The sequence below is a fragment of the Hakea prostrata genome, chromosome 8, assembly GCF_041222555.1.
Source record: "Hakea prostrata isolate BN-2017 chromosome 8, UWA_Hpros_2, whole genome shotgun sequence".
Classification (NCBI taxonomy): Eukaryota; Viridiplantae; Streptophyta; class Magnoliopsida; order Proteales; family Proteaceae; genus Hakea; species Hakea prostrata.
The window spans coordinates 7,674,010-7,791,423 of NC_142607.1; the positions used below are offsets into that span (position 1 = coordinate 7,674,010).

Below are 117,414 nucleotides of genomic sequence, written 5' to 3' on the forward strand. Positions count from 1 at the left end.
TCACATGAAGATTTTTATGAGGGTCATTTTTTTGTCTATGTGCAGGGGAATTAGGAGTCATTTAGATTATATATATGATATAGGTTTAGTTTCTATTTTTATTAAGTTGCTAGTTTTAATTTTAGATTTAAAAAATGACGCAACTTAGAGTTTCTATTTTAGTGTTGGCAGAATTAGTTCTGGTCCTCAGCAAAGTTAGTTTCTATTCTTAGAATTAGTACTTCGTGCTTTCCTATGCAACTTGGGATGCAAGTCTAAAAACATAGCTCTATAAATATGTGCTGTAATCATCGCCCACCTCCCAAAAAAAAGAAACTGACAATCTTATTAATTACTATTGAGCCTTTGCCTTTGCTGAGTAATTATTCTCTTGCCAAGTTTGTGATAAGAAAGGCTAAGGAACTTGCTGTTGAATGCTAATCCTAAGGCTGAAGGAGCTTGCTGCCAATGGCTAAATCCACCTGTCCTTAACCATCTTCTCTTGTTTGATATTTATTGAATCTGTTCCTGAACTGCTGCAGCAGTTGTGGCCATCAAACTGAAGAAACTTTACTCCCAAGCAACTGATGTCGGCATGCTGTTGCTCCCCCATCCAAAACGGGGGTGTGACTGAAGATCTAACCGATTGAAACCTTCTTCCCCTCCATCTGACATCAATTGGGACTTTTTTTTTTTTTTGGGGGGGGGGGGGGTGTAAGTCAATTGGGACTTACGAAAGTGTTATACTTGATTTTTATTTTGTTGATTTGTAATTCAAGGAATTTGTTAGTGAGCTATATAAAAACAATTGGCATCAATGTCTCACCATACAAATCTAGGATCAGTGTTTTGTTTAATTACAATCAATTTATAATATGGAATGCTTGATTTATATTTCAAGTTTGAATCTGTTACTTTTCCATTTGAAGGTTTTTTTGCATGGTTTCATCTTTGTAATTTATTCTTCTTCTTCTTCTTATTGTTATTATTATTAGAATTGTTGTTGTCGTTGTTGTTGTTGTTGTTGTTGTTGTCATTTTTAATCTCATACCTTTTGGAGTTTCAGTTGTAGATTATATGGCATCTTGTTTCATTTTGCTGTCTTATGAATTTAGGGAGCTGAGCCATTGGCTCAATGCATAAAAGAATTAACAATAAGATTTGTTGCCTAATGTGTTCTCTGCAAGCAACACGGAACAACGGCAGTTAATGTCAGCCCCTTTCGGTAGTTAGTTGTATGAAGGCTTAAAAAGGGGTATGCAGGACAAAGTATTATGATTCAACTTCTGGATGTGATTCGTTCCAAAGGAAGACATGGTCACCTTCCTTCCCACTAATTTTCTCTCTCTTTCTCAATCTCTTGGTGCAAGGAGTAATAAATAAAAGAAGAAATAACTACTGCCCTAGTGGTGATGTAAGTGTGGTTTTGAAGTTGGGAAAGCTGAATGATACTTTATAAGTTAAGAGTCCACGAGGGGCATAGGGTCAGCTGTCTCATTTTGTGGGCCTGTTTGATGTATGACTTCAGCCAATTCTGGAATCATGATAGTTTTGGGCCAATATCAGTAGGATACAGTATATATTGGCCTGAGTTGGCCTGTCTCAGATAATTATGCTTTTATCTTTCATTAAAGATAATATTTTAGACAATTTAGGCATGTGGAGGGATGATGTGCTGATGGTGATCGTAACCAGTACATTTGTCATACCCCAAAAAAAGATGGGTTTAGGGTTGAATACATTACATGTCAAACTTCATGACTTTATAGAACCGAAGTTCCTTTATGTACTAGATTATGAAATTCTTTGAGTTTTGTTTCAGTTTAAACTCACCTGTAGGATTCTAAGTGGCGGATCTGGTGTAACAACAGAGACATGTTAAATTAGAGAACTTTTAACATTCTTTTTGTGTTTTGTTTCATCTGCTTTTGGTACTCTTACCTTATAAGGGTGGCCTAGAATCATGATTATGAAAATTGGAGTAAGGGATTGAATCAGTCCATGTTAAAATTCCATTTTGATTTGGTCTAATCCTTGTGATGGGAAACAGGTGAAAACAGAAATGCGGCACTTCACTATTTTAATGGGACCATGAATGTTTTAGGAAATTTTGTGTTAGTTAACTTCTTTGCCTCGTCCACTTTTGTTGGAACATCTGTGGGATTTTCTCAATATCATAATGTTACCTCTTATAGAAACTAGGACATAATCTAAGCATCTCAGAGGAAGAATTGCGTGTACCTTACACCACACGTATGTTGAATAATTTCGATCTAAACCTTGAGTGATGATTTCACAGAGAGATGAAGCTCTCTCCAATCCTTGTCTTTCCTTCCATAACTTTTCTTGCGGAGAGAAGAGAATTAAAGACCGAGTTATTGGAGAGATCCCATGATGACAATTTATAATAGTAAATCCCGAACCATTGTCCATTTTTGTAATAGACCAGTTTGGTCCATCTCAAATCAAATAACAATCCATCGGCCCAATTTATTAAAGCCCCCGTCGATTATTAACCTTGGTGAATAATCTAAGCTCATATATTATTTTATGATAGACCTAAAAGTCTCCCAGTTGGGCTAGATTAATTACTCTTACAATCATCAATATGGTCATGGAATCTTAATCACTAAATTTGATGTTAATTCTTTATCAAATTAGTAAGTCTACCAATTTCAAACAATAGCATAATAGATGCTTCATCACGTGGCATATGTCTACCCATTAGTTACAACAAGTGTATATTTTAATTCAAGGAATGTTCAATTGTGATCACATAAATGACTCCATTCCTTATAGGTCCTTCATCGTGTTGTGGATATCATTATGTTTCATAGGTTCTTAAACACTGACATTTAAAGGGTCTAGGCTCAGGCCCATGGTCAATAGCCAATCCAGTTGTGGCTAAACCACATCTAGACACCACTAGTTCCAATAGATATCGCAAAAACAAAACGTACAATCAAATGTAAGTTTTACCAGGTGTGAGGACCTTACTGGTTAAGAATAGGAAGAGAGAACAAAAGAAGAAGATGGCAAGAGAGAAGAGAGGAGGAAGGGAGAGAAACCGGAGGTGACTCAATGAGAGTCTGTACCTCCTGTCATTCACACTATTGTCTTTATATAGATACATACCCTTGTAGAGTTTCCCAAAGTAGGTGAGGTTCTCTACTATATCTTAATCAAATTACAATCCAACTATTAAGCAATAAATAAGGAATAAGATGCTCCAAAAGAGGGAATAAATCCTGACAACAACTCTTGTGCTTATCATGTCTTGACTTTGTTACCACTCTACACGGACTTGTAGATTCCACAAACCGTTAACACCCCCTCAAGATGGATGGAGAGTATTAATCACCAACTCCCAGCTTGAGACAACCTTGTAGAAACGCAGGACCAGAGAATGATTTAGTAAATATATCTCCAACCTATTCTGTAGAACTCACATGGGTTGTAGATATTTTGTTTATAAATGTGTCATGTACAAAGTGCAAGTCTACCTCAATGTTTTATGCGCGCTCATGAAACATAGGATTACTTGCTATATGGATTACTACTTGATTGTTGTTTGTAAAATAAAAATAACCGCAAGCGCACGGTATCGTGTAGCTAACGGGTCGATTTCAAGGAGATATGCCACTTAGAATTTAATCTCTTAATGGTAATGCGAAAGTGCAATAATTCAAAGATTTTAACTAATTATTAAATTAAAAGAGCGGTCCTAATCCATACACCTAATGCAATCGAATTGAGACGAAAAATGAAGCAAACATAACAAACACATAATTAATAAAAGGCATAAAAAAATGCGAACAATAAATACAAATAAAAGGGAAGTGATCCGAGTGTCAGCTCTGGATCTAGGGAAGGGGAATATAATTATAATGACTTTGACCTTGGACCCTTTGTTGTAGCTTACAGTCCACGGGGGAATGGATATTAGAAAAAAAAATTGCAGAAAGGAAATAATCAAAGCAATAAAATGAAAAGGGAAACCTTAACCAAAGAGAAGCACGACTATAGGCATCTTTGATTAAGGACCCAGGGGAAGGGAGAACAATAAATACATGCTGAAAGTAAATTGCAGAAAGTAAATAACAAAGCAATAAAAGGAAAATGGAAATCTTAACCAAAGAGAGGCACGACTGTAGGCATCTTTGATCAAGGATCCAGGGGAAGGGAGAACAATAAATAAATGCTGAAAGTAAATTGCAGAAAGTAAATAACAAAGCAATATAAAAGGAAAAAGGAAACCTTAACCAAAGAGAGGCACGACTGTACCCATCTTTGATCAAGGACCCAGGGGAAGGGAGAACAATAAGTAAATGCTGAAAGTAAATCCTAAATTAAGAATATGGAGGGGTAGATAGAAGCGGGAATGAAAGGGGGAGAGAAGATTATTGAAGAATGTTACTTACTTGCATCTTTGAACTTCAAATAATAAAAAAGAATTGAACAAACGATTCGAATCTCAACCAACCCTGACAACCAAATCTAGATCTAGAATGATCTGGATCTGCAATTGCTAGACCCAGAGAAAAACGAATCCTCAAAGTTGAATTTGAAATTGTATTACATAGAAAAATTAAACCTAAACATTCATTTTAGAAATTAAAATCTCACGAAAGCAATCAAAGAAAACTAAAGAAAGTGTAAAATAAACTGAAGAGAAAAAAAAATGTTCTCTTCCGAAGCTCTAAAACACATTCTCCCTTGATGGAGTATGCTCTCCTTTTATAGAGTTTACATGAGATATGAATCTTACATAATTTGAATCAAACTCAGAGTTCCTATCTGACTCAACCAATTAGGGTTTTGGAGAACTAGTCGGACTGGCTTAGAGAGATCAAATGCACAATTCCACTGTTGGATTTGAGGATCAAGAAGTTGTGAAGCCTTCCTCCAAAAATCAGCTCGATCGAAATTGGACAGTGACATTCAAAAACGGGATTTTTCCCTCTTCCTTCTCTGAATATAATTATTTTTCTTCTTTTTCTTTCTTTGATCAAATCCCAAATAGGAAATAAGATATTGAAGTATGCAAGGACTCTTTTCTCCATTAGGACTCTCTCAATAATATCTTTGTAGATTTGATTAATAATTTATAATCTCAGCCGTAGATCAAAATTTGCTTATTTATCTCTAAAATATTTTGGAGTTGGCCCATGGTCACCCATCATGCTCCAGATCAGCCCCATTTTCGCACTTGAGAAGTTGAACGGACCTCTTGACTTGTAAAATTGCATGTTAAAAACCCAAAACTCCAAATATTTGCTTAAATCTTGAAAAGTCCTAAAATCTACAAAAACAACATAAAACCCAAGGTAGCTTCACTCTAAGTGTGTAAAATGCATGCTTTATGCCCTAAGATTTCACACATAAATGTGCTCGTCAATTGTCACAAAACATCTCCATTGGTTCTTCTACCTCAATTCCGACTTCCTTCAAAAATGATTTGACCTAGAGGATCTTTGAGACTGTGTGCGCTAGGAAGAGTAAAAAGCATGTGACTATAGCACGGTCAAGTGTTAAAGCAGAGTGTCGAGCCATGACACACATGGTCTCAAAGATCCTCTGGTTCAAATCATTTTTGAAGGAAATAGAAATGGAGGTAGAAAGACCAATGGAGATGTTTTGTACAATCAATTAGCAATCTATATAGCAAGTAATTCTATATTTCATGAGTGCACAAAACAATTGAGGTAGACTTGCACTTTGTACATGTTGCAGTCATGAGTAGAGTAATATCTACGCCCCATGTGAATTCTGGAGAACAAGTTGGAGACATATTTACTAAATCATTGCTTGGTCCCGCTTTTTTGCGAGGTTGTTTCAAGCTAGGAGTTGGCTATCAATACTCTCCAACTTAGGGGGGGGGGTGTTAACAGTTTGTGGATTCTACAGGGAAAGGGTACGATGATATGTTCCATGTGGAGTGGTGACCAAGTCAAGACAAGATAAGCACAAGAGTTGGCAGCCTAATTTGTGTCATGCTTTGATTTTTCTTGTTCCTTATTTATTGTTAAATAGTGAAATATAATTTGATTAGGGTAGTAGAGAATCTCACCTACTTTGGGAAACTCTAAAAGGGTATGTATCTATGTAAAGACATTAGTGTGCATGATAGGAGGTATGGACTCTCATTTATTCGGATAATATAGTCCTCCTATTGGTCAATAGATCTTGAAACTCAAAGAAAGAAGGGGAAAAACCCCACAAAACAATTCAAGGCTTTGGCTATATGACTAAATGATATTAAATTGACTGGAAAGTTGGGAATGAACAATGCAGAGGTGAGATGCATACTTGGTATTGGAGAAACCCTCTCTTTTCCGATTGCAGATGATTTCTCGCCATTTGCTATAACAACTGGATTAGGATTTTAGCAGATTTAAAGAATTTTGAGAATAAGGAAGCAATACCAGTCATTTGTTCAGAAGCCCTTAAATCTCCAGGAGTCAGAAGAATAGGACTCAGTAGAAATACCTGTTTGGGCCAAATTGGATGATGATGAACCTTGGCTCTGTTCTAATTGTCGTAAATGTGTAAGAATCTGGGCCTAAGTCCATGCTAGGCAATGAGGAACTTGCAGAAGCCGCAGGAATGGCCTCAGTTACAGTATCAGTTGAAGGTTCTCCTGTAGAAACTGTGTTGACATAACTTTCTGCCCACTCAGGGCGGGCATGCTTATTCCAATAGTTTTCCTCTATAAGATTCTGTTTCCCCCAGTATGAACAATAGCAGTTTCCCTGGACTGATTGGAGGAAGGTGTGCATCCTCCCCCTCGGCCCCTGCCTGTGCCGCCACCATGCCCTTTAGGTGAATAGAAGCCGTGGCCTCGGCCTGCCAACACGGCTGGACCATCTCGATTTCCTTGTGCATTTTTCGTCCCGCTAATACGCAATAATCTGTAAAATGTATTACTCAAAGTGGGAACAGTTTCTAAGATCAATGGACTTTTGCCTGTTGAATATTCTGGGTTTAGTCCAGCCAGAAATTTAGACACATAGAATTCAGCTCTCTGGGCTTTCAGAACCTCAATATTGGTGGTAAGAGGCTGATGCTGTTGTAACTCCTCTACCATTCCCTTAAAACCACTGTAATACTCCACTAGTGTGGCCACCTTGAGAGTAATTAAACATTTTATCATAAAGCTCATGCACATGGGAGATATATTTTTTCTTGACGGAATGAATCACGTAGGTCTTCCCAAATTTGTTTAGTGGTAATATAAAACATAATGTTGTTGGCAATTGCAGAATCAACACTATTCCAAAGCCATACGTTAACAATTACGTCTTCATGTGTCCAGGTCTCGTACGCTGCCATTGACATTGTATCCTTTAGATCTAGACTTGGACAATCATCTTTGAGGTACTCGGATTTTTCTTGAGCATGGTAAACATAGACATGGCCTTCACCCATTGGAAATAAATTTCAGCACCGTTCGACTTGATGCTGTTTACTTGAAACAGAACTTCTTTGGTTAAAGTTTCTCTTCTTCAGCCATGGCTGCTGCAAAACTTCAAAACACCAAAATCTACGTACAGTTTACGACCATAGAAGAGCTTTTATGCTCTCTTTGTTATCATATCAACTACTACACAGCACTGTAGCATAGGCTGCTGCCGCCACAACAGAGGAAGCATGAGAGAGATCAACCGGTATAAACTCGTAAGTTTGTCATGCCTAGTAACGGTGCAGCTCTGGTACCATGTCACAAATATAGGTTTTACCAAACGTGAGGACCTTGCTGGACAAGAACAGGAAGAGAGAATGAAGGAAGAAGATGGCGAGAGACAAGTGAGAAGAGAGGAGGAAGGGAGAGAAACCAGAGGTGGTTCATGAGACAGCATACCTCCTATCATTCACATTAGTATCCTTATATATATACATAACCCTGTAGAGTTTCCCAAAGTAGGTGAGATTCTTTACTATCCTAAATTACATTCCAATTTATTGAGCAATAAATAAGGAACAAGATACACCAAAACAGGAAACAAATTGGGACATCAATTCTCGTGCTCATCAGGTCTTGAATTGTTCATCACTCCATACTGAAAATATGATATACCCTTGCCTGTAGATTCCACAAACCGTGAATAATATTAATGGAAATATTCATAAAAAAGACAACCTTTACATCAAAATATGACTTCTATTAACTATATTAATCCTTCCCACTGAGTTTTACTACTTAATAAGTGCTACGACAAACAAATCAACTATAAACTACCAGGTATGTGGGTTTTCGATCATTAAAGGAAATAAAGCTCTGCCTAGATAAATGACTTCAACTAGCTCTTGATACTTGGATATTGTTTTCTCCAATTATCTTCTTGTTATATTGAGAGTATATGCTTTTCTTGGAATATATTGCTCACAAATAGATCTCTTGAATTACAAACCATCAAAATAAAAAAAATTAAGCATACCACTTACTTCTGTGAGTCCTAATTGACATTCTTATGGAATTAACATAAAATGCACAATAAGTCATGTAGGGAAGCTTTTGTTGTATAAGTAGTCAATCTTCTTTAATAAGAAACATATGTCATCATCAGTCATATAAGTATAAAATCATACCATATTGAAGGTGCTAATGACATCAAACATGGTCCAACCAGCAACATTCAACCTTTGGTTAAAATATATAAGATTTCATATGTAATTTTCAAATACTGCGAGGTAGCAATAATTTAAAAAATTTCTTCCACCTTAGTGTGAAAAGAAACCCCTAGATTATGCATCCAAAAAATCTTGATGTATTATCCAGCTTTTATAATGAAGGCAAAAATAATCCTCAAAATCTTCATCATCTTTGGGTAAATGAAATTCCGTAGATTATTGTTGTCGGCCACTTGTCAGCCTGTACTACTAAACCTGGATGACTTCATCTTTAGGCAAATGTCATTAGACTTTTACTACTATGATAGATTTATGCATCCAACAAATCCTGATGTATTATCCTACTTTTATAATGAAGGCAACAATAATCCTTGAAATCCTCATCATCTTTGGGCAAATGAATTTTGTAGATTATAGTTTTCTGCCACTTGTCTGCATGTACTAACAAACCTGGTTGACTTCATCTTTAGGCAAGTGTCATTAGAGTTTTACTACTAGGATAGACTATAAGAGAATGGGATGATACTACTTTGGTGGAATATCTCTCTCCTCTTACTATCCTTGTGTGAAGTTTATAGTCAAAAGTGCAAAAGGACGCACTATATATTGTGCGGTACGATGCGCAACTGGTTTCCAACAATTAAGGGTGTTAATACACAAGGGCAACAATTATAAACATAATTGGTTAATTGATCACATCTTTTGCTTTGTTGTATTAAACAATGCAAAATCTTTCCTTAGCAAATTTTATTATATCCGGATGGTCCAAGACCTTGGGTACAAGAGGATCCCCTAATTCCTTCACATAAGATGGATGATATAGAATGTACTTTTAATTTTATTTAAAAATATAATTAATTAATAATCAGATCAAGGGTTTCATGATTACCAATATACAAATTTGATAGATCTCTAAGTGAATCACTAGGCAAAGATTTAAGTCAATTGGTCGATCAACGGACCAATAAAAATGAAAAGGAGAAGTCAGTAAAAAAATAATATTATATTGGGAAAAAAAAAAGGCCCCACAGGCCAGGGCGGGAGGGGGGGCCCGGCCGGTGCCTGGGGAATCAACTACCGGGGGATGGGGGATAGAATTAGCCCTAGAAGATACATCAAAATAAATAGCATTCCAAATCGAGTCAAGAGAGCGGGATTTAGAAGTCTAGCGCTTGAGATTACGCTCCCACCACAGATGGTGAATGATGGTACCAAAGACGAGCTTACCGATTTGGTCACAAATAGAGGTACCTGAAAAGTTACTCAAGATCCAAGAACAGTCGCGATCAAACCCAAATGAGTGATGGGAGTGGGGCCATATATGGGCTAGGGCTTTCCTCCAAAGAGAACTAGAGAAAGGGCAAGAAAAGAACAGATGCTCGATATCCTCTGTACCATTCCAACATAGGATGCAACTAGAGTTTTACAGGGATATGGCTGGAGATAAGGAAAGCCTGGGTAGGAAGAGCTAAGTTGAGGGCTCTCCAAAGGGTAAGGGAGTGACGGGGAATGTGGTCTTTGAACCAAGCCAAGGGGGGCCAAGGGGGGGAGGTGGAGGGGGAGCGAACTAGGTTCCAAGCCGAGGATGAGGTGAAGGATTTGGTGGTGGAAGGGAGCCAAACAACTGTATCTTATGTCTATTTTTATTCACTTGAGATGTAGTCTTAGTCATCAAATTGTTCTAACAAAATTTTATTTGTATTAAATAAAGTAAATAAATGGGCAAGGGTTAGGTAGGGCTTCCTATAAGTTACGCACCATGTCAGCCCACGGATATGGTGATACATTGATAAGTATGTAAGGGTTCTTGTGCAGTGCATGAGTGCGGGTAAAAAGCTAGTCTAGAAACGTATGATCAGATTGGAATCTTGGAACACAGGATCATTAACAGGTAAATACTTAAAATTAATAGGTGTTATGAGGAAAAGAAGGATTAGTGTAACTTGTGTTCAAGAGAATAGATGGAAAGGGTAAAAAAGTTAAGGAATTGGAGGACTGTAAACTTTGTGCACTAGGGATAAAAGTAATAAAAGTGGAGTAGTATAATACTGGATGAAGTTTTAAAGAACAATGTGGTGGTGGCAGAAGGCTGTAGAAGGGGCCTAGACAGGACAACAAGTTCTCTAAAGGGATCACAGGAGTAGGGTAATGCCCTTAGGAGCCTTGTGGGAGGGTTAGAGAGGCTGGCGGCAGCTAGGGACCTTGTGCTGATTTGCGAATGTCCTTAGGACCTGCGGAAGAGGTGTGGTAGGGTGGCGGTGGTGGCTGTGATGGAAGAAGGGTCGCAGCTATGTCTTTAGGGTTTCTCAGAGACTCTCAGATCCTGTGGCTTTGATGCCATATTGAATAGTTTGAGAACTTCTAACTTGTGTTAGAGAGAGACAATTAGTTTTTATTTATATTAATAGAAGAGTATAATAAGAAAAAAAAATTCTGATGGTGGATTATTACAAATAATACCCTAGAGGCAATGCTACCCTTTATTTTCAGACTTCCAACAAAAGGGTTAAAGGAGAGATGCTTATTCTCCCATAATTTTTCTTAATAGAAAAGGAAAAGAGAGATAGTAACTAAATACAAGTTGATTGGTGCAGTTTTCAATGTCCTCTTGCATTCTATTTAATAATGTATTCTTGAGAATTCAAGCGAAGTTAGATCCAAACCGTGGGAAAACCCCTGTTAGGAAGTTATGAATGAGAGAAAGATAATTGAAAGAGATTAGTATAATTAGTATTAATTTATAATTAGAAAAGGGAGAAATAATCAAAGGTGATTTACTACAATTAGTATTAAAATATTGTTGAAATTATAATGAGTTAGTTACAATTACAATTATTGACATTTTGATCATATCCACTTAGTTAATGATTGAGGGTATTTTAGGAAGTAAAAATGTAGCCATTGAAATTATAAAGGAGGAATTACAATTGCAATTTTAGACATGATTAGTCATATCCACTTAGTTGATGATTAAGGGTATCCTAGGGAGAAAATGTAGCATTGTTTCTTAAGTCCTTGCTTTTATAATAGTAGTATGTTTTATATATATAGAGAAGCACGCACGCACGCAGAACACCCCCATCCCCCGGCACACAAATATAACCTTTCTTTGTATCCATTGAGATGGTAACAAACTTATCTAGTTGTCGTACAGTGGTAGCTTTTCCAATATTTCCTACTCAAGCTGTTGAGAATTGAGATGCATGGTTGATGTATCATGTATCCCATTGTTTTGTGTGATGGGACCTTTGTGTTCTACTTGCTAGTGACCAGCAACATCCTGAAAAACTTTTGGCTTGATCATTTAACATTTAGGGTAGCTGGTAGCTCAGAATACCACTGAACAGTCTATGGCGTGGTTATTTGGCTTTTGTGAATTACCTAGAGACATTTTTTACTTGCTCTGGATTATGAGATGCTTAACTGCCGTGCTAGAGTTGTTAAAGTGGAAAGATTATCATAAGAGCTACCCATCTTAAGAGGTTCTTACTTCTTGCTGATTTGATTACCTAGAAGAAACAGCATCAACCAATTGGTCATTGAAAGGCTAGGCTTTACTACTGATAGTGGGGGGAAAAAAAAACCCTTGGCCCAACTATCTGTACAATATTTCCTTCTGATGGCTTGAATGAAGATTTCTTGTCTAGCAGACTTTTCAGTATTTTGATATGTCGATCTAATCTGAGGATAATTATGAACAGGGGCTGATATGAATTTGAAAAACAATGGTGGTCGCACAGCTCTTCACTATGTTGCCAGCAAGGGATGGTTGAAACTAGCTCAAATTCTGGTCTCTCATGGTGCAAAGCTTAATCAGAAGGACAAGGCTTGTAACTTCATGCCAAAATATTCTCTCATATGATTCTGAGTTTTGATAGTTGCAACAACAGACCAGCTTGCTTTCTAGCCAGTCTAGTGAAATGACATTTGTTGATCTATGTTTGAGTTGCACACTTCTCTTCCATTGTTTGCATTCTGAAACACATTCCATTCAGGTCGGCTGCACACCATTGCATCGGGCAGCTAGCACAGGAAACTCTGAGTTGTGTGAATTCTTAATAGAGGAAGGAGCAGAAATCGATGCTGTTGACAATGCGGGGCAAACTCCTTTGATGAATGCAGTGATATGCCATAACAAAGAGGTAAGTTCTGTTGAAGTCTTTCTTAGACAGCTGGGAATTTGCATATTTCTAACCAAATCTCAAGCAGTAGAGGAATTGAATCACACAGCTGAGAACAAGCAGTACACTATTATTTTCCTAATGGGGTCTTGATGTGTTGGTACAAATCATAAGGGCAAGATGTCCTCTACTAGATTGGTTTCACGAGTCATGACAGAAAACAGAACCTGAAATGAAAGCTTTTTAATGGAACGGGGATAAGCACACTGACCATCTGCAGTAAGCTAGTAAGCGCCACCAATTGAGGGGGGGGGGGGTTACGGGGATGGTTGGAATGAGATTATCATACAATGGGGGATGGGGGTCATTCTGAAGAGACACTGTGGATACAATTTTTTTTTTTTTTGGGGTGGGGGAGTGAGGGATACAGTGGATACTACCCTGCCAGACACCGGTGGCGTCTCCATCCTCTCTTATTATTAAGAGAGAACTTTCACTTTCGTATTTGATGTATTATCTGAGAACAATTTATTTTTCACATTAGGCCACTTTGTGTGGTCATTCAAAATAAGGGCGATGATATTGCACAAAGATACCAGTGATCATGGGTTGTTATATCGGCTTTTGTTTTGCTATATCATGTTTGCCATGTATGGTAGGAACCAAGTTTTCTCGTGCATAAGTTATGTACTATTTTCTATTAGTTGTCCTTTCTGGTTTCTGTGTCTAAAACATTCTCATTGATATATATCCATTGTGAGTACATTTCTTAATGTTACAAGGCAAGACATTTTTTGGTCAGCAGGTAGCTCTCCTCCTGATAAGGCATGGAGCAGATGTGGATGTTGAAGACATGGAAGGGTACACTGTGCTAGGTCGAGCTTCAGATGATTTCAGAAAGGTACTGGTTGAAGCTGCCAAGGCCATGCTTGAAGGTTGACTGTTCGGGAATAATTCATGAATTAAAGATGGATTGTGCAGGCACTGAGGTTTGCATATAGGATTAATCTTAGTCGGGTTTTGCAAAGAACACCTGGTGACTTTTGTCTCTCTTATATCTGCTTTAGTGGTTGTTTAACATTCAGTTCTTTGTTTCCTGCAGAAAGGTTTTAATTGTGTTCAGGATGAAAAATGTTAGGTATGCTATAAGATCACATTGCATTGGGAAAAATGGAACATATTCTGAAAGAGGAGGAGGGAGAGGGGGGGGGGGGGGGAGATTTCTTTATTAACCCCAAGGGGTTGGCTCGGTTGGTAAAGTCTGGCATCTCATGGTACGAGGGCAGGAGTTCGAATCTCTTTGTAGCCAGCCAGCCAGCCAGCCAGCCTCCTCCCCCATGTATAATATCCTAGTTGTTACTTGGGAAAGGCTTGGTATTTTAGTGGAGTATGGTAAGGCAGCATCCAGTTTCTTATTAGCTCTATTTTCATGGGTTGGGAGGGTTGGTTGGTTTCAGGGAGTCTTTCAGATAGAGAAGCATAGGGTACTGGCATACCTGTCTTGCTCCTTTAAGGGGTAAGCCTGGTGCCGTACGTTTCCACATGAGCAGAGTTTTGATGAGCAACTTTTGCTGAGACTTTGAGAGGTCATTGCCACCCAGGGCCAGTTGTGGTAGATGAATAGATGGGTCCTTTCGTAATAATATAATCATACTACTATATAAAAGGAAAACCTCCAACACTTGTGGCACGTAAATTAGTTGACCAAAATACCCCTCATTAATAGACATATACCTTCACAAATAACCTAAAACTACCCACCACACCCCTTAAAAATTGGACAAAAATGACAAACTACACACCCCAACATATACTATGCTACTATCTGTTTGGTTGACCAAAATACCCCTTGAATGGACAAAAATCACCCCCTTGAATGGACATATACAAATTCCAGCAACCCCCATGCAAACCTGCCACCCAAATCCCAAAGACCCAGAATGGTAAAATTTTAATCCTACCCGCCTGCTGCCTACAAATAGTCGCGTCCTTACCCAAACAACCTAAAGCCCAAACGGCACCCTCAATAGATAACTGAAATGGATTTAAACAGACAAAAGCGGGGCTTTGAAGAATGCAGATGCCTTCTTCAAACAAGTTGTTTTACCTGGCAGGATTCTAAAACTATAAAATTATGGAAAACATTGTACAACATACTCAGAGGTGGCGTGGAAGAGTACCCACCAGAAAGATTCAAGTGGGCAACTTCTTTACCTCTACAGCTTTGAAGAATTTTGAAGGCCTCCTTCACAAGTCGAAGCGACAACAGAACATCTCCGAAATTCTCTATGAGCAACGTCTTACTCTTCTCATTCAACTCAAATACTGGATTAAACTCATTGGCTTTAGATCGAGCAGATCCTGCACATAACGCCCTGGACCACAGAATTAACGTATGAAGACTGGTTTTGGATGGAGCAGAGTACTCTTCTCATTCTCAGTCCGGTTTTGCAGAATGTTGTGATTTTTGTAGATACGATGAAGATCTTCACCGAGGGACCAAATTCCGCTTTGCCGGCGGCATGGAGGCATTTGTTCAGGCGGTTGACAAGAATTGAAATAATGCCAATACTAATCAAATAAGAGGTCTGGGATTCAAAAATGGAGAGATGGAAATGGACGGGTGAAGAGGAGAGACTATGGCTGATGATTACAGTAGTCTTGCCAGCACCTCTCGGAACATGAAGTTTAAGAGCGTGATAGATGCAATGGTGCTGGACATGATTGTTCAGCACCATCTCAAACAATGGCCGCCGAATAATCTTCCACGCCTTCCCATTCTTCTTTTTCTCTTTTAACCGCTGATCAAAATCCTTCTTGTTGTCCCTCTCTCTTCAAAGTTTCCACATAAATTATTAAAAAGAAACAAGTGACTTTTGGCCATAATCGGTAGAAATGATTATTATACCATATGATTTTTTTTAATAGACAAGCATTTAGGAGTTCAGTTTTTTTGCCTTTTTCTTAAAGCCCTTCCTATTTGTATTTATGGAAACAAAGCAGCAGGATTGGCGCCGTGGATTAAATCTCTTACTGTTCAGTTCATCTTTTCTCTGCATTGTTCTTTTTCAATGAGTTTAAACTTTGAGAAGAATTCATGAAATTGGTGAAGAGAAGTCCTGAAAACATCAATGGAGATTTCAGTAAATCTAACCATGAACCAGAAAAGTCATAAAACAAGAAGAAATAAAGAGAGAGCAAATACTCAAATGAGAGAATAAAGGAAACAAATGGTCCAAGTGGTAAGCAGCTTGGTTCGCTTAAGCAAGGTTCCGATATCGAATCCTTGTGGATGCAAAAAATCTCCGCTAGGAGACTCACCCACCACAGCCAGGTGTGCGACGCGGGTCGAACACCGGTTTATAAACCGGGTTGGCAACAAAAAAAAAAAAAAAAAAGGAAACAAATGAATTTGAAATCCATTAATTAAAAGAAAAAAAAATAGTCAACTTCATAAATTGAGTGAAAGAATAAATAAATACTTATAATTATATTTGATATGTTTAAAGAGAAAATAGTTAGCTAATGGAAGGTTAGTTGAGTGGTTATGCATCTCACCTCTCCATTGGATTCAACCCTTGTAGGCATAAGTAATATCTCCATCCCCAATTTCCCTATATATATAGAACCTTTGTTATAAAAAAATAAAGAAAGAGAAAATAGTCAACTTTTATAAATTAAGTGAGAGAATAAATAAATACTTACAATTATATTTGATAAAATCATCAATGTTTAAAATTCTAAATTTCCTACTAATGTAAGAGTTGAGTCTCTTCGTGAACGTATCTATAAATAAAACTACTGAAACCAAATATTTCGTTTACCTGAAACCAAAAATGGATGGAAAGTAGAATCCTGTGGGAAAAACAAGAAACTCTTATAGACACAAGAAAGAAAAACATTTATTTTGTGCATAATAAAGTATGTTGAAATAATATTTTTTATTATTGATATAACTTTGATCATGATAAATTCTTCAAAGGCATGAACCTCAATCGTGTAATGTGCATAATAAGGATCACCTCAATCGTATAATGTGCAAATTACGCGGATTCCAACAATGCAAATTAGAAGACGGTGCTAGCTTTAGATGGTATACAAACATTACAACACAAAAAAAAATCAATAAACCACGTGCTTATGCACGTGTTATTTTCCTAGTAATTAATTAAAAGGCAAAGTCACGAGAACCTGTATCCTTTTAAATAAAGACAACTGTAGCCTTGTAAATAAAGACAGTGTGGGAAAGGCCGAAGTCACTGTCCAAAATTAGTAAATTGCGCTCTCTCTGCATCTATTCTTCCCCCAAGCCTGTAAAGCCAACTGAAGAAATTTGGAAAAGTTACAAGGATTAACTAGTTTTAGGTTTTCTCTACGAAAGTACTTTAAAAAATTAGTTAAAATTGATTTTGCATTTATCAAATTAATTAAAGTAGTGGTTTTTCTTCTCTTTTGAATTCTTTTATTCTTAAAACTAGCTAACTACGTCAAATGGAAAATTTATTATTTTTTCATTTCCTTTGGACATTTTCATTCTTAACCTCGTATAATCAATTTTAAGGGTAAAATTATTGAAACCGATGAAAAATCACTATTTTGGTGAGTTTTGTAGATATAAATTCAGTTTTAATTAGTTTTGCTAAATGCGATATGTCCGAGAATCGGTGACTATGTCGCGAAAGTCGACTTTTTAAGACGATTCCACCCCCACCTGGCGACCTTGTGATTGGAACCACCTCAGACAAGCCGAAGCCACCTCCACATGGATTCAATGGAGATCGAAACTCCATTTGTGAAGATAATTTGCCGGCCGTTTCCAGTTAGAGAGAGAGGAGCGAAGAACCATCTATGAAGAAGAGCCTTAGAGAGAGAGGATTGAAACTCTTTCGTGTTGATGGAGATCGTAACTAATTAACTTAGCGTAGAAATTCAGATATTATTTTGGGTAGAGAGAGAGTTCTGGATTGAAACTGAACATTGAAGAAGCAGTTTACATTGGAGAATTGAAACTCATCTGGATTTTGAGGCGCAACCAATCCGTGTGTCGGCTGGTGAGATTGAAGAACAATCTGTGAAGTCATGATCGAAAGGCATTTGTTGAAGAGATCTTACAATATTGAGATGGATTTGATTAATCCCATCATGCTAGAAAGTAGACTCTCTCTCTAGGGTGAAGAGTTTGGTCTGCCGGGTAAAGAGTAGGGTGTAAGTGGGTGGCGGTGATTGCTTTGGACGCCATCTCTAATTTCTCTTCTTCTTCAAATCTCTACTATTTTATCTCCAAAATCTCTCTTCTTTCAGCTTCTTCAGAATCATTTCTTTAATTTGAGGTGTGGTTCGCAGCTTCGGGTAGGTGTTCCCTCTTCTTTGGTGTTGTTTAACCGCTAATCGGATAGCCACCCCCCCCGGTGATGTCTTACCCTCCCAGCAAATGGGCTGAAGATGCGAGATGAGTAAAAAGAAGACATTAATGGCGAGAAGTCCCATGGTTCGATTGGGAAGAAGCTAGGCTTGAAATGGAAGGATTGAGAAAGAAAGAGATTTTAGTAGCAAATCTACGACATTTGTGCCATAATCAACGGCCAAATGTCGGAATTAACGCGGCGACATGTCGCCGGAGTCGCCGTGTCGCCAGGGTCCGACACGGCAACACCGGTCGACATGTCAAACCTTGTTCTTAACCTGGTATAATCAATTTTAGAAGCAAAATTATTCAAACTAATGAAAAATCACTATTTTGGTGAGTTTTGTAGATATAAATTTAGTTTTGTTAAATGAATCATTGAGTGACTAATTTTGTAAAAGTAGTCTTTTTAAGAAATTTAAATTGTAGGACAGAAAGTCACTTTAAATTCAACACCGGAATCAAGAAGACCTCGGATCTTTTGAGATGATACATATGCCGGCCGTTTCCAGTTAGCTCAGTTACAGCAGCAGCAAGTGCTCTGCTAATCAAATTAGCTAAGCCTTGCGAGATTTGGGAAGTCTTTTCTCTTTCTCTTTCTTTCCTTCTAACTAATCAACTTAGCGTAGAAATTCAGATTTTATTTTGGGTAGAACAAGTTCTGTTTTTGAATGAACATTGTAAAGCAAGTTTACATTGGACAATTCGAATTTTCTGGATTTTTATGTGCAACTAATTAGTGTGTCGGCTGGTAATATTGCAGAAGAATCTTTGATTTCATGATCAAAGGGAGTTGGTTTAAGAGATCTTACAATATTTATATTGGATTTTATTAATTTCATCATGCTAGAAAGTAGAAAAACAAAGGACAAAAGCGTTTTGCGATCTGCAACAAAGAAGGTAAAGAGTAGGGGTGTAAACGGACCGGATTCGGATCGGATAGTGATATATCCATATCCGCATCCTATTATATTCGGACGGATTCGGATAATATCCTATCGGTTTTCGGACGGATTCTCTCGATTCGGATGATAATCGGATAGTTATTTTCTTAAGTAGATTCTTCTAAATGGGCATGAATATAAATTGATACAAGTTTTCGACTACCTGTTTACATCATTACCTTTTTGTTCGTGAGGGCTAAGTTTGAAATTTAAGAAGTTAACAACTTTAGTAGCTATTTTAATAGAAAATCTAAAAAAATAGTTACATATCATAGGTAAAATTTATAAAAGTAAAAATAAAAAATCTAAATAAATAATTTAATCGGATAATTTTATCGGACAGATAATAATTGGTAAGAAATGAGTATATCATATTCGCATCCTATTAATAATAGGACGGATTCGGAAACCCCTAAACAAATGCGGATGCGAATTCGGAAGTGGATTTCGGTTATCCATTTACACCCCTAGTAAAGAGAGACCAAAGGAAGACCAAGTTTCTTCTTTAGCCAATGATAGGTTAATTGAGCGATTAAAAGCCCAAACTTCTGTTGCTTGCTTGTAGATACGAAGTTGAATGGAGATTAAGGTTAAACAAATAACAAATAAAGATTAGGTAGCTTTAAACTTTTTAATAATAATGACAAACAAAAGAAGACCATAAATTCAACTCACCATTTGGTTGTTCACGTTTAAACCTCTTCTTGCACCTAACCCTTTCAAAGAGGAGTTTTAAACTGGATCGAGATTTGGTTCACCATAAAAAGAAAACTTGATTGAAGTGTACCTTCATTCGAGCTGGGGGATAGCAGCAATTCCAACTCGAATTTTCTTCCTTGCTTCAGTTTAGAAGAAGCTCCGCTCCTAGAATACTCTAAACACAAAGTTTTCAATCCTCTGTTTGAGTTCATCTTCGTTGGATATAATGGCAGCTTCCGGTGACATTCAAACCCATCCTCATGTAGCTCTGCTACCCAGTTCTGGCATGGGTCATCTCGTACCCTTCGTGCGCCTCGCTGCTACCCTTGCCGCTGCTAATTGCAGAGTCACCTTCATCACCACTCACCCAACTGTTTCCCTCGCTGAATCACGCCTTGTTGCTCGCCTTCTCTCGGCATTTCCTCATGCGATCACTCCAAAAGAGTTTCATCTTCTTCCACTTGATCTATCTGATGCCAAATCAGAAGACCCTTTCTTTCTGCAATTCGAAGCTATCCGCCGCTCTGCCCACCTCCTCTCTCATCTGGTCAATTCGTCTACTCATTCAGCTCTCATCACCGATGTCACCCTAACCTCAGCCGTCATCCCTGTAACCCTCGATCTTCACATCCCTAATTACATTCTCTTCACTTCCTCTGCCAAAATGTGCTCTGTCTGTGCCTATTTTCCTGCTTTGGTTGGTCTCACACTGAGTGATGAAATCAACATTCCCGGCATAGCAGCCCTACCCAGAACATCTTTTCCGCCGCTTCTTCTGAATCTGCCTAATCTCTTCGCTACCCAGTTCATTCAGAACGGCGAATTAATCGTGAAATCAGACGGGATTCTCATCAACACGTTGGAGTCACTAGAGCCCGAGACGATGGCGGCGCTGAATGAAGGAAAGGTAAGAAATGGGCTACCGCCGGTGATCCCAATTGGGCCATTAGTCCCAAGCGAATGCGAGCCAGAGCTAGAAGAATCATCGACAACTGAATGGCTGGATAAGCAGAAGAAGGGTTCAGTCCTGTTCGTGAGCTTTGGAAGTCGAACAGCGATGTCCAGGGAGCAGATCGGAGAAGTTGGTGAAGGGTTGGTGAGGAGTGGTTGTGGATTCATTTGGGTGGTGAAGGACAAGAAGGTGGACAGAGAAGATGGATACAGAGTAGAAGAAGTGGTGGGAGAGGATTTGATGCAGAGGATTCTCAAGGATGGGAAGGGTTTGGTGCTGAAGAAATGGGTGGATCAGGAGGCGATACTTAGTCACTCGGCGGTGGGTGGGTTTGTAAGTCACTGTGGGTGGAACTCGGTGACTGAAGCGGCGTGGCATGGGGTGAGGGTGCTGGCATGGCCGCAAGGTGGAGATCAGGCGATAAACGCAGATGTGGTAGAGAAGAGTGGGCTTGGAATTTGGGTTAGGAGTTGGGGATGGGGAGGTACTGGGAAGGTGGTGAGAGCAGAGGAGATAGAGAAGTGGGTGAGGGAGGTGATGGGGAATGAGCAGCTGAAGTTGCAGGCGGCGAAGGTTAGAGATGACGCGAGGAAAGCTATTGGGTTGGGTGGAAGTTCTCACAGAGGATTGACAGCCTTGTTAAAGAGGTTGCAGAAAATTATTCTTTGAACAGTTGGTAGTTCTCACTCAAGAAAAATTTGTTGCTTGCTACCTGGGAATTGAAGTGAGTATTGACCTCATTCAAAATTTTGCTGCTGCTCATGAACTGTTTTCTGTACCTTTCTCTTTTTTCTTTTTCTGGCTAAACAACTGTTTTCTGTACTTTAGTCCTGGAAAGTCTTGGACATCTATGTTTGTACAAAGATAAGATTTGGATTCTTATATATTGGACTTTAGTTTGTAATAGAAAAATGAGATGAAGAGTGAAAATTTTATTCATGGATTTGAGAGGAGAGGTATTGAGAAAATCACGCCTTTAAATTACTTAAAATTTATTTTTTGGGAAAAATACAACCAATAGCCTTAAAAAGGGTTTAATGAAAAATTCTATTTCTATACCTGGGTCAATACTTATTGAAATTCCCAGTGTTGTTTTAAGGAAGCCATTTCTCCTCTGAAAGTTGTAATGGAATTGTGTCATGCTTAGGATATGCACTATGATATTAGCTACTTAAATTTTTGTTTTGAATTCAGATCCAAATTCCATTTAAATTCAATATGGATATTTGAAATGCATGCATATGATAACCAAAATTGGATAAAAAACTATCTGTTTTTGAGCGTTGTTTAGGTGTTAAACTTTGGATTAGTCAGGGGCATTGTCAGTCTTGTAAAGTGCGTGTTGGTGTGTGTTGTTTGACGTAAATATATAAGGAAAACACAAACTTCTAAAGAGGATTGGAGTCATTGTAATGCCCCCATTCGATAAAAAAAATATTTCTTGGCTTAAACTTGCATGAAGAGATCGGCCAACTAAAATGTATTTCTATGAAATTTTAGACTTTATGTGTAATATTAATTAAGTAGATAAGCCCAATAATACTACATATTATATTAATATTCATAGATTATATATAGAGCTTGGGCTTATTCTATTTTCCAGCTCAAGGCTGGAAAATAGAATATATTGATTAAGAATATTGTACTTAATTGACGTGGATTATAAGTTAGGGGGGTTATCTCAGTTTGACCAAATATTGCAGCAGAACCTTGCCATGAGTTGACTTGCAATCTCCTGAAAAGTCACGGAAAATCATTTTAACGTTTTTTGGGAGTCCGGATCATCTCCCAGTCCCCATGGCTTCCTGACCACAAAAATCAGTGGGACTATAGTGAAAAATACTTTTTGAAAAAAATAAAATTTCTTTTTCACCAGTGGGCCCCATTGATTTTTGTGGTCAGGAAGCCATGGGGAGATGATCCGAATTCGTTTTTTGGTTGTAACAGATTTATCAAATCATTTGTTTTGTCCACTTCTTGAATGGCGAAAGATGCATAAACCACCTCAAATCAGAGTCATCAGACTCTCCCATCACCCTGAAAACCAATTTTCCAAGCACAGCTGAAAAGATTTAGTTGAGGTTAGTGTGGATCAGTTGGAGGTGGGAACGATTACACATATTATAGGGAGAGTCAACATATGACTTCAAGGTTAAAAAAAAAAAATTGAAACTAAGCTACTAATGTTTGGTTCATAAGAGATAAATAAAAATGACAACATTTTGGTTGGATTATAAGTGAGAGGGTGTTTATCTCAGTTTGACCATTGTTGTGGCAGAAACTTGCCATGCGTTCAGAACCCCTTGCAAGCCCCTGGAAAGTCATGGAATATCAAAGCTCCTAAGATAGACTTTCTATGATGCTCAAACACAACTCCTAATCTGGAGGTAATATGCAGTATGCACCAAGGATCGCTGCAACCAAAGAGTTTAGTTCTTATTTTAAAGCTGAAAAGGGAAAAAAGAAGTGTTGTCAAACCAGGGAATGAAATCGGCCGGAAAAAAAAAAAAAATCTAGTGTTCCGCGGAGGTGGAGAACAAATCTAGTGTGGAGACCAGATTCGGTTTTCCTCGGTAGATCAAAGGGAGAAGCGAAGGAGGGGAGAGGGAGAAACAGGGAAGGCCGAGATGCAGACCAGGGGAGACGGAAGCAGGGAAATAGGAGCCGGGAGAGGAGAAATAGGGAAGGCGGAAGGAAAGAGCAGGGAGAAGCGGGAGGGAGGCGAGACGGGAGCGAGACGAGGCGGAGAAGGGAGAGGCAGAGATGAGATGGGAGTAGCCAACGGGACAGGAAAGAAAAAACCGGAGAAGACAGGAGAAAAAAATAAAAACTAAAAAAAGGGGAGGAGACGAGAGAAAAAATAGGAGGGAGAACTGACGGAGAGGAAAACAGAGGAGATGGGGAAGAGGAGGCGGAGAGACTACAGTGGCACGTCTCTCCGCCTCAAACTGGGAGAACTTAGGTGTCGGTCAGAGCTGGAGGAGACGGAGGCAGTAATTTTGAGATACGCCTCTACGGCAGCGCCGGATGGTAGGTCCGACCGTCATCCGCACTTTTGATGCTACCACCGCAACAACTGCACGAGTTTTGTATCCAGCCTCGTGGCGTGTTTTCGCTCCGCCCTTGTGGCGTGTATTTTGTTCCCCTCTATGGGTGTTGATGTTTCGTTGGTGCTATAGTTGTTACAGCTTATGTTCTAAGGGTTATTTGGGCGTGACCCATTTTGGGCATGACCCTACCTTTAGCCTGGATGACCCTCTCTATTGCATGTACGACAGTTTGGTCACTTTCCGCTCCTTGGTTCGGTTCGAACCTTGTGTCTTCATGCAGTTGTGTCTGTATTTTTCTTTTGTTTGTGTGTCTGTACTTTATTTAGTTCTCTGAATGAAGTGTTGTTTACCAAAAAAAAAAAAAAACACAACTCCTAATTACTCTTATCCATGCACAACCCTTGAACCCTATCCTTCATGCTAATCTTATACATTCAAACCTTTAAATGGGAAAAACAGTGAGAAGTATTATCAATATTAAACTTGGGACCTAATTTAGTCATAAATTTAATGCAGCAAAATCTTCGACTGGAAGGCAGATTTGATGCAACTATAAGATTACTCCATTACAATATCATAAGAAGAGGAAATACTGCTTAAATCCTGAACCACCCAAGTGACTAAACACCAATACTAAAGAAAATACAACTAAATATAATAAACAAAAGCAGAGACATGGCAATAGAAACATGTAACAAAATTTTACATAAATTAAACCTTAAATTGGAAATTCTGGAATTATATGTCTATATAATCTGCTCCTAGAACAAGATATGTGGGTAAGAAATCCCACTACAATATTTACTAACTTATAATATGGCATCTCATATATTCTGTATTTACATGATAATTCATATTTCCCCAATAATGACTCTTTTAACAGCAATCAGAATGTAACTCAGAGAGCTTCAGACCAAGAAGGATGCAATCACTATAGATTTAACCACAAATTATCACTATAGTGCAATGGACTACCAGATTAGTTCTTTGCAGCTAATGGGCATTATTAGCCTGCAGAAGACCTTCCCTAATCTGCGAAGCGATGTCCTTAACAGCTCCAGGCCCATGTGGGACAAAAACTGCAGAAGACTTCGAAGATGCACCAATCTCCTTCATTGTATCGAAGTATTGAGTCACAAGTACCATGTCCATTACATCCTTTGCTGTTGTCCCCGGAACATTGACAGAGAAACCCAGTACACTGTCCCTCAATCCATCCACAATGGCTTGGCGCTGGCGAGCTATACCAAGCCCTGACAGGTACTTGGACTCTGCCTCTCCCTCAGCTCGCTTGATCTGCAATATCTTCTCTGCTTCAGCCTTCTCATTTGCTGCAACCCTCATTCTAGCAGCTGTTTTGGCATTCAAGATTTAATGATATAAGACTATCAGGGCATCATGCATATGACTGTTCAATTAATTCCATGAATATGAAAAAAAAAAAATCAGTCTCTCCTTGCATAACCATACTGAAATATCCACCATTATTTAGGCTGGGGTAGCAAGCTGGTGAAATAATCATGGACCACATTGATAAATGACAGATGGAACAGTCAGACATGAACAGTCTTTTTGGTTGTATTCCCACCTTTGATTTTACTAGAAAAGGATATCAGGCTAGTAAAGGATAGTCCTGGTCTTTCATCCTGCATGGGTGCATATACATTTGAAAACCAAACAAGCCCTTGTCCAACAAACAATTACCTGCATTGATTTCATTCATTGCTCTCTTTACACGCTCATCTGGTTCAATATCCACAATAAGTGTTTGGACGATCTCATAACCATACGCTGACATAGCCTGTAAAATGACAATTAATTTGAGAAAGCCAATAGGTTGCAGCGGAAAATTCAGAGCATTCACCCACTCCACCCCAGTAAGAATAAAATAAGCAAAAGACATATGCATATAGACAAAAAGAGAACCTTTTCAAGCTCATCTTCAACTGCTTTTGCTATCTCATTCTTTTGCTCAAAGGTAGCGTCCAACTCCAACTTTGGGACACTGGCCCTGATAACTGAAAAACAGTGGTTATTAATTTCAGGCATATTAGTTGTTTCTCAACTACAATATCTAAAAGATAAACCTGTAAAACTAACCCCTAAATTTCTAAAGGAAAACATTACACAGGAAAATGGCTAAATATGTTGCCCGGCTAATCTTCAAATTTCAAATGGAAACAAATGCAGGTCCTAGGTAAGCATTAAAACAGAAATACTTGAGGACTAAAAGCAATACTTCCGCCAAAATTTAGCGATGGTGTACAGCTGAGAATATTATAAGTGAGAAAAGCTTGAAACTTTAACAGGATATGCTTTAAACATTATAATTTTTGTTGGGTTAAAGTAAACATTATAATTTTATGAAAGCAATTTCTCAACAGAAAAGTAAGTCAAGGGTGTAAAAACAGGGAAGAATTAAGTTTGCAACAGTAGGATTATTTCTTTGAATCAACATTGGTGTTTTTAGGATATGGTTGTTTACTTGATGGGATGTTAGGATTTTTCGAAAAAGTGTTTCTGCGACAATTTCCCCTTCCACTCCACATCAATATATCTACTTTCCAGGCAAATTCCTTTTTGAAATATAGGACAATAGGTCATATTTTTTTTTTTTTTTTTGAAACGAAAACAGAAAACAGAGATACAAGAAATGGAAGCACCAACAATACTTAATTTTCAAAAAGCTCAGGAAAATTAAGAGTTACACGTTCTGACCATCAAAAACATATGCTTGGATCTGCGCCTTGGTGTTGCTGAGCTTATAGAATGCATCAGATATCTTCTCTGCCAAAGGGCGGTATTGAATGGACGCAACTACAGTGACAAACACATTATCCTGAAAAGACATATATAATGCTGATCGGGGTCAATGGTCTGAGAACGTTAAATCTCAAAACATAAAAGAAAATTAGATAATTGTGTTAGATGTTAGAACTAATAACTATATGCAATTCTGTAAGTACAAAGAATCGAACGTATATGATTTATCTAATGAACTAAAAACTATGATTCCCATTCATAGCCATGAATAGGAAAAAGAACATTTTATGCCAATTGGAGACTGAGATCCGGCACTATGGATCAACATACCCATCTGAAAGCAGAGAATCAATCTTCTTTGTAAACATGGAGAGAAGAGTCAATGAATGGAACAGTGGGATACATGTTACACCATGACTTAGAATCAGAATACAGATTTGAAGAAATGGCAGAACTATTTACTCCATCAACAACTAAGCTGCATCTGGTGAGGGAGATAGGGTTAAGTGGAGTAAAACAGGTTTTTCCTTGAGATAAGAATAAAATCTATAAGCGCCACTGTTGAATAAGCAATATGACAATGAACAAGGAATATCAATCTTTTTGGTAGAGATGTTCTATTGAACTCATAATTCACTAAACATTTCATATGAAAAGTTCAACCAGGCAGGGTTGTTACACAGAGTTCTTCAACAATTCGATGGGTTTAAGTTGAATGCTGGATGACATTGGTCTTCTAAAAAGACAAGGTGGCCATGTTCTTGTCTATAGAGTGAGACCTATGGATTCAAAGTAATGCTTCTAGGTTTCCTTTTCTTCTTTACTTTTGTTTGTTTGGCATAATGTAACACCATAGGATGCGAACTCTATCTTCTCCCATAGAAAGTTTCAATTAATACAACTCATAAGACATCCCAGGATGTACATAGCTGCAACCTGCCAAATCAAACTCCCTGTGATGCACATAAAAAAATTCTGACTACCTTGTCCATATACATGCAAACTATGAAATGTCACAACACAAAGACGAAATGAAGAGAATACTAGGTTTAATCTAAGGGAGAATAATAGACTATAGGCAAGCTTTTAATGCTGAATTTAATTTCAATTTCTTATTGATCCGGTGCTACACTTTGCATGAAATAGAAGAGAATGTTTACTTTTATTTTTGTAAATTTATGTTTTCCTTCTTCAAATCTACCAAAAGGTTTCCAGCTTGGAATTTTGCAAGAAATAACCTTATTGAAAGGGAAGGGGCAAGCAGAGAGACAATTAAGAAAGCATAGGACAAATACCATGATGTTAAACCTGGACATTTTGAGAAAGTGAAGGAAAAGAAGCTACGAACCTTAGTCTTTGTTTCACAACGGACATCAAGTTGTTGCACACGCAATGAAAGGTGACCAGCTATCTGACTCCCCAAACACCAAGGCAAAAAGTGACAGCCAGGCTCAAGCACCTCATCAAACTTTCCAAAAGTCTCTTTGATGGCTACGTTTGACTGATCTACTTGAATACAGCAAAATGCTTGTCCCATATTTGACTCTACCAGCTGAGAAAAATCAAAAAGATCATTTGAGAACAAAGCAGAGAAGAAAGAACGAAGGATCTAAGGATGCTCTACCAATGCTTAAGAGAGAAAAAGAAAAAGCATTTGTAAGAAAGTAACTCTAGAAAGAAAAGGGAAACATGATCATCACCATGTGAAATTCCAGAAAAAAACCTTCTAAAATCAGCTTTGAAAAGTTTTTTATAGGTTACTATATGGTAATAATCAAACACCTTGAATGTCATCTAGCAACAGAATTAGTAGAGTTCTAGGATGAAGTTATAAAAAATTCAAGTCAAATACTACAATGACACCAACTTTGTAAAGCATAAGACAGGATAGTGGAGTTCCTTCTAACCATCAACCAAATCTACAAGGAATAAATATCTTCAATCTTGACTAGGGACTCAATACATGATGAGATACTAGCACGATGATCACTTAAATTTATCTCAACTAAACCCTAACTTGACTATTTGGGGCCAGGTACGCTAAAGGTAAGTTGAAATATTTAACAATGAGATGGAATCAATAAGGGTTAGCTGCGATTTCTACACAAAATCAAACCATAAAAAGAATCTTCAAACATACCCTGAACTTCACCACAAACAAGCCACCAAGAAGACCAAAGATAATAACAGGAAGAATAGAAGAAAGAAGCGGTAGAAATATAAGTGACCAGAGAAAGTGGAATCTTTAAAGATGTAACGATCAACCAAATTTTCATTTTGAATTATGATAGGATAATGATACATGGAAAGTGAAAGAAAAACAAATCCCAGCCAGTAGGGTCAAGCCTCATAGCCATTGATCCTGAGTTCTGATAAATCACCCTAAAATGAATACATGAAACTGAATTTAAGCGAAAAATTATAAAGTTTGACAAGAAAAAGCTCTAATTTCAGGAATAAAGCAGTTCTGCAACAGCACAAACGAAAATAAAATAAAGAAATATCAATAAAAGCTAATCGAAATCATCCCAGCAAATAACTAGTAAGGGAGAAAAACTAGGTTTAAGCATGTCTGAATGCCAGAAACTTACTGAAAAGTGAAGGATCAGAAACTACTAGAGCCCAAAAACAATTGCAGGAAATTTGAGGGAAACAAAACCAGACTCAATGAAAACCTAGACGCGAAGCCAAAGATGTGATTTTATAATCACAGACGAGCATTTTTTCGGATAAAACTCATACATGAGTTTCATGGAAAAAGGAAACGCCGTGGAACACGGAATCAGTTTTTGGGTGATGTAAAAGTCAAAATTAGATGTGAATTTCGAACCAAAATTTCTTTAGGCCTGTTTGGTTACATGAGTCTGGAGATTTCAAATATCTAAAGATTTGAAATCTATAGATTTCAAATCTATAGAGTTATAATTTATAAAATTAGGTGTTTGGTTGTGGAATGAAATCTGTGGATTCATCCTAAAAAATTATTTGATCGACGTGATTTTTGTAAATGTGTAAATGTAAAGCTTTTTTGAAATCTCTGGATTTCATCCCTTACCCATAAATCTATAGATTCACGTTTTTAGTGTAAAAAGGTGAATCTCTAAATTTCATGAATCTAGAGATTTTTACAACCAAACGGGTATAATTCTCAGATTCATGAATCCAGAGATTTGAAATCTCTGGATTCATGTAACCAAACAGGCCCTTAAGTAAAGCAAATCAAACTGATTTTAGTAACCACAAATTAATAATGGCTCAAGAATGAGCCCTTTCTCACCTAAGTGGCGATGGAGTGTTGAATGGGTTGCCAGGATTTACAGTTTGCTGTCACAATCCCCTCCCTATATATACCACTTACCAGAAGAAAACAGGCAAATTCAAAATCACATTGGGAGAGCATCATTATTGTAAAAGCCTTTTTGTCCGTACACACTGCTTCAACACAAATTAGGAAAGGGTCTCCATGTGAAAAATCAGAAGTGAACCCTAAGTTGGCCCTCCTTTTTTCTTTAATCAATGTAAAATGAGCACAAATCTCCCCTCCTCTATTATAAAAAATCGGGTCTCCACGGGAGGTTCTTTGATGTTTCGTTTATAGAGCTCAACACTGTGCTGTGAATGATCGAGATGAAAATCTTAACGGTCTGTTTCTAAAAAATGTGTTTTACACTTTAAAAAAATGAACGGTTGAAATCGAAATGCACGACACTTAAGCAATTTCATTGTCGGCAAGGTAACCAGGAGACTTCAAGGAAGAGGAGAGAATTTTTCATACTAAAAATAAAATTTTTTATAATTATGAATAATTTCAAATCACTCAATCTATAGTCATCAAAATTTTACTTTATTTTGCATTCAATTTATTCCTCTTGATATAAAGGGGGGAAATTCAATCCCCCTTTCTACAATGGTACGGATTTAGAATCATAAATCTTCAGGAAATAACGGGGCCAAGGCTTAGGTTGAAGTTAAGGTGCATGAAAATTGGTCCAAACAAACTTTAGTTCCCATAAATAAAAAAATAAAAAAACGAATGAAAGAAAGATGCTGAGCTTGAAATATGCAGTGGGAACCTGTCATGTCACCATTACACTTGATAAATATATCAACTGTCACACATATTATCAATAAATCAGAGTGGCGCAGCGGAAGCGTGGTGGGCCCATAACCCACAGGTCCCAGGATCGAAACCTGGCTCTGATAAACAGAGAGGCTTCCACATTGTTTTTTCCTTTTTTAACATCTAATGGCATGTAATAGAATCCGATAAACCTTCCATTTTAGATCCGGTTTAAATTCTTGATGAATAGCTGCAAAAGGCTTCCACCAGATTATTAATTTTTTAAGAATCCAATTTGCAATTTTCTTGCACAAATTACAGCTACTTGCACGAGGCTTCAATGAAAATCTAAAATAAAAAAATAGAAACTTAATTTAATTAAGTCATTGATTAATAGTAATAGATCCTTAAAATTTTCCATTAGAACCACAAATTCACTTACATTATCCAATTTCAGACCAAGAGACAACGGATTGGTTGGAACTTGGAAGTCTTAAAGGTCTCTCCATTCAAGGAGATTTGTCATAATCATGCAAAATTCTGCACATTAGGACCATCTGCAGTTGCAGCTCTAGCTGCCTTCATCCCACATTCCTGAGTTCATTCTCCTCCACCTGTTGATTTCAAAGTGAAAATCAGTAGTTTCGAACTCCAGCCCCCCAAATTAAATGCGTCTAAACTCTAAAGCTATACGAAAAAGCCATATATACATGAAACGAATTCCACATAGAAAACAACAGCAACATATTATAGATCTATAACAACATGAAAAATCAAATTGTTCAGCTACATGGGGCTAGTAGGACTGAAGTTGGTACACCAATGCTTATCAAAAGAGTAACCCAGAAAAGGAATGGTGTTAATTGAAGAAAAGGAATGATGCTGCCACTAAGAATCCTTGAACTGCAGCATTGACCTGTTTCTTTCAATTACTGTTTATATGCAAGATCATCGGTTGTACTGAGATTCCTGAAACTCTAATTCTATGAATGTCTGCATCCCAAGCATAAAACAAAATTTGGGTTAGTGAATTCAATTGGAGGAAGATGAAGACTGGAAGAAATAAGACGTCACACACTAAGTCAACAGACCATACATTGTGGGTGGGTACAACAACAGTAGCAGCAAGTTGACCATTGAAAGATCTGTTCTGAATTATAGCATTCATTACTTGTTTTATAAGAAGCAAAGACTGATATAAATGAGTAGTTTGATTTCCTGCAGTCACCATTATTGCAAGCAAAAACTGTAATCAACTCCTCCTTGTTTCACTTTATATCCCTATGCTTGCTTAAATTTTTATATTAGGAAAATGAATCAAGTCTCCTATTACTTCAGAATAAGACTGAGCCAGCAGAGAGGAGGATGGTGTGCTGCAAATAGCATTGGTCATGGTCCCTGTGATGTAATTAGAGGATTAGTCTTTTGTTAGTCTTACCATAGTTGCAAATACAATTACGTGAAGAAAGGGGGTGTTTGGGAGAGGTGGGGGTGTTGGTTGTTTTTTTTGGTAAACAACAATCTTATTCAAAGCGGGCGGGAGGTGGGGGTGAACATAATGCCACCAACCACTCAGTGGAAATCGACCATTCTTTCGGGCCCAAAACCAAGAGGGCCTTCCTGGCCAAGAGATCTACTATTACATTAGAACTCCTAGGAATAAAGGTAGGGATACAATGGAGGAAGTTATCCATAAGATAGTGGATATCTTGGATCAAGGGTTCCACTGTCATCGGGGGTTGAATCTCACCATCAAGATACCGGATTAACTGTTTGCAATCCGACTCAATTAGTATTGACTCATATCCACATGCTAGCGCTTCCAATAAACTTGCTCTAAAAGCAATAATTTCTCCTTCTTCAGCAGAATTATAATGCCCAGATAACGATGAAGCGCCCAAGGGTTTGCCTTCGGCATCTCTAATAATAATGCCAAGAGGGGGTGTTGGTTGTTAAAGATATGTATGAATATTAAAACAATCCAGACTGTTTTAGTTAGAGACTGAAGAGCAAACAAGTGGGACCCAAGAGGATTAATGTTTGCTACAGCCCAAAAGGTCCATGGGTAAAATTCTTCCCCTTAAGGATTGCACCTTTGAACTCATTCTTGCAGAGGTTGCATAGGATTTGTCAATATGTTCCTGGATTCTGAACTCTTTAGCTAAAAGCAAACTTACTGAAAAATGGGGAAAATCAGGAAACGTAAACTGACAAGACTACAAAACACCAAAAACCCAACAAGAGTACAATTTCACATTTGAAATCAAGGTCTCCTATGCAAGATCAACTAACAGGAGAATGCATTTATGAGCTTAGTACAAATATTCAATCGACCCAAAACTTCCTATTCAAATTCAATATCCGACACTTTAATCAATATACAGTGTCAACCAAATCAGTAGCAATCATTCAATTCCATATATTGAGATACTTGTCTTCATTTGTTCTCCAAGAGAAATCCTCCAGACTTCAAAATCTGCACTACTTTTCAAATTCCAACTTGGGAAGTTCTCTAAAATGATATTAATATGAGCACATAAACAGTTCATCAACTTCTACGTATCATTAGTACAACATTTTACTTGCAGTAGAAGTGTAGAGCCAATGCAATGGGTTTTACCCAGGAAAGAGGAAAGAAACAATGCAATATTCTATTTCTCAGTTCGTCCACTTCTACTTGTAATTACAAGAATTTGTTATCAGCGTCCTAACATTGACTCCTAAATCAATTTGTTACATTTAGTACCCTTGCTCTGTAGCAATTCTTAAGCTCAAAAACAGTAAGAAACAAATATCAACCTATTTTCCTATGGTTAACCGCTGATTCTTATAATGCTTAACAACATGCCAAAAGGAAGGGTTAACTTACCCTGAGGGACTAAGCTGCTGTTCCAGTTCAGGGATGAACATCACCTAATTCAGACATGGATTAGGGTTGGGATCACTTACAGGAATGAGTAGCAAACGTCGGTTAGGGTAAGATCAGGCAAAGGGTGAGGTTCTGTGACGACAAAAGGAAGCAAGATCACTGGGTAACCCTGTGAGAGTACAGACGAGTGAGAGATGGGTGAATGAGATTAGAAAACAGGGTTACCTGAAGTTTGGATTTTCACCGTTGAAATGGTGAGCTGCACCAACATCTTCCTTCCTTTTGGAATTTCAATTACTAAAATCAGGCAGCATAGGATTTCAGAGATGTAGCATATCGGGATTGAGATGACAGACCAAACCAGAAGAGGGGGCAGAGAAGAAACGTATACCTGACCGAATAGAGAGACGAAAATAAAGAAGAAAAAAATTAAAAATTTTAAAAATTAAAAAATCCTAATTACAACATATCCATCTTTTTTAATTTGAACCATTAGATCGAAGTTGTTCTATATAACGTAATCCTAACGATCGAAATGATATCACAGTATTTTCGTCATAAAAATGAGGATTTGTCTTTCGTTTTTGGACATCAACGGGACGCAAATTCAATATGTCATTTTTTTTTAATTAATAATTACTAGAGTCAAACGGGCACCAAATGAAAGTTATCCTTTTTTACCTTTTAGAAAAAGAAAAAAAAACATTGACATCAAGGCTTCAAGAAATATGATTAATGAATGAAGACATTGCATTTATTATGAGTAAAGGACATGCAAAATTAGCATGGATGCATTATTGGTGTGATATTTTTTGGGTTTTCCGGCCGGGGGGGGCCTTTTCAAAAAACCCCCCCCCCCCCCCCAAACTCCCTTTTTTTTTTCCCCCCCCCCCCCCCCCCCCCCCCCCCCCCCCCCCCTTATTTATTTAACTTATTATCTTTTGATTCATTGTAATCCATCCATTTTTTATCGATTCGGTCTTAGCATCTACATGCACATTATTAGAATACAAGCAACCATTAAGATGATAAAAGTTCAATACAAGAAGACTAAGACATTGGAGAAAACTAATTTACTCCAAAATTTTATATGTAATTAATTTTTCTGTTTTGTATACTACAAATCATATTTGCATTTTCACCACGTATATTTTGCATAGTTTGATGGGAAAAAGATACATTTGGCCGATATGAGAAATTATTTTCTATGCCAAGGCTTACCAACTGTTTAAGTGGAAGACTTGGTTAATGGCAATTTTAGATGAAGCCCATCAGTTCTTGGATTCGGGACAAAGTTGTGTTTTTCACAATAAATAATTGTATGCAGTAAGTTTCAAAGTGAAGTGGTGGCGTACAAAGGTGCTGAACGCGAAGACAGAGTGGCGGGTATGAGACTTGAGGAGAAATCAAAAGAGGACAATATTATGTGGGTCAGCGATGTGACTTGTCAAACATATTGGGGCATATGGGATTACCCCGTTCTCTCCCCGATAGAGATATCCTATGTCTCGCCCAACAAAACCTAAAAATTGATTGAACCATGAAAATTTAAAGCGTAAAATAAAATTATGTAGATTTGTTTTGGGAGAATAGTATTAATATTATTCTTTAGGTTTGTTCATAAAATACCCAATTAGTGACTGATACCATGTAAAGAATAAGAATATTTTGGAGAACGAAAGCTTGTCCAACTATTGGGAAGATTGTATTAATAAATGACAATTGGTTACGACAAATTTATACAAATTTGAATTTTGAGTCTGATAGATGTATTGCACCTATACATGTAAGTACAATTTTAGTTTGTAACAAACAACCATACAAATTTGATATGAAATTAAATAGGATTTTTGGAATATGTGGATTTTTAAATTTGGATTCCTTAGCAGCAGGGACTTGCTGCATCGAGATGTTTGTTTGATTGAGTTTAAATGGGAGAGTTTAGCTGATTAGGGATTGGTTTTCGCCTTTTCGAAGAATCAATAGCAGGGCAGGGAGGTTGTTTTGTGGGTGAGAGAAGGGAGGTGTTTGGTGTAATGCATAACTGACTATGCTATATGCCTCCAGTTTCTTGTTGGAGACAATGAACACGAGGGCTAATCAAGGGTTTTGGTAGGAATAATACTCTATATTTAGCAGCAACCACACATAATCATATGAAACATAAGACTTACTTGGTTTGGACCAAAAGTCCTACATCCAAGGATGAGCCTTGCAACTCATAGTAACATGTACGAACAATATTTGGGATGGTCATAATAGGTGGAACTCCAATACTTGCACAACATTGCAGCCATCAGCACAAGCATCGGGTTGAGTTCAAACCCTGTTGTTAACTTTTCAGGTGTAGTTGGAACAAGGTTCGAAAAATTGTCTTGTGTCATAGAGACATATCATGATATGTCGGCGATATTTGGAGGGGTGTCGATGAAAATTCGACCCCAGTTTCGTAGGGTATTTGAGGTCATTTTAGCATGAATTTGGTTGTGTAGCCTAACTTGATGACAATAAACACACTGAGAGCGTTATTCTGTCATAAAACATCATCTAAACTAATGTTCCTAATCGGCACATGCTTGACTGTATGCGGCCGAAACTGAAAGTATGGAAAACTTGTGAATTTGCTTGAAATCCTGCTTGATCGACACAAACAATGTAATAATCACCAATAATGAAGTAATATGTACTCGTAAACGTCGAAGATTGGAGCAAAATAGGTTTAAAATGCAAGAAACAAGAAAGAGATGAAACATTGGCGACATATCGGAGACATTGATGATATATCGACGAGGAACATATCGGCGATATATCGTCGACTTATTGTCGACCTCATGTCGGAGGGGGGTATTGTGTCGCTCCACTCTGACATGGCGGTATATCTCCAAGTTTCGGGGATATATCACCAACACTTTGAACCATGGGTTGGAAGCAATACTCATGCCCTTGGAATTGATGTTGCTTTTGACACTGCTGTGGGAAACTACATCAAATGCAATGCTGGCTTGAGAAACCACTGACACCCTAAAATGTCGGCAAAATTTCACCAACATCAAATTGGGATTTGCTGGACTGCTTGAGTTGCTTTTGCAAGTATAACACATAGAGAGTGAGAGATAGAGAGTGAGAGAGAGAGAAGATAGAGAACGAGAGTAGGAGAGAGATGAGGATGTAACCGTGTAAGATGGTAAGAGATTTCTCTTCTCTTCGATGATCCAACAATCTGAAAATCCAAACTGCCAGATATTGAGATGCCTGACGATTCATCCCCATGAAACTGTCTCCCTAGAAACCTGTATTTGTGGGGAAAGGTTTTCAGTGATAAATTGGACAAATATATCCAATAAAAGTCCAATTTGGGGTCTCTGTAATTTTTAAACATAAAGTAGGGTGTCAATACTATGAGACCTCCATTTTTGGATACTAGTGCAATTTGTTTTTTTTTTTTTAATTTCCGTGGAATGGATAACTGAACTATGTGGAATGGATAACTGAACTATTACAATATCTAACGACGAATATTGAGTGTGTCATTAGCAATGGGAATACATGATCAGAAATGCCTAAGGTTTATGTAGGCCTGTAAACGGATCGGATTCGGCTCAGATATACCAATATCCGAATCTGATTAGCAAATCCGCTATCCGTATCCGAATCCGAATCTGGCAAAAATTTAGAGAAGGCATCCGAATTCGAATTCGAAACTTTATCGGATATCCGATAATAATCCGATGCAATAAATATCCGATTATTAATTGATAATTGTCACTTTTTTATATTTTTATTATAAATTTCTAATTTCCGATTTCCGAATACCGCTATCCGAATCCGTTACCGGTATCCGAATCCGATTATCATCCATTTTTAAAGAAAAAAATGTTAAATACTTTAGTCTATTCGGATAAATTTTTATCCGGATATTAGCCGAATCCGATAAGCAATTATCCAAATCCGAATCCGGTTGCTTAGCGGACGGATACGAATATTTTTCGGTAAGAAAAATTTCGGATATGGATACCCTTAAATGAACACAAATGCGAATTCGGAGGCGGATTTCGACAATCCATTTACAGATCTAGGCTTATGGCTTCTTTTTCTTGATTTGATTTATCTCAATTTGCGGCCCCTTTTGTAAATTTAACTTTAGTCGGGGTGTCTAAATTATTTACAAATTTAAACTTAAAATGAATCAATTTCATTTCAACCAACAAATTAATATAGATATACGTGCCAATGATGGGTTACAGCGAAGACTCAACTTCCTAGGGGGGCTTGCGCGTCTATCGCATTAATTATTATATATAAATCCCTCCCGAGGATGATGTTGTGCGCGGGGGGGATGAACCTCATCCAAAAAAAAAAAAAAACAAATGAATATAGGCACAAGCAAAACTCCATTATGGCTAGCTCGTAACTGATCTAAGAATATCAAGTGGTATGAGTTAAGTAACGTATTTACCCCCAAAAAAAAAAAGAGGTTAAGTAACGTGATGGGATAAAAAAAATGTGTACCTTAAACTGAAATAGTATTGTGTCGTATCTTCTTTTTTTCGAATGGTACGGTATCGTTGTGGTAAAAAGAAGAGATACATAAACGATATATCGTATTAGATGATACGATTCAATTGTGGTAAAAACGATATTATATAAAAACAGTATATATACGGTATTAGGCGACATGATATGGTTGTGGTCTTAAAACAACGATACAAAAAGCTCCCTATGGGAGGTCTTGGGTTCGCACTCATTCGGCGGCATTAGTTATATAAAAGTTCCCTTAAGGATGTAATCGTGGTGCGCGTAAGCTGACCCAGATGAACCTTATATAAAAATAAAATAAAAAATAATACATAAGTGGTATAAAATGATTCTACCCTTAAACAGTTTCGTATAATACATCTTCAATATATAGTTATATACTACCGATACTATTATGTTTGTTTCTTTACCGACAAAATATATAAACCATTTTTAAAAACCATAGCATATCATTTTTAAAATGGTTCAAGATGGGGTTTTTTTTTTGGTAAGAATTCAAGATGGCTTTGTGAGGGTGGTTTTAGTTTCTATACCAAATTGAGACATTATAGGTTTTAGATCTTCTTCACTCAACTTACTTGTGCCCCGATTCGAGAGAATCTCCACGCCCTACCTTGAAGTTAGAATATCATACATTCCTACCACCGGAAAAAACTTTTTTACATACCAACACCCACAGATTTTTGTTTGTGCCTACGCATATATCTATTTATGCAGGTGTTCGTTTTACGACACATGTCCTATATATAATCCAACGGCTGAATTTTGTTTTTTAATTTAATGTTTCTCGAATTACGACTACGCACCTTTAGAAAACAACCCCTTTCTATAGAAATGTGATAAGATTTAAAATTCACAAAATGAGGTCAAGATTCTTTCGTACACTAAACAACGAGATTTTTTTTGTTCTAAACCTAACCATCGTTATTACTGCCTTTATTTCCAACAGCGAAAACCCAATCAATACATTCCATCTGCCTCCTATTTTGATTCAAGCATTTATAGAATACATTTGACATTTAAGTTCCACTTTTGAAGAATGTAGTTTTTCTTTCATTTATAAGAGATTCAATCATTTATTGGATCACCTAGCAAGGAGGGCCAAATCACTCACGTGCATGACTAGTTGGCCTTTATCCACTCCCTGGCTACAAAATCTTTGCAACTCTGTTTCCTCTACATAACTTTAATAAAATCATTTTGTTTACACAAAAAAATAAAAAAAAAAAAATCTATATTTCCCTCGTTTTCCTAATTGCACTACATAATTAGGAAAAAAAAGAAGTCTCCATCTTGGTAAAGTTTGCTTGGAGATTTAATCTAAAGAACAATCAAAATTTGTAGATTTTAAGAAAACTAAATTTGTAGGAGATTTTATTTGTGGGAGATTTTTATTTGCAGCAGTAAGCAACCAATGGTCTAGATTAGGCCAAGTATGCAAAATAAAATCCAACGGTGTAGAATCAAGGAGTAGGGGCTTAATTGTAAATAAGCATTTTTATTTTTACATTATAAGGATTTGGTACTTTACTGATTTTACAAAATCAAATCCCTCTATTCACCCTCTCTATATTTTTTTTGGCCCTAAACGATTAGTATTTCTAGAGTTCCTTTCAAAAATGAATGGAGGGTTTGGAGGTGGAAGAGATGGAGGCAGTGACGAAGGGGGAGAATAATCATGGGAAATCCTGAATTTTTCATGGGATGAACAATTGGGAAATCCTCCTTCAAAGCCAAAATCAAATGAAATTGAAAGAAAAAGTTAGTGCCGATGAAGAAGATGAAAATGCAAATTATAGTAGTAATGCAAATTACAGTAGTAATCTCAACAATCAAATCATCGAGATTTAGAAACAAAGATTCCATTTGTGGTTTTCTAATGAACCTTGGTAATTGAATATTCCACAAATGAAAAATAAAATAAGTAGAGGTACAAAGTGTAGAGCAAACATGCATTCAAACCATAAGCATGAATAGAGAAGAAACGTGACAAACCAAAGAGCGGAGGATAGATGAAGAAAAAGAAGACTCCTAGCTGAAATTGAAGAGATTGTGGATTTTTATGGGCTGAAATTGAGGATCGCTTTTCTTCCTTTCAGGGTGGTTATGGTGCAGAACAATCCACTCAAGTGGCCTCTTCAGTCCTCACCCTCGTTTTTTTGTGGATCACCTCCAAGTAGAGCCACCAACCCGCTAATACAAGATGCCTATTTTGGGGACGAGAAACTGATGGTGCCAGTGCCTTTGCTGGCATCGGTCACGGTGCCATTTCGACTTTTATCGTTGCCATCATCTGCCACAAAAAATGGCCAAAATCAAATGCATCTTAATTGGGTGAACATCAAGGAGTTGTTTTTGTAAATTTCAAAAAATTACTTGAGATTTTGTAAAATGAAAAATATATTTACATCCCCGCACTTTCATTCATAGCTGTTGGATTCATATCTGCGTGCATGGCGCAATCGCAACCGCTAGCTACTGGCAGCAGCCACTACCGCAAATAAAAATCCCTTTTCTTGTACTAAAACTTGGGAAAACCCCCCACGTGTATGGCTCAATTACCAAAATAGAGTTGAATTAGGTGGAGGGTACAATAATATTTTCATAATAACTTTCCTATGAGGCTATGACTCTTTGAGGGGATCTTTTTGTAAGGTTTGTCAAATTGAGGGGCTTTACTCATTTCGGTGCAAACGTGGGGGAGTTATGTTGAAAAACAGAAAAGTCTTGCCATTGTTACAAACTAGAAGGGTAAAGAAGATGTCAGAAATCATTGAGACCTTTTAAGTTTTGAGTTTTAACCTGATCTTGTCTCTGAAATTACAAGCAACTAGAGGGGTAATGAAGTCGTCGGAGAGGATATTTATGAATATCCTAATTTCGTTTTTCTACGAAAAACCAAACCGTATGGAGTCAAAACGATTTCCAAATAATCTCATCAAGGACGGCCGGAATGAACTGTAATCGTGTAACTATCGTGAGGTATTTGTGGAGAACGTAGATATCCTCTCTTTTTGCAGATTCTTCTTCTTTTTTCTTTTCTTTCTAATCTCTCATAATTGAGGGGATTTAACCTTCGAGCGTGGTGTCTGATTCTTTTAATTTATCGCTTTTGTGTTAATTTTGCCGGATTACCTAGGATACAATTATAGGATTGAAGCACCTATAATTGTCCAAATTGCGGGCAATTCGGCAGAGGTGGATTTCTGAAAGCTTCAAGAATTTCATTGTGTTATTCTAATTTTTTGAAACTCGAGCTTGGATTTGGCATTTGATTTCATCTGTTGAGAAGCGTTTCTCATTGAATCGTGGTAGACCTGTTTATATCATTCTGATTTTCGTCTAATTTCTTCGTTTGAATGATCAGGTGGTGCTGTTTTTTCTCCTTTCATCCGTATTATGTCGGTTGTGAAGTGAGTGTTCTATTTTTGCAGGTGAACTTTGTAATCAATTAGGGTTTACAGTATTTGAACCGTTTGTCGCAGTGGAATTCGAAATTGTTGTTTGGAGGTCTTTAACTTGTATGGTAACTACGAGGTAGAGATTTGATTCTGGGTCCGAAGGATGTACCGCAGTGTGCCTTCGGCCACTCCTCGGGGTGGAATGCCTACGGACAGTGGAGGGATACCTACGGACAGAGGGGACTATGTGGTATCTCTCGATCAACTTCCATGTTGGAGCGACACGGAACAAAGGTCCTCCTTCGGATATGACAAGGAGGATCCTTCTTATCCTAACTCGTACTTTTCGGATCCTTTAACTTCTTCCGGAGCAGAGGGTAGTTCTAGTTCCCATGGGATAATCTCAAGGTTTCCTGTGGATCATCAAATCAACTCCAAGATCTATCTTTGGCGGGGAAACCCTTGGAATCTGGAGGTGGATGCAGTGGTTAACTCCGCTAATGAGGTGAGCCCACATATGATTATGCTTTCTTCTTCTTAATCTTGGTTGCTTGGCACATGAAGATATTGTAATAATGTTCAAATTTCCTACTTTGGTAGTTGGGATACGTGGAATTTGAGTTTCTATGCGAGAAAATGTATTATTCTTCTATCGTGTATCCCCGACTTAAAAATTTCACGTTGTGATAATTACAAATGTGCGGACTCAGAAGACTCATTTTGCTTCGGTATGTGGTTTGCAGAGTTTGGATGAAGCACACAGTAGTCCTGGTTTGCATGCTGCAGCTGGACCAGGTCTTGCAGAAGAATGTGCAACACTGGTAATTTAGACTTAAATGATGTTTTATTCACTCCTTTATTCTCAATAAAACTTCTCTCCAGTAGAGAGGTGTGGAATGCAGCTCATTCCTTTCAAAGAACTTAGAAATGCTTGATTTTTATGAGGTTTTATAGTTGTCATGCTATTCATTTTAGTTTGTACTCCCATTAAAAGACTCATCATGCATATTAGAATACATAATAGCATGAAATCCTTAATTTCCAGTCTAGGCCAATGGTTAGAGCATGTTTGCGTATGAAAATATGTTCTACTTCAGTTTCCTATTTACGATGATATCATATTACAACAAGAAATGCATAAAAGTTGTGACAGGGCTGAATAACACATAACCATTAGACTAGGATGTAATAGTATAAAACAAAGTGGAAAAACGGAAGAGACTAAAATAATATCACTCTAATTGATTCTGCCATGGCTTCTTGTTGTGTTGTTTTTCAAGTTATAGCAATTAATATATGTTTATGTTGCTATACAGGGGGGATGCCGGACTGGAATGGCAAAAGTTACAAATGCATATGATCTTCCTGCTCGGTAGGTATAAAAGTGTTGATTTTTTCTTTTCCTGTGTATTTGGTTAAATGGATAAGGTTGGGAGCAAAATAACCATGTTAAAGTGCTCAACAATTTCTCCTAAATTATGTTTGCATATTTGGCTAGAAGTATTCAAACTCAAGACTAGAAATTGTATATGTTCGCATTTTTTCCTTCCTCATGAAGGTGAGTTCACCAGGCAAGTCATCGTAGCTGCCTCAGAGATGAAAAAATTTTGACTGAACAATTGTGTGTGATGTTATCACATAATTAAAGGTTGCATAACCTGTATTTGTTCGTGAACATTTCCTATTGACACATTCATGAAATTTACATGTCAGACCAAGCACTTTTATGATTGTGCTGCTCATTCATGGATATGTAGCTCTTTTTCTGTGCTTAGTTGCTATATGTACAAGTTGAAGGCATGGCTTGATGATATAACATGGAATTTCTATTAACATGGGTTACAGGAGGGTTATACATACTGTTGGCCCAAAGTATGCAGTGAAATATCATACAGCTGCAGAGAACGCTCTGAGTCACTGCTATCGTTCGTGCCTTGAGCTTCTTATTGAGAATGGACTTCAGAGGTTAGGCCTTGTTCCTTTTTCAGGTTCATGCTTTGCCTGTGAAATTACTGCAACCTAATTTAGCTTGACATCTCTGAGTGCAGCATAGCTATGGGATGTATATATACAGAGGCTAAAAACTATCCTCGTGAACCAGCTGCACATGTGGCAATAAGTAAGCCATTCTTCTTATCTGTGGATATTTTTTATTACATTTTCTGATGCTTTGTGGTATCCATAAAAGGCTGCTTCAAATGATTTAAATATGTAGAAGCATACTTATTCACATCCCAAAGGCAGAACCGTTGAGCAGTAAAACTAAAAGAAATATAGCTGAAAATATAAAGCCATATACTTGAGGAAGAAGGTAGAACACACTGAGAGTCAGTTGAAAAAGGACACATTAACAGACATATATAATCAACCATTGGGTGGATATCTAATGACTACGCCACCTGTAAGTCCCCTTACTTAGCAAGGCTCATCTTCAATAGAGCAGGCCTCTTATATATGTGTACATGCAAGTCTATGTGTTTTCCCCTTATTCATTTCTTTGTGTCTGTAATTTTTAAACTCAATTGTGGAATTATCCAGTGATGCTATTCTCTTTTTTCGTTTCATCTTTCACCTGAAATCAGGGACTGTTAGACGATTTCTAGAGAAGCAGAAAGATAAAATAACAGCTGTTGTTTTCTGTACTACCACATCATCTGATACTGAGATATATAAAAGGTACTTCAGTTCCATGGTTTCTTTTACTGTTGTAGTATTAGGCTTCATTTATTTGAATAAGATGACTGAGTAATCCAGGCATGGCCATATTTCCTATTGAATAAATTTAAGAAACGAATGAGGAGGAAAAAGTTCTCCATAGCATTTGGGATCAGATTTTCCACCTCATCTGACCTTTCCCTGCCCCCCCCCCCCCTTTGCTGTATCTATCCAGTGTTTCTAATTGCCTCACTTATCTTACCCCATGGCATATCAAGGTAGACCATCAAGACAAGCTTCTCAGTGTTGGACCATTTGGATGAAATTGTGCCAACATATACTATTGTTGACACTTACATTTGGTTTAAAATGCAATGATGTGTTCTTATAGAATTTGCATTTCCTTAACCCATTCTACCGTGCAGACTGCTTCCACTTTACTTCCCTCGGGATAGGCATGAGGAGGAAATCGCAGTGTTAAAGCTTCCTGCGGATGTTGGGGATGAGAATGGTGAGACAATATTAGATGAGCGGAAGATCAGAATAAAACCTTTGCCTGCTGTAACTAGTCCAGCTCCTAAACCCAGCACGGATGTGGCAGATTTTCCCATTAGTGATGTTGGATTGACACTGAGACGGTTAGTGGAATTGGATCTTTTATGTTCCCACTTTTTTAGTAAGATAGTTGGCATGGAATTTTGCTCACATTTACTGATGTAAATGGGTTAATAATCTGTATGAGGATGATACAGTCTTCTATACTGAAATAGTAACTTTAAAAGAATTAATCACTTGTTGAGTTAATTTTGCATTGTTTGTGTTTGTTCAACATGCTTTCACTATTGTTGCTGCTGAAGCTTTTAATCTATCAGTTGTGGGTGCCAAAATGTAAAGGACAATTTGCAATATGCCAAGGACTAGTCAAATGAATTCATCATTTAAAAGAAAGGAGTCTGAAAATTTTGTGAGGGAGAAGCTGCAATTGGAGCTAACATCCGTATGGATGGCTTGCCAATCTGATTAATGGATTGAGATTTGGAAGACCATCTATGAAGGTGCACTCCAGCAAAATATGGGAAATAGAGGCATCAAAAACTACCTTGCCAATGGTATCATGGATAGAGGTACCTCTAAAATTAGAGCTCACCAGCGGCAATTTCAGGCAAAGGGTTTGGTCTTGAACAACATGCCAAATGGAAGCAAGGGCAAGGAACCAAATAGAGAGGGTGAAGGGTTAGGAGAAGAAGAGAAGTGGGATAGCCTTCTCACCAGAGGAGTAATGAATACTGGGGGTGGGGGATGAGGATGTGGCGATGGTGTAGGAAGGTTTGGGTGGGAAGGTAGGACATAAGTCTCCAGGAAGTGGAGGACTGGCTGGAAATATTGCCTTTAAACCAGCTAAGGTTGGCCTGGGGGACCTGGGGGGGGGGTACAGATGGCAGATATGTTTCCATGCTGAGGTGGAGAAAGAGATAGAACGGGAGGGAATCCAAATCAGTTTGTCAGAACTGGGGGTGTGCTAGGGGAGGTGGGAAGGAGTTGCCAAATTGGTTCCAGCTAAATTGGGACAGGGTGTGGTACAGAGTCAGGAGCTAGAGGAGATGACAGATAGAGAAGTATCTTTTGGGATTCCAAAGGAATAGACCCCACGAGCACTGACTTAATGGAACAGAATACCAAGGGGTGACAGGTCAAACCAGACCCAGATGTTCCCATCAGTGATCAATGAAGAAGTGGCTGACATAGCTAAGGGCGAAGGTGAAGGAGTTGCAGCCAGACACAGGACAGGTTAGAAGGGAGAGGAGCTATCCAAATGGAGTCTGAATGTGTTGAGGACATTTTCCAGATCAGCTTGAGGCAACCAGCAATGTTATAGCCCCAAATTCAGCAGTTACCAAGCCCTCTTTCTGATTTGGGATGGTAGACTTCAGCCCACCTCAGTGGATGAAATAATTTGGGGGTCATGACCTTTCCAAAGGAAGCTGCAGAAAATGGATTCCATAGCTTTAATAGAGGCCTTAGGAGACTAAAGAACTGATTTGATTAGGGTCAGTTGGCCCGGATAATTGTGGTTCTTTTTCGTCCTCTCGTATACTGAGATCCCCACCATATATGCATCTTCTTGGAATTGAGTTGCTTGGCTTTTCTCTCTCGTGCTCTCCATTTTGTCTTACATGAGCAGCTTATGTTACAGTATACTCTTGCTTGCAAATTATTATTATTATTATTTTCAGTATGGACTCTCTTAAATTTCGTGTGGAATCCATATTTTGGTCACCTGAACTGGCCAACTGAACTGACTGGAAGATAATTATTTTGACAGGACTTCATCTTATTTGGTATCCCATCTGGATCCTGCATTTATGTCCCTAATTAAGGATCCGGATCAGAAACGCAAGGAGCAATGGGAAAAAGCTGCTCAAGCACGGAACAGTTTCAATTGTGCCAAATTGCTTGGATTTGGTGATCTTGGTGGACCTCCGTTGTCTGCTTCGGAAGAATACTCACTTCATTCTAGATATCTTGCTAAAGCAAATTCTCTTAATCTTTCTGAAATTGCAGAAATGAAGATTGTGTAAGTATTCATGACACAGATTTTCTTGGCATGCATATTATAGATATTATTTAACTTAGATTGCCATGTTAAGTTTATATGTATTGCTTTTGGGAGTTATTTTGCACTGCTTGCTTGATGTTATTGGTTATGTAGGCAATCACTTTGGTTTTGTAAGTCATCTTTTGCTGTCTATTACATATCTTATATATATATATATATATATATATATATATATATGTATAATCATTGTAATTAGTAAATCATAACTACTCTATTACAATAAGGAAATTTCTGAGGTTGGGTTCAATTAGGGCTGGTGCTATTTTGATACTCTGAAATCTTATGTAGCTTTTCATTTTTCTATTTCAGTTATCGGGGTGGTGTGGACAGTGAGGGGCGTCCAGTAATGGTGGTTGTTGGTGCTCATTTTCTGCTTCGTTGCCTTGATCTGGAGCGGTTTGTGCTTTATGTGGTAAAGGTATCAAATTATGTCTTGCTCCAGTGCAGGGTTATTACTCATCAAACCTCTTGTCCTGTTGAGGATCATGAGTCGCTAACCCTCCGTCCCTTTCTTCTCTTGATCAAATGTTGTAAATTCATAGCTATCTTTTTTCTGCTAAGTTTCGTTATATTTGACTGAAACTGTTGCTAACAATTTAAATTTTCAGGAATTTGAGCCCATAATACAGAAGCCTTACACTATTGTTTACTTTCACTCTGCAGCCTCCTTGCAGCTGTAAGTTTGGTATTGTTGTCTTGCAGAACTTGTAGTAGTGTGGGGTTTTAACTTATGCATGGATTATAGAACTTCTGGCATTGAATTAGTAAAAACGTAGAATATCACCCAGGAACTACTCTTGAAGTGCTTGTATTGCAAGAGAAAAGGAGGATTTTATCTCTGAACCAAGTTTATTGCTAGCATCTTCACTCCTCTCCCTCCCTTCTGACAAAATAAAATAATAGAGGAAGAACAGGAATGGGGGAAGGGAGAGGATGGCAAATAACAAGTTTGAGCTTACTTGGGAATAGTTCTGCTTCTGACAAGGCAGCACAGAAGTCTTCAAAACAGACGCCTCTTCCCTCGGATGCAGCTCAAGGTTCTAGAAAGAATTTAATAATGACTATGATCATAACTAAGATAATACAGAAATCAATAATAACAGGACAAGGCTTTGGTTGATAGGATATTAATTTATTTTACAATCCAATGGTCAGATCTGAACCAAAATCTGGCCAGGCTGACTGGTGCCTGGTGGTGCCTGGTGGTAGGTTGTGGGGAAAACTTTTATAGAACTGTTTGCAGTTCTTAAACTCATTGACAGATTCTTAATTACTCTCTCTCTCTCACTCAGTTGATAGATTTGAAACATAATGTTGTACTTGCTAAGAAGTATTGTTCTGTAATGCGAACAGTTAAGCTACTAATATTATGAAGCTAACCTCTCCCCGCTTCACCAGCAACCACAGAATTTGGCATGGCATCATTTTGAGTTGTTTCCTCAGCCTGTTTTGACCCTTTGTGATATTCCTGCCGGTTTATGGCCTTTTTGCCCACTTCAAGTAATCGTCCTTATTGCTAACTAAGTTGGCAAAAGTTTAGTGAATAGTTCTGATCTGAAATTCCTTACAGCTTTTTATTCCTGTTATTTGTTTTGTTTGGACTAAGCAGTCAACCTGACCTGGGGTGGATGAGGAGGCTGCAACAGATACTTGGCCGGAAGCACCAGCGTAACCTGCATGTAGGCACCCTTAAGCATATTCCTTTTGACTAGAAACTCATTGTTATCTGATTCTGATTTCTTCTTCCTTCCTGTAGGCAATATATGTTCTTCATCCAACGTTTGGATTGAAGGCAGCAATCCTTGCTCTGCAATTGTTTGTAGATGCTGTGGTAAGTCTCTATACATTTCCCACATTTATCATTTTATTAGTGAAATTTGTTGAATATATAAATTTCATCGTTTAATTCTACCAGCATTTGGAAGGCAGACCTGAAGCTAATCTTTTTCCCTTCTCTCTAGGTGTGGAAGAAAGTTATATATGTTGACCGACTTCTGCAGCTTTTCAGATATGTTCCTCGAGAGCAGTTAACAATCCCTGATTTTGTGTTCCAGTTGAGTTCTTCTGTTCTTTTCAACTCTGAGAAAGAGAGGGTAGTGTTGGAGTTTTGCTTTATTGCATTACCAGCCTTGGTTGAGCAATTGATAAATTTTTGCAGGTCCCCTTTTTATAAGTGGGACTTAATTATTATCAAAACCAATGCTTTAAGGGACTTCGATCAGGCAATCCTGCCACGGTTGGTTGGACAGGTCAACCCATGTGTCTATTCCCTTGTAATGTAGATCCTTGATTGGATCATCAGAGCTTTGACCTGACCCCTGCCTGTTTCTAATTAACATAAGTCAAATCTCGTATCCTCCACTCAGGTGGCAAATGGGTTATAGATTGTGGGGTCACCACACTATGTATAGAAGTACCCCATGTACAGGTTCCCATCACTCAGTCCGAATCCTCTACCTCCATGGAGAGTATGATTTCCAAGTCACCTGGTTGGATTTTTGAAATGCGTGAGATCTGAAAGCAATTTTTTTATTTTGGTTTTGTTTTTGAAAATTGACTAAAATAGAACTTTACCCTATTAGTTAATCTTATGAAAAAAAGATCTTGCCCTAAGATTGGACAGATGTCAAGAATCCAGTAATGTGGGTTGGAATTCTTTTCCATATGGGTAGAGGATTGAGACTCCCAATCACTGTAGTGTCTGGGAAAGTCCATATGCATGCAGCCTTACTCTTGCTTCGGAGGCTGTTTCAAGGCATCATCACACTGTGCACCCAAGGTAGGAATTGGAATTGTTGATTATTACAACCTTGATGCTGGTTTCTGCAGGCATGATCTTGAAGTCAATGGAGGGAAGGGTCTTATTGTGGACCCCAGAACAAAATATGTATATCCTCGACCCTAGAGATGACAATCACAGCCTAAGCAGCCATCAAGTGGTTCATGCCAGGCGGTTCAGGAATTGCACTGTTTGCTTTCTTTTTTCTCCCTCTTTTTGTAGTCAAAAGAGTTGTTGTTGTATCATTCTTTGTACCATTAATAGCTCTGTATTTCTTTCTCTCTTTTATCTTTTTTATTTTATTTTTAAATTTATTGTTCTTTATGATGTCCTAAAATGGAATAAAAAAGCCTTATCTTTTTTATTTTTGGGGAAACTTTAGGTGTGACTTGTGAGTTGTGACCTGGGTTGGAGTTTGAAGAGTTGTTGTTCTGACTTCTTGAGTCCAGAAAAAATTGTACAGTTGTAAAACAGGACGTGGGTTTATTCTTCTCATTTATCTGACTGATGCTTGCTTGGCCTTTCCTGAACTCTGTGTTGGGTTTTTTTCGTTCTACTTTGAGTTAATTCTTGCTTTGCTTTTCCGGTCATTTAAATGAGATGGCTTAAAGAAATTACTAGCTGTCCTCCGAGATTTGCGGAATAAGTTCATGGTACACTTCTTTGTGCATTCCTTATCGTCTCTCATGGTGTCTAATTACATTTTATACTGGGAAAAAGGGAAGTCATTAACGCCACCCTGAAAAAGCTTGGATCTTGCGCATTAAATGCGCAGGATCATCAAGCCAAAATTTCGGCCGTAGGATCCGAAATTTCAGTCGAGATTTCGATCTGGATTGTTGAATGTCGACAGTCGAGATCGAAATTTCGATCGAAATTCCGATCCCACCCCCAAAGTGAATGACTTGATGGTTCTGCGCATTTATTGCGCAGGACCCAAGCAAGGTCCCTTTAGCAACTGGTTATTTTCTAAAGAACTTCCAATAATGACAATGTACAGTATTTATTATATAACAACAAGAAGAAGTTTTGCATTAGGGTTGACTATGTTGATATTTGAAGTCATACTAAATATAAAGTTTAAATTATGCATAAGTTGTCTCACCACTTTTCTTAAGTTTGTGTCTTTTTAACTCTTCTAATTCCTTCAATCTGGAATAAATCACTTCCCTATGTTGAAGCATATACAAGCCTCTGTTGAATATGGTTGTTTGACTCGTTCGCATCAAAATACTTTTTTGTGATTTATTATCACTTATAGGAGCTATTCTCATACTAATTCTAATATGACCAATCGTTAATCATTATCTTATCCTTCTTAAGACACAAGGAATCATATAAAATCAAGTTTATGTAAGAAGATTTGATTGGATTTTTTCTAGTGGCGGTTGCCGACTTGAAGAACCAATTCTCCTTTCTTATTGGAATTGGAATTAAATACTGGCGGAATTAAAATATTTATCATGAAATCAACTTGCAAAGAGAGGGAGGTCAAGAAATTATTATTGTAGTTTTATTTTATTTTAAAGTTAATATTATTTATATTCATGGTTCAAAGAATTACTTCTTTAAATTGAAAGGTTTAATAGACATTTCACATCACTGATGGGGTGTGTTACTCTTTTTAAAAAATATGACCAGTTGGTAAGACTTAAGAGGTCTATATTTTGGGGGTGACTAAAATTAGGGAGAAAAGGCCTTTCTCCAAGATGATTAGTTTTCTTTTCTTTTCGTCAGGGCAGGTAGCAATTGAGGGTTTCACACCTGCACCGGTATTTTCAATTATCATTACTTCTCTCATGTTGCAACCCTAAAAGTCTTCCTACCTCCCAGAAAGCCCTAGCCTTCCTGTTAACACCCTAAAAGATTTTGAGTTCATGATCTGACAATCAAAAGAAAAAAAAGTCCATTGCTCCACTCAATGCCAAAACTTTCACCTTGTCAAGTTCCTGTGAGTCCGAAAAATCTTCCATTTTCATTTTTGTGCCGACCAAATGATGCCTCTTTTCTGGGTCTACAATATCCATCTTCGAATGCAATACACAGAATGTGAAATTTTTGTCACCTGGTGATCTGGAACAGATCACCATTAAACCAGAAGGTGTCACTAGAAGCAACAGCAGCATTTGAATGCAGCAACCTCCAACTGAATAAAGACTTGAAACGGAGAATAGACTTGGTGAGGCCATAATTATAAGCGAGGCCAGGAAACCATTTAAAGGTGATGAACCAAAAAAAGCAACAGCATATATTTCACCATCTGAATAGTAATAGTACAATATCCCAACATATAAGAGAAACTTACCATCCATCAAGACATTTATATTAATAAAAATTGTTAACTTTAAACCTGCATTTGTTGTAGCCACCATCAGAACTGGCCAGCAAGAACTCTGTGGTTTCCCTTTCCAGCTGGAACTGCTTGAAACATAAAAGTGAGATTGTACAGACTAGACAGGAAGAGCATTCTTTGAGATAATATCGAAGGATATCCCATTTTTCTGGAGACCTTCCTGGAGATCAGTTGGGCCAAAAACAATCCCAGGTGGTAAGACACCTCCCCTTGGCAGGTTGTTGCGCCTCTTTAATAATGTGAGAGCACACTGAAGTAAGATGATAGGAGTTGTCAAGTATCCAATCTCTGGTCCCATAATTCTGGTAATTATCTCTGTATCTGGCTTCCTGGCTCCCTGAGATGCAAGACTACCATTACTGTAACCATGTCCGATGAACCACATTTTGAATGAAGCATTTTCAACTTCTTCCTCAGTTGGACCTGTCTTTCTAAAACCTCCAAGGCTGAAAACAGAAGGAAATTTTAACAGTAGCCATCTCCCTAAAGCAATTCTTCCAAATAGACCTATGAACATTCCAACTATGATAACTGGGATAAGTCCCAACAAGGACTTGAAGCCCATCTTCACCCCAAAATGGGCTGGCTTCACCTTTGACCAGAAATTCTTCCTGTAATCCATCTGCTCATTGCTTTCATCAATCCCAGGAAGGCCATGCGGGTTTTCTGTCAGAGTTGAAAGTGTTCTCCGTACCACAGTGGAGTCTGCTGAAGGTAGTCTTAGTGCCCAAAGGCCAATTGTCTTCTGGTGTTCTATGATTTCACCTGCTGGAGGGGGCCCAGGAATCTACAAAACAGAGTTTTACAAAAATATTAATGCTTCTTTTGGTTTTGTTGCGTTGAAAAAAAAAAGGGGGGGGCGCCCCCCCCCTCCGTTTTCCCACAAAAAAAATTGTTTTTATATTTGGGGGGGGGAGAATTTTTTTTTTTTTAAAAAACAAAAAATTTTAAAAAAAAAATTTTTTAAAAATATCCCCCCCTTTTTTCTCCTCTTCTTTAAAAAAAAAAAAAAAAAAAAAAAAAGAACCTCTTCCCGTGCTTGTAAAAAAAAATGCCCTCTCCCCCTTTTTAAAAAAAAAAAAAAAAAAAATTAAAAAAAAAAAAAAAAAAAAAAAAAAAAAAAAAAAAAAAAAAAATATTAGGTGGCATTTCCTTGTAAAAAAAAAAAAAAAAAAAAAAAAAAATGGGGGGGAGGGGGGGGGGGGGGGGGAAAATTTTGGTGGGTGGGTGAGTGGTGTGTTTTAAAAATATTTTTATAAAAATATTTTTTTTTTTGTATTATTTTTAATATAATAAAATAATAAACGTTTCATTTAAAATTGGATTTATAAGTACGGAAACTTTCCTTTGTTTATTTTAGGAAAGTGTGTTATATAGTCCCACATTGGAAACCGAGATGTTGGAATCCAAGTTAATTAATAGGTACTGCCTATTAACTTTGATTTAATATCAAAAGACATGCCAATGCGTGTGCAGTGTACGAGCGAGGACGGTGTACCGTCCGAGCTCGCACGCGCGGCGTGGGCAGTGGGCTGTTTAGGCGTTTTTGGCGCACGCACTTAGCACTTAGCACGCTTCGAGCGAGATCAGATCTGAACCGTCTATTTTGATCAACGGCAGATCTAGGGCAATGGAAGTAGATCCATAAATGTCATCTTGATGGTTCAATCTGGACCGTTAGATCGTGCGGCCGAACGATCCAACGGCTCAGATCTGAACGTTGGCATTTGTGTCCCTACAGAGAGGTGCACCCATACGAACAGAGTCATGAACTGTTCAGTAGAGGCACCTCAATGCCTATAAATCCTCTCTAGTTTCTCAACAGCAGAAGATAAGAAAATCCGAAGTTTTCTCTGTTCTGAGTTTTGTCTGTGCTTTGCAAAACTCGGGAAACAACCTTGAGTTTGGGCTTCTTTGTATCCCGGGAGACGGTTCGCTGGTACCTCATAGCACCTTCCGTGAGGGGCGAATTACGTCTTAAGGACAACGACATAGTAACGTGCCTAGAAGCTTCAGCTGTCATACTGTTGTCTCGTGCTCCTGATTACACCGAGTTTTATTATTCAACATTCTTAAGACGTAATTCGAGAGATGGCACAGTCACTGAAGCAACTTGCGATGGACATCATCAAACTGGATCGTTTCGACGGAACTAATTTCAAGCGTTGGCAGAAGAAGATGCATTTTCTGTTAAGTCAACTAAGTGTGGTGTATGTACTGACGACACCCAAGCCAGAAGAGAAGGAGAACGAAACAGTCGCAGAGACACGAAATAGGCAGAAGTGGGAGAGGCGATGACTATTGCCGCAAAGGTCATATCCGCAATTCTCTGTCTGACACTTTGTTCGACATGCACCATGAGAAGCAGTCAGCGAAAGAGATATGGGATGCTTTGCAGAATACCTATCTAGTGGAAGATGCGACGAGCAAGAAGTTCCTTGCAAGTAAGTTCTTTCGATACACTATGGTAGATAATAGAAAAGTGATGGAACAATTTTTTGAAATAAAACAAATCCTCAATCAATTTTCCCAACATGGTATGAAAATGGATGAAAGCATTGTGGTTTCAGCCATTTTAGACAAGCTGCCTCCCTCCTGGAAAGACTATAGGAAAAGTCTGAAGCACAAGAAGGAAGATGTCACTCTTGCAGAACTAGAGAGTGATATGCAGATTGAAGAAGAGGACAAAATCCGTGATGGAACTGATACCTCTAAAGTTCTTGTAGTGGAGGAAGGCAAAGACCCTAAAGAAAAGAAAGATTCTGACAAAGGTAAAATGAAGAGGAAGGGGAGCTCAAGTTCTAATTCCTATAAGAAGCAGAAGTTTGATCCGAAGAAAAAGGGTCCTGTTATCACCTGTGGCAAAATGGGTCATATCAAGAAGGAATGTCGGCTTCTGAAAAAGAAGTCAGATAAATCAGATGACAAGAACAACCATAAGGAGAACCTAGTGGCTATGATTTCTGAAGCTAATGTTCTTGGTGTTGACACTTCTTGGTGGATTGACTCTGGTGCAACCAGACATGTCTGTAATGACAGAAGCTTATTTTCTGAGTATAAGTCAGAAGAAGATGGGAGTATTCTCTATATGGGAAACGCCTCCACTGCTACAGTGAAAGGAAAAGGGAAAGTGCAACTTGAGTTCACTTCTGGAAAAGTCCTTACTTTGACAGATGTTTACCATGTTCCAGAAGTTAGGAAGAACCTCGTTTCTGCGAGTCTGTTAAGTAAATTTGGTTTCAAACTTGTATTTGAGTCAGATAAATTTATTCTGACCAAGGGAGGTTTCTTTGTGGGGAAAGGATATGTGTATGAGGGTATGTTTAAGTTAAACATTGTTCCTGTTTCAATGAATAAAGTTAATAATTCTGCTTACATGCTTGGTTCGTTTTCTTTATGGCATGGTCGTTTAGGACATGTGAATTTTCGTAAAATGAATGATATGGTTAAACTAGACTTAATTCCTAAAGTTAACCATGATGTAGATAATTGCAAAACATGCATGCTGACTAAGATAACTAGGAAGCCTTTTTCTAATGTGAATAGAGATTCTGATATTTTGGATTTGATACATAGTGATGTTTGTGATCTCCATAGTACCCCTACTCGAGGAGGAAAGAAATATTTTGTAACATTTATTGATGATTGTTCCAGATTCTGTTATGTATATCTCTTGAATGCCAAAGATGAAGTTTTGAAATATTTTAAAATTTTTAAAAGTGAGTCTGAGAATTTTTGTAAGACAACCATCAAATGTCTTAGGAGTGATAGGGGTGGGGAATACTATGATCCCGAATATTTTGAAACTGTGGGCATAGTACATGAGGTTACAGCACCTTATTCTCCTCAGCAAAATGGTGTGGCAGAAAGGAAAAATAGGACTTTAATGGAAATGGTGAATGCTATAATGTCATATTCTGGTTTAAGTAGAGGTTTCTGGGGGGAAGCATTATTAACAGCCTGCCATATACTGAACAGAGTTCCTTTCAAGAAAAGCCCAAAGACCCCATATGAACTTTGGAAGAAACGAAAAACAAATTTGTCATACCTTAGGATTTGGGGATGTAGAGCTATTGTGAAAATTCCAGAACCAAAAAGGAAGAAGCTAGGTGAAAGAGGTGTTGAGTGCATTTTCTTAGGTTATGCTCTGCATAGCAAAGCATATAGGTTCATGGTTGTTGAACCTAATGACTCAATAGAGTTGAACACAATTATAGAGTCAAGAGATGCTATTTTTGATGAAACTAGATTCTCTTCCATTCTTAGGACTACAAGTTCTTTAACCATAAGAGAAATGAATGAAGAGTCTCAAACACCTAATGCTGAACTAAGGAGGAGCAAAAGGAAAAGGACTGAAAAGTCTTTTGGCCCAGATTTCTTTATGTATCTAGTTGAAGGTACTAGAGAAATTCAAAGTAATCAAACCTTAGTAGTTTTAAATGTAGAGACAGATCCTAAAACTTATGAGGAAGCTATGAAGTCTCAGGATGCTGCTTTCTGGAAAGAAGCCATAAATGATGAAATGGACTCCATCATGGGAAATAATACTTGGAAATTAGTTAGTTTACCCCCTGGATCTAAAACAATAGGGTGTAAGTGGATTTTCAAAAGAAAATTAAAAGTTGATGGAACCATTGATAAATTTAAGGCAAGGTTAGTAGCGAAAGGTTTCACTCAAAAAGAGGGAATAGATTATTTTGATACTTATGCACCAGTGGCTAGGATTGCTCTTTGTCCGAGTTTTAATTGCATTGGCATCTATATATAAATTTGTCATTCACCAAATGGATGTCAAGACAACATTTCTAAATGGTGAATTAGATGAAGAAATTTATATGCAACAACCTGAAGGATTTGTTGTGAAGGGACAGGAGTGCAAGGTCTGTAAGTTAGTAAAGTCACTATACGGACTCAAACAAGCACCAAAACAGTGGCATGAGAAGTTTGACAAAGTAATTTTGTCAAATGGGTTTAAAATACATGAGTCCGACAAATGTGTGTATAGCAAGTTTACTGGAGGAAAAGGTGTGATAATTTGTTTGTATGTTGATGACATGCTTATATTTGGTACTGATTTAGAACAAGTAGAAATTACTAAGAAGTATTTGTCTGCTAGTTTCGATATGAAAGATATGGGTGAAGCTGATGTCATTTTGGGCATTAGAATAATCAAACATGATGATGGATTAATGTTGACACAGTCTCATTACATTGAAAAAGTGTTGAAGAAATTCAGCCATTTAGATAGTTCACCTGTTAGTACACCTTTTGACTCCAGTGTTAAATTAGTACCAAATGATGGTAGAGCTGTGTCACAAACTGATTATGCTAGTGCTATTGGTTGTCTAATGTATGCAATGACCAGTACTAGACCAGACATAGCATATGCTGTAGGAAAACTTAGTAGGTACACTAGTAACCCTAGTAACCTACATTGGAAAGCTGTCTTTAGGATTTTTAAATACCTAAAAGGAACAACTAGCTATGGTTTAAGATACAGTGGGTACCCTACTGTTCTTGAAGGGTTCATAGATGCTAGTTGGATAACAGACAGCGAAGACCACTCATCCACAAGTGGTTGGATATTCACTCTTGGTGGGGGTGCAATATCTTGGGGTTCAAAGAAGCAAACCTGTATAGCTGATTCTACTATGGCAGCTGAGTTCGTGGCATTAGCTTCTGGTAGTAAAGAAGCAGAATGGCTTAGGAATTTGTTGATAGAAATTCCAATATGGCCAAAACCCATGCCACCAATTTCGCTTCATTGTGATAGTGAAGCAACCTTGGCTAGAGCATATAGCCAGATTTACAATGGAAAGTCAAGACATATTGGACTTAGACATAGTTTTGTGAGGCAGTTGATAGTTGATGGAGTAATTACCATCGATTTTGTAAGATCAAGTCAAAATTTGGCAGATCCATTGACAAAAGGTCTTACAAGGGACTTGGTCAAAAATACTGCAAAAGGGATGGGTCTTAAGCTCATTTCCTAAGGTCACCACCAGAGGAAACTCGTCTCAATACTTGAGATGTCAAATTTGAGTTCAATGAGTAAAGTACTTTGTATGGAGTGATCTGCAAGCACTAATTATTAACCATCCCAAAGAGGAGTGCTTGGTACCTGTAATGTAGTGGAGGATGAGCTGTATGCTCTTAATAGATCTATAACAGTTCTTGTTGGGGTGTTTATTACAGGACACCTTTGATAGATCTACCTAAGTGAGTGCATGAAGTGAGGCCGCTTCTTTGAGTTTGGGCTTAGATTCTAAGGCACTCATGATACCGGGATTGAGACACATGGCCTTATCAGTGTCCACTTATTGGAGAATATTCGGAGAAGAAATCAAGTGTGTGATATACGTCCAGCTTCTCATCATAGAATTATCGGTTCAAAGGCTTGACTACTTGGATACTTCGATTAGCTTTGATGGATTTCACTAAGTGGAGGTTCAAGTCTAAGTACACCTACCATTTAAGCATTTGGTTCCTAGTTGCTGTTGTGTATTTACTTTCATTATATTGAAAATAGTGGGGGAATGTTGTATTATTTTTAATATAATAAAATAATAAACGTTTCATTTAAAATTGGATTTATAAGTATGGAAACTTTCCTTTGTTTATTTTAGGAAAGTGTGTTATATAGTCCCACATTGGAAACCGAGATGTTGGAATCCAAGTTAATTAATAGGTATTGCCTATTAACTTTGATTTAATATCAAAAGACATGCCAATGCGTGTGCAGTGTACGAGCGAGGACGGTGTACCGTCCGCGCGCTGCGCACGGCGTGGCGCGCGTGGGCTGTTTAGGCGTTTTTGGCGCACGCACTTAGCACTAGCACTTAGCACGCTTCGAGCGAGATCAGATCAGATCTGAACCGTCTATTTTGATCAACGGCAGATCTAGGGCAATGGAAGTAGATCCATAAATGTCATCTTGATGGTTCAATCTGGACCGTTAGATCGTGCGGCCGAACAATCCAACGGCTCAGATCTGAACGTTGGCATTTGTGTCCCTACAGAGAGGTGCACCCATACGAACAGAGTCATGAACTGTTCAGTAGAGGCACCTCAATGCCTATAAATCCTCTCTAGTTTCTCAACAGCAGAAGATAAGAAAATCCGAAGTTTTCTCTGTTCTGAGTTTTGTCAGTGCTTTGCAAAACTCGGGAAACAACCTTGAGTTTGGGCTTCTTTGTATCTTGGGAGATGGTTCGCTGGTACCTCATAGCACCTTCCGTGAGGGGCGAATTACGTCTTAAGGACAACGACATAGTAACGTGCCTAGGGGGGGGGGCGCCGTTTTTTTAAAAAAATTGTGGGGAAGCTCCTTCGGGCGGGGCGCGGGTGGGGCGGGGGCGGGGGCGCCCGGGGGTTTTTTTACCCACCCTTTTTTGGGGGGGGGTCAACCCTGTGAAGTTTTTCTTGGGTGAATAACCTTTGATACACCCATTTTATTTTATAGTATTGTAAGGGTTAGAGCTGTGTCATGCAGTTTCTTATGCAACGGTATAAATCAATTTAGAGTAATAGATTTTTATAGACTACCAAACAGGTCATGTTAAGCTGATCCTTTGGCATGTCGAATGAACATAACTCGTATAACAAACAGGTCTTGCTCATGTTGACGTTTCAACCTGCTCAATGAACATGTTGTGTTTTGTCACAACTGGAGGTAAAATTTCCTCCCAATCTCATGAATATTCTGGTCTGCTATAATTGCAGTTTCAGTAATCAGAGAAAGTAAATAAGAAAGCAGTAGAACCACAAGGGAGTGCAGCAATACGAAATTCCTCAATCTAATGCAACCTTGAATTAAGACAACAACAGATAAGAAAAAGGGAACAACTAATAATGTCTAGGAGAAGCCCAAAAAATTCTAGCACTAACCAAAGCAAAATCACCATGATAACACCACATTCAAAATCTGATTCCAAGAACTCAAACTGCATGAGATAGTTTCCACAAGGAAGTGAAAACAGAAGTATTGTTCAAATAACAGTGTAGCTCCAAGATGGAAAAGCTTGAATGCTACTAGCACTCTTCAAATAAGCAAGCATCCTGAGTCTACAGTCAAACAACAATCAACGTACCAGGAAACAATGGCATCCTGAGAAACGCATATCATAAAGCAAGAAAGCAACCCAGCACAGCACTTGCTCAATTGTATTAATATTGGCACATTAACCCACCAAAAAGAACCACATTTTGTGGGGAATTTAAAAAAAAAAATCCATAATCAAGAAGGCAAGCACAGGAGTTTCCCCTCAATTAATCAATTTACCCTTCTAGGTTTTTTGAAGAAAAAACTGAGCTGCTATAAGATGCTTATGTCTCAAGAATCTCATTAGCCACCATCTTGAATGTTATTCTTGCATATATATATATATATATATATGTTCACTAAATTTCCTTCTTTGGCATAGCCGGCCATAAATGAATCAACAAGCTAAACTTCCAATTCAAAAGAGAGGAGCATGCAAACACAATCGGAAATTTTTGGTCCCAAAACTGAGAAATGTTGGAACGAGAGATCCAGTCAACTGTAACCTTTCACATTGAATGAGAGAATAAAAAACAGTAAAAGAAAAAAGAAGGCATCTTACCGCCAGTTTAGCTCTTCTGGGTCTAGACCTCCTCAACTCCTGCAACTCCTTCATGTTCGCAACACCCAAAACGGCCGACTCGAAAGTCCCGATATTCCCAACTACCCTCTTCTTTGATTCCACGCTCAAATATGCCTCAATTCGGTTAGGTACCGCCGGTGGTTCCCACTGCCTGGAATTGAACATAAATCCCAATTCCGCAGGAACTGAATCATACCCACATGCAGAAACAACCAATGATCCTTTCTCTACCGCCTTCTCATGGTAAACTGCCTCCATTCGTTCCATGAATTCAGGCTCCCCTGTTATGTCCAAGTAATCACAACCCGCTTCCACACAAGCAGAGACGACGGGTTCTCCATAGAGGCGAAATGGCCCGACGCAGTTCAAAACAAGCTTGGTTCTGCTGCAAAGCTCTCGAAGTGAAGCTGGGTCAGAAACGTCGGCTTTGATGATCGGAATGGAAGGAGGGGATGCCAACTGAGCTGCCCATTTCAAAGCGTCGTTCACTTTGGTGGGATCTCGGCCGGCTAGTGCTATGGTTTTCAGAGGAGACGAAGGGGCGTTGAGAAATTTCAGTGCTTCTCTCACAACATATTTGCCTGTAAAACCAGAGGCGCCGAAGATTACCAAGTCGTAATAGTTGTTCGCTTCATGTTGTCGTGGGTGATGTTGTATTTCTTCCATTTTTGATTTCAGGGCTTGTAAAGAGAGAAACAGGTGGAATTGGGTTCCCAATTGCAGACGAGAAAGAACAGCTGCACTGAGAAGAGATTCGAAATAACAATTAGTTCTGAGTCTTCTGACTTCTGACTTGGGCGTAAATTACAAGAACTTTCCACCCTGACCTAGCAGGCCTAACCCAAATCGGGACATGATGGCGGCTGACTTGCGCCATAAATCTTTACTTCAAGATTGCAACCGGCTCCATAAGGTGGCTTTTGGTTCCGCAATTCCCTGAAATCCATTCCCTGGAATCATGAGTCGGTAGGAATTAGGTTCTGTAGAATCATATTTGTAAAAAAAATGTTTGGTTACCAACTGACTCTGGAAAGTGAATAAACAGCTATAATATCTCAATTGGTTACCCAAGAATGTTTATTGGGCTGAAAAATTGTTTGGTTACACGAAGAATTTCTATTTGGCTGAAAAATTGTTTGGTTACCTAAGTCAAGTGAATCTATTGCTCTCTTTTATTGTTGCCAAGTTTTTTCTCTGCATCTGCAAATGTTAGCTTCATCTGGCTGGGGGGGCCAGGCATACCCCCAAAAGGCTGGACCGAATTTAATCCAGAGATGCACTACAAAGGTGTGTGCATGTGTGAGTACTTCAAGCAAAACATTGAACACCATTCGGAGGAAAATCATTATGGTATTCCATGGTTGGTAAATTTACCCCAAAAAAAGGGGGTTGCTCTATATGAAGATTATTTGAAATGAGTTCGGTTCCAAGAAGCAGTGCAGAATGAAAAAATTATTCACACTTGACAATTCAGTTGAGTGTTTTACTGATGTTAAATACCAGAAGAACTTGCACATGATTGGATCAATGAATCCAATTGAAAGAAGAAAAAATATATATATATATATATATATATATAAAAAAAAAAAAAAAAAAAAAAAAAAATATATATAAAAATATATATATATATATATATATATATTTTTTATATATATATTTATCGGACCTCTAGTTCTCTGATTGCCAATCTAGGTTACAAAGGAAATAGCTTCATAATCTGTGTAGGTGCTCATCAAACCATATCCAACCATACCCATGCATCTTCCTCAAACTTCTCTCCTTGAGGATGTCTCTAATTTTGGCCATTTCATCCCACTGGCCGGTTCCAGCACATATCTTTGACAGCAAAGTCTGACTACCTGAATTTTCAGGCTCTAAACTTATTAGTTGTTGACTGATAACCTCTCTCATCTCTAAATTTTTATGAACTCTGCAAGAAGCAAGCAAAGCATGATACTATATCTCTACCTTTTATCCTGTTTAAGACTTGCCTTGCAACATTGTTGCACCCATACATATACAGGATCTGATTAGCGATTTCAATGTTTTGTTCTGATCCATATCTCAGAACATAGCCATGAATAGAATCGCCTTTTCTGATATCGGCAACATCACCAGCTGCAGAGAAAATGCTGAGGATGGTTCCCAGGTTTCTTCTCATACCTGCTTTAATCATCTCACTGAATGTCCCCATGGGGGGTATATTGACACCCTTAAGTACTGTACACTAACACTAATGGTGATTTGGCACCGAACTCTTTTCATCCTACGCAAATTTCATTTGTTATGCATGATCATCGCACAAACTTGAATTTGTTTATCTAATATCTTTTGAAGCACTGGAGGATACTCATGATGAAACCAAATTATGTACAAGACTTGACAGGAATTCATTCAATTGTCACATGTTTCATACTCATATTTGACCACTGGGACGAGTTTGAGAATGTTCATCAGAAGTACCCAATGGTAATTTGTGAAGAACACAGCTTGTCAAGCTCCCAAGGAGTACAAAAAATCTTCCCTTTCCATTTTCGTAACCAAATAGCGCCTCCTCGAGGGGTCTACAATAGCCAAACTCATATACAAGACATGGAAAGTGAAATCTTTTTCACCCGGTGATATATGCCATCAAACCAGAAGATGTCAATGGTAGGGGTAGCAGCAGCAGCAGCCCTGAGTAAAGATTTACACGAAGAATAGACATGGTGAGGTCATAATTGTGGGTGAGGCCAGGAAACTATTTACACATGATGAGCCAAGAAAGCAACAATATATATTTCTCCACCTGAATAATAATAATAATACAAAATCCCAACATATAAGAGCATTTTACCATGCCACCAAGATAATTATGGTTGAATTTATAATAACAATGGTTAAATTTAAACCTGCAATTATTGTGTGCCCATAACCCATCACAAGTGGTCACCAAGAACTCTGTAATTTTCATTTTCAGGGGCACTTGAAACATAAAAGTGAGATTGTAGGGACTAGACTGGAAGAGCATTCTTTGAGGTATTATCGGTATTATCAAAGGATATCCCATTTTTCTGGAGTCCTTTCTAGATATCTGTTGGGCCAAAAACAATGGCAGGTGGAAAGAAACCTCCCTTGGCAGGTTGTTGCACCTACTTAATAATGTAAGGGTGCACTGAAGATAATAGGAGTTGTCAAGTATCTAATCTCTGGTCCCATAACCCTGGTGATTCTCTGGTTTCCTGGTTCCCTGTGATGCAAGACTACCATGAGTCTGTGACCATGTCCAGTGAACCACATTTTGGGTGAAATGCTTTCAACTTCTTCCTCAGTTGGACCTGTCGTTCTAAGACATCCTTAGTCTGAAACCGAAGGGAAATTTTAGCAGTAGTCATCTCCTTAAATCAATTCTTCCAAATAGACCTATGAACATTCCAACCATGATAATTGGGAGATTCCAAAAAAGACTTGAACCCTATCCTCACCCCAAAACGGGCTGGCTTCACCTTTGACCAGAAATTCTTCCTGTACTCCATCTGCTCATTTTGCTTCATCAACCCAAGGAAGGCCATGCAGGATTTCTGTCAGAGTTGAAAGTGTTCTCCATACAATAGTGGAGTCAGCTGTAGGTAGTCTTAGTTCCCAAAGGCCAATTGTCTTATGGTGTTCTATGATTTCACCTGCTGGAGGGGGCCCAGGAATCTACCAAACAAAGTTTTACAAAAATAATCAATGCTTATTGTAACTTTATTACATCGATCAAAATAAAGTTGATGGTGAGTACCAGATTAACCTGAATTGCAAATGGTTTTTCCTTCTGTAAGTTACAAATTGTAGAAGCACACAGAATCTGACCCCTTCTTGGGCTGTGGTGTGTCACCACAAAAAGTTAATCTAGTATATGTTGAGGCTAGATTCATTTTGGTCCAATGAACCTAAGGTTGCACGTACAGAATTTTGTACCAAGACCCCTACACCATTTCTCCTCAAAACAAGCTGAGAACAAATCTCAGAATCTCCACCCCTGGATCCATGAAAAGATGGCCCCTGTTCCCCTTGAACTAAGAAATCACCACCACCACCAACAACAACAACAATAAGCCTTGTCCCCAACTAAATGGGGTCGGCTACATGGATTCTTGCCTTCCAATCAATTCTGTTTGAGGCCATGCTAGATAGAAGGCCTAACTTATGCATATCCTTTCTCACCACTTCTCTTAAGGTTATCTTAGGTCTACCCCTAGCTGTTCTAGTTCCTTCAGTCTGGATTATATCACTTCTCCGTATAGGGGCATTTATAGGTCTCCGTTGAACATGACCATGCCACCTTAAAGGACTTTCCCGAAGCTTATCACTTATGAGAGCAACTCCCAAAACAACTATAATATGATCATTTCTTATCTTATCCTTCCTAGTTTTGCACTCATCCATTTTAGCATCCTCATTTCTTCTACACTGAGTTTATCTATATGATTTTTTTAATAGCCCAACACTTTGCACCGTACATCATAGCTGGTTGAACAACGGTCCTATAGAATTTTCCTTTAAGCTTTAATGGAATACGTCGATCACATAAGACCCCAAACGCACCTCTCCACTTCATCCACCCTATTTTAATTCTTTGGGAAACATCATCCTCTATATCACCTCTTTTATTTATGATTGAACCTAGGTACCTAAAAGAATCACTCGAGGAACCTCCTAAAATCGTCAAGTTTCACCACTTATGGTTTGCTTAATCATGACTAAAGTTACAAACTAGATATTTTGTCTTCGTTCTACTTAATTTAAAGCCTCTTAATTCCAAAGCTGCTCTCCATGATTCTAACTTGGTATTAATCCCCACTTGAGTCTCATCTATCAACACAATATCATCAGCAAGAAATCACCAAGCATACCCTAATTAAACACTCCAGAAAACACTGAACACAAGTAGTTAGCTTTCCTTGCATTAGCAATCAGTTGATATATATATATTTTTTTTGGTAATGGCAATCAGTTGATATGACTTAACCCTGGTTATCAGATTGGGTTGACCATAATCATAAGTTTGGTCGATCAGTTGAACATACTCAACAAGTTTACTAAAAGGGTCATTTTTTGGTTTAGGAACTGTAACCCTGTGAACCCCTAGCACTTTTAACCTTTCTTTGTTGGGTGAATAATTTTTTTGGGTGAAGCACCATTTATACAGACATTTTATCTAATTGTAGAATAATGGTTAGGGCTGTCTGTTGCAGGTTCTTATGAAATGGTATGAATAGATTTAGAGTAATGGATTTTTATAGACTACCAAACAGGTCATGATAAGCTGATCACTTTGGCATGTCAAACCTGTTGAACTGAACGTTACCTGTGTAATAAACAGGTCATTTTCATGTCGAGGACTCAACCTGCTCACTGAACATGTGTTTGTCCCAACTGGAGGCGAAATTCCCTCCCAATCTCATGAAAGTTCTGGCCTGCTATAATTGCAGTTCAGTAGTCAGGAAAAAAAAGGAACCAGTAGGGCCAGCTGCTCACTATGTTAACACATCTTCAGTGAGCAGGTCGAGTCCTCGACATGAAAATGACCTGTTTATTACACAGGTACGTTCAGTTCAACAGGTTTGACATGCCAAAGTGATCAGCTGATCATGACCTGTTTGGTAGTCTATTAAAAATTCCTCAATGTAATGCAACCTTGAATTAACACAACAAAACATAAGAAAAAGGGAACAACTAATAATGTGTAGGAGAGGAAGAAGAAGAAAAAAAAACTCTGGCACTAACCAGAGCAAATTCACTATGTTAACATCAACTTCAAAATCAGATTTCAAGAACTCAATCTGCATGAGATAGTTTCTACAGAGAAAGTGAAAACAGTAAGTATTGAGAATTTTTCTAAGCTATTGGAGGTCTCATTTGATGTTCAAATAATAGTGTAGCTCCAAGATGGAAAAGCTTGATATTACTAGCACTCTTCAGATAAGAAAGCATCCTGACTCTACAGTCAAACAGAAATTGAAGTAGCCGGAAACAATGAGAATCTCGAAAGAGGCACAATCTTATCATAAATCAGAAAAGCAACCCAGCACAGCACTTGCTCAATTGTATTAATATTGTCAGATTACCAATCCACCCAAAAGAACCACATCTGAAGGGGTATTTAATAGATAAATAAATTCCAGAATCAAGAAGCAACCACAGGGGTTTTCAGAACCTTGAGTTCCTCCATTAATCAATTCACCTGCTATTTGGTTTTCTGGGGGGAAAAAAACTGAGCTGCAATAGGATTCGCAATGGGATCCTTATGTCTCTATCAAGAATCTCACCGGCCACCATCTTGAATGGTATTGTTATATATATGCTTCACCAAATTTCCTTCTTTGGTGTAGTCAACCATGAATGAATCAACAAGCTAAACATCCTATCAAAAGAGAGGAGCACACATAACACAATCAGAGTATTTTGGTTCCAAGTCTGAGAAATGCTTGAAACAAGAGATCCATTCAACTGTAACCTTTCATATTGCATGAGGGAAATAAAAAACAGTGAAGGAAAAAGAAGACATCTTACATCCAGTTCAGCTCTTCTGGGTCTAGACTTCCTCAACTCCTGCAGTTGTTTCATGTTCACAGCACCCAAAACAGCTTGATTCCAATGAACGTATCCAAAAACTCTCACAGAGATGCACGCCAGAGGTTTATGTGCGACTACTCAAACAAAACATTGCACACCATTCAGGGAAAAACATTATAATATTGATTTTTTCCCCCAAAGTATTCAATTTCATGGTTGATCAATTTAGCTGAAATAAGGGGGTTGCTCTTATGTGGAGATCATTGGAAATGAGTTTGGTCCATGAAGTAGTGCAAACTGAAAACAATATCCACACTTGACGATTCAGTTGAGTGTCTTATTGACGATTCAGTTGAGTGTCTTATTGATGTTAAATAGCAGAAGAGTTTGTACATGATTGGATCAATGAATCCAATTCAAAAAAAAAAAAAAAAACCAATTGGACTTTAACCTGATTGCCAATCTAGGATACAAAGGGAAAATATTCATATTCTGTGTATGTGCTCATCTAACTCAATCAAACTATACCCAGGCATCTTCCTCAAACCTCTCTCCTTGAGGATGTCTCGAATCTTGGCCACTTCATTCCATTGGCCGGCTTCAGCATATATGTTCGAGAGCAAAGTGTGAGTACCTAAATTTTCAGGCTCTAAATTTATTAGCCTTTCCCCAATAACCTCTCCCATCTCTAAATTTTTATGAACTCTGCAAGCAGCAAGCAAAGCACTCAACGCCGAAGCACTTTTCTTTAAGGGCAGACACTTCACAAGGTCATAAGCTTCTTCCAGATGACCTGCTCGACCCAACAAGTCAACCATGCAACCATAGTGTTCTTCACCCGGACTTATTAAGTACTCTGATGTCATAGAATAGAAGATACGTTGACCCACTTCCACCAGGCCTGCATGGCTACAACCAGAGAGAATTGAAGTGAAAGTTACTTCATCTGGCATAACCTTTTCCTCTCGCATTTGATCAAAAAGCTTAAGTGCTAGTTCACAGTTCCCATGCATTCCATAAGCAGCAATCATTGTGTTCCATGAGGTTACGCAGTGGTCCTTTCTGTTTTCAAAAAGATTTTCAGCCATGTCTAACCTTCCACATTTTGCATATGTCGTGACCAGTGAATTAATGATGATATGATCTATGTCTAAGTGACACCTATATGCATAACCATGAACTTCCTTTGCTAGCTTTAAACTCCCAAGCTGAGAAAAAGCCTGAAGGAGGCTAAGTAGAGTAACTGAATCAGGATTCAATTTTTCTACTTGCATTAGCCGCAATACTGATATGGCTTCACTGGCATGTCCATGATGTACACAGCTCATCATCATTGACGTCCATGAAACTAAATCTCTACCTTTCATCCTGTTGAAGACTTGCTTAGCAACATCAATGCGCCCACATTTTGCATACATATACAGGATCTGATTAGTGATTTCAATGTTCTGTTCCAATCCATGTCTCAGAATGTAACCATGGATAGAACCACCTTTTCTGATATCTGCAACATCACCAGATGCAGAGAGAATGCTGAGGATAGTTGCCAGGTTTGGTCTGATGCCTGCTTTAATCATCTCACAGAATGTCCCCATGGCCTTATAAGCAGAGCCACTTTCCAGGTATCCTGCAATCATTACGTTAAACAATATAACATCCATCATTTCTGTTTTATCAAACAATTCTTTTGCTTGCTCAATACTGTTGCATCTGGAATACATATCAACCAGAGAAGTAGTGGAAACCAGATCCAGATGCATTCCTCTTCGAATTATGTAACAATGGATGCTCTTGCCTATATGCAGACACTTCAAATCAGCACAACTCAATAGAGCATTGGCTAAGGTGATCAAATCTGGTGTTAGGTTCTCTTGAACCATAAGACATATAAGGTTCAAAGCATCCAAAGGATACCCCATTTGAACATGGCCACTGATCAGTGCATTCCAAGAAGCAATTGTTTTTTCTTTCATTCTGTAAAATATGGATGCTGCCATGTCAGGAGCACCACATTTGATATACATGCCAACAAAACTTGTCTCCATAACTTCATCGGAAGAAGCAATTCCTCTTCTAATGGCGTAACCGTGTATTGATCGACCCTCTTCCAGTGCTCCTAACTGGGCAGCAGCCTGGAGTAAGCTCACTAGAGTCACCCTGTTCGGAATCAATCCTTCCTCCAGCATATGACAAAAAACTCGGAAAGCTTCAGAAGCTCGGTAATCGGCAATCTGTGCATACCCAGTTATCATTGTTGTATAAACAACAACATCCCTTACAGGCATTTCCTCGAATACTGCCCTTGCATCCTTGACTTCTCCACATTTGAAGTACAAACCTATAAGCGAAGAACCAACAAACTGATCCTTGTTTAACCCGAACTTGAAAGCATCCACATGGATCCCTCTTCCAGCTTCTAAAGTGTGGAGCTTTGTACAGCTTTTCAAACTAAATGTTAGTACTGAGCTATCAAGACCAATGTTCTGCTGCTTCAATTTCAAATAGAGACTCAAAACTTCATCAAAATGATCCGCTCTGAAATACCCAACAAGGATTGAATTCCACAGAGAAAGGTTCCTATTAATAATTCTATCGAAAACCCATCTAGATTGAGTCAAACAATTAAAACTAGCATAGGAGTTAAGAAGCTTAGATCCCAGAAAAATGCTGTTTCCAAGCCCGTGAGTGAAAATACGAGCATGAAGCTTCCTCAGAGAATTTATATGTTGGCAGTCATCTAAGTAAGAAACGAATCTCTCTGCAAGTGACAGTTCCCGAACGACCGATTTGTCTTTGCAGTAAAACCGAGACAGAGACCAAGAGGCCGTTTTCTCGATTGATGAACGAAGCCCAGATGGAAAAAGAATCATTTTTTACCTCTCACCGCAAACTCCAAGATCCAATTACATTTGTCAAGTCCATAAAAAAAATCCAATCTTGAAGGAATTCAAAGCACACCTGAAATCTTTATAATTAGAAAAGTAAAGAAAGAGAACCAAAAAAAGAAGAAAATATCCTTTTTTGCTGCTTCAAGTTTGCGCATGGCATTTGAAAAAGCCATTCATAAGAAACCCACATGGAAGGGATTCAAAACAACTGTCTGTATAAATGGGATCCACACAGAGAGAGAGTTTCAAAGTCAAGTTCCTCCAGACTCAAACATTGGAGTATATTTTCACTAGAATACCCAAGCAATCCGTTGAAATCATGAACGGCTCAAATTGATTTTTTTTTCTTTTTTTCTTTTTCGGCTAAATTAAACTGATAGTGATAGATCAACATGTCGCATCAGATGTTGCATTCCTCGATTTATTTATTTTATATCTGGTCTTCGTCTGTCAGTTAGCCGCAATCTTTGAGATTGCTTCGTTTTCCGGATCGTTTCTTAGTAGTTGTTTTTGTTAAAGCAGCTGATATCTTTGGACTGAACGATATTTTAATGTTATTAAAGACATTTCTTTTAAATCAATTGTATTTCAGCTGGTATTGTAGACCTTTCAATAAGTTTACTGATTTTTCAATTAAAGGCTGTTAAATTTTAAAATGGTAGGAGTTGGTGGATCAAACCACCAAGCTTTTATTATTGATCTGATCTTCCCTTGTTTAGTTGAGGTCTCCACTAATGCTTCTGATTAATAAAATTTTTATGCTTTCTTACAAAAAAGGCGAAAATTGACCTAAACTGGAGGGAGGAGAAAATGAATTGGTGAGAGGAGGTGTTATACAAAAACTCAGACTTTGGTGGGAATTAGGGTTGCAAATGGAACGGGCTGGGTTGCAATTTTCAAAATCCAATCTAGCCTTGCTTTTAAGAGAGCTCATTCTTGCCCTAACCGAAAGGGACCCGAACAAACAAGCAAGCAAACCAACACGGAGACCAAAGGGGAGCGACCCGCCCGGCCGAAGCCAGCCTATCCCGATTGCCCCAACCGGCACAACAGAAGAAAACAACATGAACCAGAAAGAAAAAAAGAGCAAACCCAAGGCAAACAAAAGGCAAGACCTCCAGCAAAGGACCACGCATAGGGACAGGCAAAAAGAAAGGGACAAAGGAAAGGACGAGAAAAAAGCGCCGGCCCAACGGACAGGAGGCCCAAGCCACCAGGGCCGAGCGAATCTAAACCCACAAGATCAAAAAAGGGGCCACAGACAAACGCAACCAGCCACGAAAGGGATATAGAAGAGGAGCACACAATGAAACACAACAGGATTGAATGAAAACAACCAAAAGAAAATGAAATGTTCGACCATATGCTGAAAATTAAATGAACATATATCAAGGATTGAAAGCAACTGATAACCAATAATGACAAGTCTAGATACAACCCATAAGACAAGTGGGCTCATGCTGTGAGCCACAAAACTGGAGGTGCAGGGCCACAGATAAAACCAAACAGGGCAGAAAGCATAACAGTCTAAGGCATAGAAATAGTGACTCCCATGAAACCCCTCTCTGGATAAATCATTAGAACTAAAATAACATACAACCGTGATTGCAAAAACTATACATGAACAATGAGGAGGGCCCCGGAGGGACTCAACAAGAGTGCCCAAGAGTATAGGACATCACGAAAATCTAATAAAATAGAAAATATCAAAGGCCATATTAGAATATTATATGTAATTAAATTCATTAGGCACTCATGGGGACACCTCCAAAGGAAGAGAACAATACAGAAAAAAGACAAAAACAGGTGGCGAAAAGAGGAGCTTGACCTTAAAGCGAATGGAACCTTCAAAGTACAGCAAGAGGTAGCGGAAAAGAGGCCAGAGGAAGCAAACGAAACCCAAACAAGGGAATACGAAATGAAGAAGACCAAGACAAACTATGGAAGGTCCAAAACAAAGAACCCAACCCAAGAAAAATAAGCAGTGTTTGTCACCAAAGCCCAACACCCGTTGGAAGAGGGCAACACCGATGGGCCCTAAAAAGATCTGCAAACATATTGATTCTTTGTGTAAGAGATTTTGCTAGGTGAAGCATCTTGGTGGTCTAGGTTTTAAGAAGACGGAGGATATCAATAAAGCACTTCTGTTAAAACAAGGATGAAAGTTGCTTTCTAAACCTCAATCCCTGTGGGCCTCAATCCTTAAGACCAAATGTTTTCCTAATTCCAATCTTTTTAATCCTAGAGTAAGGGAAAAAAGGGGATCTTGGCCATGGAACAGCCTTTGTAGTACCATCCCCGACCTTGAACTCATGGTGAGGCAACAAGTAGGGAATGGTCAAGACCCTTCTTTTTTGTACGACCATTGGCTATCAAGGGCAAGGAATGTGGCTAAGAAGAACCCTTATGCAAAAATATGGTCACATGACAATACAATGGCACAAATGATGCAATACATTAACATCAAAAGGAGTACCTCTCAACTTTTAAATTCCAACTTCTCATTTTCTATCTTGGCTCTAGACCAGTCAAAGGACTTATGGGTATCTCTTCTTTCAACCAATGGCGAATTCTCTGTTAAGTTGGCGGGGCGATCATTGATGAAATAGAAACACTCTATAATTTCTATTGAGTTCACAAAGTGGTGGAAATTTTTTCTGAAAGTTACCACTGCACCCTAAATTTAAGTTCTTTTGGCATCTTTTAAATACAAGGTTACCAGTTTGATCTACATAATCTCAATGAACGGAGATATACAAATTTTGTGAACTATGTGGAGATAAGATAGAAATTCTCTGGCATGTTTTCTTTTCATGCAAATGGACTAAAAGAATTTGGCTGCAGGACCATTAGGGCTGAGAAAGCAACACTTTGCCAATGATTGAATCTTGCACTTGTGCAATCAACTCCTAGTTGGCAACCAACTAGATAAACCAACAATCCAATTTTTCTGTTGTTGAGATCACTTGTTATTTCTTATGGATGGAAAGAAATATTGTAATGAGTAATAAGCACAGACCAAACCATCATAGGGTCTTGGAAAAAATCAAAAAATGGATGCAAGAGCTTAAGGCAAGTTATCTCGGAGGGACCTTATGATATGCATAACAATGTGCAACATTATGCTTATAGACTTGTGTTTTACCTTACTATGTGCAGGGGTATATAACGAATTTCTAAATAAGGCAGGATGGCGTATGGGGATTGTAGGTGAAGGCGACTTTAAATATATTAATGCAAGAACGTAGGACCAAGGGAACAGCTTGGAAGTAATGCTATATGCAATAAGTGAAGGCCTAGAACACACAAGCACCTCCAATATCCAGATCCATGAGGTGTGTGGCATAACATCGATGAAGCAGCGCATGCCTCAACGATGCCGCCTCAGAAGCATTTGCCCCTTGATCTAGCTCCAGTGTTAGTAGATATAGAGACTAGATTACCTGACGCCTCATTTTGGCAGTTTAAACCCCCAAAACTTCTAGCTAGGTTCACTAATACAGCAATTAAGGCAACAACTAACTGCAGCAGTACCAGTATGCATCTGACTAATCCAGAAACTGATATATGTACTGGATTTACTGGGGTTTAATATATTTTGTTTTTATCATTACCAAAAAACATAGAGGTATTGAGACAAAGATCTTTACAAGAATGTAGGTATGGGAAACCTGGATCATATTGAAGCATAGTTATGAACGGCACTAGTAACTTCCGAGTCATTTGAGGTACAATTCACCAACACCGAAAGGTGATTTAATTCAGATTGAAGGATCTAGAAAAGCTGTATAGGTGGGAAGTTCCTTGATTTTTGCCAATGCTGCTATGCTTTTTCCCTTTTCTAGTAAGTTTTGTGGTTCTTGGCATTACAAGGATCCATGTAGCGGATTAAATTTTGTTGGGATAAACTTAGTGTTCCTGATGGTGTCGTAATGGTTTGGCACTGGACTCTTTTAAGTAATACTGTTTTGAAATCGAAGGCTGCTGAGTAAAAGCAAACCAGAGAAGCAAATGCCAAGAAGAGAAAATTCAATAGAAATAACAATTAATGACAAGGAGAGAGCCTTCACCCACCAAGAAAGGGGGAACGAAAAAGAGTTAACTTTTCTATGACATCTATCTTAAGAATATGCAGGGGTTTACTTCCAAAACACATCACAAACAAAGACCAATCCTACAAGATCCAAACCCCACTGCTATCTGGTGAATGTATGCATATCTTAGAAGAATAATGCGACATTATTTACGAATTATACAAGTTGGTAAAAACTCAAAAACACAAATAACCAGCGGCACCCAAATTGGGGCTCAAAGACATGTACAAGGAAGAAAATCCCATGGCTCCCACCAATCTTCACCTTCCCCCCCCCCCCCCCCCAAAAGCCATAGAAACAACTGCCGATTTCCCAACTAAATATCCTCTATAAGTCTCAAAGCACAAAGCAAATCCTCTCTCTATACTGCGGTTAAAGAAGGAAGAGAAGGAGGATTACCGGCTGGACATCTCTGTCGACGGGGCCGCCTAGGTGGCTTCCCCCACCCTGTTAAGTTGCTGTCTTCCAGCACCACTTCACTACTAATAGGGGGTGGCACTGGAGGTGCACAGACATTAATCGCTTCAGCTGAGGGACTGGGGCCCTTTGAACGTCTTCTCCCCCTTGCCCATCCACTCCTAGCAGCATTCCTCCTAGTCACTCCAGTCTGCCAAGGCTGACCTGTGGCTTGCATCAGCCCTCCAATTGTGTGGAGATCTTCCGTCACCTCATGCCTTGAGAGAGAAGCAAGACCCGGTAGGATGTCCCTCTGAAAATCCCTTCGCTGCCTTCCCCTCCTATGGCCCTTTCGTGGTCGACTGGGCTTTGAAATGTTAACTACTTCTTCCACATTCTCTGGAGCCTGGGGCCTACACCAGTACTCTTCCACCTTGGTCTCAGTCAGCTTCAATGTCATGGACTCAAAGTAGTCAAACCCCTCAGGGGATAACTCATTATGATCACGACCATCCTCATCCCTCAAAGTTACCCTGCCCCCACTCTCCAGATCACCCATGCTTGAAGTTACAACCTCAGCAAACCAAGATAAGGCATCTCCAAGATGAGATTCTGGTGGTTGGGAAGAGGAACCCTCCAACTGCATCCTGACAGAAGATGCTGCAATAGAGACTAGTGCCCCAGCAGCTATTCTGGCAAGTTCTTCACAAGGCTCTCCAACTCCAAGTTGTGATGACTGAACAAGTTCCTCAGGCTGGTTCTCTATACAGTCATCCTTTGAAGGAAGAACCTCCTGTATGTAAACATCCTCTGTATCAGGAAGTGGAGGAGCCTCCAGATCTATTAAAACTGCAATCTTCACTTTTTCTGTTGGAACAGAAGATTCTGATGGAATCTCTTCTTCATTTGTACAGGCATTCAAATTAAAGTGCTTCTTAAAGCTTGTATGGCTATTATCCATTCCCTTCTTTTCAATCCCATACACTGCAGATAAATTCTTTACTGAGTCCTGCAATGTAGGATCAAGAGACAAGTCAACATGAGCTACACCCATCTTCTGATCATTTTCAGTGTTCTCAACCACAGATGAATAATGACGGGATTTGGTAGGGGAGCTAAGAGAAGACGATGACCAACTGTTGGAAATGTGAGCCTTTTCAAAAATAGGAAACCCAAGTAACTTCTTATCAGTTGAATAAGTGGGTTCGGTATTCCTAGGCCCAGCATCATGACGACTAGAAGCTGACATCAGATTCCGAATAAAACTCAGACTAGGATTGCTCCCAGTTTCACTTTTATTCAGAGACGGCTGTGAATGTTCTTTTAAGAAATTCAATCCCAAATGAGGTGAACTTTGCTTTCCTCCAGTAGGCCCATCACTGTTAGCTGGTTTTGCTCTGAGCCAATGCAAGACCCCAGGCTGATCCTCATGCTTCCCCTGTCCATCAGTGGCAATATCTCGTTGGAGAACCACCCCATCATGGAAGCCATTTGGAAGTGCCACATTCAGATTCATATCCTTTGCAAACTTCACATCCATACAATCTGAACTTTTAAAGTACTTTTCTGCATGATGGTTTTCAGAATGTTTAGAGGCTGAAATATTGGCATCACCATGATTCGGATAATCAAAGCCAGGCCTAGGTAAGTTAAAATGTTTGGACTCCAAGTGGGAACCATGGTTTAACCCATTACAATGTGATGTGTCACCTACATAATCAGGGTTCAATCTCAAATTGCTATCAAGACTCCATTTATCTCCAAAGATCCCAGTGCGTTGGATAGACACATTGGAGCTCTTACTTGATGAAGCAGAAGGGTCAAAACATGGCAGTGCTTGAACCGCTACTGCATTCTGGCTAAGGCAACTCATTGACTTTCTACAAGATGAAACAGATGGGGATTTGGATGCATCAAACTGATGGATGGTTGGATATTGACCAGGCATATTGGAAGCCACCACTGATCCAGGATAGTTAGTAGAAGGGCTATTTCTTTCAGAAATCTCTGCATTACAACTTGCCCTTTCTCTCCATGGCTCTCTTGAAAACCTATCAGATCGGAGAAATGCTGGAAGTTCATGTGATCTCTTCAGGTCAACTTGTACTGGTTCAGAGACTGTAGGCAATTTGTCTTGACTGAAACTCTGAGATAAAGAACTTAAGCTACTCCTACTTCGCCCTGTAAAGAGAGGTATAGCAACATGATATCCAGTCAGAGAGAAGTTAAAAGTAGAGAAGATCTAAAATAAAGAAAACCTAAATGAAATTTTGCGACACCATTTTCTAAATTAAGAAGGAAATCAACTCCAACGTAAAATATGATCAATTTTCTTGGTGGTCCCCTAAACCTGCCTATTACCTTGAGAAGATTGAACCAAATTAAGAGTAGAATGTTCCTAAGAAAAGAAATATGGAAGGGGAAGTAAAGTTAAATTGGCAGGTTTGCCCAAACACAAATACATTGGCAGGGACTATGGGAGTATAAAATATTAGTCCATGTTCCATTGTCAGGCCACCTTTAATAGCATGGTAACTTCAGGCTAAAAAAAATACCCTCTGCCACATGGGGGGGAAAATCTCTCTTCTTCTTCTTTTTTTTATTTTATTTTTTATTTTTTTATAATTTCAAAAGAAAAACCAAATGTCTCTCATAATAGGTGAGAAATGGAACACATAGAAAACGTCAAATACAAAGCCGTTATAGAGAATCAACAACACACCAAATAATCAGAAATGTCCAAAAGGAATATCTCAATGGACAGACATGAATTTATACAAAATCTTCATTATTTGTAGGTAAAAAGGGAAGATTTTCCTAAGCAAGTAAAATAAACAACCAGAGTCACAATAGAGAAATTATACGATATATTTCCCTGACTAATCATTTCTGCCTTATTTTTGGGAACCATCTGATGCCCATTTCAGGTATATTCTGGAATCCTCATTTCTCTACTACTTTATTTTGTCCCATCCTTTTATCTTTATAACAGTGAAAACATAATAGCCCACAAATCAGTTAGAACCTAACAACAGAAAAGTTCGAAGGAAAATAGACTTGACCTCTAACCACTATGTTTTGTGTAAATGGAAAATTTTTCAATATAAAGATGTAAAGTTTCAAGATCACCAAAATTTTCAGAGGTTAAATCAATAGACATGCTGAACTAAGTGGATGAAGAATCCTTACCTCCAGGATTATAGGATAGCCATTCGGGTTTGTTTCCTTCACTTTCTAAACGTAGAGTACTTGAGCAAGTACCATTACCCCTTCCCTTCTGGCAATTTTTCAAAAATTCCTTTGGCAACCCCGGGATCCCTGAATCTGGTTTTCCAGGCAGACCATGCAAATGAACGTCTCCGTTGCTGTTCAAGGGACCCACAAAATCAACAGAAGCCGAAGATGTTGCTTCATCAACCTGAATGGGCTCATTCAAATCAGCCAATCCATGAGTGCTCCATAAACATGGATTAGCTTTCAAACTAGACCCTGTGCGGTTCTGGTTGTCATCATTGCCAAGACAAAGCAGTACATCAGTCTCAGGTGCAGTCCTGTGATTAGAAAGTTTCTCTTCTTCAATCATTTCCCCTTCTTCACTATCAATGTACTCATCGGCTGGAAGTTGGAGATCAATCATTTTTCTCGGAAGCTTCGATTCTTTTGAACTGCATCCATTTTGAGATGGCATGGAACTTGCTTGCTTATTACTTTCTTTTGCAGAACTGAAAGTGGACTGAACGTTTTCAGTCCCAGAAACAGATGATCTGGTTCTGAGGTTTTGCCACATATTTTGGACAACCTCCGATGGAATTTGTGAGGGGAAGGGACTTGATTGTGTTGGCTCCACAGAGAACATATATTTTTTTACTTCATTTCGTTTAAGTTCTTCCATCAAGTCATGCTGAATCTTATAAAGACGGTGGAGTTCAAGAACCTGAATAACAAATAAGAAATTCAGACAAATTCAAGTGCTCAAGAAACTCGATCAGCTCAACTTGGACAATTTTATCTTAGTCCCTATGATCCAATTTTAGAATCAGAAATCAGGTGTCCTGAGAACACAACTAACTGAAATTTGGAACCCCAGGACCCAGCAAGGAATTGCAAGTCAATTTACTAGCTGAATATGAAAAGATAAAATCATATATACCTGATCCCGGAATATGGCTTCATGCTTAAGCATAGTCTGCTTCAGCATTTCCTTATCATAACCTAAATATGCATCCGTAGAAGGAATCGGCAGGAAACCATTGTAATACTGCCCACTCTTCAAGGTTTTATCATCATAATATACAGGCCAACTACCATTTTTAGCATCTGCATTAAGGTCCCTCATGGAGCAAAATCCCGGCAAGTATCTCTTACACTGTACTTTTGTTCCCATTCCTGGCAATTACACAGTTGTGATTTGAGAAGAGAAGACAAAAATACAAAAAGGATAATAACTGCTAATAATAAGCAAGAATCGAATTAACAAACATGCAAAGAAAAGACACAGAATCGTACTTCCACGATAATTCACTTAAGGAAAGGGGTAATGGGTTCATAATGAACACTCAGAACCTTGTAGATTGTCAAGAAGCAAGTACAAAATAAAGAGCCACTCATAAAATCAAGCTCCTACTATGATAATGACAACATTTTCCCATGCAAAGTAAAAGCTGCATTCAGGACCATAAAGGCATACATAAATTCCGGGCAGGGGGGGTTGGGGGTGTGAGTGACTGTGGGGGAGTGTGTGTGTGTGTGTGTGTGAGAGAGAGAGAGAGAGAGAGAATTGCCAAAGGGCTTGAACCGTGCACATATCATACAACTTCAAAGATAAGTCTCAACGACACAGTGAGACTGTACAAAGGATGATTGACAAACACCATCTAAAACCATCTGAAACAACACCATGCTGCAAATCTTCACAAATGGAAAACCCTCTCATCAAAATCATAATGGCATAATAAAATACCAACATCAAATATGAGGCTCCATTTCATTGTTCCTTTAATTCCATTTTCTTAATACTTGCTACCTTAGATGTGACATGCTAAAATTTGATATGTACACATACATGTTATATAAATGTGTAGATATGCACAGATATGCACATATAAGTATGCTCAGAACTATCACACTAGATGTTTCAAAGTAAAAGAAACAGATTCAAAGCCAATAGATGGTGCCCATTCATGAAAACCAGATACGGCCCCATTGCAACTAGACCTAGCATATTAAATTGAACAAGAAAAGCAGAACAGCTATCTATAAACTTATTTTACCTGTTAATGATTGAACTAATCAGATTGGATGGTTTCTGCATTGCACCCATATCTAAGAGTACCCTGAGTTCCAGATTCAACTTTCCCTTGTTAGTTCCAAGGTATTGTAATTAAAGTACTTCTCTTGCACTTATTCTTCGTATAAATATTGAGAACACAATTGATGTCAATATGATTAGCATGGAATGGACTAAAACCAGGCCTGGAACAGGATATAAAGGATTCAGGGCACATGAAGGCCTAACTCCTCGCTGACTCATAGCAGATATTTTTATATGTAACCACATATCTAAACATACTATATGCAGCTGTAAATCCATACATACTATAGCCAAATGTAAATCTATACATACCATATACAACTATGAATCTATATAATATACATGTATGTCCATACATGGTATATTAAACTGTAAATCTACACATACTATATACAACTCTAAATCCACACTTACCATATACAACTCTAAATCCACACATACTATATACAACTCTAAATCCACACATACTATATATAACTCTATCTAAACAGACTATATAGTCTTAGTTATCAAGGTGACCCTGATATTGGTGAGGGTCCAAAAAGCAAGGCCACACCAACAAGACAGCAAGGTGCTCGCCCAGGTGCCCAAGGCAACAAAAGAGCTTGGATGTCTGGGGTGATACCTTGATTACTGGACCACCTATAACTGTAAATTGATACTCTATACATACTATATATGACTATAAATTCATAAATAATATAATTCACTCCATATAAGCCTGACAACTTAAAATCCAATATACACAGTTTAAATTGTCTAATGAGATTATACATGCAAGTGCAGATAAAAAAATTGAGGACGGGCCTTAGTAGAATGGAAAAGGCTGCTCCAGACCAGGAAAGCAGGGAGGAAACAGACCCCCAAGAGCAGGAGTGTTTCTGTAAATCATGGAACAAGAACTCTGTCAAAACCACTGATATGCCAGTTCCAAAAAATCTGAGATGAGGTCGAACTGTAGTCTAAAAAATTTCCTGTTTCAACCAAATATCAACCATATTTCGCAATTTTCGACCTAAACTCCCACATAATTGTCACTTACCCCCACTGGCACTCAGGAACCTGAATGGAATCCAGTACAGATGCTATATAAGTTAGTTATTCTCACAAACACCTTCTGTATGTCAAAAATCATTTAGGGAGTGGTAGAGAGAAGGGGGTATTTCTTATTCATGAATTAAATTTTAAGCGTAAATGAATTCAAAGTGAAATATATATATATATATATATATATAAAACCATTTACTTAAATGATATCTGGCATAAACAAGTCTATGTCGAGGCTACCATCCAATGACCAAGAACAATATACAATATCAAACCTGGGTCAAAACCTAAAAAGAAAAACATACATGCGTGTGTATATGTGTGAAAAATAGTTCACTCATTGCATTTAGAAGATCTAAAATAGGCTGTACAAATTCAAATAAACAGAAGGAAAAAAAACCACAACTGGGCCTTGAAGACACCTCATCAATTGGACTGGGAAAAGATCCAGGTTTTGACCAGTTTCAACCAAATCTCCAGTCTCTGGATGGTCAGAACTGGTTATAGAATCTTGGCATACATTATGACCCTGTCCAGGCCCCGCAGTGGTGTGAGCCTCAAACTTGGGTAAACCCTAAGAGAAATAGGAAAAAATGACATGTTTAAATATAAAACTAGGGCGAGTCTACTAAGCCATCAAAAATTGCAAAACATGGTCATGAGTTGCGTAGACTCGGTTAGTGTTGAAACTGACTTCACTAGGTCTGAGTCATTATAGAGTCAGCATTTATGCCAGTCACAAAGAACTTGGTGCATTCGGTCAGAACTCTTTGACAACTACAGTAACCTCGCTGACCTATTTGACAATTACAAAAGCCTTCTGTATCCCAGATGCTAAATGGCATCAGAAAAAAGATGATTTGACAATTTTACCCTCAATTATTATTGCTTCAATACTTCCATAACCCCACCACTTTCTTCTTTTTCTTCTTGAGCTGGCAAAATGTGGGTAATCAAGGGCTTATTACTCCATTAAGTTCAATGAGCCAGAAATTCAGGAATATGATTCTCAAATTACTTCCGAGTTTCAGACCTTGTTCTTCTTTCTACTTCCTGCAACTACACCCACCAACCCCTCTGCAGCCCCCATCACTAGAGTTTCTGGGTTTTTCGAACCCGATGAGTTTCTACAATCGTTCTGTCTTCCCCTTTCTCTCCTTCATCGCACTTGAAATTGAGCTCTAATGGCAGCAGAAATCATACTGAAAATCCAACATTTAATCTCTCTATCATAGCTCTCATCTCATCCTATGACTCTGTGTTGTTTTCTGTAACCATTTGCTCACTTTCTTGGAACTCTGGGTGGGATTTTGTTGGGCCAAGCTAGTTTTAGGGATTGTGTTGCAATGGGTAGAATTAACTGTAATAAATCAAAGGCAGCAGCTGTGAACCTTTAGATCAAAAGAGGAAGCTTGAGGATTTGGAGGCTGAGCTGCCGAGGCTTCAGAACAAGGAGTTTTGGACCCTCCACTAGTAGAAGCCCATATGATTGTAAAATTTTCTAGTTCCATTGGAATGGATGCAACCCAGGTTCGACTCTATAAATCCTGAAGCCTTAAAGAGTATAGAACATTTTATGGTCAATGGAGCACCGTGGAATGGCAGCTGTGATAACGGCATTTGCAATTGCATGGTTACACTTGTGCACTTGTTTGGGAACAACAATGTCAGGTCACTTGACTGTAAAGGGATTACAGGTGAGTTTGCAATGATCGCCGCTGGATGCCCAGTCATAGAGCCATGGGCAGTTATTCTACATTGTTTTCCTCTGGCAATATGATGGTGCTTCCCATCATTTGATGCAACATCATTTTTAAAGCTCAAGCTTATATAATTTGGTCGCCATTTATGCTTTCTGTTATTGAGTTCTTTTTCACCTTTTTTCACTCTGAAATAAAATTTTACTGGAGTTTATTATTATTCAATGGTGGATCAAACCTTAATCCACTGGCCCTACTTCAGTCAGACTGATGTAGAATGAGAAAGACGGAGAAAATTTTATCAAAAAGCTGGATTTTGGTTTGGCTGATGTGGTAAGTCTTACCCCTCTCCCCAGGCACAGTAAAAAGAGAACACGGGATGGCAGTGAAGGTGGGGTTGTAAATTGAAATTAAGGGATGGGTGGGTGGTGCAGCTGAGTTGTCAGGAGGCAGTTGGTTTACAGTCTTGCAGAGGATGGATAGGAGGTGATATTGTCAGAAGAAGAAGAGGAGACTAACGTAAATATGAGGGCAACATTGTAACTCATAAAAGGAGCAAAAGGGTAACATCAACCCTAGCAAGGTTAGTATGGTCAATGAAAAGAACAAGATTAAGCTCAGCCATTACTTAAACAACAACAAACTGGGGCTGGGTACCATTAAGATTATAAAGTAGGAGAGATCGAATAATTGTCAGGAGAGGTTTCTGTAATTGTCAGATAGGTCAGAGGAGATAAGCGAAATTTGTTATAATAAATTATTTTAAGAAGCTAAATGCATATATTAGTGCACTTCTACACTATGCAAAAGACCAAAGGCCTTACCCCGAATTGGATTGATTAGATATTGATATAGCTATTCACACCCAATTATGAAAACAAGGTTCTAGGAAGGAGTCAAGTCAAAAATCCTAGTTTTTCAACTATGGTTCAACATCTAAGAGAGGACAAATGGTAAGTGTTTAACATTGAATGACTAAACAAGTGTTAGTATAAAATCAAATGATAGGATACGATGCAAGTACATGACTACTTTATATCCATAACACGCATAAAGAGCTGTGCCCTAGCTCAGGCTGGGGCTGTTTTCCAGCATAGCAAACCTCAGATCGAGGCCAACCCCAGTGTACCACATTGGGCGTGCCAGACCACCACCCCAACCCAACCCAACCCTGATATATACATGTTTCCCATTTTACAGAGCATAAGGACCACACAAAGATAAACTTTTCATGCATAAAAGATCCCCTCCACACCTGCCTGTAAGCATATCACATGGTGAATGAGACTATCTTGGCCGGAAACCACAGGGAAAAACCAAAAAGAAAATAAACCCAAGTTCATGAGAAAGTAGAGAAAAATTAAATACTTCAGAAACTGCAGAGTTAATCTTCATTTTGGAACAAGCATTAAGATAGCAATGGAGATGGAATTTCACTTAAGTAAACTATTTTGAACTTTGATACACAAGTTGAAACACTAATCTCTTTTACACTCCAGTAAAATCAGTTTGATGGTACAGATCCAGAATACCATTACTATGATTCTGTAACTGATTACAACATAAAAGTTTTGGAAACAAAACCAAATGGCCATAGTCATATCATTAATCCAATCCCACGCCTTTCAACCAAGCTAACACTTGCCAATGGAGGGCTAGTAGGACAGTTAAGAATCTCATCTATCATTGGAGAGGATTGGGTTCAAACCCTACCGGCGGCATATATATGTAATACACCCCCCCCCCCCCCAAAATATATATATATATATATATTGCTAGTACTCTGTCAAGAAAGAGCACCTTCTGGCATTAGTGTGTACAACAGCAACTCAGATGTATCCCAACTACATGGGGGTGCTACGTGTTTCCTTATCCTCCAACAAGCTCTGATCAAGATTCGAGAACTCGTTTAGCTTCAGCGTTCCAATCTGGCCAAAATACTTGAAATACCAGTGAAATTTGGTATTCTTTTGATATGTTTCAGCGCATTTTAGGCAAAACTAAGCCCCAAATCTTCATGGATCCCTAACTTGAGCCATATTCACACATTTGAATGCTTAGTTTGCAAAACGAGTTAACCAAAATAGTGTTCTGTATTTGCACTCTTGACTGTCTATATATGGTCAAATCTAAATGTGTAATTATACATCTCACGAGGCACTAGAAGACATACACAATAAGCAATAAACACTAGCAATGCAGTTAATAATTAAACCATAGTGTCAAATATGCATAATAACCAATGCATTAAAACGTAATGTTCAATGACATCACCAGTTCAACACATCAATACTTTAAGACTCCTAATACAACTCCTAATACAAGCATCTAGTAACATAGTAAAATAATTAGTAGTAATCATTAACATATATATATTTTTATTTTCACCCCTAAATTTTTTTAGGAAATCCATTTTTTGAAGCCAAAAAAGGGGGTGCATTTTGAGATTATAGATCAGCCTATAGTTTATGACATTTTAAATTCATCACTATGTAATCTATATTGTGATCATATTTTTCTTTAAAAAAAAAAAAGAAAGAAATTTTGGAGAACAAGGTTCACCTAAGAATGAGAACAAACTAGAAGATGATTTTGGGAGCTTCAATAATGTGATTCCCAATGTTTGTCGACAATGATGTCACAAAGAATGGAAAAAACAAGCTTAAATGCTTAAAAGGCCACCACGCATGGCCTTCACAGTTGAAATTCCATGCATAAGACAGTCTCATTCAAGAGATATGATCTTTCTATAGGGAAGAAAGTAGCAATTAACTGGAATTTCACCAAAATCACACAGGCTGAATTTTTTACCAAAATTCCATACTTCCTTTTTTTAAATTCTTAACTTTTTCATTTGCTTATATTGGAATACTTGAGATATTCAAAACCTTGATGAGATTTCATCAAGTTTACAACCATGGCATTATTCAAGATCATACTTGATACCAAGCCTAAGCTACACATGTCTTTTCTCACCACCTCTCTTAGACATGATCATGCCACCTCATATGACTATCATGTATACTTCTCAAGTCTCATTATTACTTTATTCCTCATAGTTTTACCATACATCCATCTTAACATCCACATCTCAACTACACTGAGTGCACTGAGTTTATCTATTATGCCTCTTAATTGCCTGACACTCCACACCATATTATCATAGACAGTCTGATAAATTTTTAACTTTCTGTTTCATGGGAACAAGTTAGTCACACAACACTCAAGATACACCATGCCGCCTCACCCATCCTATTTAATACCATGACAAACATCATCGTCTATATTGCCTTGTGATTTATGATCGATCCCAAATACTTAAAATTATCACTCAGCAAAATCTCCTCGTCAATTTCACCTCATTATCTGTCCTAGAGTAACTAAGTTTACCGCGACATACTTGACTTTCTCTCTGCTTAAGACCCTTTGATTCCAAAGCTGATCTCCATAAGTTCAATTTGGTGTTAATCCCTATGTTAATCTCATCTACCAAAAGAATATCATAAGCAAAAGAAATAACCAAGGAATCTCAACTTGAATCTTTGATTAAATCATCCATAATAAGAGCAAACAAATAAGCCATTAAAACTGATCCTTGATGTAATCCAATTAATTGAAACTTACTACTTTGATCCCCTAAAGTCCGTACATCACCCCATTATAAATATCTTTGATTGAGTTTACGTATTTAATTGAAACACTTAGAAATGGCTAGATCAACTCTTTAGGAACTTTAAAGCATTTTTTAGGTCCATAAAGATCATATGGAGATTCTTCATGAGATCTCTATACCTTTCTACAAGTATCCTGAGTAAGTAAATAGCTTCTAAGTTGGATCTTCCAAAAACCAAATTGGTTTTCTGAATAGTATTTTAGATTGTAAATGCCTTTTAATTGCTGCCATCCTAAATAAAACCTACCTTAAAGTTTCACATTAATGAAGTCAAAACTAGGAAGCATCAGTGTCCCACCTTCCACACAAAAATAATACGTACATGGAAGATCTCTGTAGCCAAGTGTACCATTTTACATTAAATTTATGTAAAAAAGCTAATAAACAGACAGTTTTGCACATAATCCATGCTAACTATGGCAAAAGGAGAAACTAAGTGCAACCATGCCCATTCGTATAACTAGAACGCAAATTTTGAATATCAAATGTAGAAACTGAAAGTTCCATAATTGGTGTCCTAGAGAAACCACAATGACTAGAAAAACTATAACAATAATTATTAATAAAGGAAACTTTCAACAGTAGAATATAGCATGTAAAAGCAACTCCTCATGGCAAAAGGTAATTTAGGTAATTTTGGTCAGAACCGACTTCAAGGCCACAATTTGATAATAGTGAACTAGATAGTTGATCATCTCTGCCTTGAATTCACAAGGTTAACCATTCATTTCAGAGTGACGATGTAATCATCCATCGCCAACCAAACACTGACAAACCTCTACCCACCCACCCCACCCCTTCTTTAATTGTTTGAGTAAGAATATTCACTGAATGTTAAGATAAAGCTGAAAAGGAAGAACATATCCAGCATAAACACAAAAGGATAGGTTCCTGCAAGTTGTGGCTTTAGTCTATCTTCAAATAGTCAACCAGAATGTCAATCAAGCTCACAATAAACGTAATCAGAAAGAAGAAAAAAATATATGCTTCTTTAGAGAGGTAGATGAAGAAAAGAAGCCCAACGATTAATTCTAATGGAATGGGAATACAATGTCTCACTTTCAACATTGACAACAAAAAACATTTGAATAATGCTATCAGAGTCTCAGACACTTCAACACTTAAGGAGCTCATCACAGTTATGAAGTGCCTTTTTTTCCTTTTTGTTGGGAGGGGGGTGGGATGCGATGGAGTTGTAGACGGCATAAATAAGATCACTATTCAAAACGTACTAGAATTTCGTGAATCCTATGAACAAGAAGAAACAAAAAATCTGTTTTCGTTTTCTGTCTAGATATAAGGAAAGGCAAAAGTAAATTAGATCCAAGGTTTATTTAGGAAAGGAAGAAGATGAAGAAATAAGATAAATCCAAATCCAAACAATCAAATCACCAGGCAACCCCATCAACAGAAAAAGCCGAAAGCAATAAAAAAACAATCAATGACCAGAGACTACCGTAATAGACGAATGCTCAGACACAACTAGTCAATTAACCCAACCATCAAGTAACACAAAGTGAAACAAGAACACAAACAAATTTCGAACGATCAACCAGAACACTAAAAGTAGGACACAATCAAGTATCGAAAAGGAAAAATCAAAACGTAGAAAGTTCGAGATTACCTCAGACCCACATCCTATATCAAATTATCAACCCTCTTCGTAGATACGCCGCGGATTTAACAGATACTGGACGACCCAACGACGACCCAGAAACCCAAGTCTGTCCATGAAAATTCACAGTCTCCGTCTGGAACTCCTAGCCTACCCGAAGCAAAATTAGAAGTAGAACAAGCCAAGGAAGAATCGCGAGTAGCAGAAGGGCTTGAAAAGCGAAAAAAACGAAGTGGGTATTTCTGTAACGCCATTGGAGGATCTTAGATCGTCATCAGGAAGAAGAAAAGATGGGAGATTTCGATCTGCTGGGCCAGTCTCTGAAAGAAGAAGCGTAGAGAGAGATCCCAGATAAGAAATCTCCTCAAAAACAAACGACCTTCTAAGAACAGTGACATGAAATTTGTCAACATCCGGTCTCTTTTTATTCTCTGCTTTTTCTTTCTCTTCTGCCCTTTAAGATTTCTTATTAATTTATATTTATTTTTCTGGGTGTTTGAGGAAGTGAATGAACGAAATGGGCATTCTAGATTCTCTCCAACTTCCTTGCATTTGGTACATAAAATTTTTATAAAATCTAAATCTAAAATAAACAAAATTCAGACACACACACACACACCTGCTTTTCTGCAACAACAACAACAACAAACTCAAAGTCTCCAGACATCAACTATCTCCAAAACCAGTTATCTTTTACGTTAATTAATTAAATATTACTGCTCCCATTTTCTCTTTTCTTTTAAACTACTTATATATTTTTTCTTTTATTATTTCTTAAAATAAAAATTAGTTAAAATAGAAGACAGCTGTGGGACCCTCTTTCACAGTGTTTTAATCTTATGTCGTCACATTACCAAATAACCCTTCTTTCTTCCTATAATTACACTTGCTGTACTTGCTCTCACTCGCCCAAAGGTAAGTTCTTGTTGGTTGTGAGGGAGTAAAAAAAACCAACACACTATGCCCGATTTCAAATTGACCATTTTACCCTTAAAAAAACTGAAATTGACTTGCTCTACTTCAACAGCACATCACTTGCTAAGTTGATATTTGAAGTTTTTTTTTTTTTTGGGGGGCAAAACCATTAGAGGATCACTACTAAATCGTAATGCCATTCACAAGAGCAGTTCAAAAAAATATATATTTTATTGTTAAGATATATACTTTTCAATGGAGAGGTCATGCGTTCGATCTTTACGAACGACAAAGCTCAGCCTAAGAATGTAATAGAGGTGCGCAAAAGCTGGCCCAGATGAACCTCAGACAAAAAAAAAAAAAAAAAAAATTTATATTAGGGTATGGATGCCGTTACACATCGTCATTTATCTGAACGTAAGCTATAGAAAGCCTAATAGAGATCTTTATCTTAAACTATACCAACCAAATAAGATCATTTTTTTTTTCAATATATGGCTTTCAATTTTGAGGCCCACACATGAGGTATCAATTCACAACCAATGAATTGTAATAAGTGGGAGGACCCATTAATAATCTATACAAAGCTTCTAAACCATGCTTTATATACCCTAACCCTATGGACTTAAAGATTCGATAAAAAAAGTTAAATTTATTTTCACCATCGTCATCAAAGAATAACAAAACAAAAAACATCATCCACATATATAAAATTTTGTATTTTTATTAATGGAGAAATGTTATAATATAATATAGTGGGTTAGTGTGACAAATAAGAAACACATAAAGTTGTGGATGCCTGAGTCAATATTAGCTTAATCTTTGAAAGATATTTGGTTGGTTTCAAATACTCTATAATAAATAAGTGGCCCCCACCCCCATGAGCTTCCTTGTTCCAAGTCACCATCATGGAAAATATAAGAAGCCCTTTCAAAGTGGTAAATGGACTTAACCATCCAGATCTGAAGGTCCCATGGTTTCCTTTCAGTTTGGTTCATGTCCATGGTAAAGAAAAAGTGCCTTGTGGTGACAATTGCACTCTAGTGACCTAGTCTTCTTAAAAAAGGAGTTTTTATCTTATTTTGATTTTTCATACTAAATATTTATTTCCCTATTTGTGCTTATCAACAATGTTTGATTCAATTAAAAAAGGGTTTGTGAGAGGGCCCATCAATGGTCCTTCATCTTTCTAATAATAGAGATCTTTAGTACATATATGGTAGGGTTTATTGTAGTTTCAATTTCTTTATGTGGTCCATATTCTTTTATATTTCAAGAAATAGCAAAATCAATTTTTTTCCTAATAAAAAAAGGGGTGAAAGGAAGATTTTTTTTTTTTTTAAATTTTTTTATTATATAAGAAAGATTCATTACATCATTTTAGGGTTCATAAATTTCTACAGCGTCTTAGTATATTATCGAAATTACTCATTTCATAAGCCCCCATGTGCATTCAAAACCTTACATGAATGCATTCACATTCATTGTGGTTGAAAGAAAAATAATTGCCCAAGAGAAGCTTACTTGAGATGAGGGTGGAATGATTACTTTGCCCCCATGAAACCTCTGGATGGATGGGTGTGTGGCTGTAAATTGTGATAGATCCTACAAGGGTGACATGGGAAGATATAGCACAATAGGGAGAAACCATAGAATTGTTATGGTGTTCATGGTCACTGGTAGATCAAAGAATATAAACATCTTGCTTATGGAGCTAACGGCAATCTTGGTTGGAATTTGCCAGGAAAAAGCATTGCATTTGAATCGTGTCTAGATACGGCATGATTTGGAGACTGTTGTTCAAACAGTGAACATAATTTATCGTATCCCCTAGTATGTTTTGGGCATGGTGGCTGAGATAATTGAGTATGTCGGTTAGTCTGAGGATCGTACCTTCATATATTATGTGCAAGAGGTCAACTCTTGTGCAAATTTTCTAACTGTGTTACAGTCTATCGTATTTCATGTCATTAGTATATTTCTGAATAAGATTAAAGAGGCGTGATAGCCAGGAAAGATGAAGATGAATGCTTGGGGGAATTGAATAAATGCTTTTATTATCTTAATTAAAAAAATATTCAATATTTTTTTTTTCTTCTTTGGACAATACTAGAAACAGATGTGCAACATGATATTTTCCTAAATATCAAATTCTCTTTTCATAAGCCAAACCAAATCAAGAATTTATACCAATTAAATCAAATTTAGGTGGTCCTATTTATTTCCTTCTTTTTCTAGGGACTCGAGTAAAAATCTACCATCATTATTGAAAGAAAGATCTAAAAAAGAGAAGAGTATTATTATAGCTAAGAAGATTTATTCCTCAAATTTGAACTTTAAACCTCAAAGGCTCCAACTCTTAAAAGCCCCATAAAGACATGAGGGAGGCCAAAGTGCCAAACCAAAGATCATCATAAATGACAAATGCAATCTCGAAAGGGACACAACGGATAAAGATATATTCACGGAGGGGCAATTACGTATTTTAGGTTTTCGATCGTCCGTACGATTCCACTCACGTCGAGGTTTTGGTTTGGTTTTATGGGTTGCGGCGGAAATTCCTCGTGCACCCAACGAACCCATCTTTACAATCCCGATGTCGATTTCACACGTCCATGACTCCATGAATCTTCTGCTTCCAAAACTTGTAAAAGCTGAGTCAGCTTTCGGTTTAAATAAACAGGTACTGTTTTGGACAAAATAACGGAAACACCACTGGTGATTTGGATATTACGAAATTACCCTAAATCTCCTGAACTATGTCTCTTGCTTTTCTTCTCTCTGCTTTTTTTTATTGATTTTATTTTGTTCGGAAAGAAAGAAGATGTAAAAAAGAAGAAAGATTCGCTGTCACTGGATAACGCAGGCTTCCCTTTTATAGTTTTCTTCCAGTAGGAGCAAAGTCAGTTGCATCACCCAAACAGAAAGGCAAAACAGCCAAAGACACTCATCAGATTCTCGTCACAGCACAAAGGTTACCTTTTTCAATCCCCCCATGAGAGAGAGAGAAAGAGAAAGAGAAGAGAGAGAGAGTTGTGCTACAGTGCTATTCGTATATGTTAAACAATTGTACGTGCCGGTCAATATTCTAAACTGGGTCGTAAGATCAGCATCGACTAGTTCAACTCTAAGGACTGGGTCCTGCAGGTTCTCCGACGTGTATTTGGGATTACTTCTCTGAAGTTTTCCCCTCGGCTACACAGGCGCCTTCGGAGATGGGATATTACATATGTCATCGTGTTGGTGCAAGAAATATGATCTTAGCTCCATGGTTTGCTCTCGATCCTAGCCTTCGATCCTGAGGCCAAAACAGGGTGAAAAGTGGGCCGCCTCAGAGGACGGGAAGTGACCTCCGCCGATCAAGTTAGTCCGGACCTATAAATCAGAGACTTCATTGAGGAACCGGGCACCCCCTTAGAGATGATGAAGACCATGCCCTTAAGGGTCAACCAACAAGAGAATGAAAGCTGTAAAGTGTAGAGCTTACCCTCGTTCCTCCTTTTAGCTGAGTATGGGTTATATATCCCTTTCATACCTCCAGAGATGGCCTTCTTTGTCGTCCTAGGAGACGGTGGTAGTCATGAATTGGGTCATGCAGGTTCTTCGACGTGCATCAACGACAAGGGTTGAACCCACAACATCTCCACTGAGAGGTGAGGTTCTCAACCACTCTACTTACCCTCCATTAGCAATTTGACATTACGATAGATTTTGATTAAACGACTGATAGATACCCGTCATCATTCTAGATTATTCATGTCTTAATTTCTTAAATGGTTAGATTTTAAAAGATTTACCCAATAAAATATTTAAAAATTTTTTATTCAAATTAATATTTCTTAGATAAATACCAAATCTCAAATGTTGTGATAATTAATTATGCTCAATTAATATTTTATTATGAACTACCCAAACTGTTGTCTAAGTCTTTTATATAAATACTGGTGAGAAGTATTTATGAAATCTTTCAATTTCTTGACAATTTTAAGATTGACAACATTTTATATTTTATAGTTTTCAATCCTCCTATCATTTGTTAGTTTCATCGTTTACAATGAAAGGCTTGAGGATAATTTAGGTGATTTATGGTAGAATATTAATTGACCAAAAAAATTATTACAAAAGTTAACATTTGGTAATTAATTTCAAAATTAATATTCATTTGCCAAATTTTTTTTTAAACATATCTTATTCAATATTTTCTTTTTTTTTTTGGAAATCTAACATTTTGAAAATTTGGGTAGAAATGTGTACTTTCCAATGTGAAGTTTCTTCTCGGTGGTTGCGTTGGATACTTGGATTTTTCATTTTGAAGTGACTCAAATTGACTCGGAAAGGTCGACCCGGTCAACTATGGAAGAAGCCTAGAAAAGGGTTCAACCCTTGGATTAGGTTTCACTCCATTATTTTCATTGGTCTAAGGTTTACAAATCCAACCCAGAACCTAGTGAACAATTCTGTGGCTAGGCAAAAAGAAACACTTCATTAGCTGCAAAAAACTCGTGGCCGAGTCAAAACCGGACTCGAAATCCATGGAACAAAGTTTAGCTAAAAAGTTGCACAACATTAATTGGGCCATCCATATCCCTTAGTGGAGAGGTGATGAGTTCAACACTTCTACCCTCACATATGGCATATGTAATATTCTCATACAAAAGACAAGAAAAAAGAGGCCTTCTTAGCTAATTGTTTCATTCCCTTGATACATGAGTGAAATCACAACTACCACGCAAAGAGCACAAGGCAAAAGCAATTGGGATAAACATATAAGAACTACAATAGAGTAATCAATTTACTTAATATTGAACTCAATAACCTAACTAGTCATGCTTTTAGTTCAATCATACGGAAGACAAGATAATGTACTTACTTCCAACCATGAAAAGTTGTTTCTGAAAATCAGTTTGTGAGTTTCTCTCTGAGAAGGTCGTTGTTTGTGATGTCAATCAAGTTCTTCAAGTTATTCCTTAGCAACTGAATGATGGAAAGACATAGAATTTTTTTTGTTAACAAAATTGAGGACCAAAGTTCACAGAAAACTGCTGTAAATTTTTTTCTTCTCAAAATACAGGTTTAGAAGAAGCCCTGTAGAAATAGTGCTCCCATTAAACACTATTAGGTAACCGCCAAACAGTTATCAAGGAGTTACCTTGAACTAAGTTGTAATTATCAATAATGTTTGAACAACATGAGAAGTTAAAATATTTAATTTTAATTATTTGATTAAATGAAATTTAACAAGACACAATTGCTTGAAGGGTTTCATCTGTGTCAACAATTACGATCATGAAAAGGTGGTACATTTAAACCTTTCATCATAAAAAAATCAAAATGTGAGTTTCTTTGGTTAAGTGAGGTGAATGAACAAAAAGATAACTTTTTATAAATCAAGAAACTTATCCATTGAGGTAGCATGACTTTTCCCACGACAAGCTTCAAAAAAATATTCAGGAAAAAAAACAAAAAAAATAAAATTAATTTTACTTTCTGATGGTGGTGTCCAGTTATCCACAATTTTATTTTTGTCTTTATATAATCTTAAGAGAATTTTGTGAGAAAATAATACCGGTCGCTCAAGATATAACTGTTGATGGTTTTTAAATGAATTTGAGTTAAATTCAAGCTGTGGTCATCCAATTTATGTCTTACGTTAGAAATCATAAATTGTTAGGGATGTAAAAATCTCTAGATTCAAAAATGTGCCGTTTTGAGAGAAAAAGGTGAATCAGAGATTTATGGTTACAGGGGTGAAATCCAGAGATTTCAAAAAAGCTATACAATTGTAGATTCACAAAAATCATGTCGATCAAATAAATTTTAAGGATGAAATCGAGAGATTTCATTCCAAAACCAAACATTTGAATTTTATAAATAATAACTCCATCGATTTCAAGTCTATAGATTTTTAGGATGAATCTCAGAGATTTGACATCTCTACAATCAAACATCTAAATTTTAGTAAATTGTAACTCTATCCAATTTAAAATCTATAGGTTAGAAATCATAAATTGTTAGGGATGATAAATTCCAAAAAATGTGGTTGAGAGAAATAGCTAAGGGCCTGTTTGGTTACATGAATCCAGAGATTTCAAATCTCTAGATTCATGAATCTGAGAATTATACCCGTTTGGCTGTAAAAATATCTAGATTCATGAAATCTAGAGATTCACCTTTTTACACTAAAAATGTGAATATGTAGATTTATGGGTAAGGGGTGAAATCTAGAGATTTAAAAAAAACTATACATTTGCACATTTACAAAAATCACGTCGATCAAATAGATTTTTAGGATGAATTCATAGATTTCATTCCACAATCAAACATCTAATTTTATAAATTATAACTCTATAAATTTGAAATCTATAGATTTGATATCTCTAGATATTTGAAATCTTCAGACTTATGTAACTAAATAGGCCCTAAGAGAATGAGACTACAGAAAGGATAATTAGACAAAAAGAAGGTTGATGCGCTAAAAAAACCCTCATATTTTTTTATCAGTCCTAGTCACTTGTGCTTTATACCTCAGCTTGCTGATGTGCCTACCTTATATTTTGACACACACCATGGCTTTTTGAGGTTTTTTTTTTTGGTAGACGCCTTTTGAAATTTCAATCCTAGAAGGCTCCTCACTCAGTGTTCGGGGTCTTCAATGTGGACTTTAAGGGTGAGTCTAGAACTACTCAGACAGGTGCACCCATTGCCTGACAACTTAATTCACTCAACTTACCCAGTAAATAGGATGACGATGATGCTATAGCTCAATGAGATAAAACCCACATCGTCTAAACTTGCACTTTCATTGGCCCCTATGCCCACAGGGCCACATTCTCAATAAAGAATGCCGACCATAGAAAACATTGGAAAGATGATCATAAGTTTTTTTTTATTGTATATTTAATAAACCCATGCCTAAAGCCATTAAGAGATATGGTTACCAAAAAAAAGTCCCCTAGATATTTTATCAAAAAACAAAAAAAAAAAAAGAGAAAAAAAAAATGAAGTCCTCTAGATAGCGTACTACCAAAACAAAATACACGGTTGGTGATTTCTCCCTTTCTTGAATTCCTCTTTTCTTTCCTAATTGAAGACTTAAACTTTTCTTTTTTCTCTGTGCCCCTTGAAGATTTCCCAAAAATTCCATTGGCTGATGGTGGGTTTGACAATTGCTCAAGATCTCCAACCAAGAATGGCAAAGCTTGAAAACATTGAAGCTCAACAGTTAGAAATGATACTCTAGCTTCTTGCCTTTAGCGATTCACTGTAAAAGAAATCATACAAACATAAAAAGAAGAGATGGAAAGTTAGAAAAACACCCATGAGACCGACCATTAGCCAGAAATCAAGGTAAGGGAGCATGCCTTATAGAGTATCAACTCTTCTTCCTAGGCTTTCCTACTACTTGCAAAAGCCCAAGATTCGATGGAGTCAACTCTAGTTTGTTTTAGTATTTAATATCAACGAATCATGATTAGGTTAAGTTGTTCTTTCATTTTCTTATGTTAAATCCAGACACTTAATGATAGAATCACAACTAATAAATTCATTATCTAAATCACATCAATTAAAATACCATTACCCAAGACCAAGAAATACTATTTTTCCAAAATCCAAATCACAGCTAACTCACTTCAATTCTTCAACAAAAAGAATTCTAAAAAGGATCAATCAAATCTATCATTTAACTTTTTACCCCTCCCCCAAAATCTATCATTTAACAAATTCTGTCCACTTAAAAATTGATGAGTTGAATGTTGGGTTCTTAAAGAATAAATTCAACCTTCTCATTGATGATAAGGATATACCCAGACATGTTTTATATACCCAACATGCAATTTATTAGGGTCGAATCCTAGAGGGACGGGGAGAGAGGGTTTTCTACCATTGTCTTTACCCTTAAAAATTAAGGAAAATACCCTTCCTAGCTTTGAGGCTAGAGAAGCAAAAAGTGGATATAGACAATCCACTATAATAAAAAAGGAAATCAACCAGTGACTACTACTAGTAGTGGGAGACTTACTTGTAATGTAGATATGGAGTTCCCCTAAGACATGGGTAGTTGAACTGTTGGAGTTTTTCTAATGAGAATATCTACTAAGGGGATTATTTGAGCTTCAAGCAAAGATAGTGTGGTCCTAATTCTTGGCCCAGCCTGACCTACCGAACCTTTCCCAAACTAAAGTTTGGTTTTCTGTTTCAGGGTCTGGCCAAGCAGTACAAATATTAAATGAGATAAGCTCAAATGGGTGAGTGGACCATGGGTTTCTCACTTTCTGTAAACCAAGAGTACTTCTAACCTGACCCACCAAACCTGCTTGCTTTACTTGCCTGTCTAGTAAGTAGTAATAAGAGAATGTACTTGTTAGGAAGTTGAGCAATTTCGTTTTCTACTCCAAACAGAACTGTTCACAAGCCCACATCAAAGGCCCATGGTAAAACATTACCTGAATCTACTGTGACTTGTGATCTACACTCTCTGTTTCTCGGGTGACTAGCAATTTACATGCCCCAAGCAACGCGCTCCACAATGCCTTGTCTGGCTTCATTTTCATCTTCTCAATCAACGACACTGCCTCTTCGACATTTCCAGCCCTACCCAACATATCTACCATACAAGTGTAGTGCTCCAACCCAGGCTCAACCCCAAATTTCCCCTCCATCATCTCAAACAACCTCCGACCCAGTTCCGTCAACCCTCCATGACTGCACGCCGTCAATACCGCCGTGAAGGTGACGGCGTCAGGTGATTCTCCGGCATCTAGCATCTCCTCGAACAGCCTAACAGCCTCAGTGGAGCGTCCGTGCATACCGTACCCAGCTATAATCGCTGACCACGTAACCGAGTTTCTTTCAGTCATTTCGTCGAACACCTTGCGGGCGGTCCTCAGGTCACCGCACTTGGAATACATCGTTACCAACGCATTGCAAGCGGCCAAGTCGTGGGTGAACCCGTAGACTAAGACGGCCACATGAACCTGGCGACCGAGATGAAGTGCGGAGAGACCAGCGCAGCATTTGAGGACCGAAGATAATGTTCGCTGGTCGTGTTGCTTTCCGGCGTGGAGCATGTGACGGTAGACGGTGAGGGCTTGAGCGAAGAGGTTGAGAGAAGCGTAGCCTCTGATCATGGAGTTATAGAGGAAGGTGGATTGACGATTTGTGCGGGAGAAGATGAAGGCGGCTTCGTGCATCTGTGCGCAAGCGGCGTAGGAAGACACGAGCTTTGCTCTGATGAAGTCATGGTAGGAGATTCCAACGGTTACGATTTGAGCATGGATTTTCCTTAAAGCGTGTTTAGGTTCTTAGTGGACGAACAAGATTCTATTAGTGAAGTGTATAGGGGGATCAAGTGCTGGAGAGGCTGCATGATAGCATGAAGCAGTCCGTGAGGAGAAGACGTTCCCCCATAACCATATTATATAGAAAATAGAAATGCCCGGCGGAAGGTAACATTGAGTCACTCTCTTGGCTCGCGCAAGTATGTATGGGCTCCCGATACTCAATCTTTATAGGTAGAGGATTGTTTTTTTTTTTTTGGGTGACAAGTGAGGGGCTGGAGAGGCTGCTATGATAATGCGGAGTTTTATCGAAAGCTCTGTCCGTGAGGAGAAAGACTTTCCCCCAGAACCATATTATATAGAAATTAGAAACAATTTGATTGAATTAATTTCACTTTACTCCATCTTACGAACGCAAACAACCATATGAGGCCCTCCTACATCTCGCCGCCCCCCGTCATGAAATAAGTGGGTAATAGAGATTGTATTAACCATCCAACAAACAATAGTTGAATTAATCCGCGCCCATAAAAAGGGAAAAGAATTCATGCGTCCAAGGCTTAAAGATCAACCCTGCAATGTAGTCACCAAACTTTTCTTTGGCCCATTAAACCCAAAATCTCTTCCCAAAGCCCAACAGACCCAACAGCGGAAAGCCCAATTACAGTTGGGCTACAAGCAGCCACGGTCCAATAACCAGCTCTAATCTCTCCCTTCAGCTGATCCTTCTCCCACCCACAACATCCATCAAAGAATCTAAACTCCCTTGCCTTAACGACTTTCCTCTTCACCATCTCTGCAGCACACCCTACACTTTCCTTGGTTCCATAATACAAACCACCCATCACTTCCTCAAACACACCACTCTTCCCAACTGCACCACCATAAACCCCTTCTGGCCTCACCAGAAACAATCCTTCCTCCACAGGTCCCCCAAAGAACAGTGGCATCTCAGAGAATGTGTTCGACATGTCGAGGGCCGTCGATCTTGTTGTTTCCTTTATAGACATCAAGGACGGTCGATTCAGTATAATTCCCGTAGGACCCACTGGACCCATGGATAACAAGAGGATAACCGTTCGTTCAAAGATGTGGACCCCATTCAGCTTGTCTGTCGCAATTAGTAAACAACCTCTCTCCGGCTCAACGAGAGGGTGGACCCACTTGTCATCTACCTCTGCCGTTACTTCTACTTTTCCTGGGTCAACCGAGTTAGAAGAATTTTCAGGACTAGATGCGAGTTCTCCGGCGACTAGCCTTGCCCGGAACGATCTCCAGTCGGAATTAGTTGACGAAATTCCATCATCTTCCGGCGACGGCGATCCACGATGACAACCTAATTAAAAGGCGAAAAGAAAAACAGCTAAATCCCTCTTCTCCATTAGACGAGGAAACTGATCGAATCAACTAAAAAGAAAGAACACTTACGTGACAAAAAAGAGGATCTCTTGATGATCCTGGGTTTGTCCGAGAGGAATGTGATTCTGGGTTTGATTGAAGGGACAAGTAGTTCTAGAGTGTTGGTGGTGGTGGGTGAGAGAGTTGGGGGAGGTGAGAAAGCAAGAATCCATACTCGTCATCATCGCCATCATCATCGTCCGTTAAGCTACTTCACTGCTTCCTTGTTCTTACTTTTTGATTTGATCTTTCTGTAGCAGATTAGATCGATGTTCTCGAGATAAAAGGAGAGTTTGATATAAGAGAGATGAAACAATTGTGCACCACAAGCGCGTCTATCTTCCCATCACTTCCATAACATTTGGATTATTGGGGATGGGGGACTCATAGTTGCACTTTACACGTGGCCAAAAATAGAGGATAAGACTGGTTGGTAGTTGGTACACGTGAAATTCTACTTGTGGATAATGGTTGAAATATTTGCTAAGGTTTTATCCCCTGTGGATATATGCATTCCCATCCTCTGTAGATTGGAGTGGTTCTTTTTTCATTGCTTTGCTTCTTTATTGGTTGATTGGCTGCTTGTTTCACAAGCTCAGAGCAGCTGTTCTTTATGGCAGCATACCCACAGGGGGTGCAGAAGGCTGTTGTGGATGTTCAGCTTCTTCTACCTGTTCATGCTACTGTTCCTGAGCTGAAAATGAAGTTAAAGCTGCATTAGATTTCACATTTAGTATTTTTGAACCCATCTACGTTCATACTTGCAAGCACAAAGCTGTCTTTAGAGATACTTGCAGGGAAAGGAAAATTAATCAGACATATTCAACCACAAGACCACAATGAAGTTCTCATTATTCTAAATGATATGATATGATCGATGCAACCATTCTATGTTTATGCTCAGCTTACTTAGCTGTTACTAAAATAGAGTCGCTCTAAAATCTCAGCAAAGCACCAAGGGGGGCTCATTTGGCAATGAGCACTACCACATAATTAAGAGATCAAAGTATAAGAATATTTTCAATTTTGATATTTCATTACCACAATATATATAAAAGCATCCCCAACTCTCTCAAAGACTGCCAGCACTACAGCTAAAATCCCACAAATCTGAACGAGAAGTAATCTTTCATTTGTGCAGTTTTACATGCAAAACTTTAATTACAACCAAGATAGTAAGTTTGATGAAAATAAAGAACCTCTGTGTTTCTCAAGGAGAAGCCATTATTCTATCACAGGTAAAGCCTTTTGAAATAATGGACTGATCACAGTGTATACAATTATTGCATCTTCTTCCAATGATCTTATGGCTCAAGCATTGGACTTCTGTAGATTAAGAATGAATATAAAACCGTAGAAGCTGTCTTTCGTGAGCCGCCTTATGTTCGCTGGGCTGCAGAAATGGCAATAGGGCTTAATAGTTCAGTCATGGTAATAGGTAAATCAGAAGAGGTAAGAACATTAAAAAACAGAGTTTTGATCTCTCCACCAATTGTGTAAATCTACATTTTGCTGATCAACCCTACTAATAGAAATGAAATCCTTATATTTAGTTTGGTTCAGGACCCAATTCAGCGAATAAGACCATGTTATATGGACAGTAGTACTGGATTATTTCTGAATTATCTAATAAGCCTGTTTGAATTGCCCAATTTAATGGATTAGCATTATATGTCCAGATAGCATCCTAACCCTTGGTTCAATCTTATATTGCAAACTTCTCAATGCTTCTGGATTTTCATAACACCAATATACTAGAAGTTTAGTAACAGTAGTTTCCACAATCATTGAAGCTATCAAGTATTTGACCGTTGTAAACCATGCATAGAGGTTATCCCAAAGCATTGCCTATTATCATATTGCTCTATTCAATTTTGTTATTTAGTTATTCATTAATTGGATCCCATTCTTTTAACATGAAACCTGTGCTTAATGGTTTAATTTTCAAACCTATCATGCGGAAGAAATTTTAAGGACAAGCTCCACTTGATGAGTATGGCGTGTGGAACAATCTTGATCTGCTCACATAATCCATATTTGTTTTTAAAAATTCTAATAAAATTGTGTTCTAGACCTTTACTTTTTATGTAATTACACTAATTTCTGTCTAGGTAAATCAGAAGAGGTAAGAACATTAAAAAAACAGAGTTTTGATCTCTAATTGTGTTTCTTTGATCATTGAACTCAGATGACCAATGGAAAACATCCAAGATGTTATCCCTAACTTTGAAGAGACATCAATAAGAGCAAATAAATTCTTAGAGCACATGAGTACAACCCATTGATAGACTTTCAGGTAAACTAACTCTAGTTAAAAATCTTTAAATGACTTTTCTATTGATAATATTTGCACTAAAAGGTAGTTATACAAATTGAAGTGAACATTAATTTACATTTTTTGTAGAATTAATCCAGATGAGTTCAATTGCAGTCACAGAAGAAAGCAAAGAATAATAATAATAATAATATAAAAGCATTAGAAACTACAGAGGGACAATGAAATCAGCAGCGAATTGAGATAATAATTCATAGACTATAAAAATGAAGACGAACAAAGAAAAATTAGGGTAAACCACCGGAAAGCAAAATCACTAAGAAAAAGTCATCAAGAACTGCTAATGAGAATAGAAAATAGACACCGAAAAATGAAGATTTGCAGTTGAGAGAAGTGCAGAATGGAAGTCCACACACACCTTTGTTGAGTCCTAATCTTGAATAGAGCCTATGTGCTCGCCGTCACCGGAGAGGAAGGTCACGCAAATATGAATTACTATTTAAGGACTAGAGCATCGAACCCAATTGCTTGAAACCAAATTCTATGAAATCCATCCATTCTTCTGGAGTTAAGCCATGGAAAAAGTGCAGCTCCAAACACAATTTTGATGCTCTCTGAACATGCTGTGCGTGTGAACAATAGAAAAGTACATGTGCAATAGATTCATGTATGTGCACAATAACATGTTAGAGAGAGGGTTCCAAACCCATTTGCAAAGGACATAGATGTGACAAGTCCGAATCTTCTATTCGTCAAATTAGAAGTTTGTGCTTTTCTCACATATTTTTACCACCACAATTAGATAAGAAATCCACTTGGGTTCTACTTTAAATTCACATTGTTATAATTGTCCAGAGGATGTAAGTGCCCTCAATTAATATCTGGTGGAGAGATAAAGGATCCATTAATCTCATTACACTTGGCCACTTACCCTGATCGGGGGGGATTGAAATGATGTATACACCAATAAATGAACCACATACGACAATGCACTAGATATTGATGATTGCAAAAAGTTATCAGCTAAAATGCTTGAAACCAAACAAGGGATAGCAGGTCCAATTTAAACTGATGTAATTATTTGTGTGTGGGGGGGGGGGGGGGGAAAGAGAAACATATAATGAAAATAACAAAAAGTAAAAATAAATGAAAAATACAAGAGGCAAGGACAACAAATGAAACCACAGATGGTCATCTTTATCAAAAAGAAAATTGCAAATGTGAAAATATTCTAACAAAGAGTAACTCATCTATCTCCTCACAAGATTATTTCCATCTCTTTGAGTATCTAAACATGCAAAATATTATAGATGGAAACATACTTGCTTGCATGTGGTGTCTCTAACTATCAAGAAGAGGCTTCCATGTATATGATGCACCTATGGTGTATATGTTTAAAACCTATCTTGGATATAATGAAATAGAAAATACTCATTTTTACAGATAATTAATAAACTCAATGGTGGATTATTTAGCAAACTCTACAATAAATAGTCATTCAATCTGAGCAAATACAAGCCTGACCTGTATCAATAATTTAAATGATGGAGAAGGGTGTGATGTGTATACCTAGATTCAGGTTTGAAAGCTATGTGTATAAATTCATGGCATATCTAACATAATTAAAATAGATCATTCAATTACCACAGCTATTGAGAAAAAATAAACTACCTTGGAAGAGATGAATTGTAATACCTAGTCTAAGCATTGAAGATCATCATCATCAACATCTTCCTTTTCTTCCTCCTCTGCTCTTTTTCTCTTTTCCTCTCCCTGCACACATTAAATCTTGTAATTATAGCATGACTGGTTGGGGGCATTACATATAACAAGAGAAAGTAAAAGAAAAGATTTTGAAATCATGTAATTGAGGAATAATGGCACCAGTCTTCCGTTGAAGGAGTCTTTGGAGCAAAGAATTAATGGATCAAAATTAGAAATAACAATGGATAAACAAAAAGATTAAAGGAAGTCCCGATGGTTAGGAAAATAGTTAACAATAGGATCCTTAGAAATTCTATAGGCTCTGTATCCTTAGAAATTCTTCGGATCCAAAAACTAATTAATCAAGTGAGGATCCTAGAAATTCTATCATAAAAAAAAAAAATATACCTAGGGATCCTACCGACATTTATAACAAAAATACTAGAGATTTGATGATGGTCATTAATTCATGCATCTTAAATTCAAGGGAGAGGAGATAATTGAAAGATATTATCAAAACTAGAAATAAACAAATGTAAGTATTCAGTCTTGTAATTCTTACCAATTCCTTCATCTCGTGGTAACTTTTTATCTTTGAGTTGTTGTCTTCATCATGTAGTGGTATATTTGGATGTTCGACTCCAAATGGGGGTCTCCTCAACTTTAGGACAAAGATAAACAAATGCTTTAGAGAGTGATGGCCACTTCATCAAATCCGGAAGATGTTGATGGTTGTTGCAGCATGCGGCTGTCAATTTTGGTAGCTCACATAATTCTATTGACTGCAGACATGGAAATGCGTTGATGATAGAATCTAAGTCGTCTTCATCATCTACTGCAATGAGGTATTCCAATTGAGAACATTCATACACGCCTAACTCCTTCAACTTCAGTAGCAGTGGCACCACACAACTAGTGAAAATCACCTTGAGATTGGGGCACCTCTTTATTGTTATATATTCCAAATTAGAAAATAAACATGATGATGATCCAGGGCCAAGTGGCTGCTGTGGAGGAATCCTTCCGCTACAGATTGTCTCCAATTCATGTAGCTCAGCAAGTATCAGGCTTACTAAGTTTTGAAAAGCAATTATATTATTATTCTTCTCATCGACTTTCTCCTCCTCTACCATCACTAATGTCTTAAGATCTTGACAACGTACCACTCTCAGTGAAGTATAACCATGATGAGTTGGGACACGTGTCAAACCTGTGCATGAGTAGAAGCTCACAAATTTGTACGACCCTTGAGTGGTGGTTTTTGGAATGTTCGAATAAACTGAAGGATCAATATCACAATTCCACATTGTTAATTCTCCTGTAAAGCATTTAGCTAATGGATTCAACAATTGTGGATTCACCTTCACTTTCCTCATATGGATGTTGATAAGAGTCAAGTGAGCCAATTTGCCCAATTCCATTATGTCGTTGGTGGACAATTTCCATTTGCTGAATATGTTATCGAACTCCTCTAGCTTATGCAATTCAGATAGAAGTCCGCATGGTATCCTCTTAAGCCTTTCTGTGAAGCGGATACTAAGATGCCTTAAATTTTTCAGCTCCTTGATCTCCACTGGTAGCCCTTTTAAAATGCGACAAGAACTCAAGTCTAAGGATACGAGCTGAGCTAACATTCCAATTTCAGGCGGCAATTCTTCTAGAGATTCACAACAACGTAAGCTCAACGAGCGGAGGTTGACTAGGTGAGATAATGAAGGTGGCAAATTTCTTATTTTTGTACATTCGATCAAATGAAGTATCTTAAGTGTAGGCATGTGCTCTAGGAAGTGCGATTGGGGCATGTCCATCATATCGTCGAAAGGATATCCAGAGAGCACTAAAAAAGTGTGTAGATGTGGACAATCATCTGACAACTGAGGTAAAGACTCTATAGAATAGAATGATATCTTTGTTGCTTTTGACCATTCTGAGACTCTACCTGCCCCGTTTGCAATGATTTTGGGAGATTTTATCGACAAACCAAATTCGCGCAACACATCGTGCACTTTAACGGATCCACTGCTCATAAATGTGGAGGCATCCTCAAGCATGGATGAATTTTGAAGATTTCCAATTAGAACATCAACTTTGTCTCTCATATCCCCAAGCTTCGGTATCTTATTCCATAGGGCTTCTTCACCAATGCCATACTTGTATAAATCACATCTATAAATGATTGCATCCTCTCGAAAAAGACAACAATACAAGAAGAGAGATTTTTCATCTTCACTCAACTTTTCAAAGCTAAACATAAGAAGTTTAAATACCTTTTCTTCGAAATCTTCAAGATTTGTTGCTTCTGACAATCGTCCCATTTCGCGTAAAGCGTCTCTCCATTCCCCTTGTGATTTTCTTGTTGACATGGTGCCAGCAACAACCGTTATAGCCAATGGCAATCCATCGCACTTTCTAACAATTTCTTCGGCGAGGTTTTTTATTCCTGGCTGAGATCTAATCAGAGTCTCCCCGACTTTCTTCACGAAAAGATCCCATGCTTCATTTGGTGGTAGCTTGTCCACTGGAATTGTATGAAGAGAATCATTTCCTGCAAATTCGATCACGAACTTTGTCATAACCTTCAACGATCGAGATGCCATTATTATTTTGCAGCCGTCCTCCTTGGTTGGTGCAGGAATGCAAATTTCGTTAAGATCAACCTGCTGCGGCTTCGATTCCCACATGTCGTCTAATATTAAGAGATACTTATCTGTTTGTCGGAAAAGTTTTTGTTTGACATCATTGTCGTCGGTGCTATCGTTCACATCCAACCGAAAGCCTTGTGCAATTTGTTTTCGCATTTCTTGGAAATTTGGTGTAGCCGACAGCGTAGTGAAAATGACGGACTCAAAGTCCTTTGTGTTTGTAAAGTGATTGTAGACGTTTTTAAGGATTGTCGTCTTCCCAATCCCTCCCATTCCGTGCAATCCAACAAAGAGATACTCATCGCCCACCACCGCTTCGATTATCTTATGCTTCAACAAGTATCCTGTGCTTTGACTCTCCAGAGAAATGGTGTTCAGCTGCTTCCCTTTCTGTGAGGTAGAAGCTGCAGTCCAACCGGCTTTTGGGTCTTCTTCATGCAACTTGTCCACGCGTACCTTGAGGTCCAGTGCTTCATTGCTCAGCTGATAACGTGAGAAGAAGCAGAACCAGTCCGAACATGCTCCGCCTCTGCTCTGCTGCTCCAGGTACAGCTTCTTGGCGTCGGCAGCAGCTTCATCGACTTGAGTGAACCAGCGTTCTGCATCTGGTGATGGGTCAACACCTTCCTGCCTCTTCTTATTATCTAGTTTTTCTCGTTCGGTTTTGCTTCTGCCATCGAGCCTCTCTTCTGCGCTCTTTAATTCTCTAATGTTCTTCCCGAGGTCTTTTATGAGCCGAAACTTTGCTATGAGAGGATCGATCACATAAGTTGGAATCCATCCTATAACTGGGCTTATGAAATCAAACATACTTCAGTACCAGTAGAGAGCTTGTGTGTTTTACAGGAAGCGAGAGAGAGTGAGATAGAGAGAGATTGCAGAAATTGCAACAAGCAAGAAGAGCTTTTCACATCACATTAATCCATGTTTGGCTGTGATGCAATAGAATTTCAGATGCTTTTGGCTACAAAACCTTAGAGATCAACGGTCAGAATATAATCTATAAATCCTGCCGTCAACATTAAATATACTTTGGGCTACTGTAACGGAAGTACGGAACCCCAACAACTTTCTTTATTTATGAATAGTGTGTCATGTGTCGCACAAGTGCTGCTTTCGGCGCACTACGTGGAGTGTGTACCTACTTTGCTAGCCACGCCGTTGATTTCTTCGAAGAGTATATATATATATATATATTTTGTTAGTCGTCTTAAGCTCACCTCCAAGTGCATGGTTTGGTAAATTTCATATTCTAGGTTTGAATTCCCTCTGCTCTTCTGAAACTATATTAAACTTCCAGTAAAGCTCTGCTGATTGAGCTAGTACTTGTGTTGGTATTGATTTGTTGGCTTATCCTCACATCACATCACATCACATCAACCCATGATCGGATGGGTTGTTATGCAATATAATTACAGATACTTTCGACTACAGTACATAACTTTAGATAACTCTGTGGATTATACTAAGCCTCCGGTGGGGCTCCGCTGACAGGGCCAGTGCTTGGGCTGGTAGTGCACAGGGCTAATGCTTGCATAGGTCGCACTCGATAAAAAGTCCGAACATTGCGTAGTGGGGAGCGCTAGGTCGCCACTACTACATCCCCTCTTTCTTTAAAAAAAAATTAATAAATAACTTTAGATCAACGGTCAGAACATAATTTTCCGCTAGTGGTAGTGTATATATATATATATATATATATATATATATATATATATATTAAAACCTAGTGGTAGTATAATAAGTAGCATATATTAAATAATGAGTGGCTGCAATGATTTTAGTATCAAGTCACATGACTACCACGTCTTACATTTAGTCTAACAAAGACTTTGGATGTTAGAACCAAGGTTCGATATGTCGCTTCATGTCGCCGTGTCGGACCGTGGCGACACGGCGACTCGGGCGACATGTCGCCCGACTTTTGGGAAAGAAACCCAGCACCACCATGACACTGTATCACTGTCTTCTCGATTCTGAAAACCAGCACCACCGTGAAACCTACGCCTGGCATGTTCACCACACTCGATAAGAATCGTTTCCCTTTGGTGAACCACTGACCATGGATCTTGATGTCGAGAACGATCACGGACAACGAAAAAACCCACCAAAGAACAAGATAATCAGATTTTTTTGGGCGAAGAAGGGAGCAGACTGAAGGAGGAGAAGCCATGAAATCCAAGGAGTGAAGAAATAGTTGATTCCCACGTTGTGAAGGAACTCTGCTTTTACCATTTTGAAGTAGAAAAAGCATCGGAGAAGATAGAGAAGGCAGAGGAGTAGGAGTGCAAGGCGGACGAGAGACCAGAGGACAATGGAGACGGTGGTGGAAACCAAGTGGGTAAAGGGTTGGAGATCGCTGGGGTGGGAGCTGGGTTGGCCTAGGGTTTTCCATAGCATCGCTTGGCTGCATAAGGAGTGACTGATTCTGAAGTAACCGGCATGGATCCTTCTTAGGATGGATGATAGTGAGAGATTTGGACTAGGGTAGAACGGAGAACAGGGACGGGGCTTCTGGGTTAAGAAATCCATGGGTTTTCTTTGTTAATCTATCGAAATTTCGACCGCCGGCGATATATCGCCTAGAAGTCGGCGATATATCGCCAACTTTTGGTAAAGTCGATGTCGCTGGGGGGTTTCATGTCGCCCCCCAGCGACATGGCGAAAAATCCGCCTGTGTCGGCGATAAATGCCGACACAAGATACTGTGGTTAGAACAACTTGAAAAATTGAAGAATTCAAGATATAAACAGCTGTAACGGCTAGTTAAAATTGTATTTTTTTCTTTCTTTCTAATAATAAAAATACAAATACGCTTTTATCTGTACTAATAAGTAATAATCCAAAAATCAATCCCAGAAACCCATGTGGGTTCGTTTTTGTAATGGGAGATAATGGACAACCTGCAGCGCAATCCAAACCATCAGCGACAAAGGGAATCAAACCCATTTCGCACTATTAAATTATTAATCCAATCCAGAATTGAAAGTAATTATTTTTTTTCGCCCAACGAAAGTAACGAGTTATGTGTTTTATACTTTGGATTATCTAACCTTTCTATGTGGAATCTTATATAAAAGCATATGACATGACATTTAAACTTTTCCGAAAATGTTTGTTTCAGACACTATTTATTATACGAATATTTTTTAAAATAAACAGTAATTTAATTGTTTTTAGTGATAATTGACAAATATATCCAATAAAAATTCAATTTTGAAGTCTTTATATTTTTTAAACATAAAGTGAGGTGTCAGTGCTTTAAAACTTCAATTTTGAGGTGCCAAGTGCAATTTGCTCTATAATTCATCCTCATCTTACCAAAATCACTAGAAAAGACCTAGTAGGACACTACCATAGTCATAAAATTATAGTTAAAAAATATCAACTATCATAACTTTCAAAATGATGAAGTTTTTACCTTTCCAATGAAAATACAGATACACTTTCTGTATGGACTTTACAGAATCCAGAATTAAAAGTAATTATTGAACAACCTCTGGATTCCAAACCATCAGCACTATTAGGCGACAAAGGGAATCAAACCCTTCAGCACTATTAATCTAGAATTAAAATTAATTATTGAACAACCTGTGGACTCCAAGCCATCAGCACTATTAGGTGACAAAGGAATCAAACCCATTTAGCACTATTAATCTAGAATTAAAAGTAATTATTGAAGAACCCCTGTGGACTCCAAACCATCAACACTATTATGCGAAACCCATCTGGGTTCTTTTTTCTTGTTCTCATGCAAAACAAAACCCATGTAATCGATGGCTCCATCAATCTGAGCTTAAAGATCAAGACAAGAGATGGAAAAAGTACCTCTTTCCTTCTGAAATTGTAAATACAAGTTAGAAGTTAATTAGCCTATCTAAATCTCTTTTTTATATATCCCCAAAAAGAAAAAAAGTGTTGGGGTAATTGTATTACAAATTCTTCAAACATACAAAGATGAAATCGCAATACAATTGAGAGATGAAGATCGTCTTTAGCAAATTTGAAGAGCTTGAAGTAGCAACCGAACGAACCACTGATTGATGAGGTTGAGTCACACCTTGATGCTGTCTTTAAGGTAATTGATGCACCCTACTACCAAGGGTTCTTCGCACCACCACCTCCAAGATAAAGCAACCTCCAACTAGAAGATGAGGTAGTTCTTCTAGTCCCTTAAAGGAGCCAAAAGCTAGAGCACAACACTTAGACAACTCAAGAAAGAAATGAACCTTGTAAAACAAATAATGTGAGTGAGGAGAGTCACAATAGCACACCATATGCAAGGAAGAGTTGGGTTTATATAGGCCCAAACCACACCTCCCCACAAGGGGAGAATCAATTCTCCACTAATGGAGAATCAATGGTTTGTCCCTCCTCCACTAATGTGAATAAACCCCCTTGACCTAACCTCCCCACTACTTGGGGAAGTAACTCTCATATTCACTTCTTTGGAATGAATAGGCTTTAACCCATTCAAAGACCTTAACCCCCACTCATGGTAATGGCTATGAATGGCCATGAAGTTGAAATGAGAAATAAAGGTCAAGAGTTAGAATTTGAGTAATTCCACCATTCAAGTTAGCCCACCTCATCACCATGATCAAGACCTTTAAGACCCATGACCAATGTCATGAAGGGCCTCCTTTAACCATGGTCATGAAGGGTCTTCTTTACTCATGGTGCCTCATTACCACCCATGACCAATGTCATGAAGGGCCTCCTTTAACCATGGTCATGAAGGGTCTTCTTTACTCATGGTGCCTCATTACCACCCTTACCTCATGGTGCCTCATTACCACCCTTATCTCAAGGGTCCCACACACAAACAAAACAATTAAATAAAAGAAATGCAAAAACTAATTTTGAAACTTAATATATAGATAATATAGATTTTAATAAAAAACCTAACAATCCCCCACAAGTTTCAAAATTGCAAAAAAGGACTCGTGTTGTGACTTTATTAGACACTAAAGGACACATCGTTGTAGGTGTCTTTCGGACTTGAACCTACACTAGGTCTAATGAGTCGCGCTACAGAGTACGGGTAGAGTTAGACTCCTTGAACCTTTTCATCATTTGAGCCCATGGAATAGGAGGAAAACATCTTGAGATCACCACAGATATGTCTTGTAGCACCGCTATCCAACACCCAATCCTTTGGTTTTTCAACCAAATTGGCTTCTGTGATCATAGCTACAAACACATCATCTTCAACTAGGTTCACCTTTTCAACTTTTTTCTTCTTGAACCTACAATCTTTCTTAAAATGGCCAACCTTTCCACAAACAAAACAAGTCAGTTTCTTCTTCTTAGAATACTCATCATATTCTTGATGACTTTTCCTCTTCTTGTTTTGCTTGTTGGTTTCCACCAAGTTCGCTTTTAGGCGACTTTCTCCAAGGTCTTTTTCACCTTTGTCTTTGAACCGGTTCCTTTCTTCAATCTTGATCCTTACAACCAATTGGTCTAAGGTCAATCCTGTCTTCTTATGTTTCATAGACATCTTGAAAGCATTCCATGAAGGTGGAAGTTTCTCAATCAAAGCACCGGTTACAAATTCTTCAGGTAAGACCATTTTCTCTTTTGCTAGCTTCCCAACCACAATTTGAAATAAATCAATTTGGGTTGATATTGTGTCACTATCTTTCATAGTAAAATTTAGAAAGCTAGCCACCAAGTATTTCTTTGAACCAAGCATCTTCAAGAGAATACTTTTTAACCAAAGCATCCCAAATCGAATAAGCATATTCTAATGAACTATACACATGGTATAAGTCATTAGATAATGCATTCGAGTCGATTCTTGCATTGGTAGTCCGCTTGAATCCAAGCCACCCTTTTGCCCTCCTTAACAGGATCAATACTTTTTTTCCGGCATGGGTTCGGTCAAGGCAAATGCCACCCCAATTTGGGCTAAAGCAAATAGCAACATTTGCCTCCACCTTTTGAAGTTTTGACCTCCAAACTGTTCGATTTTGTCAAACTCAGTGACAATCCTCATCTTACCCAAATCCGGGATAAGATCATCCTTTGTTGGAATTACATTAGTGGGGATTGAATCATGAGTAGCAAGGAATGGATATCTCATACCATCTATGGCAACGAAAGTGTCGTCACCTTGTTTGTTGACATTACCTTCAACGCTATTGTTTGAAGGATCTCCTCCGGTGTTAACTCCATCAACAACCTCAATGTTGTTGTCTCCGTCTTTGTTGAAGTCGCCATCTCCAAGACTTGCCATTGGATCTTCCAAATCAATTACCTTAAACTTGTTGGGGTAATTGTATTACAAATTCTTCAAACATACAAAGATGAAATCGCAATACAATTGAGAGATGAAGATCGTCTTTAGCAAATTTGAAGAGCTTGAAGTAGCAACCGAACGAACCACCGATTGATGAGGTTGAGTCACACCTTGATGCTGTCTTTAAGGTAATTGATGCACCCTACTACCAAGGGTTCTTCGCACCACCACCTCCAAGATAAAGCAACCTCCAACTAGAAGATGAGGTAGTTCTTCTAGTCCCTTAAAGGAGCCAAAAGCTAGAGCACAACACTTAGACAACTCAAGAAAGAAATGAACCTTGTAAAACAAATAATGTGAGTGAGGAGAGTCACAATAGCACACCATATGCAAGGAAGAGTTGGGTTTATATAGGCCCAAACCACACCTCCCCACAAGGGGAGAATCAATTCTCCACTAATGGAGAATCAATGGTTTGTCCCTCCTCCACTAATGTGAATAAACCCCCTTGACCTAACCTCCCCACTACTTGGGGAAGTAACTCTCATATTCACTTCTTTGGAATGAATAGGCTTTAACCCATTCAAAGACCTTAACCCCCACTCATGGTAATGGCTATGAATGGCCATGAAGTTGAAATGAGAAATAAAGGTCAAGAGTTAGAATTTGAGTAATTCCACCATTCAAGTTAGCCCACCTCATCACCATGATCAAGACCTTTAAGACCCATGACCAATGTCATGAAGGGCCTCCTTTAACCATGGTCATGAAGGGTCTTCTTTACTCATGGTGCCTCATTACCACCCATGACCAATGTCATGAAGGGCCTCCTTTAACCATGGTCATGAAGGGTCTTCTTTACTCATGGTGCCTCATTACCACCCTTACCTCATGGTGCCTCATTACCACCCTTATCTCAAGGGTCCCACACACAAACAAAACAATTAAATAAAAGAAATGCAAAAACTAATTTTGAAACTTAATATATAGATAATATAGATTTTAATAAAAAACCTAACAAAAAGATATAGGATAAAGGCCCAATTCTTATGAGATCAATTCATGCGTAAGTAGATCTATCTGTGTTTTATACTTAGCATTATCCAGCCTTTTTATGTAGAATCTGATATATAAAAGCAGATGACATGAGATTTTAGAAAAAGGAAAACCCACCACATCTTTTAAGGTCTCAATAATTGAATGGGGTTTAACTTCTTAATTTTGTATGCCGTAGCATATGAAAGGAATCCATAAAACAGGATCACCATAATGGTGTAGAAAAACGAAAGTTTGAACCTATGACCTCTTTGAACTAACTGCCTCTATATACGAGTTACACTTAATGCGCAACACTGAAGTTGAACTCTTCTTACTATGCACAGATATTGGAACTTGAAACAACCCATAAATGCTATGATCATTATGAAAATGACCACAAACATTCTCTTCTATTAGCCAATAAGGTCTGGTATCTTGGGAGCCTGAGAATAAGCAGATCTCAAATACGCATTTTAGTTCCTTCAGCTAGATGTAGGAAGCTTTAGTGCTTACTCTCTTTACACTCTTGATATCATTGATGCATGTAGCATGCTTCATGCTCATAAAATGTTGCACCAAAGAGTACTCGCCAGAGCACCGAATATAACATAAATTGCACCATTGCTAGTCTCCTTTCAGTTTAGTGAACTCTTGATTTTCCTTCAAGCATTTAATTAAACATGTTCTTATATCTACCAACTCTGGTGCATTACTTGAAATCCAATGTGAAATGGTAAGGAATCAACCCGAGTACCCCTTGGCTAGGCTAGCCCATAACCTGTAGGGGTACAAGTGAAGAGGCCCCCCGGGGAAGGTACAAAGAATCCCTAGCGAGGTAAGCATGAAAAAAATCCTATTGGAATTAATGTGAAGAACCCCTCATCAGGAAGGATTCGGGACCCTTGTGCTTCCCAAGAAAACTCATGCCACTCTTCATGAGGACTCTTGAGCTTTCTAAAGAAACTTGCGTCAGTCTTCACTAAATGGGTGAAATCCGTGGAGTAATTGCTTAAAAAGTACCCTCTCTATAAACTCAACTCAAGAGATTTGCAAGATGTGAATAACTATCTACTACTATTGCTTATGCTTTGAGAACCTCTCTAAAAGACTTCAACTGTTATGCCTAGACTAACTTGAGCGTTTTCCTATGTCATAGGCAGCTTTCCTACCAACACTATGTCAGGTTGTTCTAACTTCCTTTGCGAGTACAGATCTATCATCTACTCGGGTAACATTGAAGAAGTTCATAAGAAGTCGTCCAATTGCTCGGGTGGCACAAAGATGGTCTGGACAAAAACATAATGCAAACTTTTAGTTTGGACCTACCGAGCAGTGTTGAACCAGTTGGCAACTAGATGAGGAGTTCGGGAGTCTGGATCATCTCCCCGTTGGGGGTGCACTCTGTACTCCCCGACGGCTTTACAACCACACACTTTGGTGGGGCCCACAAGTAAAAAAAAAAAACAATAAAACATTTTTTTTAAAAAAGAATCTCACCACTAATCCTATGGGCCCCACAATAATGTGTGGTTGTAAAGTCGTCTGGGAGATGATCCGGACTCCTAGATGAGGGCTTTGCAGGATGATTCTTTTCTCTTTATTCCCAATTTCCCCTACACTTTGTTTTGGATATCCAGTGAAATTTAAAAATAATTAAAAAAATTTAAAATAGCCAATCATGACCAAAGTGGTGTCACAGGCTCTCTGCGAAAGAAAAGGTAGGGTGCAAACATTTTGATCTTCCCCAGACTCCACAGTTGCAGGAGCCTCATTAACCAGTATGCACTCTTAGAGGAAGCTAGCTAGAAGAGACCACAAGAGAACAATGGCTATCGTTTTGATGGCAGCCTGACATTGTCCAATTGAATTAAACCCAGTTCGATCGGATCTTCTCCCATTGAATAAGGAGAGTGACAATTGTCCAATTGGTTCTTCCTCAGTGTTTTTGGATATATCATTCTCAGTTTTAGTAAAGATTTAAACTTTCATGTATTCTTCTTCTCTCTTTCCCTTTCAAATTTTCTTGACGCACTGGCCCTCTGGGTGAAGAAAATTCTGATCGACACTCAGCTATGATCCGTACCTCTCTTTTACTATTCTTCTTGCTCTTTTCGTTCTGATCTAAATGTTATATATGAGCCTGTAAGAACAGAAAAGAACAATTGTATGTTTGTTTTTCCGGCTGCGCAGTTGGTCTATACTTGTGGCGAAGTGATCAGAGTCATTAATTTTAGGCTTTTCAAACCAGCTGTGGCTGACCACCTTGCTCTTATATTTCACTAATCAAATAACATTATCTGAATACATCGCAGAAATGGTCTATTATTTTCTTCTGTTACTTCTTTGCTAAATGTAATGGCCATTATCATTAGGCGTAGGATAGTTTTTCATCCTTATCTCCAGTTGTCCCACTTGATATCTTCCCTTAATTCCACTTTGTTTCTTTCTTGTTTCTCTTGATTTGATTTATTTTTGGGTAATTTTCATCATTATTTCTGCTTGCCCTAGTTCTGTTAAAACAAATAAATTGAAAAAAAAAAAAAAAAAAAAACAAAGGGTATTTTGGTCAAAAAATTATTAAACAGGATGATAAATAAAACATACATGTGAAAGAAGGTCTCCTATTAGGCAACAAATTGGCATATTGATTATCTACCGGTAACATCTAACAAGTAGGTGCGTAGGTGTGGATGTTTGAACCCATGGTCTTCTTCGTCTTATTGTTTTTATATAACAGGTTGCCAACACCATGCTAGAAACACATCCACTTCTTAAAGAAAAACCCGCCACATCTTTAAAGTATCAATAAATGAATGAGAGAGTTATCAATTTTTTATGTAGAAACGAAACATGAATAGTACCCCACAAGACATGGTCACCTTAAATATATACCATGAATGATGGAAACAGTCCTAATTTGGGGGTTAAAACTGGTTACTGGAGTACATGGTCCCCAAAAAATGAAAGGTTCAATTTCCCCTATCGTAGAAAGATATTCTTAACCGCTCCCCATTCCCATTCCTAGTTTTTTTTTCCCTTCAAATAAAAAGTAAATTTACTAAAAAAAGCAAGCAAAGCTCAAGGAGTCCTAATTACAGAGATGTATCCAAGGGGTGGATGGATGTTGATCAATTGTCTTACTTGTTAAGGGCTCTCCTAGCTAGAGAGTCTCTTAACATTGTTGTTATATCTAGGAACACTTACTAATGGACATCGAATTAAGGTTACTCATCAAAGCTCAAATGTCTTCAACCACACTGAAGGCCTAAAAAGGAGGATTTGAAGCAGAATTCTCCAGATAAAAAGCGAGCTCGACACAATCCAATTCAAGGATGCAATCACACAGTCCCATTGTTAGTGACTGAAAGGATTCAGTGCTTATTTTCTCATAGATTACTTCAAAAATCATTAAAATTTTATTTCAATTTTTGAAAGGGCATAGTAGTCCAGGACGATGTAAGTGGGCTCAACTAAAACTGCTGATATGCCATTAATTTCAATAATTTGGACCACCCAACCTTATTTTGTATTGGAGCAATTATACACAGTACAGAAACTAGTAAAAAAAAATACCAGAGAGGATTGCAAAAAGTTATAGCAAAAAAACTTCAATAGGAGATCATACGAATGGCTTCAACCACAATAAAATGAATTACAACATTAAGAAAGTAACATAATAGATCTTAAGAGTGAGTTACATGCAACCATTGTCAAATGGTTATAAAACTCCAAATGTCATGCACTAATTAATTGTGAAGTGCTTATTATTGTTGAGTACCCAACATCAAACAGCCATACTCTTGAAATTAAAGCCACACCCCAACTATATATCATAAACACCAAGAACCCATTCACTCCAACATTGACGGGTTGATCACTTCCTTTGGAAGCAGTATTTTGAGCAGTAATATATCATCCCGAAAAGCATCTTCCTGTGTATATTGATTAATCAAAATTAAAATAAATCATTCAATTATCATAGCGACTGAAAACAAAGCTTGGGAGTATTATAAATCAGAGATTTAAATAATATGCTAAATAGTACATCTGAATACAAGCACACTAAACCAAATAATAATAATAATAATAATAATAATAATAATAATAATAATAATAATAATAATAATAATAATAATAATAATAATAATAATAATAATAATAATAATAATAATTTTATTATTATTATTATTATTATTATTATTATTATTATTATTATTAT

At 38.0% G+C, this 117,414-nt stretch overlaps 9 protein-coding genes, 1 long non-coding RNA gene, 1 other non-coding gene and 2 pseudogenes across 16 annotated transcripts in view; 4 read left to right on the top strand and 9 right to left on the bottom strand.

Annotated features, from left to right (window-relative positions):
- Positions 1–13,920, top strand: part of LOC149006594 (Ankyrin repeat family protein) — a 15,601-nt gene extending 1,681 nt beyond the window's left edge. Inside the window, exons 3-5 of one of the 2 annotated variants that reach the window (XM_089166644.1) lie at positions 12,312–12,436; positions 12,606–12,752; positions 13,534–13,920. In XM_089166644.1, the coding sequence (XP_089022770.1) occupies positions 12,312–12,436; positions 12,606–12,752; positions 13,534–13,671 (410 nt within the window). In that variant the 3' untranslated portion in view covers positions 13,672–13,920. The remainder of the gene's footprint in view (positions 1–12,311; positions 12,437–12,605; positions 12,753–13,533) is intronic. The other variant, XM_089166646.1, reaches the window with a different exon arrangement.
- Positions 13,921–19,757: 5,837 nt separating this feature from the next.
- LOC149006595 (UDP-glycosyltransferase 708G1-like) lies at positions 19,758–21,716 on the top strand. Its single transcript, XM_089166643.1, is given in 2 exon segments — positions 19,758–21,345; positions 21,348–21,716. Coding segments are annotated over 2 exon segments (1,404 nt in total). The 5' UTR covers positions 19,758–20,004; the 3' UTR covers positions 21,411–21,716.
- A 2,713-nt stretch (positions 21,717–24,429) lies between these two features.
- LOC149006596 (hypersensitive-induced response protein 1-like) lies at positions 24,430–29,952 on the bottom strand. Of its 2 annotated transcripts, none has more exons than XM_089166032.1 (6): positions 29,821–29,952; positions 27,892–28,095; positions 26,499–26,619; positions 25,707–25,798; positions 25,485–25,581; positions 24,430–25,132 (listed from the first exon to the last, which is right to left on the bottom strand). In XM_089166032.1, exons 2-6 carry the CDS (start codon positions 28,078–28,080, stop codon positions 24,774–24,776), a joined length of 858 nt encoding a protein of 285 aa, XP_089022158.1. In that variant the 5' UTR covers positions 28,081–28,095; positions 29,821–29,952; the 3' UTR covers positions 24,430–24,773. The 2 variants fall into 2 exon arrangements, with proteins under 2 accessions (XP_089022158.1, XP_089022157.1); XM_089166031.1 differs by lacking the exon at positions 29,821–29,952 and adding an exon at positions 29,135–29,366 and having other exon boundaries at positions 24,431–25,132.
- Positions 29,953–30,674: 722 nt separating this feature from the next.
- On the top strand, positions 30,675–30,746 carry TRNAM-CAU (transfer RNA methionine (anticodon CAU)). Its single transcript has one exon. It is a non-coding gene; the product is annotated as a tRNA-Met (tRNA).
- Positions 30,747–31,016: 270 nt separating this feature from the next.
- Positions 31,017–33,849, bottom strand: LOC149006598 (uncharacterized). The gene is made up of 3 exons (XR_016174942.1): positions 33,473–33,849; positions 31,520–31,596; positions 31,017–31,217 (listed from the first exon to the last, which is right to left on the bottom strand). It is a non-coding gene; the product is annotated as an uncharacterized LOC149006598 (long non-coding RNA).
- A 6,946-nt stretch (positions 33,850–40,795) lies between these two features.
- Positions 40,796–50,227, top strand: LOC149006599 (appr-1-p processing enzyme family protein). 3 transcript variants are annotated; one of them, XM_089165597.1, is made up of 16 exons: positions 40,796–40,990; positions 41,148–41,319; positions 41,443–41,914; positions 42,153–42,230; positions 42,726–42,781; positions 43,255–43,374; positions 43,458–43,528; positions 43,992–44,085; positions 44,490–44,702; positions 46,388–46,639; positions 46,991–47,099; positions 47,290–47,357; positions 48,291–48,360; positions 48,438–48,512; positions 48,643–48,734; positions 49,511–50,227. In XM_089165597.1, the coding sequence occupies exons 3-16, from the start codon at positions 41,573–41,575 to the stop codon at positions 49,584–49,586; spliced, it is 1,716 nt and encodes a 571-aa protein (XP_089021723.1). In that variant the 5' UTR covers positions 40,796–40,990; positions 41,148–41,319; positions 41,443–41,572; the 3' UTR covers positions 49,587–50,227. The 3 variants fall into 3 exon arrangements, with proteins under 3 accessions (XP_089021723.1, XP_089021724.1, XP_089021722.1); XM_089165598.1 differs by having other exon boundaries at positions 41,148–41,206; XM_089165596.1 differs by lacking the exon at positions 41,148–41,319.
- Positions 50,228–51,682: 1,455 nt separating this feature from the next.
- LOC149006600 (putative mitochondrial saccharopine dehydrogenase-like oxidoreductase At5g39410) lies at positions 51,683–61,344 on the bottom strand. The gene is made up of 2 exons (XM_089165974.1): positions 60,417–61,344; positions 51,683–52,600 (listed from the first exon to the last, which is right to left on the bottom strand). Exons 1-2 carry the CDS (start codon positions 61,101–61,103, stop codon positions 51,911–51,913), a joined length of 1,377 nt encoding a protein of 458 aa, XP_089022100.1. The 5' UTR covers positions 61,104–61,344; the 3' UTR covers positions 51,683–51,910.
- A 2,086-nt stretch (positions 61,345–63,430) lies between these two features.
- Positions 63,431–67,372, bottom strand: LOC149006601 (putative mitochondrial saccharopine dehydrogenase-like oxidoreductase At5g39410 pseudogene; annotated as a pseudogene).
- Positions 67,158–70,530, bottom strand: LOC149006602 (pentatricopeptide repeat-containing protein At4g21300-like). The gene has a single exon (XM_089167580.1). The coding sequence runs from the start codon at positions 69,845–69,847 to the stop codon at positions 67,463–67,465; it is 2,385 nt and encodes a 794-aa protein (XP_089023706.1). The 5' UTR covers positions 69,848–70,530; the 3' UTR covers positions 67,158–67,462.
- Positions 70,531–74,247: 3,717 nt separating this feature from the next.
- On the bottom strand, positions 74,248–88,342 carry LOC149006603 (uncharacterized). The gene is made up of 4 exons (XM_089165616.1): positions 87,711–88,342; positions 78,506–78,741; positions 77,545–78,289; positions 74,248–76,536 (listed from the first exon to the last, which is right to left on the bottom strand). The coding sequence occupies exons 2-4, from the start codon at positions 78,737–78,739 to the stop codon at positions 74,321–74,323; spliced, it is 3,195 nt and encodes a 1,064-aa protein (XP_089021742.1). The 5' UTR covers positions 78,740–78,741; positions 87,711–88,342; the 3' UTR covers positions 74,248–74,320.
- Positions 88,343–95,625: 7,283 nt separating this feature from the next.
- On the bottom strand, positions 95,626–97,981 carry LOC149006604 (pentatricopeptide repeat-containing protein At3g26782, mitochondrial pseudogene; annotated as a pseudogene). The gene is made up of 2 exons (XR_016175195.1): positions 97,061–97,981; positions 95,626–95,877 (listed from the first exon to the last, which is right to left on the bottom strand). The product of XR_016175195.1 is annotated as a pentatricopeptide repeat-containing protein At3g26782, mitochondrial pseudogene (transcript).
- A 445-nt stretch (positions 97,982–98,426) lies between these two features.
- LOC149006605 (PPR containing protein (DUF179)) lies at positions 98,427–103,698 on the bottom strand. The gene is made up of 3 exons (XM_089165488.1): positions 103,680–103,698; positions 99,323–99,466; positions 98,427–99,230 (listed from the first exon to the last, which is right to left on the bottom strand). Exons 1-3 carry the CDS (start codon positions 103,696–103,698, stop codon positions 98,479–98,481), a joined length of 915 nt encoding a protein of 304 aa, XP_089021614.1. The 3' UTR covers positions 98,427–98,478.
- Positions 102,906–106,723, bottom strand: LOC149006606 (putative disease resistance protein At5g63020). Its single transcript, XM_089165489.1, has 2 exons — positions 103,834–106,723; positions 102,906–103,340 (listed from the first exon to the last, which is right to left on the bottom strand). The coding sequence occupies exon 1, from the start codon at positions 106,721–106,723 to the stop codon at positions 103,883–103,885; it is 2,841 nt and encodes a 946-aa protein (XP_089021615.1). The 3' UTR covers positions 102,906–103,340; positions 103,834–103,882.
- Between the last annotated feature and the right edge of the window lie 10,691 nt (positions 106,724–117,414).

Excerpts from the sequence above, each read along its gene's own strand:
- LOC149006596 (XM_089166032.1), bottom strand. The coding sequence starts at position 28,080 with ATGGGACAAGCATTTTGCTGTATTCAAGTAGATCAGTCAAACGTAGCC. Across the intron at positions 25,799-26,498 it reads CCAAGCATATGTTTTTGATG|TTATCAGGGCCAGTGTCCCA; the intron begins GTCAGAACGTGT and ends ACTGTTTTTCAG. Across the intron at positions 25,133-25,484 it reads AATGAATGAAATCAATGCAG|CTGCTAGAATGAGGGTTGCA; the intron begins GTAATTGTTTGT and ends ATGCCAAAACAG.
- LOC149006599 (XM_089165597.1), top strand. The coding sequence starts at position 41,573 with ATGTACCGCAGTGTGCCTTCGGCCACTCCTCGGGGTGGAATGCCTACG. Across the intron at positions 41,915-42,152 it reads TGGTTAACTCCGCTAATGAG|AGTTTGGATGAAGCACACAG; the intron begins GTGAGCCCACAT and ends TGTGGTTTGCAG. Across the intron at positions 43,529-43,991 it reads AGCTGCACATGTGGCAATAA|GGACTGTTAGACGATTTCTA; the intron begins GTAAGCCATTCT and ends ACCTGAAATCAG.
- LOC149006600 (XM_089165974.1), bottom strand. The coding sequence starts at position 61,103 with ATGGAAGAAATACAACATCACCCACGACAACATGAAGCGAACAACTAT. Across the intron at positions 52,601-60,416 it reads CCAGAAGAGCTAAACTGGCG|ATTCCTGGGCCCCCTCCAGC; the intron begins GTAAGATGCCTT and ends TCTGTTTTGTAG.
- LOC149006602 (XM_089167580.1), bottom strand. The coding sequence starts at position 69,847 with ATGATTCTTTTTCCATCTGGGCTTCGTTCATCAATCGAGAAAACGGCC.
- LOC149006603 (XM_089165616.1), bottom strand. The coding sequence starts at position 78,739 with ATGGGAACAAAAGTACAGTGTAAGAGATACTTGCCGGGATTTTGCTCC. Across the intron at positions 78,290-78,505 it reads AAGCCATATTCCGGGATCAG|GTTCTTGAACTCCACCGTCT; the intron begins GTATATATGATT and ends TTTGTTATTCAG. Across the intron at positions 76,537-77,544 it reads GCTATCCTATAATCCTGGAG|GGCGAAGTAGGAGTAGCTTA; the intron begins GTAAGGATTCTT and ends CTCTCTTTACAG.
- LOC149006605 (XM_089165488.1), bottom strand. Across the intron at positions 99,231-99,322 it reads GAGATCCTCTTTTTTGTCAC|GTTGTCATCGTGGATCGCCG; the intron begins GTAAGTGTTCTT and ends CCTTTTAATTAG.
- LOC149006606 (XM_089165489.1), bottom strand. The coding sequence starts at position 106,723 with ATGTTTGATTTCATAAGCCCAGTTATAGGATGGATTCCAACTTATGTG.